This window comes from Lathamus discolor, chromosome 7 (assembly GCF_037157495.1).
Source record: "Lathamus discolor isolate bLatDis1 chromosome 7, bLatDis1.hap1, whole genome shotgun sequence".
NCBI lineage: Eukaryota > Metazoa > Chordata > Aves > Psittaciformes > Psittacidae > Lathamus > Lathamus discolor.
The window spans coordinates 625,795-755,363 of NC_088890.1; the positions used below are offsets into that span (position 1 = coordinate 625,795).

At 60.3% G+C, this 129,569-nt stretch overlaps 7 protein-coding genes across 9 annotated transcripts; 5 read left to right on the forward strand and 2 right to left on the reverse strand.

Moving 5' to 3' along the window:
* The first annotated feature begins 2,216 nt into the window (after positions 1 to 2,216).
* Positions 2,217 to 31,630, forward strand: COL7A1 (collagen type VII alpha 1 chain). The gene is made up of 122 exons (XM_065687622.1): positions 2,217 to 2,323; positions 2,562 to 2,639; positions 2,886 to 3,108; positions 5,092 to 5,182; positions 5,271 to 5,451; positions 5,523 to 5,682; positions 5,780 to 5,873; positions 5,959 to 6,117; positions 6,265 to 6,428; positions 6,514 to 6,643; positions 6,727 to 6,849; positions 7,437 to 7,586; positions 8,251 to 8,370; positions 8,471 to 8,617; positions 8,785 to 8,901; positions 8,976 to 9,125; positions 9,303 to 9,431; positions 9,544 to 9,690; positions 9,839 to 9,964; positions 10,035 to 10,178; positions 10,260 to 10,385; positions 10,457 to 10,603; positions 10,680 to 10,808; positions 10,882 to 11,028; positions 11,163 to 11,282; positions 11,363 to 11,509; positions 11,586 to 11,722; positions 11,799 to 11,925; positions 12,000 to 12,143; positions 12,215 to 12,375; positions 12,462 to 12,509; positions 12,692 to 12,718; positions 12,826 to 12,870; positions 13,047 to 13,139; positions 13,271 to 13,342; positions 13,564 to 13,599; positions 13,673 to 13,726; positions 13,923 to 13,991; positions 14,070 to 14,183; positions 14,464 to 14,490; positions 14,635 to 14,688; positions 14,798 to 14,860; positions 14,955 to 15,014; positions 15,125 to 15,160; positions 15,270 to 15,314; positions 15,515 to 15,550; positions 15,654 to 15,698; positions 15,809 to 15,844; positions 15,929 to 15,955; positions 16,057 to 16,089; positions 16,277 to 16,348; positions 16,448 to 16,507; positions 16,600 to 16,635; positions 17,008 to 17,088; positions 17,211 to 17,246; positions 17,318 to 17,362; positions 17,437 to 17,508; positions 17,631 to 17,675; positions 17,778 to 17,804; positions 17,893 to 17,934; positions 18,394 to 18,474; positions 18,612 to 18,647; positions 18,735 to 18,770; positions 18,855 to 18,935; positions 19,081 to 19,116; positions 19,340 to 19,411; positions 19,584 to 19,628; positions 19,801 to 19,836; positions 19,980 to 20,015; positions 20,098 to 20,202; positions 20,303 to 20,338; positions 20,466 to 20,501; positions 20,662 to 20,709; positions 20,825 to 20,860; positions 21,007 to 21,138; positions 21,248 to 21,457; positions 21,545 to 21,580; positions 21,742 to 21,786; positions 21,942 to 22,013; positions 22,115 to 22,159; positions 22,272 to 22,334; positions 22,570 to 22,614; positions 23,013 to 23,048; positions 23,229 to 23,264; positions 23,384 to 23,428; positions 23,525 to 23,557; positions 23,686 to 23,748; positions 23,831 to 23,866; positions 23,990 to 24,070; positions 24,148 to 24,216; positions 24,297 to 24,332; positions 24,503 to 24,544; positions 24,650 to 24,694; positions 24,818 to 24,862; positions 24,978 to 25,013; positions 25,102 to 25,161; positions 25,288 to 25,413; positions 25,498 to 25,569; positions 25,737 to 25,772; positions 26,005 to 26,064; positions 26,193 to 26,237; positions 26,323 to 26,358; positions 26,483 to 26,518; positions 26,602 to 26,658; positions 26,838 to 26,909; positions 27,166 to 27,237; positions 27,334 to 27,369; positions 27,460 to 27,540; positions 27,615 to 27,668; positions 27,835 to 27,888; positions 27,963 to 28,025; positions 28,156 to 28,218; positions 28,446 to 28,562; positions 28,866 to 28,943; positions 29,021 to 29,074; positions 29,287 to 29,335; positions 29,438 to 29,485; positions 29,905 to 29,988; positions 30,186 to 30,254; positions 30,594 to 30,713; positions 31,018 to 31,197; positions 31,335 to 31,630. Exons 1-122 carry the CDS (start codon positions 2,217 to 2,219, stop codon positions 31,382 to 31,384), a joined length of 9,504 nt encoding a protein of 3,167 aa, XP_065543694.1. The 3' UTR covers positions 31,385 to 31,630.
* A 3,504-nt stretch (positions 31,631 to 35,134) lies between these two features.
* On the forward strand, positions 35,135 to 54,273 carry COPG1 (COPI coat complex subunit gamma 1). 2 transcript variants are annotated; one of them, XM_065687523.1, is made up of 24 exons: positions 35,135 to 35,345; positions 39,025 to 39,077; positions 39,834 to 39,914; positions 40,030 to 40,101; positions 40,434 to 40,513; positions 41,335 to 41,410; positions 41,564 to 41,656; positions 41,991 to 42,077; positions 42,201 to 42,358; positions 42,948 to 43,081; positions 43,792 to 43,859; positions 44,600 to 44,788; positions 45,230 to 45,325; positions 46,644 to 46,887; positions 47,246 to 47,321; positions 47,657 to 47,760; positions 47,868 to 47,993; positions 48,425 to 48,493; positions 48,835 to 48,977; positions 50,255 to 50,426; positions 51,375 to 51,472; positions 52,716 to 52,854; positions 53,421 to 53,519; positions 53,991 to 54,273. In XM_065687523.1, the coding sequence occupies exons 1-24, from the start codon at positions 35,318 to 35,320 to the stop codon at positions 54,119 to 54,121; spliced, it is 2,616 nt and encodes an 871-aa protein (XP_065543595.1). In that variant the 5' UTR covers positions 35,135 to 35,317; the 3' UTR covers positions 54,122 to 54,273. The 2 variants fall into 2 exon arrangements, with proteins under 2 accessions (XP_065543595.1, XP_065543594.1); XM_065687522.1 differs by lacking the exon at positions 35,135 to 35,345 and adding an exon at positions 36,372 to 36,430.
* Positions 54,274 to 54,873: 600 nt separating this feature from the next.
* On the forward strand, positions 54,874 to 61,083 carry HMCES (5-hydroxymethylcytosine binding, ES cell specific). 2 transcript variants are annotated; one of them, XM_065687525.1, is made up of 6 exons: positions 54,874 to 55,103; positions 57,766 to 57,909; positions 58,192 to 58,311; positions 58,795 to 58,958; positions 59,313 to 59,505; positions 60,092 to 61,083. In XM_065687525.1, exons 1-6 carry the CDS (start codon positions 54,921 to 54,923, stop codon positions 60,296 to 60,298), a joined length of 1,011 nt encoding a protein of 336 aa, XP_065543597.1. In that variant the 5' UTR covers positions 54,874 to 54,920; the 3' UTR covers positions 60,299 to 61,083. The 2 variants fall into 2 exon arrangements, with proteins under 2 accessions (XP_065543597.1, XP_065543598.1); XM_065687526.1 differs by lacking the exon at positions 58,192 to 58,311.
* A 1,467-nt stretch (positions 61,084 to 62,550) lies between these two features.
* LOC136018363 (histone H2A type 2-B) lies at positions 62,551 to 64,780 on the forward strand. The gene is made up of 2 exons (XM_065687528.1): positions 62,551 to 62,566; positions 62,638 to 64,780. The coding sequence occupies exon 2, from the start codon at positions 62,685 to 62,687 to the stop codon at positions 63,063 to 63,065; it is 381 nt and encodes a 126-aa protein (XP_065543600.1). The 5' UTR covers positions 62,551 to 62,566; positions 62,638 to 62,684; the 3' UTR covers positions 63,066 to 64,780.
* Positions 64,781 to 67,401: 2,621 nt separating this feature from the next.
* On the reverse strand, positions 67,402 to 68,896 carry LOC136018362 (histone H1.10). Its single transcript, XM_065687527.1, has one exon. It carries the CDS (start codon positions 68,769 to 68,771, stop codon positions 68,109 to 68,111), a length of 663 nt encoding a protein of 220 aa, XP_065543599.1. The 5' UTR covers positions 68,772 to 68,896; the 3' UTR covers positions 67,402 to 68,108.
* A 12,629-nt stretch (positions 68,897 to 81,525) lies between these two features.
* On the reverse strand, positions 81,526 to 98,781 carry RAB7A (RAB7A, member RAS oncogene family). The gene is made up of 6 exons (XM_065687702.1): positions 98,673 to 98,781; positions 85,393 to 85,453; positions 84,234 to 84,360; positions 83,277 to 83,495; positions 82,617 to 82,745; positions 81,526 to 82,477 (listed from the first exon to the last, which is right to left on the reverse strand). Exons 2-6 carry the CDS (start codon positions 85,443 to 85,445, stop codon positions 82,382 to 82,384), a joined length of 624 nt encoding a protein of 207 aa, XP_065543774.1. The 5' UTR covers positions 85,446 to 85,453; positions 98,673 to 98,781; the 3' UTR covers positions 81,526 to 82,381.
* An 8,447-nt stretch (positions 98,782 to 107,228) lies between these two features.
* RPN1 (ribophorin I) lies at positions 107,229 to 114,128 on the forward strand. The gene is made up of 10 exons (XM_065687703.1): positions 107,229 to 107,480; positions 107,831 to 107,895; positions 108,723 to 109,029; positions 109,495 to 109,704; positions 110,658 to 110,850; positions 111,153 to 111,252; positions 111,520 to 111,658; positions 111,796 to 111,915; positions 112,364 to 112,609; positions 113,561 to 114,128. Exons 1-10 carry the CDS (start codon positions 107,262 to 107,264, stop codon positions 113,741 to 113,743), a joined length of 1,782 nt encoding a protein of 593 aa, XP_065543775.1. The 5' UTR covers positions 107,229 to 107,261; the 3' UTR covers positions 113,744 to 114,128.
* Positions 114,129 to 129,569: the final 15,441 nt, after the last annotated feature.

Sequence of the window (129,569 nt, forward strand, 5' to 3'; positions counted from 1 at the left end):
CTTGCCCATCTCCCCCTGCACTGGGGCTGAGGCAGGAGGGATGGGCAGCAATGGGCTTCAGAGGCGCTGTGAGGTTTGGGAGCTGCTGGGCAGCTTGTCCCCACGTGTGACAAGAGCTGCTGTGCTGCGGGCAAGAGCCCCAGCTCTGGGGTTGGGCTCCATGTGCTGGGCATATCCCGATGCTCGGTGTCTCCCTGCTCAGCCTGGTGTGAAGCAGGAAGCAGGGGCACCATCCTGCACACGGTGCTGGTGAGCGTTCCCCTGAGGTCCCCAGGAGCAGTGCTGGACTCCTGCCTTCCCTCCCATCCCCTGGGGGCTTTGCTGTGTCTGGTCCCTGCATTCCCACCCTCTCCTGCATCCCATTCTCCGGGACAAGCCAGGCTTATTTTACACAGCCTGGTCCCTCCTGTGTGTGAGAGCAAAGGGGAGCAGCTCGTGCCTCCGTCACTGGAGAATGAAGAACCTGGGTGGTCAGTGCTGATGGAGTGCATCACCTCAGTCCCTGCCTGCGCCAGGTCCCTGGTACCCAGCCCCAGCCACTGTGCAGCATCTCTGGGTACCCCAGCATCGCCCAAAGCCGATGGAGATGGCTGCTTAACTGGGGGCTCTGGAGCCCTACACATCACTGCTGGCTCCTCATCCCTCTGCTGTCATCCTCACCATCACCCTCCCTCTGTGGCTCTGTGCTGTTGCGAAGTGCCACCACTCCCGGTCAGTGCCTGGCTTCCCTCTCCCTCGCTGCCCCTGGGAATCAACCCAGTCCCAGTGCCGGGCTGACCAGGGCTGCCCTCTGCCTGGCCCAGCCAAGGGGTGTCACCGTTCCCTCTGGAGCCCTGTCCACATGGACAGCAGGGCCTGGCTGCAGTCCAGCGCAGCTTTGTGTGATGCTGGTGTGTGGCCGTGCTGGCAGCAGCCTCCAGACACAACAGTTTATGGTCAGGAAAAGCTTCCCATCCCTCCGCAGCAGCCTGGGGGAGCCCCGAGGGATGAGGGACCACTTGTCCCCATCATCACCCACCAGATCCTCTGTGGTCTCTGCAGCCAGAAGCATCCCCAGTGCCGCGGGGCAGAGGGCAGCTCACTGGGCATGGCTTCCCCCATGCGACACTTCGCTTCCTTCTCCTGCAGCTATGTGGCTTTGGGCCACAGCAGGATGGGGGGTACTGCAGGAGGTCCCCTCTGGCGCTGAGGAGCTGGGGGGCTGCTGTCTGTCCCTCCAGGGGGGCTGGCATGGCCCCTGGAGGGAGGGGCAGGTCAGCAGGAGGTAAGGGGTGACCAGCTCCTCTCCCTGGCCCATTTCGTGGCTCCTGGGCTCGCTGGGGAGCCCCATGGGGTGGCACAAAGGGCCCTGAGGCCGCACCACGAGCACGATGCTGACCCGCTGGTGCTCTCCCGGAGCCAGCCGGTGATGGCGGCGGGGTCCCGGGGTGCCTTGGCTGGGAGCTGGCGGTGCCTGGCGCTGGGAGACATTCCTGGAGCGTGCCCCAACCGGCCCCGCGGCAGGCGAGGCTCCTCTCGGCTCCGGCCGCTCCTCCTCCCCTCGCCCTCCGCGGCGCCAGCCCCGCTGCGCCCGGAGCCCCCCGCGTGGAAGGGCCGGGGAGGGGGCAGGTCCCCTCCAGCAGCCCTGGAGCCGCCCGCGCACCCCGCGGGCCGGGGTGCCCAGGCTGCGCGGGGCAGGGAGCGCTGCGGACAGCGAGGGGCTGCGACACCGAAACCGAGCCCCGGCCCCGTGCCCAGCGGCTGCGGGATGAGGGGCACCGGACGGGACCCGCGGCTGCAGCTCGCGTCCTGCAGTGCCGCGTCTCCCCGTGACCCCGCCTTTCCTGCCGCCCGGCACAGCTGGAACCTCACCTGAGGGCGCAGAAAATGGGCTTTCCTCTTGTTTCCTACCGCGGCTGCTCACCTGGCAACGCAGGGCAGGGAGAGGCTCAGCCCCAGGCTCCCTCCGTGCCAGTTCTCGGGCGGCGGGGCTCGGGAAAGGGCCGATGGCTTCCTGGGATGTTCCTGGAGGGATCGGCTGCAGCAGCACCCAGTGAATCACTCACACCTGGAGCTCTCCCGCTCTCGAGGCTCTGTCCGTGTGCCAGCAGCCGCGGATTCCTTCCCGGCCCTGGTATGCGCCGAGAGCCGGGAAACACCGCATCGGGGAGGCACCTTGGTGTTGGGGACCCAGCACCCCGGGTGCCCCCCTCCAGTGCCGGGGTGCTGCTGGCACGATGGTCAGGTGCCCTGAGTGCCCCCCTCCAGTGCCGGGGTGCTGCTGGCACGATGGTCAGGTGCCCTGGGTGCCCCCCTCCAGTGCCGGGGTGCTGCTGGCACGATGGTCAGGTGCCCTGGGTGCCCCCCTCCAGTGCCGGGGTGCTGCTGGCACGATGGTCAGGTGCCCTGGGTGCCCCCTTCCAGTGCTGGGGTGCTGCTGGCACGACGGTCAGGATGCTCCTGCGATGAGCCACAGGCAGGCAGAGCATCACTGCCCGGTGCCCCCGTGCCCGTGGTGCTGCTGGCCTCAGCACTGCCCCGTCACAGCCCAGTGACCGCCGGCTGCCCCTGCCCTGCCGCAGGCACCACGCCGTGGGGCTGCGCCGCCAGCTCCGGGCCCGGGGCCAGCACAGCGCCTTGGCAGGCCCCGCACCCCCGCTGTAACGCAGCCCCTTGTCTAACTGGGGCATCCTGCCTTCCCCCAGCGAGCGCCGGCAGGGCAGGAGCAGGGCTTCGGGTTGGTCCCGGCCTGGGGATGCCGGATCCCTGGGGCTGGGGAAGGAGGGGGAAACCCGTGGCCACGGTGAACTTTGGAGCCACCGGCCAGGTTTGGGGGCCGGGGCAGGGGCCTAGCGACGGAAAGGCTAACGAAGGGGAGGGGATGCGCTGCCTGCTGCGCCTTTAAGAAGAGCGGGGGCATCGCCGCCCCTCCCCTGCCCGGGAGCTGTGTGTGCCTGGGAAAGCTGCCTGCAGCCGGCCCTGGAGCATCTCTGCTCGGAGGCAGGTGGCCCTGCCCCGGGTCCCCATCCCTGCGGGGACCCCACTGCCGCTCCCCTCCCGCCCGCAGGAAGATGCCCCCGGAGCTGCCCGTTGCCCCGCCGGGAGCCGAGGGGAGCCAGGAGGGCGCAGGTACGCAGGGTGCTGGGGATGTGGGTGACCGAGGGGACAGGCGGGGGTGGCACATGGGGCACATGCTGGGGCCGTGAAGCAGGGTCAGCCCCGGGGGAGCACAGGCACCAACAGTAGGATGGGGGGCAGGTGATTCACCCCAAGGAGAGCTGTGATCCCGTGGGGTGTCCTGGGGGTGAGGGGCACCCTGAGGGTCAGGGGTGCACCCTGGGCCGAGGAGGAGCCCTAGGGGACAGCCCCACCACTCGCTGGGTGGGCAGAGGGAGGCCAGGGCAGCGCAGGTCCCAGCCCACCTCGCTGGGCATCCTCCCACCCAGTGCAGTGACACCGCCCGAGGCTTCGCAGGGCGTTCGTTGCCTCTGGGGTGGGTCTTGGCCACTGGTCTGAGCTGGTGGCTGCTGGGAGGCGGCATCCGGAGCAGGGCAGGGGGATGCTCCTCCTGGCTCGAGGGCAGTCCCTGTACTTCAGGTACATGGGTGCTGCGGTCCCACGAGCTGTGGGTGCAGGACAGGTCCTGGCCGAGGCCCGGCCGGCCTGCAGCCTCACGGGAGCTGTGCCCCGGTGGGGAGTCGCCCATCTCCACCACCACTGGCTCTGACCCAGAACTGGCTGTGGGCTCGGGTCCCCACAGCAGCTCCGTCCCGCTCTGCCCAGGGCCAGGCAGTGCCCCGAGGTCGCCGGGAGCACATTACATCGCCCTGAGGCAGGCAGAGGTGCGTGACCGGCTCCTGGCTGGCAGATCCCGGAGTTCCTGGGACATGGAGAATGGAGATGCTGGAGGGAAAAGTGCCCCAGCGCAGCACCGAGCCCAGCAGAAACCCCTCTGGGGTCGAAACCCTTCCGGGGTCCAAACCCACCCAGCTTCACCCACCCCTCGCAGCCCCCAGCCCCTGCCCGGGCTGCAGCAGGGCCGGCGCTCGGGGGGGATCAGCTCGGTGGGGTGGGGAAAGCCCTTTGTGGGGGGCCGGGCTGGGCTGGGCGGGGGCCGCGACGCTCCCGCTTCCCCCCCCCCCCCGCCCCGGCACCGCGCTCCGGGCCGCCCTCGATAAAGGGGCGGGAGCACCGGGGGCCGGTACGCGCCGGGACCGCCTGCGCCCGGCTCGGCTCGGCTCGGCTCGGCGCGGCGCGGCTCGGAGCGGTGCAGCCCCGCGGCGGGTGAGTGCGTGCGGCCTCGGGGGTCCCGCCGCAGGCGGGGCAGGGGGTGCTGCGGGGCAGGACCGGACCGGACCGGACCCCCCCCCCCCCGGCCGGCTCCCGTCCGCCCTCCCGCGCCGGGCGCGCTCCTCCCCGGTGCAACCGGGCCGCGTTGTGCTGGGCTGAGACCCGGCGTGGCCATCGCGGTGGCGTCAGGCCGGTGCCCCCCGCCCGCAGCCGTGTGCGCGGCGAGCGGCGGCTCTCGCCCACCCTGGCTGCTCCGGAGCACCGCGAGCTCCCGCCCGCACCGGGGCTCCCCGCGGCGGGGCTGGGGGCTGCGGGGAGCTGCGGCCGGGGCCGGGGCGGGCAGGGAGCTGGGAGCAGGCAGGGAGCTGGGAGCAGGCAGGGAACAGGCAGGGAGCGGGAAGGGCTTGTGGAGGCAGAGCCCGCGCACACCCTGGGCACGGCTCCCCGAGGCACCGGGCAGAGAGCGGAGCCTGGGCCCCCCGCACGCTGCCGTCGGGGCTCCCTCCCGGGCAGGGACAGGCAGCGGCTGCCCACCGGGCACCGGCAGCTCCCGGGCTCGTGTGCGGCACTGGGCGCTGCCGGCTGTCCCTCCAGCATGGGGACGTGTGGCGACATGGCCAGGCATGGTCCCACCGCCCTGGCCTGAAGCGGGGGCTCTCCCTGGTACGTGGGGTGCCAGCAGCGGCACCTTGTCCTCCTGAGGCTGCCATGTGCCCTGGCACGGTGTGGTGCTGGTGCCTCCCGGGTCCTGCTGTGCTGTCACCGGTGTCCCCAGGGCGTGGGGCTGACATGGGGCAATGGTGGCATCCTCCTCTCCCGCAGGCTCCCACGATGAGCAGCCGGCTCCTGCTCCTCACCGTGCTCCCGGTGCTCCTGGGCCTGCCGGTTGGTGCGGTGCAGAAGAGGAGCCAAGGTGGGTGCTGAGCACGCGGCGGGCGAGGGGCCAGCACTGTCATGCAATGGTGCCAGCCCGCGCCCTGAGCACTGCCCCAATCCCGCAGCGGTGTGTGAGGACGTGCTGGAGGCCGACATCGCCTTCCTGGTGGACGGCTCGTCCAGCATCGGCAGGAACAACTTCCGCGCCATCCGCGCGTTCATGGAGGAGCTGGTGGTGCCCTTCGTGCCGGCGGTGGGCGAGAGGGCCGTGCGCTTCGCCGTGGCGCAGTACAGCGACGAGCCGCGGTGAGCCCCGGGAAGGGGCACGGGGGCAGCGGGCAGCGGGGACGGGAGCTGACGTGTCCCCTGCGCCCCAGGGTGGAGTTCTCCTTCTCCCAGCACGCCAACGGCACCAGTGTCCGGAGAGCGATCCAGCAGCTCAGCTACAAGGGCGGCAACACACGCACCGGTGCCGGCTTCCGCTACGTGGCTGACAACTTCTTTGGTCCCACACAGCTCCGGCCCGGGGTCCCGCAGGTACGGGCATGGCTGTGGCCCTGGGAGCACCCAGGGAGCGACGCAGCAGGTCTGTGGGCCCTGGGCTGGGGCTTAGGGCTCACCCTTGGCCCCGCAGATCTGCATCCTCATCACGGATGGCAAGTCCCAGGATGATGCGGAGGGGCCGGCAGCGAAGCTGAAGAGCCAGGGCATCAAGGTCTTTGCCGTTGGTGAGTGAGGCTTTGGCACTGGACAAGAGGGTCTGCTGCTGGGTTCAGGGTTCCTGCCCTCACCCACCATCTCCATCCCTGCCAGGAGTCAAGAATGCCGACCGCAAGGAGCTGATCCGTGTTGCCTCGATGCCCACCGATGCTTTCTTCTTCTACGTTGGTGACTTCAAGCTGCTGGGGACGCTGGTGCCGCTGATGACACGCAGGGTGTGCACGAGTGTCGGGGGTACCCTGCGCACGCTGGGTATGGATTCCCGTCCTCCTCCCTGGGTCCACCTTTAGCACCCATCCTCCCCAGGATGCCTTCCTGGCCATCCTGTGCACGGAGCACATGGCTGTGCCACCCTGGCAAGCTCTCCCTGGAGCTGATGGTCCCTGTGCTCCCCTGCAGACGGGACGAGCCCCGCCGGCCCCTCAAACCTGGAGTTCCTGGAGCGGGGCCTCGATCAGCTGCACATCCGCTGGACCGCGGCCAGCGGCCCCGTCACCAGCTACCGGCTGCAGCGCGTGCCGCTGACCGGGCTGGGGCAGCCGGTTGTGGCGGAGAGGCAGGAGGTGAGGGTCCCACTGCCCACTTGGGGTCCCCAGCGGCCCCACGCGTGGCCTGTGGACAGCGAGGGGTGACACTGTCCCTGCCCAGGTGAGCCTGGGGCCACGGGAGACCAGTGCCGTGCTGCGGGGGCTGCGCGCGGGCACCGAGTACCTGGTCACCGTCACTGCCCAGTACGCCAACAGCGTCGGCGAGTCCGTGTCCGGCCGAGCACGCACCCGTGAGTGCCCGTGATGATGGGATGGGGACATGGGCAGTGGCAGACGGGGTTGGGGCTCACCCCTGCCTCTGCGTCGTCCCCAGAGAGCCAGGCTGGCTCCGTGCTGGACTTCCGCGTGATGGAGGCTGGACCGACGTTCCTGCGGCTGGCCTGGCAGCCCGGCCCCGAGCCCCCACAGGGCTACACCCTCAGCTACAGCGTGCAGGGTGAGGGATGTGCAGGGTGAGGGATGTGCAGGGTGAGGGATGTGCAGGGTGAGGGACGTGCAGTTGGAGGGAGTAGTCCCTGCAAGGGAACAGTGCTGCCTGGATGCCTTTGCTCTGCCTCATGGGCTGGGCTGGGCATGGGGGGGTGCATGCATGGGGGGGTGCATGCATGGGGGTTGGTGCAGGGCTGCATGGCCAGAGCACTGTGGCTGCTGGTGCCTGTGCTGCAGGGCACACGTGTGTTCAGAAGTGTGGGGCCGTGTGTGTGCTCCTACACACCGAGGCTCAGGCGTGTGCTGGTGCGTGCATGGCGGCCGGTGCCATGCGGTGCGTGCCCGGCGCAAGCCTGGGGTGCCGGCACACGCGTGCGGGGGGTGTCACCCCCGTCCTGCCGGGCCCCACTGCAGCTGCACCCCTGCAACCCCTCCCTGCCCCGCGGCCCTCGGGGTGCCCCTGGCTGCGGTCCAGGCCTCTCCCCAGCTCCCCACCCCTGGCACCGCCTGGCACCCCCAGGGCAGGCTGCGGCCACCCCTTTGCTGCCGGCACAGAGCGCGCCGGGCCCCTGCTCACCGCAGCCTCCCCACCAGGAGCAGCCCAGGGGCAGGAGAAGAGCCTGGGGGCCAGCGCGCAGTCGGCCACGCTCAGCAACCTGCGCCCCGACACCGAGTACGTGGTGACGCTGCGGCCCCGCTCTGCGCTGCAGCCCGCCCGCCCCAGCACCCTCACCGCAAGGACACGTAAGCACTGAGCCAGGTCCTGGGATCCCGTTGGATGGGGAGGGCTTCCCAGCACAGGGGCACCCCTGCACTCGCCATGCCCCGTAGGGATGGGGCTGCCTGGCCCACTGCTACCGGGGGGGGGGGGGGGCCCGATGGGGGTGTGTGCGTGCATGGCTACAAGGTGATGGTGATGCTCCGAGCCCCTTCGCCCCCTCCTGGGAGCGTTTCCACTGGAGCTTCCCCCACGTGATGTGAAAATGGCTGAAAAAGTGCAGTTTTCGTGAATTCCAGCCCTGGCTCTGCAGGGGGAAAACGTGGGTGCCGCAGGGAGCAGGGCGGCGGCAGCAGCACCAGGCAGGCGCGGGGGCGAGCCCCCGAGGGAGCACCTTTGCAAGCCTCAGAACTGGCAAACCAGTTCCTCGGCTGCCCCAGGCTGCTTTAACCAGCAGAAAGCGTTCGAGGCGTTAGGAGGAAGGTGCTGGAGCTCCAGTTCTCCGGAGCCGGGCTGCTTTGAAGAGGCCACCCGGGCGCAGGCTGCCCTGGGTGACCCGGGTGCACTGCAGCCCCCAGGGGCAGAGGCCAGAGGGGTTCCCATCCCCGGAGCAGGGGGGTTTCCTGGTGCTTCCCACTGTTCCCTGCCCCACTGTCCCATGGGGAACCCCACGGGCTCCTCTCACCGCAGGGCGCCCGGTGCCTGTGCAGCACTTGGCTGTTCACAACGTGTCGGCGCAGAGCATGCTGCTGGCCTGGCAGCCCGTCAGCGGGGCCACCGGCTACCGGCTCTCCTGGGCCACCCTCACAGGTAGGTGCCCGTCCCTTGTGCCCCTTGTGCTGGTGGCCGCAGGGAAGGGGACAGGAGGGGGCAGTGGCACCCCAAGGGATGGCTGTGCCGGCTCCCGCAGGGCAGGACAGGCACAGGGTGGACCTGGATGCTGGGCGGACATCGCATGCGCTGGGGGGGCTGCAGCCCAACACTGACTACGTGGTGGCCGTGGCCCCGCTCTTCGGGCAGCTGGAGGGACCCGCAGGCACCGTGCGGCAGAGGACGGGTAGGTGCTGGGCGTGGGGCTGCCCCCCGCTTCCTACCCTGTTGCCGTTGCCATGGGATGAGGGGGGACCATCCCCATGGCCCCGCACCCCAGCGATGCTCCCGCGGTGTGCGGGGCTGGTGGCAGCGTGGCACAGGGCAGCCTGGCCCACGGGGTCCCTCTTGCAGAGGCGGGTGCAGAGCAGATGCTGCGGACCAACATCCTGGGCCCCACGTCCATCCAGGTGCTCTGGACCAGTGCCCGCGACGCCCGTGGCTACCGCCTGGAGTGGAAGAGAGCCACAGGTAGGCTCGGGGTGTCCCATCACCCCCACGGACCCCCCATGGCAGCAGCTGGCACTGAGCCCCCCTCCCCGCAGGACCGGAGCCCCCCAGGACGGTGTCGCTCCCCAGCAGCACCAACACTTACCAGCTGACGGGGCTGCAGCCGGGCACCGAGTACCGCATCACCCTCTACACGCTCTACGATGGCAGGGAGGTGGCCACCCCTGTCACTACCTTCCAGACAGGTGACTGCTGGGGGTCCCCTGGGTTGTCCCCTCCCCTCCAGTGCGTTGGGATGGGGGGGATGTCCCGTGTATTGCTCACCGCGGGGACCCCTTGGCCATGAGACCCAGCTCTGCAGCCGTGTGCCGGGGCGATGCGGGGGCCGCGCTCCAGCCGTGCCTCACCGCGTGCCCTTGCAGACGTGGAGGTGCCCGTGGGAGCTGTGTCGGACCTGCGGGTGCTCGAGGAGTCGGGCCGGTGGCTGCGGCTGGGCTGGACCGGCGTCCCTGGGGCCACCGAGTACAAAGTGGTGGTGCGCAACAGCCAGGGTGAGCGGGGCCGGGTCAGCCTGTGGCAGGGTGAGCGGGGCCGGGTGCGGGCAGCGCCCAGGGCCCCGGCCGGCCGGAGGGTGCTGAGCGCCTGCGGCTGCGCTCCCGGCAGATGGCACAGAGAGGACGAGGCGCGTCCCCGGCAGCCAGACGGGGCTGGAGCTGGGTGACCTCCGCGAGGGCATCGCTTACCTGGTGCGCGTCTCGGCGCTCGCAGGCAGCCGGGAGGGCAGCGCGGCCGCGCTCAGCGTCCGCCGCAGTGAGTCCCCGCCGGGGCTTGGCACCGCGGTCCCAGTGCTGTGCAATCCCCCCCCCCCCCGCATGCCTTTATCCTGTGTCCCCGTGGGGTGCCGGGTGGCCGCAGGGCCCCTCTGAGCACCCCGCGGTGACGCTGTGGGGCCGTGCAGAGCTCCCGGCGGTGGGCAGCGTGTCGGAGCTGCGGGTGATGGAGGCGAGTCCCGGCCAGCTCCGGGTGACCTGGCGGGGGCTGCCGGGCGCCGGGGGCTACCTGCTGAGCTGGCGGGGCAGCGACGGTGAGTGCGGGCGCCGCGGGAGGCTGCGCGGTGGCGGCAGAGCCCTTCCCATCGCAGCCGTCCCCCGTAGGTGTGGAGCAGTCCCGCTTCCTCCCCGCCGACCCCACCGCCTTCACCATCGAGGGGCTGCGCCCCGGCGGCGTCTACACCGTTGGTGTCTCTGCCGTTGTGGATGGGCGTGAGGGCAGCCCCGTCACCGCCACGGCGCGGACCGGTGAGGTGTCCCCCTGCCCGCCGGCGCTGGCTGGTGCGGCTGGCCACCAGCCCCGGTGACATGGTCCTCTTGGCGTCACAGCACCCGAGCAGGTGGGGACGGTGTCGAGGTTGGAGGTGCAGGCGTCCAGGAGCAACGTCGCCCGTGTCACCTGGGTCGGCGTGCCAGGAGCCACTGCTTACCGCGTGGTGTGGAGCCGCAGGGACGGTACCGTGGGATGGGGATGGGGATGGGCTGTGAAGATGGTGGGCTGGGGGCTGATCCATGCTCCTTGGCAGGGGGCTCGGAGAGCAGCCGCCACGTTCCTGGCCACACCAGCTCCTTCGACATCCCCGACCTGGAGGGAGGCGTCTCCTACACGGTGAAGGTGACGGCGCTGATCGGCAACCGCGAGGGCAACCCTGTCTCCATCGTCGTCACCACCCGTGAGTGCTGGGGCAGGGGCAGCAGCTGGGGTGGCACCAGGCGCCCTGCCCCGAACCCTGCTCTTCTGCCCCACAGCGGAGGCAGCACCAGTGCCCCCAGTCAGCAGCTTCCAGGTGACGGAGGCCTCGGAGCACCGGCTGCGCCTGGCCTGGGTGCCGGCCACTGGCAGTGCTGGGTACCACCTGGTCTGGCGCCTGGCTGAAGGTAAGAGTGGCCCCAGCCCCCTGCACCCCCCAGGCCCGCCCGTGTGCACCCTCACCCATCTGTGCCCGCACAGGGGGGGCCCAGCGCAGCCACCAGCTCCCAGCCACCGCCACCACCTACGACCTCACGGGGCTGGAGCCAGGACGGCGCTACCACATCAGCATCACCAGCCTGGCCAGCGGCCGGGAGAGCGAGCCGGCCACCATCACCGGTGTTACCGGTACGGGGCTGTGCGCAGGGCATGGGGAGCCCAGGGGGAACTTGGGACTCAGCAGTGGGGGGCGATGGGTGGGGAGTGGGAGCCGGCTGGGGGCTGCCCCATGGGGCCGGGACACGCTTCTTGTCTCTTGGCAGCTGCCCTGGGCCGTGTCACCAGCCTGCAGGTGACAGAGGTCCGCAGGGACTCGGTGACACTCACCTGGAGCCCAGTCCCTGGCGCCTCTGGCTACATCCTCTCCTGGACCCCCCCCACGGGTGAGACGGGCGGGTGTCCCCGGGCTGGGCTGTGTCCCTGCGGGTCTCGCTGCCCCCCTGACCCTGTCCCCGGGTGGCAGCGGGCAGGGAGTCGGGGCGCACGCTGCCCGGCACTGCCAGCTCCCAGCAGGTCTCGGGGCTGCGCCTGGGCCAGCGCTACACCTTCACCCTGCGCCCGCTGCGGGGCAGCACGCCCGGCGCCGAGACGTCCGTGAGCGAGCGCACAGGTACCGAGGGGTCACCGCGGGGGCCTGGTCACTGGTGTCTGCTCCAGCGGCCGCTTCACCCACTCCCTGTCCCCAGTGTGCAGGGATGCCCGCGGTGACGTCGTGTTCCTGGTGCACGGCACCCGCGACAGCTCCTCTGGAGCTGACGCCATCCGCACGCTCCTCTCCAACACCGTGTCTGCGCTGGGGCGCCTGGGCCCGGACGGCACCCAGGTAAGGGCTGCGGTGGTGGGGGATCCCGGGGGACACGGCTGGGTTATGGTGCCCACTGCTCCCTGTGCCCTCGCAGGTTGCCCTGGCCACGTACAGCTACCGCAGCCTGCCCTGGCTGCTGCTGAACCGCTCCAGCGACCTGCCCGCCGTGCTGGAGCAGATCCGCACCATGCGCTATGAGGAGCCCAGCGGCAACGCCATCGGTGAGGGGCGGCTCTGGGAGCCGGGCAGTGCTGTGGGACCCTGCTGACCGCCCTTTCCTCCTCCTGCTCCCTAGGGGCAGCCATCACCTTCGCCAGGACCTACCTGCTGAGCCCCGGTGCAGGGCGCCGGCCCGGCGTGCCGGCCGTGCTGGTGGTCCTGGCCGACGGCCCCTCTGGGGACGATGCCATTGCTGCGGCCAGGGATGTCAAGGCTGGGGGTGAGGATGGCTGGATGAGTGCCGCAGGGTGCACGGCAGCTCCGCAGGGTGCTGAGGCTGCTCTTGGCCAGGGGTCCAGGTGCTGGCGGTGGGACTGGAGGGAGCAGACCGGGAGCAGCTCCGGCGCATGGTGACCGGGGAGGACCCGCGGTACATCTACCATGGCGGCGGTGCCCTGGCTGAGCTGGAGGGAGAGCTCACCGATGACCTCTGCACCATCATCTCGACCAGGGTAAGGGGCTGGGGGGTTGTGGGGGGAGCAGCCCCACGGGGGCTTCTCCTGCCCTGGGCTCATGCAGGCTTCTCTGGTCTTGTCAGCCGGAGCCAGAGCCGAAGCCAAGGCCCTGCACCGTGCAGTGCCCCAAGGTGAGCATCCCCACACCATGCTGTGCTGCACTGTGCCATGCTGTGCTGCACTGTGCCGTACTGTGCCACAGGGGCTCATGCGGCCCAGGGACCCCCAGCTCGCTGATGGCAGCAGCACAATGAGGGGCTGAGCATGGGGATGCAGCCCCTGACACACACCCCCCCGCCCCATCTCCTTGCAGGGCGAGAAGGGAGACCGTGGCGAGGCCGTGAGTGCTCCGTGTCCCCCCCAGCTCTGGCTCTGGGGTGACGTGTCCCCCAGAGCCTGCTCACGCCAGCCCGCAGGGGATGCTCACCACTGGCTTTGTCTCCACAGGGACCACAAGGACACACGGGGCCAGCGGGCCCCCCTGGGCAGCCGGTAATATCCTGATGGGGACGGCTCCCCGGGGGGGCAGTGACATGGCGCCTGTGCCCCCTTGTCCTGCTGGCAGGCTCTGGGGCAGGGCCCTGCCCAGCCCCTGCCATTGGGGTGGAGGGGGCACGTCCCTTGGCCACCACCCCGCACCCAGCCCGTCCCCTCCGCTGTTCCTCCAGGGCCGCCACGGGCTGCCAGGACCCCCAGGACCCCCGGGGCCACAGGGTCTGCCCGGAGGGAGCGTGGAGCAGCCGGGCAAGAAGGGGGACAGGGTGAGCCCCCCCCAGCCCCCAGCCGGGGTCCCTGGGCACAGCTCTCTGCCGCTGGTGCAGGGACCAGCGCTGCACTGGGGGGTGTCCGGTAGTGCCCGGGTGCATCAGGGGCTGGCTTCTTTCTCCCACAGGGATACCCTGGAGCTGATGGGACCCCAGGAAGCCCCGGGCGCCCCGGGAGCCCCGGATCACCCGGCCAGCCGGTGAGCGCGGGTGTCCCTTGTGTCCCCTGCTGCCTCGTGGGCTCTCCCCATTGCCCGGCCCTTTCCCTGTGTCGGGGGTGTCTGTGCCTGGCAGGGTCACTGCTGTCCCTGTGTGTCCCAAGTGTGAATGTTCCACCCCTGCCTCGGCTGGAGCCCCCCTGCGGGCCCTGCTCCGCTGCTGGCAGGGACCCGCATTCACCGGCTGAGCTGTTGTTTTCCAGGGCATCCAGGGCGTCCCCGGCCCCCGAGGGGATCCCGTGAGTACGGCCCCATCCCTCCCCTGTCCCGCTCCCTGCCTGTACCCCCCTCACCCTTGTCCTTCCTTCCCAGGGGACGCGAGGGCCGATGGGGCTCCCTGGCCTGAAGGGGGAGAAGGGAGAGCCGGTAGGTGCTGGGCAGGGGCTGCCCCGCGGGGTCCTGATGGGGACGTCTCAGCCCCTGGCGTCTCCTGGCTCTTGGTCTCTGCTGACCCAAGGGTGTCCCCATCTCCGTGCTGGGCTCCTGGCCCTGAGGGCCTGTCCTGCACAGGGGACACAGCGGGGACATCGGGACACTGATTCTTCCTCCCCTCCTCGTGCAGGGGGAGCCCCGGGTGATCACGGACGGAAGGCAGGGGCTGCCAGGCCAGAAAGGGGAGCCGGGCAGGCCGGTACGTGTGAGGGCGGTGATGCTGAGGGGTCTCTGCCACAGCCCTGGCTGCAGCTAACGGGGCATCTCTGTCCCCCAGGGCAGCCCTGGCCCCCCCGGCAGCCCCGGCACACGGGGGCCCTTTGGTGACCCAGGCCCCCCCGGTCCGCTGGGACCCCCGGGGCCACCAGGACCCCCAGGAGAGTTTGTGAAGGTAAATCCCCCCCGTGCTGTGCGAGGGAGGTGTGGGATGGGGGTGAAGTTGCTCCCCCTTGTGCTGCCCCGGTCCTGCCCATGGGCTGTGTCCGCACCAGCCGTGCCCATGCGCACATACATGTGCATGAGCTCTGGCCCTGGGCAGGGCAGGGACAGGCACATGGCATGCATGTGCCTTGATGCCACTGAGGATGGGCTCTGTCCAGCACATCCCTTCCATTCAAGGAAGGAACGGGAAGAGCCGAGACCTGCCCTTACTTGCTTTTTTGCCCTTGCAGGGGGAGAAGGGAGACCGAGGGGAACGGGTGAGTGGCCCCGCATCTCCCTGGCTCCTGTGCGCTCCTGGATGGGGCTTCCATGGGTGCTGGAGGGCACTGCAGCCCCCCTGGGTGCAGGGAAGGACTGAGCCCCCCGGGGCTGGCTGCGGGCCCTGATTGCTGTTTCTGCAGGGCCCTCCTGGGCTTGTGGATGGGGCAGCGCCTCGCGGGGAGCCCGGACCCCCGGTGAGTTGAGCCCCGGGGCCAGCAGGGGTGGGAGAGGGGAGCGGGGCTGCGGTGGCTGCGCGTCCCCAGGGCTGGGCTGCAGCCGCGCCTGAGCTGGGCTCTCTTGCAGGGTCTGCCTGGGGACCCCGGGCCCCGGGGACCTGCTGGGCCCCCTGGCCTGAAGGGAGAGAAGGTAAGAGGGCGGGGGGGATGCTCCGGTGGGGTGGACCCCGTGCTGCTCCCCATACCCATCTCACGGGCATGGCTGTCCCTTTCCTGGTCCCCAGGGCGATGGCAGCGAAGGTTTCCCTGGGCCGCCCGGACGGCCCGGGGACCCCGGAGACCGGGTGAGTTTCCTGAGAGAGGGTAAGGGGCAGGAGCTGTCCTCAGGGGGCTCCCGCTCCTGTGCGTGTGCTCTGCCATGGCAGAGGTGACATCCCTCCATCCTCCTTTGCAGGGTCCCCGGGGAGCGCCGGGGGAGCAGGGCAGGAAGGTGAGTGATGCAGGGGCCGGAGGGATGCTCCCACCTTGCCTTTGGGTGCTGTGACCTGTGCCATCCCCACGGGTCCTGCTGCCCCTGACCCATCTTCCTCCTGCACCAGGGGGACCGTGGGGCACCGGGAGAGCTGGGAGAGACGGGCGAGAAGGTGAGACCGTGCCGGAGCAGGACCGCGTCATTCAGCACCATCAGTGGGTCCTGGTGTCCCTGTGGGCCTGCAGTGGCCGTGCCGGGGGGTCACGATGGGAGCCCAGCGGTCTTGGATGTGCTCTGGGGGCAGCGTGTGGGGCAGAGGCTGTGGGCTGGAGGAGGAAGGCTCCTGAAACCCTCCTCTGCTTGGCTCCACAGGGGGACCGCGGCGCGCCGGGTGCGGAGGGCGAGAAGGTAGGTGTGCTGCCTACGGCTACCGGTAAACCCAGGGCGTGTGGGGTGAAGCCAGGCTGGGGCGAACCTGCCCCTGATGCCTCCTCTCCCTCCTGTGCTGCAGGGCGAGGCGGGAGCCCCCGGGCGCCCAGGGCCGGCGGGCAGGGAGGTAAGCGGGGACAGTGGCCACGGCGCGGTGGACGTGGCACGTCGGGGGCGGCCGTGCCCCGGTGCCGTGTCCCGGCGGGGCCAGCGCCTGAGGTCTCCTCTCTCCCGTAGGGAGCTCCGGGGCCGGCCGGGCCGCGGGGGGAGAAGGTGAGGAGGGGGTCCCGGGGTGGGGGTGCCGGGGTGGGGGTGTGGGCAGGGCGGGCAGTGCCTCAGGGCTCTGTGTCTCCGCAGGGTGAGCCAGGACCGCCCGGGAAGCCGGTACGTGGGACACTGCCCGCGGGGGCAGCGCTGCCTGACCCAGCCCCGCCGCAGGGACCCGCGGGCAGCGCCCAGCTCCGGCCCCTCTGCTTCCCCTGCAGGCTCCCAGCGTGGCCGGTGTCGGAGGGGAGAAGGTAACGCTGCCCCGGCCATGCCCCCAGCCAGGTGCCTCCCCGCTAGGCATGGCTGGGGAGTGGGATTGCAGAGCTGGGCATCCATCCCCCCCGGGGGACACCGTGCTGGTCCCCAGGCCGGGCTGGGCAGTGGTGGGGAGAAGGGCAGTGGTTGGGGGGGGTGATGGTGCCATTTCATCTGCTCCAGGGCGACCGAGGCTTCCCGGGACCAGAAGGACCTCCCGGCCCCAAGGGCGATGCGGGAGAGAAAGGCACCCGTGTGAGTACCCCTGGGGATGGGGGGCACAGGGGGCTCAGCACGGCCCCCAGGCTCACAGCGCTCCTGCCATTGCTCCAAGCTGCATCTCTCCATGGCTAGGGTGCCCCTGGGCTGAGCATCCCCGGGCCGGCCGGCCCCAAGGGCGAGCAGGGCGATCGGGTGAGTCTGGGTGCATTCGGGACTGCGGCTGGTGGGGCACAGGGCTCTGTCCCACTGCCCGGTGACACGTGCTCTCCATCCCCAACAACCAGGGCATCGTTGGCCTCACGGGCAGGAGTGGCCCAAAGGTAACGTCACTGCAGGAGTCATTGCTCCTCTGTCTGTCCATTCCTCCCTCCTTCCCTCCCTCCCTCTCTCCATCCATCCCTCCCTCCCTCCATCCATGCCTCCCTCTTTCCTTCCCTCCATCCCTCCCTCCCTCCCTCCATCCCTCCATCCCTCCCTCCCTCTCTCCATCCCTCTATCCCTCCCTCCATTCCTCCATCCATCCCTCCCTCATCCCTACCACCCTCCCGCCCCGGGCTCCGGAGGGGCTCTCCCTTCAGTCCATGCTGTTCTGGGGAGCAGAGGGGTCCATGCTGAGCCCTTCTCCCCCCAGCAGCCCCCATGCTCACCCCACACTGCCCTGACCCCTTGTTCCTGTCTCCCCCCTTGCCTAGGGTGACCCCGGGGAGCCAGGGGAGAAGGGGGAGCCAGGCCGAGCAGGCACCCCAGGGCAGACCGGGCAGCGTGGCAAGGAGGTAGCATGGGGCTGGGGGGCCGTGGGGCTCTGTGGCCCTGCACAGAGGGGGCTGGCGGGGAGCAGGGCGATGCTGGTGACTTGTGCTTTATCCCCATCCGGTGCCGCTGATCCGTGACGCAGGGAGAGCGTGGAGAGAAGGGTGACGAAGGCACCCCGGTAAGTGTGGACACCCCATGACCGTCCCCTCCTCTCCCCCCTGCCCCACACTGACCCCTTTCTCCCCACAGGGTGAAGCAGGGCTGCCCGGCAAACCCGGAGACAGGGGCCCGCGGGTAAGTGCGGGGCTGGAGGGCAGTCAGTGGTACCGGGGGGTCCTGCTAACACCCCTCCTCTGCCCCCCACCCAGGGCCTGCCCGGCTACCGCGGCCCCCCCGGGGAGAAGGGAGACTCAGGGGACCCGGGTCCCGAAGGCAGGAACGTGAGTACTGTGTGTGCGTGCCCACCGCCCCATGGGCACCACCGCCTGCACCCCAGGGGGTCCCCTCCGCCCCACGCATCCCCCATTCACTCCTCCCCTCACCCCATCCCTCTTTACCACAGGGCAGCCCCGGAGCACCAGGGAGCAAGGGTGACCGTGGGGAGCCGGTGAGTGACTGGGGCCGTGTGCCACCCCCACCCCGGGGCCAGCCCCCACCCCGGGCCACACCAGCTCCCCTTGACCCCCTTCTGTCACCATTCTCCTTTCAGGGGCTTCCTGGACCCCCAGGACGATCCGTAAGCTCTGCCCACCCCCCCCACCCCCCCCTACCCCCAGGCTCATGCCTGGCCCACTGTGCTCCAACAGCCCCTCTCTGCCCCACAGGTCGATGTGGGGCTCGGAGGAGCCGTGGAGAAGGGTGAGAAGGTAATGACGGTGCCGTGCCCCATGCTGTGTCCCCCCCACCCCAGGCTGTGCCTGTGCACTGGGCCCTCCCTGCTCAAAACAGCCCCTGCCATGGGGAGCTGACGGGGGCACGGATGGGGCACACGGGACCGATGCTCCTGCCCGGTGCAGGGCTGAGGTCCTCGGAGCCCCCAGCGCGCTCAGGGCTCGGGGGTGCTGCGGGAGGACCCCGCGCTCGGGCTGAGCCTGCTCGGGCTCGGGCAGTCCCGGCTCTGCCCCAAGGGACCCCTGCGGTCCCGGCCGGCTCCTGCCCCAGCAGAGCCGCTCCTTGCGTCCCTCCGCAGCCCCGGGGCTGCGCTGCGCTCGGCAGCCTCCTCTCGGCCGCTGCTTCTGTTCCGAGAGCGCGGCTGCTACCGCGCCCCGACCGCTCCGCACGGGCTCGGGCAGGGCTCGGGCTCTGACCGTGCCCTTCCCTGGCAGGGGGACGCCGGGGACCCCGGCGAGGACGGGGCGAAGGGCGCCCGGGGCGACGCTGGCTCCCCGGGGCTGCCGGGAGAGAGGGTAGGAGCTGGGTCCGTGGGGCGGGAGGTGCTGGGACACAGCGAGGGGGGGGGGTCCTGGTGTGCAGGGGTCGGTGGGGAGCACCCAGGCCCCCCCGCTCCCCCCCGTGCCCCCACTGCTGAGTGTGTCTCCTGCAGGGCGTGGAGGGCCCCCGCGGCCCCCCTGGTGCTCGGGTGAGTGTCCCCATGGGCTCTGGGGGGTCCATGTCCTGCTCGGCTCCCATTGAGGGGGACGCTGCTTATTCCTGTTCCCACCCGCAGGGTGACCCCGGGGACCGAGGCCTGCCAGGAGAGAAGGTGAGCGGGCTGCGGGCTGGGGCTGCCCCACAGCACCCCCGTCCTGCCCCACGGCTCCAGCCCTGCCGCACTGCTCTGTTACAGGGGGACCGTGGCCTGCCGGGGCTGGACGGCCGCAATGGGCTGGAGGGCAAACCAGGACCCCCGGGTCCTGCCGGGCTGCGGGTGAGCATGGGGCAGGGCAGGGGCTGGGGCTGGGGGGCGATGGGGAGGAGGAGCTGCCCCCGGGCACCCTCTGCTCCAGGCTGGGGATGCTCGCAGGGAGCTTTATCTCAGGGGTGTCCCTCTCCTCCCCTCTCCTTGTCTGCAGGGAGACCCCGGGAAGCAGGGGGACCCTGGCCGGGATGTAAGTACCTCGGGGAGGGTGGGCTTGGGCTGTGCCTCTGATGGGGCCATGTAAGGAACCGATGTCTTGTCCCACGCTTCCTGGTCCGGGGAAGCAGGGCAGGACTGTCCCTGCCCCAGCAGCGTGCTGCTGTCCCGGAGCAGATGGGTGCCCTGCCACCATGTGCTCCCCCCCTGTACCCCCCCCGTACCCCTCCCGTGCTCCCCATCCCCTTTCCCTGCAGGGGCTTCCCGGGCTGCGTGGGGAGCAGGGGCTGCCTGGCCCTGTGGGACCTCTGGGACCACCCGGTGTCCCCGTAAGTACCAGCCATGGGGACACATCCTGCCCTGTGCCCTCCCCACTGGGTCCATTTGCTGGGGCTCACCCTGTGCCCGGCCCCCACTTCCCTGCACCCTGGGGCCTTGGTGGGGCCCGAGGAGCCCTGGGTGCTGAGGGGGAGGCCTCCCACTGCCTCTGCTTCCTCCCAGGGCAAACCCGGCGAGGACGGCAAACCCGGCCTCAGCGGCAAGAACGTGAGTAGGGGGAGCAGGGCTTGGGTTTGGGCTTGCTGGGGGGCTGAGGGCTGCTGATCCCCCGCAATGGGGCTTGTGGCCAAGAGCCCCCATGCCCTGAGCTCTGCCCCCAGTGCCTGTCCCTGTGCTGGGGTGGTCAAGTCGGGCACTGACCGGCAGCCTGTGTCCCTAGGGAGAAGATGGGACACCGGGAGAGGATGGCAGAAAGGTGAGGAGCCGAGCCCCGGCTGGTCCCTGCGTGGTTCCGGTGTGCTCCCCACACACCCGGCGGCTCCCCCTGCCTGGCTCCTGAGCATCGTTTTGGGGCATGCAGATGGGACAGCATCCCTGTAACTGCTTTCCCCCGCTTAGGGAGACAAAGGTGATGCAGGACCCCCTGGCAGAGAGGTGAGAGCAGCGTGGCGGCGGGTGCTGGGTGCTGCTGCACCGGGACCCACCGGCACCCAGCGGGTGCCTCTGCTCTCTGCAGGGCCGCAGCGGTGCCAAGGGCGAGCAGGGGGACAGGGGCGTCCCAGGGCCCCTCGGCCCCCCCGGCCTCCCTGGCGTCCCGGGGCAGGTCGGGCCCCCAGGACAGGTTCGTAGTGCCCCTGGTGCCACCCAGCACCGGAGCCCCGCCGCGGGGCACAGCCCCTGTCCATGGTGCTGGGTGACACGGCCCCCCCTGCGTCTTCCAGGGCTCACCGGGGCTCCGGGGGGCGGCCGGACCCAAGGTAGGTGTGCTCCGGACCCCGAGGCAAAGGGCTGGGGGCCCTGTGCCAGAGGGACGGGTCCTTGGTGGGACTCAGGGCTGGACCCCGGGGCTGGCTCTGCCCCACTGACGCCTTTGCCGTGTTTCAGGGGGACCCGGGGGAGCCCGGGCTGCGAGGGGAGCCTGTGAGTACCCAGCGCCGAGCCCCACATGCTGCCAGCGCCCAGGGCAGTGGCAGCACCGGCAGCGTTGACCCTGAAACCTACCGAGGGCAGCACCAGCCCTGCTCAGCTCCGCTCCTGCACTGCGCACATCTTCCCCTTCCCTCTTTCCCTGCACCCGTAGGGGCGACCTGGCAGCCCTGGAGCTCGCGGAGACCCCGGCGCTGCAGTGGTGAGGCCCCTGGACCCGCTGGGCCGGGCTGTCGGTGCCAGGGGACAGGAACCCTCCGCAGCCCCCGTGGTGGGAGCAGCAAATCCCGCTTCATTTTGATGTGCCTCTATTGCAGAACGTGGAACGCAGCCTGGAAGCGCTCGGCATCAAGGTGTGCAGGAGGGCTGCGGGGTCTGCTCCTGCACGCAGCGGCAGGAGCGGGACACGGGAGGCGGTGGGACATGGGCATGGGTTGGTGGGGCTGCTGTGGCTGGGTTGCTCTCCCCCGCTGACCGGCGGCTCTCTCCTCCCTCCCAGGTCTCATCCCTGAAGGAGCTCACGGGTGCCTATGATGGGAGCTCAGACTCGTTCCTGCCAGTGTCGGAGCGGCTGCGGGGCCAGAAGGGCAGCCGGGGAGAGCCGGGCGAAAGGGGGCCCCCGGGTCGGGAGGTGAGCGGCGCTGGGCATGGCCATGGAGCCGGCTCAGCCCGGGATGCTCGGGAAGGGCTGGGAGCCCCGGCGCAGGCCGGCTCTGGCAGCACGGTGCTGTGTTTTGCAGGGCTCCTTAGGCTTCCCCGGCGAGCGAGGACCCAAAGGTGACAAAGGGGACACGGGTGCCCCCGGCCCGCAGGGCCCCATGGGCCGCGCTGTGGGCGAGCGAGGCCCCGAGGGGCCGGCGGGGCAGCCGGGGGAGCCGGGCAAGCCGGGCATCCCTGGGGTGCCGGGCCGGGCCGGGGAGCTGGGGGAGGCCGGGCGGCCCGGAGAGAAGGTGAGTGTGTGGGGAGGGGGGTGAGGGATGCGGCAGGGGCCGGGGCGTGGGGACAGCCCCGTGATGGCCACCGTGCTCCTTTCGCAGGGTGACCGGGGCGAGAAGGGCGAGCGGGGCGAGCAGGTGAGATGGGGACACGGTCCCCTCCATTCCCGCTGTGCTGTGCGGCTTTGTGGGACGGAGGGGTGCTCTATGGGACCCAGCAGTGGTCGCAGCAAGGTGGCTCTGCTCCCCTGTGCCCTGCTGTCCCTTTGATGCTCAACCTATTTTTCTCCCCCCTCCAGGGCAGGGATGGTTTGCCCGGCCCCCAGGGCCCCCCCGGGCCAAAGGTAAGTGATGGGTGCTGCTGGGGACCATCACCAGCGGAGCTGCTGCAGCTCTGGGGGCACACAGTGCCCTGGCAGGGGGACCTGGGGAGGGCTGTGCCCGGGGGGGACCTCGCTGGTGTCGCTGGGTGCTGGCCCTCACTGTGCCCCCCCCGCAGGCAGAGGTGGTCGAGGGCAGCCTCATGGGCTTCCCGGGAGAGCGCGGCCCCGTCGGACCCAAGGGAGTGAAGGTGCGTGGATGGGCGGAAGGGAGGGGGCAGCCGAGGGGGCTGTGACCGGGGACAATGGCGGGGCTATGGGGGATGATGGGCTCTGTCTGCCCCCCACGCAGGGCGAGCCGGGAGCCGAGGGCGAGCGGGGACCCAAAGGAGATAAGGTCTGAGGTCGTGAGTGCTGCTGCCAACGGGGCAGCCCCATGGGGCACAGCCCCGCGGGGGGGGCAGGAAGGTCCCTGCCTGTCCTGTGACCTGTGCCTGTTCCTGCTGCAGGGCGAGGGTGGCCCAAGGGGAGAGCGAGGGGAGCCCGGTGAGAAGGGCAGGGACGGTGCCCCGGTGAGTGCTGCTCTGCCCCCTGCCCGGCACTGACCCTGTTCCCTTCCCCAGCCTGGCACTGACCCTGTCCCCAGCCTGGCACTGACCCTGTCCCCGTCCCCAGCCTGGCACTGACCCTGTCCCTGTCCCCAGCCTGGCACTGACCCTGTCCCCAGCCTGGCACTGACCCTGTCCCCAGCCCGGCACTGACCCTGTCCCCAGCCTGGCACTGAGCCGTGCCCATCTCTTGCTCCAGGGTCTCCCGGGTGAGAGAGGGCTGTCTGGTCCCGAGGGGAAACCGGTGAGTGGGGACATGGTGAGGGGATGTGGGCTGGGCAGGGGACCTGCTGGTCCTGTGGTCACACAACAGCCATCACCGGCACCAGTGGGAGCAGAGATCAGAGGGGGCAGCCTGGGCAAGAGAAGGCTCCTGAAGGGGAGACCTGAGAGCAGCTCCAGTGCCTAAAGGGGCTGCAGGAAACCTGGAGAGGGGCTTGGGCCAAGGGCCTGTAGGGCCAGGCCAAGGGGAATGGCTTGAACCTGCCCGAGGGGAGGCTGAGCTGAGCTCTGAGGAAGTTCTTCAGTACGCGGGCCCCAGGCTGTATGGCGATGGAACGGGGAGCATCCCTGGGGACAGGCAGGGCTGTTTGCGGGTGCCGGTTCCTGCTCACTCCCTGGCTCTGACGTGGTTCTTTGCAGGGTTTGCCAGGCTTCCCCGGCGTGCTGGGACGCCCGGTAGGTGTCTGTGCCCCCCCGTCCCCCTGACACCCCCACGTCACTGTGTCCTCCCTCCACTTGCTGTGGGTGCTCGCAGAGCTGCTGGCACTCTCTGGGTCTCCTCTCCCAGGGGACACCCCATGCATCCACTGGGGAGAACCCATCCCCACAGTGACCCCCATCTCTTCCTCCCTTCAGGGCAGCCCAGGAGACCCGGGACCCCCAGGACCTCCGGTAAGGACCCACCCCGTGCCATGCACAGGGGGATGTTGCGTGAAGAGCGGGCATCAGCCAGGGTGGGCTGTGCCACCAGCAAGCGCCGACCCAGCGTAACATCCCCTTGTCCCCTGCAGGGCAGCGCTGGCCCACCGGGAGCCCCGGGCCCAGTTGGCACCAAGGTACGGCAGCGGCACTGGTGCTGGCATCGCCAGTGGCAGGGCAGGGATGTGGCTGTGGGTCTGGTGATGGGGCTGATGCTGGTGCTGTCGTTACAGGGTGATCCGGGGGAGCCTGGCTCTGGTATCCGGGTGAGCACTCGCCCCCTCCCCACCCAGAACCCCAAACCCATCCAGTGCACCTCCGGTGGGGCCAGCCTAGGTCCTGGCTGTGCCGGGGCAGTTTTCCAGCCCCTCTGACACCTCTGTTTCCATTGCAGGGCCTGCCTGGTCCCCAGGGCAACATGGGGCTGCCTGGCCCCCCTGGCCCCCCTGGCCCTGGGGTAGGTGTTTACAGCCCCCTGCCCTGTCCCATGGCCGTTCCTGATGGGCTCCCACTTGATTCTGCTCCCATCTCCCTTGCAGGGCCCACCGGGTGTCCCCGGGCTGACAGGACAAGTGGTGAGTGCCTTGTCCCCCTGTGCCCGGCTGCCACTGGTGTGGGTGCTCAGAGGTGTGGGGCTGTTTGGGGCTGCAGGACCCCAGTACCCAGCTGCACCCCCCAGCCGGTCCTGCTGCCCGCAGGGGGAGAGCGGGAAGCCGGGAGTGCCGGGCCGGGATGGCGTGCCGGGGAAGGATGGCGAGGCCGGGATGCCGGGGAAGATGGTACGTGTGTGCTCCTCCCCAGTGGGACCCGCGCTCCGCCTGGGGTCTGTGCCTGAGGCTCCTGTTGCTTGTGCCAGGGGGTACCGGGACCTTCGGGTCCTGCTGGTCCCAAGGGAGAGCCAGGGGATGCCGGAGCGCCAGGGCAGGTGAGTGCAGAGCTGGAGCACCGGGATGAGCGGAGCATCCCTATGGAGCCCTGCTCACCGGTCCCCCTTACTGTGCCCAGGCCATCGCCGGCCCTCCTGGTGCCAAAGGGGAGAAGGTGAGGAGCTGCAGTGCGCGGTGGGGGGACCCCCACCCTTGGGTGCTACCAAAGGCACTGGGGCTGGGGCGGGCTGGGGTCTGGTACCTGATGCTGGCACGACTGAGCACACGTGTGTGCCTGAGCATCTGTGTCCCCGTGTGTGCCTGAGCATGCGTGTGCTGCTGCAGGGCGAGCCGGCACTGCTGGAGGGTGTGCTGCTGGGAGAGCCGGTGAGTTGGCCCCATCGACCCCCCCATTAAACCTCACCCCCCCCCCCCCACCCTCCTGGGCGCAGGCCAGCCCTGTGCCCCCCCAACCCCGCTCTCCCCCAGCAGGGCTCCAAGGGCGACCGAGGCTTGCCGGGCCCCAAGGGCGAGAAGGTGAGTGCTGCTGGGGGGTGGCAGGGAGGGGGTCCTGGGTCTGCCTGGACGCAGCGGGAGCACCCGGACACAGCCCCGTGCCTCGTCTCATGCTCCTGCTTCCTGCTCTCTTCCCACTGCCAGGGGGAGCCGGGACGATTTGGGGAGCCGGGAGATCCTGGGGAAGACGTGAGTAGGAGCACGTGGGGTCGGGGTGGATGCTGGGGGTGGTGGGTGCTGTCGCAGGACCTGTGTCCTCACCACGTACAGCCCAGCCCTTACCGGTGCCTTCGTGTCTTCACAGGGAGCCAAAGGGTCCTCCGGAGCCAAAGGGGAGAAGGTGGGTGTGTGCTCCGGGTGGCGCGGTGCCCCCGGCACGCGGTGCCTGCCGGCCAGGGGATGTGCCCCACACTCTGTGCCCCATGCAGGGATCACCAGGGATCGGCGTGCAGGGACCGCCAGGGCAGGCTGGGCCGCCGGGGTTGAAGGTAACCCCTGTCCCCGTGTCACCCGGGGCACCACGTCCCCAGAGCCTGCTGCTGCCCTGGCCAAGGGGGGAGCATGCTCCCAAAGGGCTCTCCTCATGGGCCACATCGTTTTCCTCCCTGCTCTAGGGTGACATCGGCTTGCCAGGCCTGCCAGGACCCCCGGGCTCAGCCGGCATCGCTGGGACACCGGGGCAGCCGGGGCTCAGAGGGGACAGCGGGCAGCCCGGCCCGCCGGGGCCCCCAGGAGAGAGGGTACAGGGGGTGACCCTGGAGCCCTGGGCAGTGGCAGTGGGACCCCCCCCGCAGCCCCTGCCTCTCACCCCTGTTTCCCCACAGGGTCTGATCGGCTTTCCCGGGAGAGACGGCACCCCCGGAGCACCGGGACCTGCGGGGCCCCCGGGGCCGGCCGTGAGTGTGGGGCTGCAGTGCCCGTTGGTGTGGGCAGGGCGATGGGCACCCTCCCTGCACATCCCACCCCGGGCTGGGGCTGCTGGGCTCCGGGCGGGAGCCTGGGGTGCTGCCTGGGGTGCTTGCATCGCCCTCCTCCCATCGCTCACCCCTCTCCTCTCCTCTAGGGCATCCAGGGGGCTGCTGGCCCGAAAGGTGACAAGGTAGGGACAGGGCACGGCCCTGCAGCGCCAGGGCTGCTCCTCCCGCGGGCTGTCCCTGCTGCGGCTCCCCGGGGATGCTGAGCCCGCTCTGGGTGCTGGCACTTGGAGCCTGCTGTGCCCCCAGCCCCCGGGGGGGCGGCAGGGACCCTGTGTGGGGTGTCCAGTGCCGGGGGGGCACACGGCATGGCTGGGGCAGCGAGGGCAGGGCTGAGCTCTCCACATTCCCTGGCAGGGAGCACCGGGGGCCGGGCTGCCAGGGGCCAGAGGAGAGCGCGGAGACCCAGGGCCACGGGTAGGTACAGGCACAGCCCCTGTGCCCCTGCCACAGCCCCCGGGTCCCCAGGGAAGCCAGAGGCTGTCCCTGGGGGGTGCTGGGTGCCCCCATTGCAGACCCCTCCTCATTCCCCTTTCTTCTCACAGGGTGAAGACGGGCGCCCAGGGCCAGAAGGGGACCGAGGGCCGGCGGTAAATCCCCCCCCCGGCTGCCCCCCCCCCGGGCCTCCTGCACCCCTTCCCTCTCCTCTCCTCTCCTCTCTTCTCTCTCCCACAGGGCTTGCCAGGGAACCGTGGGGAGCGTGGGGACAAGGTGAGGGGCTCTGGGAGCCGGGGGGTGAACGATGCACCCCAGGGGTCAGGGTCCCCCGTCCCAGGGGTGCTGTCGCTCCCCGCTGGCATCCTCGCAGCGTCTCCCCATCTCCCCTTCCTCACAGGGAGACGCTGGGGCACCGGGGCCCAAAGGAGACAGGGTGAGTCCCCGGGATGGGGCAGCGGGAGGAGGGCAGCAGCGCTGACCCCCTGCTTACCCCATCCCTGGCATTCCTGTGTGCAGGGCGATACCGTGGTGGTGGAGGGGCCCGCCGGGGCGCGGGGCAGCAAAGGGGAGCCGGTAAGAGCTGTCCCCATCCTCCCTGTCCCCATCCTCCCTGTCCCCATCCTCCCTGTCCCCATCCTCCCTGTCCCCATCTTCCCCCCATCCCTGCCCAGGGAGCTCTGTTCTCTTCATCCCAGCGTGTATCTGAGCATCTCCCCATGCCCTGACCTGTCCCGGTGTTTCCCCCTTTGCAGGGAGACCGTGGCCTGAAGGGCACAGAAGGGGACAAGGGGGACAAAGGGGAGCAAGGCATGCCTGGAGAGAAGGTACTGGGCTGGGAGGGCTTGTGTGGGGCTGGGGGCTGCTGGGCTGGGGACCATGGAGGGCTGTTGCTGGACCCAGGGACCAGGGTGTGATGGCATCCCTGTGTCCATGCGCTGGTGCCTGTGGGCACCCTGGCTCGATGAGCCCCAGCAAGGGGAGCTGCTGGAGCCGGCCTTTGTGGTGCCTGTGGCTCCATGGGGCTGTGCCATGGCCAGAGCAATCCCTCCTGCCCCGTGTCGATCTGGTCTCTGCTTGCAGGGGGCGAGGGGGGAGCAAGGCGAGAAGGGCTCCACCGGCTTCCCAGGGGCACGTGGCCCCGGCGGGCAGAAGGTGAGGAGCTGGAACCCCTCCGGGGCTGGGGGTGCTGGGGGGGTGCTGGGGCACCATCCCCTCAGCTGCCCTGACCCATGCCTTTTCCATCCCCAGGGAGAGGTGGGAGCACCGGGGGAGCCCGGCGAGCCGGTGAGGAGCCGCGTCTCGGTGCCGCTGCCGCCCATGGTGCCAGCCCCTGGCAGCACAGGGAGCAGACCCCTCCTGTGCTCCATCCTGCAGGGCCAGCCCGGCCGCGATGGGATCCCAGGAGCCCGTGGGGACAAGGGGGACATGGGACCCCTGGGCATGCGGGGCCCGAAGGTGGGTTGGCTCTGCCCACCCCCAGCCAGACCCACATCCCTTGGGCACAGCTCTGACTCCTCTCATCCCCACAGGGTGAGCGGGGCATGAAGGGTGCTTGCGGCCTCGATGGGGACAAGGGCGAGAAGGTGAGTGTGTGCCTGAGGGTGCTGCCCAGAGGCTGCAGCCCTTCGGATCCCCTCTGCCAGCCACTGAGGGCAGGGAGACGGCTGCGGCCAGATCTCAGCCCCATCATGGGGTGCAGGACTGACCACCCTGCCCCTGTCCTGCCCCTGTCCTGCCCCTGTCCTGCAGGGCGAGCCGGGGCTGCCGGGGCGCTCGGGGCTGCCCGGGAGGAGAGGCGAGCCGGTAAGTGCTGTGCTGAGCGGGTGGTGCTGGAACGTGCGGCTGGTGGCTGATGGACACCTCCCTGTCACCCCCAGGGAGAGCTGGGGCTGTCCGGACCGCCCGGCATCCCCGGCAAGGAGGGACTCATGGGGCCCAAGGTATGTACATGGTGGCAGTGCTGGGGGAAGCTAGGCTGGCGCTTCAGCTGCTGGCTGCCTGTCCCCGCTGCCTGTCTCCTCTGCCTGTCCCCTCTGCCTGTCCCCGCTGCCTGTCCCTTCCTCTTCGCAGGGTGACCGAGGATTTGATGGGCAGCAGGGAGCCAAAGGAGACCAGGGGGAGAAGGGAGAGCGGGTGAGCAGGCTGGCGTGCGCTGCCCCGCATTGCGTTGTCCAGGACCCAGCAGCACCTCGGAGCCCGATGCTCCCAGAAGAGGCGTCCGGTGCTGCTCTGCATTGTCACTGAAGTGACAACAAATCCCCTCCCTTCGCAAGAAGGCACCGGTGCTTTGGGGTGCCCGTGGTGCCCGTTCTGGGGCTGGGGGCTCCAGCTCCACCAGCCTCAGCCCTGCTCTCCTGCAGGGTGCCCCGGGTGTCATCGGTGGCCCCGGTCCCCGGGGCAGTGATGGTGCTCCAGGCCCGCCTGGACCCCCCGGGAGCGTTGGCCCACGAGGTCCTGAGGGCATGCAGGGCCAGAAGGTGAGACCCCACCACCGGGGGGGGCCGGTTCCCCTCTGGGTGCTGGGGGAAGGGGAGGGTCTTCTCCCCATCGCGGGCTAGGGCTTGGTGCCGTCAGGAGCCATGTCCCGGCTCTGTACCTGCCCCTTGCGCCCCCCTGCCCAGGGGTGGGAGCCTGAGGACCCATCCCTGTCCCCATCCCCATCCCCACCTGCACAGTTGTCCCAGGGTGCGGGGACCGGGAACTCGGCACGTCCATAGCGCTGGGTGAGCAGAGGGGCTCCAGAGCCACCAGGCGGGTCCTGAGCTCTATGTGCCTTGCAGGGGGAGCGAGGCCCCCCCGGGCAGTCGGTGCCGGGGGCCCGCGGCGTGCCCGGCATCCCCGGCGAGAGGGGACAGCAGGTTGGTGAGCGGGTCCCTGCGCTGCCCGGCCAGCCCCGGCCGGGACCAGCCTCCCACCTCCCTCTGCTTGTCCCCAGGGCAGCCCCGGCACCCAGGGACAACGCGGGGAGAAGGGGGAGCCGGGGATGACGGTAAGAGCCAGGAGGGAGCCCGCACTGGCTCGCGGTGCTCAGGTCATCAGGATGGGATGGGGACCCGGGGTGCCGGATCCATCCCGCTGCTGCCAGTGAGGGGCTTCCCTCCGCTCCCGGCTCTGCTGGGGCTGGGGAGGAGCTCTTCCTCCTCTCTAACTGCACCATCCCTGCCGTGATCTGGGTCCTTTGCCCCTCCCCGTGCCGGGCAGGAGGAGGAGATCCGCGCCTTCGTGCGGCAGGAGATGAGCCAGCACTGCGGTGAGCATCCCCCTGCCCCGGCCTGGGCTCTGGCCCCGCTGCCGCTGCCCCGGCCTGGGCTCTGGCCCCGCTGCCCCTGACACCGGCCCCTGTCTCCCGCAGCCTGCGGCGGCCGCTTTCCGCAGCGCCTGGACTCCCGTGAGCTCTCAGGTTGTGGCTTCCCCTTCCTACCCCTTGCCCCTCGCATGGGGCACCAGCAGGGTCCCAGCACTCGTGTGTGCCGCTGGTTTTGGGGGTGCTGGAGCAGCTGGGACCCCCTGAAACACCCTTGCCACCCCTTTGTGACCCTCATGGAACCCCTTCAGCCAGGGCCAGCACCAGCGCGGGACCATGTACAGGGAGAAGGGATGGTGCGTGGTGCCGCAGGGATCCCCAGCTCAGGATGGTGCCAAAGGGGTCTGGGCACTGCTGGGCTCTGCCCGACCAGGAAGGGACCACAGGGACAGTGCCCATCCGTGCCTGGTGCTGGAGCTGGGGCAGGGGGGGCTGCAAGGGAGGGGAGGCTGGAGCAGTGGGGTGGAGGGATGGAGGCAAAGGGGCTGCGGTGAGGTGGGTGCTCTCTCCCCAAGGAGGCTGGGGGGCCAGGAGCAGCTTCCGCTCTGCCCAGGGAGGAGGAAGGAGCGTCCGCCAGGACAGGGACCGCGACCAAGCAGGTGATGGAGAGCCCAGAGGCCGTACAAGACCTGACCCCATGGGGACGTGTGCCTCCCTGTGCCCTTCCTCATCCCCATCCTCAGCCGATGGGCTCTGCACCAGCAAGGGCTGTTTTCCCCCTGGGAAGCAGGGGGGATGCACCCCATTTCCCCTTGCCTCCTCCCTGGTATCTACACCGTGTTCTTCCCCCTCACAGGGCTCTTTCCCACCCAGCCCATCCCTGCAGTCCCTGTGCTCAAGTTGTCACACACCGAGGAAGAGGAGGGTGAGTGTCATCCCTGTGCTTTTAGGCCCCATCCCCTTTTTGTCCTGCTCCATGTATGTCACATCCTGCCCTCCACGTCAGGCACTGAGGGGTAACCCAGCAGTGCCCATGCTGGTCCTGGGGGCTTTGATTAAAGAAGGAGGCAAGGAGAGGGCAGCAAGGAATGTGTGTATGCAGGTGTGCACGTGTGTGCTGTGTGTGTGCAGGTGTGCACATGTGTGTGCTGTGTGTGTGCAGGCGTGCACATGTGTGTGCTGTGTGTGTGCAGGCATGTGCAGAGCAGCACAGGAGAGATGCAGAGGCAGGAGGGGGCTGCTGACACAGGTTGCTGTCTCCCAGGGCAGCACAGACGAGTCACACTCGACACTGATGACCTCGAGTATGACAGCGAGTATGGAGAGGAGGAGGAGGAGTACGATGAGGTCCTGGAGATGGATGGCTCAGAGCAGCCTGTGATGGGTGAGAGCTGCTTAGGCAGAAGCTCTTCCCTGTGAGGGTGCTGAGGCGCTGGCACAGGGTGCCCAGAGAAGCTGTGGCTGCCCCATCCCTGGCAGTGCTCAAGGCCAGGTTGGACACAGGGGCTTGGAGCAAGCTGCTCCAGTGGAAGGGGTCCCTGCCCGGGGCAGATCACGAGCTGCAGGAGGGGTTCTCATAGCCCCCAGCAGAGCAGTGGGGGGGTCTCCTGCCTTCGGGGGCTTCCCCTCTGCCTCCATCACCACGGTGCTGCGGCTCTGCCCCCCTCACTGCTGCTGTTGCCCCGCAGCGGAGCCCTGCAGCCTGCCGCTGGACGAGGGGGGCTGCCGGCGCTACACGCTGCGCTGGTACCACAGCCAGAGGGGCTCCGAGTGCCGGCCCTTCGTCTACAGCGGCTGCGGGGGGAACAGCAACCGCTTCGACAGCCGGGAGGAGTGCGAGCTGCGCTGCGGGCAGCGCCCCGGGGCAGGTACGCCCGGCACGGGCCGGCACAGCGCTGGCCCCGGCAGCCTCCCCGCCGGGTGCCAAGGGCTCAGCGGGTGCGGAGCTGGGGGGATGATGCTGGTCGCAAACATCGGCTCCAGCGGCCCGGGTCTCTCTCTGCAGGTGCCCGTGGTGATGCTGGTGGCGAGGCAGGCGCGCAGCCGGAGGCGTAACGCGGGCAGCATCCCAGGGGCAGCATCCCACGGGCAGCATTCTGCAGGGAGTATCCTGCAGGCTGGGCTGTCCCATGGCCGATCCGGCTGCCCCCTGCCCAGGGCTGGGCTGCTGCAGAGCCGGGACCCCCGGCAGGAACCTGGTGCTATTTCTAATGTGTCTTTTTTGCTGCTCATGGGGTTTTTCTTTCATATCAGTTTTATTGCCTGTTAAGGTGAAATTTGTATCAACCCTTGTTCAACCCTTTCCCACCTGGAGGTTTCCTGGGCTGTTCCCGGTGTGGTTTTTAAGTTATTTGCTGCCGATGGGATGGTGCTCAGCCCCTGCTCCCTCTCTGGTGGCCCTGGAGCGGCACTCGGACTGGGCACGGTTGGGGTCCCCTCATCTAACACCCTCATCCCTTTCCCTGTCTTCCCCAGACCCCAACGTTCCCCACTCTCTGCCCACGTCCCTGGGCCAGGCACTGCGGCCCCCCATCCCTCCTCCCCTCCCTGCAGCCACCTCCATCTGAATAAATTTCACCTTAACCTCAACCGGGGCCTGGTTCCCGTTTTGTGGCTGCGATGGTTTGGCAAAGAAAGAGCTGTGTGGAGAGCGGAGGCTTTCTCTCTGCGGTACCCTCCCACTCACACCTCGGCCTTTAACCTGGGGGGGTCAACACTGGGGAACCCCTGAGGATGGGCAGCGTTAGAGCTGGGGACCTGCTCTTAAGCCGAGCATCCCCCAGCTCCCCGCAGTGGGTGATGCCCATCAGGGCTGGGGTCCCCCCTCCCCGGGCACCCCAGGGCCCTGTCCCCGTGCCCGGCTGATGCAAACGGGGCCGTGACCCCCCGGCCGGGCAGTGACGTGCCAGCACGTGGGGCTGCGGTGCTGCAGGATGAATCAGCCCCGCAGCTAATTCTGGCTGCTGGGTGGGAGGTCCTGGCACAGGGACAGAGCTGGCACTGCCGCTGCTGCCACCGCTGGAGGCTGGGCTGGGACCGGTCACCCTGTGGCCATGGGGAGGGCAGGACCCCCAGCGGCCTGACCCAGCCCCCCCAGCACTGTGCCCTGCGCAGCACTCAGGGCTCAGCACCCAACTCACCTCGCAGGTGCCTGCCCAGCCCGAGAGCCCCGGCGTGCTCCCCCAGTCTCTAAGGGGGGGACTTTGGGGTAAATGCTGCTGTGTGGGGCTAACGCCTGCAGCCTGCTACCCCCTGTGTGGCTCCAGGGCTGGCACAGCGGGGAGGTGACATCTCCTGGGATGTCCCCATCTGGCCATGGCCAGGCTGTCACCAGGAGCCACCCAGGATCCTCGTGTGGCACAAAGGCAGGGGCTGGCAATGCCACCAGCACTCGGCTGCAGGCGGAGGGACAGGTTCTGTGCTTGCTGCTCCCTTAAGTGCTCACCCGAGGCTGGCAGGAGCGGGAGGGCTCAGTTGGATGGAGTCAGATGTTAAACAATGAGCCCTGGTCCACCCCGGGTTCCCGGAATCCCCCCCCCCAATGCACTGGTGGGGCTGCAAGGGGGCACCCACCCACCCACGGCCGGGATGATTTCACCCGCTATTAGGCAAAGTGTATTAATAACGTCGTGTCTGTCCCACCCCCCCGTGCACCCATGGTGTGGCCCCGTCACCCCTTGCGGGTGGAGCTGGAGCAGGATAAGAGCCGGGGCTTTGGGGGGAGCGGGGCAAACCCTGGTACCCATCCCAGGAGCTGCCTGAGCCGCAGGGGACGAGGACCCGCTGGAAATGGTGAGGTGCAGCTTCCTTTGGTGGGCTTCTGGGGATGAGGACCTGGGAAATGGGGTGTGTGTGTGGGGGGATGCTTTACTCTGCTTTTCCCCACAATTACCTGCTTTCCAGTGCATTAAACCCCTCCAGCTGCCCTTTCCAGAACCTTCCAAAGAGTTTTACCCTGGAGATGGGGTGCAGGAGGTTGGATGCTTTTCACTGCCTTCCTTCAGCTAACAAACCCCTCCAGGTGACTGATTACAATCCTGGAATCCTAGAACAGTCAGGGCTGGAAAGGACCTTAGGATCATCTACTTCCAACCCTCAAATTCCAGGGGATTCCGGGTTCGGATTAGGGGGAATGCTGCCATGGGATAGGATTTGTGCAGCAATGCCCCCTGCACCCGCTCTGACCCCCAACCCATGGCACGGCACCCAGACCCTCACCCCACAGCACAGCACCCCGTATACCCCCAGGGTCTTCCTGGGCCCAGGATGGGGACAGGGTGGAGGAAGATGCTGAGGCTCAGCACCACTCAGGCTCGCGGACAGACTTGTGCCCCCGTCACCCTGCTGCCTCCCACCCACTGCGCGTTCCGGGCCAAGCGGCTCATGGTCCCCCCGGGGGGGTGGCTTTTGCCCCACAGAGCGCGGGGGTGGCATCCACTGGGGAAGCTGTGGGAGAAGGGCAGCCCCACACGTCACCCTTCCCGGGCCAAAGGGCAGGGCAGGGCTGGGAGCACCCGCGGTCCCCACGGAGCCACCCCACAGAGCGTTGTTTCTGCTGGTGGCAAAGGGCTGGAGGGTGTGAAACGGAGGGGACAGCCCGGGGCTGCAGGGCAGGACAGGCCCCCCAGCTCATTTGCTTCCCAAGTCCCCTTCAGCCTCCCCAGAGCTACCCCAGCATTGCTGAAAGATTAATATCGGGGGGGAAAACTGAGAGCACCCCCGCAGCTGGGCATGGGCAGCTGCCTGGGACTGCGGGGCTGCCTGGGGGCTGTGGGTCATGCTCAGCACCCCCTGTGTGCTCCCCGCAGGCACTCCCCATGCTGCTGTGCCGCAGGATGCTGCTCACCTTCCTGGTGGTCCTTGGGGTGCCAGCAAGAGCTTGGAAGGGGCTGAGTCACCAGCAGCTCCCAACAGCCTCCGGAGCTGGGGACGGAGCCAAGCTGATGGGGCAGGAGACCATCAGTGCTAAAGAGCTGCTGCCGGGTCTCCCCAGAACGAGGAGGGGTGAGCATGGCTCTGTGGAAGGGGCTCATCCGGACAAAGCCAGCCCGCTGCCACTAAAGGGGACAGGGAGACAAGCATCGCCCTGGCCCATGAGCCCAGCTGCCAGGAGAGCTGCTCCCGGGAAGAAGGGCAGGAAGGTGTCTCTGTCACTGGATGTCCCCACTCACATCCTGAGCACCCTGCTCGAGCTGGCCAGAGAGAAGGAGCTGCAGGCCAAGGCGGCTGCCAACGCCGAGCTGATGGCCCGGCTTGGGCGCAGGAGGTGACCTGCACGGCCAGGGGTGGAGCCGGCAGCAGGGCTGCCGGGAGCCATGGACTGAGGGGTGCCATTGGGGTGCCATTGGGGTGCCATCGCTATTCCTGCAGGTTGCTGCGGGCACAGCACCTCGTCCCCACGGAGCAGGCGTCCGTGGCACAAGCAGCAGCCACGGGCAGGGCTTGGTTTAATGACTGTCCCCTCGGCACCACCAGAGCAGGTACAGCCGGGTTTGCCTTCGCTGAGCACAGCTGGGTTCAGCCCCAGGCGCTGCCGGGTTCCTGTGCCTGGGTCCCCGCTCACCCGGCACTGGGGTGTCTCCAAGGGGCACATCCAGCCGGGCAGGTTTCCCACATCCCGCCTCTCCCTGGGTGGCTGCAGCACACAACATCCTCCGTGAGCCCTGGCACCGGTGCTGGTGAATGTGCGCGATTAAAGGCGGCATCAAACACGACTTGTTGTGGTTTATGGAGTCGCAGAATCCTAGCCTGGTTTGGGTTGAAGGCACCTTAAAGCTCCTCCAGCTCTAACCCCTGCCACGGGCAGGGATCCCTTGCGATACAGGAGGTTGCTCCGAGCCCCGTCCAACCCGGCCTGGACACGGTGCTGTGCTGCCGGCGTCACCGTCTTCACCGGCGCTGGGAGATAAGGGCAGCGGGAGCGGCCCCCGTGCAAAGTACAGCGAGGTGCGAGCGGGGCCGGGGCTGCGGACGCGGTGGGACACGGCCATGCTCTTCGGGGAGTACCCGCTGCAGGGTGAGCGCAGCCCCCGCGCCTCGGAGCCGGCCCCGGCTTTGGGCAGGGCCGGGAGCCGTTGGGGTGCCCCCACATCCCGTGTTGCGGTACCGGGTGAGGGGATGCGGCAGACACGGGCGGGCTGCGGTGCGGTGGTGCGATGGGCGAGGGGTCCTTTGCCTTCCTGCCTGCCCTGCGGCATGGGAGGTGCCCGGGCAGAGCTGGACCGCGGGTCTGTGGGTGCCGACGGCAGCGGGTACAGGGGGAGCAGCCAGCACCGGTGTCACAGCAGGGACGCTCCAGGGCGCAGTCCAGGGCACCAGCGCCAGTGCCCAGGAGGGGTTCTCCCCACTGCACCCCCTTGTCCCCCGGGGCACTGAGCCCCTGCCGGCATCCCCCCTTCCCGTGTCCTGCTCACTGCCCGTCTCCCCTCGCTGAGCCCCAGGGTGTCCCTTGGGGCCCCATTGTCTCCCCCGGTGCCCTCATTCCCTTCCCCTGCCCCGTGTCCCTCCAGGGGTCCCAGTGTCCCCTCCCAGTGACAGTGTGACGGCCCCTATGCTGTGTCCCCTCCAGCGTGTCCTGGTACCAGTTTATCAAGGTATCAGCATATCCCGCTACCGGTGTAACCCTGGTACCAGTGTGTCCCGGTACCAGTATATCCCGGTACCGGTGTATCCCTGGTACCGGTGTATCCCTGGTACCGGTGTGTCCCTGTACCAGTATATCCCGGTACCAGTATATCCCGGTACCGGTGTACCCCTGGCACCGGTGTGTCCCTGTACCCATGACCCCACCAATCCCGGGGCTCCCCCTACCCCCGCCCTCGCCTCTCCGCCAATCAGACCGCGCCGTTCCCAATCGGCCCCGCCCTCTCCTCCTATCAATGTCTCCCTGCGGCTCTCCGGGAGCTATGTTCCGGGGCAGGTGCCGCGGCTGCGCAGTGCGGCTCCGTTGACAGAGTGGCAGGAAGGGGCGGGGCAGGAAGGGGCGGGTGGCGGCGGAGGAGGCTCCGGTACCGGGGGTGCCACGGGGAGGGAGCGGCATCACCACCGGCATCACCGGCATCACCATGCTGAAGAAGTTCGACAAGAAGGACGAGGAGTCGGGTGAGGGGGCGCGGGGGAGCCGGGCTGCGAGGGGAGACCCCTGCGGCCATGGGGGGCTGCGAGGGGAGACCCCTGCGGCCGTGGGGGGCTGCGGCCGTGCTCCCGCTGCTGCAGCCCAGGCTGGGCCAGCCGCGGTGCCCAGCACGCCGAGGTTACCCGTGGGGTGGTGTAGCCCTGCTCGCGGTTGCCCAGCTCCCGGGCCGGGCGCTGAGGCGCGGTACAATCCGGTTTGCGTTTCTGGCACGCACAAGATCGCTGCTGCCTTCAGTGCAGCCGAAGGGCTGAAGCAGCGGAGGCACACAGAGAGGTTGCTCGCCCTTCCAAAGCTTCGGGCTTGAGCGGGGAGGGCAGGCTGATGTTCCATGGGGGTGCAGCTCAGGCAGAGGCGAGGCCAGCCAGGACAGTGTTTCCTTTCATCCTTGTGCCTGCTGCTGTTTTGTCTCCCTGTGAAGCTGCCTGCACTCCCTGTTCTGTGTGACAGAGCAGTGCCTCCTGGGCAGGCAGGTCCGGTGTAAATCCAGTGGTTGTTCTGTGGGACCCAGCTTGCTGTTGATTCAGTGAGCACTGAATGCTTTGCCATTGCTTCCCTCACCCAGAGCCTTCGGTCAGTCTTGGTAAGCGGAGAATTTAGTGGGGCGGCTGTTGACGGGGAATTGCGCTTGGCTTTTGTTTTGGGACTGTACCCATCTGTACCTGCCACACGCTTCAAGGTACTGGCGTTGCCTGTGCCCGAGGCTGGCAGGAGATGCACTTCCTTGTCTGACAGTGCTGACCCTTGTTGATTTTGCTCCTACCAAGCGCTCACAGAGCTCTCCTGCTGCTGCAGCTTCCGTGCTCTAATTCGCTGTTGCATTTTGTTGAGCAAGCTGCTCTAGTGGAAGGGGTTGCAACTGGAGGAGCTTTAAGGTCCACTGCAGCCCAAACCAGGCTGGGATGCTGGGATTTACTTCTCATCCTATTTCTGCTGTCTCAGATGAAGATTCTTAGCATTTACTGTGCCTGCCTTTCTCCTGTGGCTGTGTATGTCCGAAACGTACAGCCTGAGTGCTTGTCGTTCTTGGCGTTAGATGGAGCGTGTCATCCCCTAATATACAGACCTTGTGTCCCTGTTTGTCCCACATGAGGGTTAACAGGACTGGCTTCCTGTTGAGGTGAATGTCCACTTAATTGGCTCCTGTGTCTTTGTTCTCTTTATGTGGATGAGCGGCTTCCACTGGCTCTCAGCAATGCACTTGGAGATGTTATTTTGGGCACACAATTGCTCCCAGGCCCTTGCTTGGTCCGTGCCTGTTCCCGGTTGTTGTTAATCACCCAGTGCGAGGTGGCTGAACCCAGCCTCTGCTTCCTGGCATCCTCCTCCTCTGACGGAAGGGTGCTCTGACACAGGGTGCTTGCGAGGACCGAGAAGTGCGGTGTATTTCAAGCCCCTCAGTGCTGTGACAGATGATGAGGTGACGCTCTGTTGCTCATGCCTGATTTAGGGGTCGTAGATGTGCTGGGCCTTGGGAAATGCTGTTCTGCTGGGCAGGTTTGGGGAGCATGTTGACATGTTTCTGCTAGAACGGGCTCCTATTCACACCAGAGACCTTGGTTTTGTCCTTCCCCTTGTTTCTTCTTTCCTCAACCCCACGTAAGTGTCTGCTTTGTCCAGCTCCCGGCTGCATTTGCAGACTTCCCCTGCGCCAGAGGAGGGCAGTTTATGATCTAGGAAGGAGCCCGAGTGCAGACTTGTTGCCTTCCAGTGGAAGCTTCACTCGTGCAAAGCCTCCTGGCACCAGTGTAGGGTGCTTCAGGCCTGGGTCAGGCCAGCGCTGGGCGCAGGAGCAGCAGATCAGGCTTGTTACGTGGTGGAGCAGTGCTGGAAATCGCTGCATTTTGTCCAGGGCCAGGCGGAACGCGGGGACTAATTGAAACCTGCTTCTCCGTAACTGCCAGCTTCTGAAAGGCTACAGCTCGAGAGGCTGAGGAGCCAAGCTGATAGAGACCGTGCAGGGTGATAGCGCTTTCCCCTCTGATTATCTCATCCGTAATTTGTGAGGGGGTTAATTATTTAATAGCGTTTGTTCTGTTAAGTGGAACAATGGAAGTTACTCTGGGCCCAGGCTCGCTGGTCCGTTCTCTTGTTCTCCTCATTAGAGATAGAGCCAAAAATACTTTATTGATGGCTTCCTGGTTGGTCTGTAAGGGAGGGCTAAAGCCCTCCTGACTTGACAGCCTGGCAAGTGATGCCTCCCCTTGCTGAGCTTTTGTTTCTAAGCCTTACTGATGCTCTAATATCAGCAAGCTCCCAGCCCTGGGCTGCACATAGGTCTTTGGGGATAGCAGTGGAGCAGTTACTTTCCAGCTGATGAGTCTACCAGGTTCATGACTAGCAGGGGACGGCAATCAAAGAATGTCCTGTCTACCCTGCCTCCCCTAACTGCTATGAGGACATGCAATGAATAGGACTTCGAAGAGGGAGCTCTGGTTGCTTGGTGTTCATGAAGAAAGTTATCCCCAAACCCTCGCTCTGTTTCTAAAGCATGCGCATGGTTAGAAAGTTGCTCTCCCATAGCACTATCCCTGGAAAGAGCTTTACTCCCTCTGTTTTGCAGGTGGGGGCTCCAACCCGTTCCAGCACCTGGAGAAGAGTGCAGTGCTGCAAGAGGTAAACCTGCAGGAGCTCTCCTCTGTGCACCCCTTTGTGGATGGAGTCTCTCCCTCTCTTGAGTCAGTCGCTGGAGAGCTTCAGCAAGGGAGGGGGTTTGTTACAGTCCTGCTGAAAGAAACGGGCAGTGCTCCCATTTGTTCTGGTTTTATTGTTGGAGGGAAGGGAGAAGGCAGGAACGGTCTCTAACAAATTAGACACTGTGAGCTATAACTGGTGATGAAATGAATAAACTTACCTGGGAAAGCTCACCCTAAACCAGCAAAGTTGGGAAATTGGCCTTGGGTACCCCAAGTGCCTTGTAGGTGACAAAGTTAACGAGTAGGGTGTGAGTGGTTACTGAGTAATCTGTGGATGTGCTCTGAATTGCCTTTCTGCTTAACAGCAGATGAACTTCTCGGTCCCCAGCCCCTGCTGTTTGTGTTGTCGCTTTGCTTGTGATGTTGTGAATGGTGCTGGCTCCTGTCAGCCTCGCAGGGCTCATGTGCATCTTTCACATAGCCAGAGCTAGCACACAGGCCAGACTGGTGGGAGGGAAAGTGCGATGAGGATCTGGCCTTTAAACCTTAATTGCACTTGGATTTGCAATGCCAGGCTGTACACAGAGCTGTTTAGCAGGAATTAAGGAGAATCTGATCCAAAGTCATTAAGGATCTTGCCATACCTTGTGTTGTTTGTATTGGTGGCCAGGACCAGACAGGATGGTGTTTGTGAGGGGTACTGGTGCCAGCAGCCTTGTCTGTGCTTTGTTTCCAGGCACGAGTGTTTAATGAGACTCCCATAAACCCACGAAAATGTGCTCATATCCTCACCAAGATCCTGTATCTCATAAACCAGGTAAGGCAGAGAGAATCCACACCTATAGAATCTCCACCTATAGAGACACATGCAGCAGGCCCAAAGCTGGTTATGATAACTGGGATTTCCTTCCTTCATTCCAAACATCTTCTAGGGGGAGCACCTTGGTGTCATGGAAGCTACAGAATCCTTCTTTGCTATGACCAAGCTGTTCCAGTCCAATGATGTAAGTCTGCTTGGTTTTTTTTGCTGTATTTGCCTGATGGGATAAGCTGTCAACAGTGTCTTTTTCAGCCTGGAGATGTGTGTTTTCATACAGTCCACATTTCCATCCTGCCTGGAGCTGCCTGATCTGGGTGGGAAGGGTAGAATGAGGAAGAGGTGCTTTGTTAATCAGTATGGGGCTTGCCCATGTTTTACACACTGGCACTGGGGTTCTCTGATGATATCAGGTTCTTCTTGATCTTCACAATAAAATCATGGAAGCAGGGAAAACTGAGATCCCTTCCTATCTGGGATCCTCTCGGCTGATGTCTGTCTTCCCTCTTTCCTTGTCAGCCAACTCTTCGCAGGATGTGTTACCTGACTATCAAGGAGATGTCTTCGATTGCAGAAGATGTGATCATTGTTACCAGCAGGTCGGTCACTGCACTTTTCTTACTGTCATGTTCACGTGCCCTCCAGTAGTGCCTGTCCAGCCTCTTGCAGATAACTTGTCCCTAAGCAGGGTGAGAACAGGGAATGCCCTTGGTGAGGTCTTTTCTTTTAAAAGAGGCCATTAAAGTACAGACACCGAGCTCCTCGTGAGGCATGTGAACTGTGCTGTGTCCCCACATCCCATGCCCATGGGTGTTTGGATGGTCTCTTTTGATAGCATGGTATGGCAGCACTGATGGTTTCTCCCCTTTGCCAAAGGCTGTTCCATGAGCTCCTACTTCCCTGTCTGGATGCCTTGAAGCTTTTAGTAGATGTCTGGCAGAAATCCCAAGGCTTTCTGCAGGTAGACAAGGGTTTGCTGCTCCTCGAGCAGCACAGGGTGCAGCTTCACCTGGGAGCAGAATTCCCTGTGAGTTGTTCCTGAATTGCTGATCATCCCACTGAAAGGCTGGTGTGGGGAGACAGGAGCCTAAGGGTGTGAGCCAAGTGCTGTGATGTGATGAACTCCCATCCCTTCACAGATGGTCTCACACTGACCAGGACCCTGTGGAAAGGGCAGGAATGGGCCTTCAGTAATGCAGGCAAATGCCTCAGTGGTATCTGTGTGTGTGTGCTCTGGCTCTGCTCGGTGCTCAGGAGCCCGCACAGCCTGCTGCTGGGCTTGGAACCAGAGTGCTGGCTTTTCCTCCTTCCCGAGCTGCCTGTTGGCACTGAGCTGTGGTGCTGGCTGCCTGCTGCTCTGTGTGCACTGTGTGAGCTCCGCTCAGGAGCGCAGCGCTGAGAGCTTCCTGTTTCCAACCAGCCTAACCAAAGACATGACTGGGAAGGATGACAACTACCGTGGCCCTGCTGTGAGAGCGCTCTGTCAGATCACTGATGTAAGTGCTGCTGTTCCCTCGGGCAGCCCTGGGCCCTTCACTTTCCCTGCTTCCCCCCATTCCACCTCCCACTCTGCTTTTCATGCCTGTGCATCTCCCCTTTCACACTCCCGGTGGTTTTCCCTCTCAGCTGTGGTTTCCCTCTCCTTGCAGAGCACCATGTTGCAGGCCATTGAGCGCTACATGAAGCAGGCCATCGTGGACAAAGTGCCAAGCGTGTCCAGCTCTGCTCTGGTGTCCTCCCTGGTATGTACTCCCTGCAGGGTGACCCACAGGGACACTCGGGCTGGGAAGTGTTTGGCTGTGGTGGGGCTGGAGATGTTGGGAGTTTCAGGGTGTCACTGCTGCTGCTCCTCCTTTTGTGAACTAAGGGACTGGCACTGACTTTGTGGGAGATCATGAGCCTCTTGAGGCCGCAGCCATAATGGCCGGGTCTCTGCATTCTGATCCCTCACTCTTCTATAAGGTGCTGCCAGCAGCACCCTCATGGGGGAAGGCTCGTTGATTCTTACCATGAGCTGCGATTCCTAACACTTCCTCCGTCCTGTCATGGATTGTCTGTGGCTTTGTCTCCCCCCAGCACCTGCTGAAGACCAGTTATGATGTGGTGAAACGCTGGGTGAATGAGGCTCAGGAGGCAGCTTCCAGTGACAACATCATGGTGCAGGTGGGAAACCCTTCACCAGCACGGGGAATAGCAAGCAGTGGGTGGGAGCTGCCAGTCTGTGCAGCAGAGGATGAGGGGGGCAGAGCACACCATGGGGTTGTGACAGGCTCTTTCCCTGTGCAGTACCACGCTCTGGGCTTGCTGTACCACGTGCGCAAGAACGACCGCCTGGCCGTCAACAAGATGCTCAGCAAGTTCACACGCCATGGCCTCAAGTCACCCTTTGCCTACTGCATGATGATTCGAGTAGCCAGCAAGCTGCTGGAGGAGGAGGCTGGCAGGTGAGGGGGCTCTGCTGGGGGCGTTTCTTCAGGTCCTGGTTCCATCTCCTCTTGCGGGCTCACTTGCCATCTCATCAGGGCAATTATTTCTCTCTTTGAAGATCAGCATGCAGATTCTACTCTGCTATTATGAAGGATGCTTTTGTGGTAGTTGTGAGATGGCTTCTATGAGTCTCTGTGCTTGCACACTGAGTACTTTCTTATTTGTTTGGACTGTTCTGCATAGCTGTTCTTTAGTGAGATATCCTATCTCATTTGGTCCTCTGTAATTATTTGGCTGCCATGTATGCAGCGTGGCTTCCTGCAGGATAAGACTTGTGGTGTGGACAGTCAGCTCTTGGTGTGTGAGGGATGAGGGAGATCCCCTTCAGCCTGTAAGGCAGAGGGTGCCTTCTCTGAAGGCAGCCTGACTTCCAGCCCGAGCACGCTGCAAGTGTGGTATAATGACCACTGCAAAATCCAGGGATAGTGGATTTGTGGTTGCTTTTACCTTCCCACAGCCTCTGGAAACTGCCTGTTTGCTGCTGGGTTCTTTATTTCTGTTAGCACCTTTGGTTTAACTCACTCTTGTGGGGTTTTTGTGCCTTAGCCGTGACAGCCCCCTGTTTGATTTCATCGAGAGCTGCCTGAGGAACAAGCATGAGATGGTGGTCTATGAAGCTGCATCTGCCATTGTGAACCTGCCCAACTGCACGGCCAAAGAGCTGGCTCCGGCTGTCTCGGGTAAATGTGGCCCTCAGGGTGAGGGGGCTGTGAGCCTGTGGTGGTGACACTTCCAGATTGCCCCAGAAAACAAGGACCTTGTGTAGTTTCAGGCTTGTAATGCTGCCCAGCCGTTTATTGCTTTATGCTGCTGCTGAGCGCCTGTGGTGTGTGTGAATAGCTTTGCTCCTGTGAAGGTATTTGCCTGGTGTGTTCAAGTGTTGGCTACTGGAGGGGTCTTGAAACGAGGCTGAATTCTAACTGATAAATCTCCCTGAGTGTAACTGTGCAAGAAGCCAGAGTGTTGGGGTCCTGCCTTCCCAGCTCAGTCCAGTCCAGATGTTCACTGAGCTGGGACTGTTGGCAGGGAGGAGGCTGTGTCAGCTCTCACCAGGAGGGTGCCCCTCATGGACCAGCCCTGAGACAAACATGGGAATGGGGAGCAGTGTTTCAAACTGATCAAAGATTAAAGGTGATGGAGCTGGCTGTCCTGCGAAGGACAGCAGCACTGTGGGAACAGAGGGATGTGGGTAAGAGCAGGCTGTCGTCAGGGATGTGTGGCAACGGGGACAGTGGGGAGGAAGCTGGTGAATTCCCAGTTGCTGCTTAAGCATGCTCCTGGTTGTCTTGTGCTTGCAGCTGTCTCTGTTGAAGCTCTTGCTGTAGGTATGAGCACTTGTCAGTACTGGATTGCCTGAACGTCTGCCTTTGTTGGTTTTCCCACCTTGCAGTTCTGCAGCTGTTCTGCAGCTCCCCCAAAGCAGCCCTGAGGTACGCGGCCGTCCGGACCCTCAACAAGGTAGGAGCTGTGAGAGGTTCCCATGTGCAGGGAGATGCAGAACTCGGGAGAAAGGGGTGCAGATTCTGTGATGATTTTGTGTGAATAACCTCTACCCTGGGCTGCAGCCTCACATTTCATTGCTTTTGGTGTGGAATAAAGCCTCAAAGAACACTTTACAGAAGGAGAGGGGGCAAAAAAAGGCAATCACTGTCACAGGTCTCTCAGAGTGTCTGTGGTCTTACGTGTTACTGCTTTCCCTTCTGAACTTGCCGTGCTGAAGGAGCTCCTTGTGAAACAGGGATCAAACCTCGATGCCGCTTCCTGTGTGTGCTGTGACAATCCGTGCTGCAGCCTTGCCTTTGACCCCATGAGCTCTAAAGAAGAAACAGGCAGACTGTCGGTGTCTGTAACTGCTGTGCTTCCGCCCACCGAGCTGTTCTGCACAGCAAGGCTCGCTCCGGTTTTGTGGAGAGCTCAGAGCTTTCCTTTCATAATATGTAGAGGAGAACAAGTTAAAAATAGCAAAAGATTGTTTATTGCTATTGCTTCTCTTGCAGCAAGAGATGCAGGTCTGCAGGAAGAACTAACTGGTTACTTGAACCTCAGCTTAGTTGCTGTTTGTCTGAGAGGATCCTCATGTGCAGTCTGTGGCATTTATTTTCCAGCAAGGGGTGAAAGCCCATAGAGACTTGGTGGGTTTTGCCAGCTGGGCCTTTTGCATCTCTTGAGTGATTTCCACTCTTCCTTCTCTGCTCTAGGTGGCCATGAAGCACCCATCTGCTGTGACTGCCTGTAACCTGGACCTAGAGAACCTTGTGACAGACTCCAACCGCAGCATTGCCACCCTGGCCATCACCACGCTGCTGAAGACTGGCAGTGAGAGCAGCATCGACCGGCTCATGAAGCAGATATCTTCTTTCATGTCAGAGATCTCGGATGAATTCAAGGTAAGGAAGGAGCAGGGAAACGCAGATTCCTGAAGAAGCTCCTTAGTTCTTGTCCATGTCTGTGGACCCTGGAACCTGCATGGAGCTGTGCCAGGAGCCACAGAGTGTTTGCAGTGAGGACAAAATGAGGCTGTCAGCCTAAGCCATACCTCGGTCACACAGCACCCGGCTCCAGAGTCACATGTGCTCTTCTGGGGAAAGCCCTTTGAGAATTAAATCTTTTTCTTCTTTCCTATGTGGGCTTTTGCTAGGGGCTGCTTTGTGCATAACAGCCAATCTCTTCCAGTCCCTAGGATTTTACAACCTGAGACTGCATTTGTTGGATAAGTAAAGGCAAACCCACAGTTTCCAGGCTGGGGACGAGCACAGAACTGTCACAATTCAACTGTTTTTTCCTGCCTGGTGAGACAATCCCTTTTCCCTTGCTCCCCTTTGCTGCAGGTGGTAGTGGTGCAGGCCATCAACGCGCTGTGTCAGAAGTACCCTCGCAAGCACGCCGTCCTCATGAACTTCCTCTTCACTATGCTTCGGGAAGAGGTACGTGTGCAGGACACTGCTTTGTGCTCCTTGTTGATGTGTGTGAGCTGCAGGAGTGCACTGGGGCCCTGTGAGAGCCCAGCTTTTATTGCACAGCACTTGGCAAGAGCCTCTCTATAGGCTTGCAGCGAACCGGCAGCAGTGGCCAGCTGTGCACCATGGTCCTGTGCACAGGCATAGCTGTACTGTGGTTTTCATCCTTTGATTTTCCTGGGGGTTATTAGCTCTCAAAGCAAATGCAGGCAGCAGCAGATCTGTTGGCAGCCCGTCTGTTCCGCATCTGAACCAGCTTTCTTTTATACTTTGACAGCAAATTCCAAGAAGTTTTGTCTTGTACACAAAGATCTGAAAGCAACCTATTTATTGATGACATGGGAGCACTTTTGTTCTGTTCTCTGTGCTGTGGCAGTGGAGGGATCACGAGGACCTACAACCATTCTCTGCATTCAGTCAGACATAAATGGCAGAAAGGCAGCTTTGCAGAGGTTTGCTGAGGCTGTTTGTAACCCGGCTGACGTGCCTGGTGCACAGCTGGCACCACTGCTTGCTCTGACATCACTTCTGCCAGTTCCAGCCTCTTGTTTGGGAGCAAACCGGAGCATCTCATTTGCTCCTGTGACAAATGCGCCATTCTCCTTTCCCGTGTTTTCTGTGGGTGGACGGTATCATGCTGAACGTGGCTTCTCCGTTCAGACCATTCTGGTTTAAAGCTTTTTTAAAGCCCAAAGTAGCTTCAGAAAGATCCCCCAATACCCAGCACTGTGATTGGCAGAGGACAGTGCACTTTAATTCCCTGGTGTGTATTGAGGACAGTGGTAAACACTGTCTGAAGATGACTGGGCATTAACACACGTTGGGGTAGGGCTGTGCCTGGCAGGGATTGCTTGCCTGTCTTCCCACACTGATGGGGCTGTTTGCTGGGTCCTGCAGTGGCAGGTATGATCCTTAATATATTTCTCTCGTGATTCATCCTCAAATGTCTGGTGGGGTTTTTTCTCCTCCCATATGGCTGTTTTTGTGCACTGATTGTAGCAGCAGAGGATTTTGAAGGAGGTATAAGGTGAATGGATTCTTTTACCCTCTTGTTTTTCTTCACTGCAGCCATCCTGATAGGAGCTGCAAGAAAGCTTGAATGTTAGCTGAATACATCTCTGGGTGTAAATGGGGTCAGAGGTGGGGGCAGCATCACTGTCAAACACAGCTTAGAAGCAGTGAGTGTGAGGTACCTACTGAAGGAAGTGCTTTCCTGTCTGACCAGTTCAGAGTCTCTCAAACACTTGTGAGATTTCCAGCTGGGCAGTTCCCTCTTGCTCCTTAGGGTGGCTTTGAGTACAAGCGAGCCATCGTGGACTGCATCATCAGCATCATCGAGGAGAACTCGGAGAGCAAGGAGACCGGCCTGTCTCACCTCTGCGAGTTCATCGAGGACTGCGAGTTCACGGTGCTGGCCACACGGATCCTGCACCTCCTGGGGCAGGAAGGGCCCAAAACCAACAACCCCTCCAAATACATCCGCTTCATCTACAACAGGGTTGTCCTGGAGCATGAGGAAGTGCGGGCAGGTAAGAGGCAGGTGGGAAGCTGTCTGCCCGATGCTGGGCCTTCGGGAAATGGGGTGTGTGAATCCTCTGATCTGAGGGTTGTGATTTGCTCTAGTCCTGAGCAGATCTTTTTACATAGCAGAGATCCTGCAGCGGTGTTGATTGAAGAGGTGGCCTGCAGCTGAGAGTGGGGAGGGAGGTGCAGTGCCTCTGAAACCAGACAGGGCAGGTTTGCAGGCACTTTGCTGTGATACACCTGCCTCTTCCTAGTCACAGTAATGCATTGCCAGTGCTAGCATCTCTCATGTGGCATTTGTTCAAGGCCAGGAATCTTCAGCTGATTGCTTTCTAAAATCTGCTTTCGTGACTTGTGCTGCAGGTGCTGTAAGTGCGCTGGCCAAGTTTGGAGCCCAGAATGAGGAGATGTTACCCAGTATCTTGGTGTTACTGAAAAGGTGAGTTGTACCTCAGAGTTTCTCAACATCCTGGGGGAAAACCCCTGTTCACTGGAGAGCTTGTTAGCATCCGCATGCATGTCGAGCCTTTTGCAGCTCTGGATCTGAGAAGGTGCAGTGGGTACCTGGGATGGGATCACAGCTGCATTCAGCACAGCAAAGTGGAATGAAACCACGTGTGGCAGATGATTGCTGTTCTAATGCAATTACTGGTAGATCGGTGGCTGTCTGCTGTGGCATGTTCTTTCTGGCTCTGTAAAGTGACTTAGTCACCTGGATTCATTCACATGGACTCTGCTGCCTTGCACTGAAGGAAGATTTCCACTTTCCCTCAGGTGTGTGATGGATGATGACAATGAAGTGAGAGACAGGGCCACCTTCTACCTGAATGTTCTGGAGCAGAAGCAGAAAGCCCTCAATGCTGGCTACATCCTGAATGGTAATGCAGGAACTCCTCAAAACAAGGCTGTGCCTCTTCTCTGGCTTAACAGGTGACACAGAGCTGAACTGGCTGTGGTTTTGATGACCTGTGGGTTCTGTCTGCAGGGTTGACAGTGTCCATCCCTGGCCTGGAGAGGGCCCTGCACCAGTACACCCTGGAGCCCTCGGAGAAACCCTTTGACTTGAAATCCGTTCCTTTGGCAACAGCTCCTGTCATCGAGCAGAGAGCAGGTGAGGAGCAGTCCCTGCATGCTGGTCCAGCCTGCTGGTAATTCCCTTGCACTCCAGCCCTCAGACAACAGACTGCATTGGGCTCGCTGGGAACTGCTGAGCTCCATCCTGTTTGAATGGTGTGGGATTACATCTTCTGTAAAGACTGAGGCCAGCAAATCTGGTTGCTCCCACATTAATGTTTCGGTTTAGTCCAACTGCTAATAATAGTAATAGTTGGTAATCCCCCCTGGAGCTGCTGCAGTTCCAGAGGGGTTTAGGAAGCAAAATGCAGCTGCCTAGTCCCTAGCAAGATGAGAGATGAGCTCTTTTCCTTTCCTCAGCCAAATCCATCTCTAAACGTTGATCTGTTTCCTGATTCAGTTGCTTCTTGGTCTTCACCTGCACATCTTCTGGGGTTGGTTATTTATTATAAATGTTTTCCTTTTCAGAGAATGCCCCTGTTGCTGTGGCCAAACAGCCAGAGAAGGTGGCAGCAACACGGCAAGAGATATTCCAAGGTAAACTGATGCAAGGCCTCTCCTATGCCTCAGCCCCCTCTTGCTGAGCCTGCCCCAGTCCCTCTGCCTCCTGCCCTGCTCCTTTCAGAGTGACACAAAGTCCCCACTTTAAGTGAGCTGTTTGCTCCTGGGGTGGGGGTGGCTGCAGTTGTGTTCTTTGTCTTGTAATAGATGTGAGCAAAAGATAATTCTACCTTATTTTAAGTCCCTGGTGAGGGTTTATGGATGTTTGGATAGTTCCTTGCTGCAGCAGCCTCTGGCAGCTTTAACGCAGGCTTTGAAGGTGCTGACTCCCTCCTGTGGGTTTGGGAATGCAATGATTTCCGTGTCCTCTGTTTCAGAGCAACTGGGGGCCATCCCAGAGTTCCGGGGCCTGGGCCCACTCTTCAAGTCTTCGCCAGAGCCCGTTGCCCTGACAGAGCTGGAGACGGAGTACGTGGTTCGCTGCACCAAGCACACCTTTGTCAGCCACATGGTGTTCCAGGTGGGTGGCTCTGGCGTGCGGCGCTGCCAAGATGCTCAGAACCGAGCTCCTGCCTGGCTGAAAGCCCCACTGGGAAGAAGCAGCTCAGGGATATGTGTGTTCAGAGCCCGTCACTGCGAGGGGGAGCCCTTAGCTTCTCATCCAGTGCGCAGAGCCCCAGGAAGAATGAACTGGGGAGCATGTGTGTGGCTGGGCAATGCTTACGGGTACAGTCAGGTCAAGCACTCCATGGGGCTGTTCTCACTGGGCAGGGGAGCTGTTTTTATTCCTCAGGGTCCCCAGGCATGTGTTTTGGGCGTAAAAGAGTGAAACTCATTGTGTCTGAGAGGCTGAAAAGGGCACTCAAGAAAGGGATGTGGAGGGGAAAGCTCTTTGTTCTTGCGTTTTGGTTTAGCCTGTGTAGTTACTGGTGCTTCATGGCCTTGTCTGCTACACGTGAGATGTTAGGAGTGATGTGCCAGCATCTTTGCCTGGGCCTTGGGGAGATGGAGTCCTGCACCGCTGTGAGCAGCAAAGTCTTGTCCTTAGCCAGCTCCTTCCTCAAGAGCTCAGAACTGCTTACCCAGTCCTTGCAGGGACCGATCTTTGTTTCTGTTGTCCATCCACCAGGTGCAGTTGTGTGAGGTTAAGTGATGTGTCACTGCAGCCAGAACAAAGTCTGATCAGCAAGTTTAGTCTTGCTGAAACCATCGGGCTGCTGAAACTTGCTCAAACTGCCCCTGGTTTGAGCTGTGCAAAGGATCATCTGCTGTGGGGCACTGTGTCCCTGTAGCATCATGTGAGCAGATGCAGGCATCACAGCACCCACTGCTGTACAGCAAAGAGTTAACCTGAGAATTACCATGCTGGGCGAAAGAACAAAGTACACATAGAGGGTAAAGTTCCAGTTGGCTGGTGAAAGGAAACGGACAGAAGCTGACACATCCCTACCCTTGCTGAATCTGTGCTCCTGCCTGGCTTGCAGAGGGCAGCATTGGGTAGGTCGTTGGATGGCTCACTTTGTGGTGTTTCCCTTAAAGAAGAAGTTTGCTGGAGCACGGGGGTCCCCTGCCTGGTTTCAGCTTCTCCCCTGAAGCATTTAAAGGAGCCGTTGTCAGTCAGTGGCTCTGTGACTGAGCTGGCCCAGGAGCCCTGTGAGCAGCTGCTGATGTGAGGTGTGCTGCTGAGACAAGGAGCTGGGGCTCGGGAGCTGGCACCACGCTCCCGCTGCCAGAGGTGAGTGTCAGAACCACAGCGAGCAGCTTCAAGCTGTTGCTGCTCTCCCCTTCCCTCTTCAGTTTGACTGCACCAACACCCTGAACGACCAGATCCTGGAGAATGTCACTGTGCAGATGGAGCCCACGGAGGGCTATGAGGTCATTGGCTACGTCCCTGCCAAAACCCTGGTGTACAACCAGCCGGGAACCTGCTACACGCTGGTGGCTCTGTCCGAGGAGGATCCTACAGCAGGTGAGCAGTTGGCCCTCTCTGCTTGCCTGACATCCCCCAGTTAAGCGTACCCTGCTGCTCACCCCCACACGTTCTACCTTGCATCCGAGCCAGGTATTTATAGCCCGTGTGTGGGTGCAGCCCTGAGTGATGCTGAGCATGACTTCTCCTGCTGCCTGGGGCTGTCAGGCCTCCCTTCTCCTCTCCTGCTTCCCTTGTGCTGCAGTGCTATCGAGTCAGGCTGTGGGAGCTGGCAGATGAGTGTTCAGCTCTCTGCTGTCTCCTGTGCATGTCCTTTAGCTGGCCTGTTATGTTAGTGTGTGGGGAGCCTGGTATTTGTAAAGTGCTGCGGGTGCCCAGAGGCTCTGAGTAGCAAAGGGGTCTTTCAGACCACTGGAATTCCAGGGATGTCTGCATGGAACATCCCCTCATTTGTCACCAGCCAGAACCAGGCCTTGCCTGTGCTTTGGTCTCCTTGGTTTGTGTGCTGGGAGTGCTCACCTCTGCGTTGCTGCTGGTCACCCAGCAGTGCCCATCTTCGGGGGGACAGGTCATGGCTTCCTCTTTGCTGTTCCTCAGCTGCTGTGCGCAGTGCAAGGTGCTTTCATTTCAGAGCTGCAGCAACCACCCCTGGGTAAGGATCTTGCCTCTCCAGGAGGCACTGACAGGACCTGCTTAGTATTCTCAACACAACCTGAGGTTCATCAGTAGTAGCACTTGATCTGAGGGTTATGGGTTTGTACAACCATCATGAGCCTGTCTTTATCACTGTTTGCTGGCCTTCGTATTACAAATAAATACCTTGTCCTGGAGAACCGGAAACCATTGGAGAGCCCTTTGGGTCACTGGCTAAGCCTGTGCTGCTGACAGTGATGGGGAGAACCCAGCTCCCCAGATCTCCCAGCCCCTGTCACAGGGGAGCACAGGTCTGGTGGTAACTGAGCTTTGCCTTTGCCTCCCCACCTGCAGTGGCCTGTACCTTCAGCTGCATGATGAAGTTCACTGTCAAGGACTGTGATCCCAACACGGGTGAGACCGATGACGAGGGCTACGAGGATGAGTATGTGGTAAGGAGCTGGTCATCAAAGCTATTGCCACTGTCAGGGGTTTGTGATCCCTGCAAGCAGTGATGTGGCCCTGATACCGATGTGGGCAGCATCATGTGAAGAGGTTCTTGCTGTCTGTGGTGTCTGTCCCAGGGTGCAGGTGTGGGTTTGCTTGTTTGGAGTATCCTGATTGTGCAGGATGCCTGTTTTGGGAGGCCACGGTGTGTCCTCCCGGTTGGGCTGACTGTTCCCTAGGGGCTCCAGCAATTGCACAGTCGGGTTTGTGGAGGAAAGGGGCTGTTGGACATCTTCTGTTCCAAGTTGCTCTCCTGGTGCCACACTTGACTCCTGGTGGCTTTCCTGATACTAGGAGATTGCCATCCTTGCGCTTGCTCTGGGGAAGATGGGGCTTTCCCCCTTGCTCCAGCACGGACGCTGCAGAAACACCTCTCTTCCAGGCTTTGCCATTTTGAGGTGGGCTGGTTTATTACAAAGGAAGAAGCTGAACTTGTGCTTGGTCAGAACCTGGGACTGACTCACAGTGGATGGTGCTTACCCTTGGGAAGGGGAGGAATGTTGTGGCACTACCTGGGCTTGCCTGTTAGCTCCTGGGGCTGTTTTCTGTGTGTTCCCTGTAGCAGCTGTGCAGTGAATCACAGGGGGGGGGGGGTTTCCCAATGGAATGTGCAAGGTTAACCCCTCTTTGCTTCCCACCACCCACCAGGGCATTCGAGTGATACTCAAACTCTTCCAGCTCGAGCCAGGAGATTCTCCCTGCCCTGCAGGGGCTGCTGAGATGAGTGCAGGGGGTGCCTGGCCCGCTCTGCACTGAGAGCCCCTCGGTACCTGCAGCAGTTCAGCAGCCCAGCACCCAGTGTTAGAGGAGGGCAGGCATCTGCCAGTGCCTCGCTGTACTTCAGCCTACGCAAGGATAAACCAGGAGGGCAAACCAGAAGCTTAGTGCATGCCAGGGAAGCAGCCGCTGTGTCTGTGGGAGCACAAGCAGCTATCTCTTAGCTTTTGGGGTTTTTCCCTCTGTTTTGGACTTAGTCTGATCTGTGCCAGGCCAAGGCCTGTGCTCAGCGCAGGAACTGGCTCTGTAAACCCGGGAAGTCCCAGGCCAAGCGGGGCTTGCTCTGATGTGTCCGTGCGTGGAGCCCCTCTCCTGCATCCACCCGCTCTTGGGGCATCCGCTCTGAAGTCGGCTCTGCAGAGAGCAGGGTTAGGAAGAGCCGTGTTTCACCTGAACCCCTTCCACCACCAGCTCGAGGACCTGGAGGTCACAGTGGCCGATCACATCCAGCGGGTTCTGAAGCCGAACTTCGGAGCAGCCTGGGATGAAGTGGGAGAAGAGTATGAAAAGGAAGAGACCTTTACTTTGTCTGCTATTAAAACCCTGGAAGGTGAGGGGGGGTCTGAGCTCTTAATGTTCCTTCTGGCTCCCTTCAGCTCTCTCACAGGGAGGCTGCTGGGGCACATCCCTTCACAAGCTGTTAAATGCAGAGCTGCAGTTACTGTGATAACAAGTTAGCCTCAAAAACCCAAGAGTATTCTGGGTCCTATGGGGACCAGGCGGGACTATGGGAGGCAGGAGGGCATCTTGCACTCTACCGTCCCAGGCAGACCTTTCCTGAGGCCTTTCAGATCCCTCCTGAAGACTGTGTCTTCTGCAGGATGCCTCCTTCCTTCCGCATCCACCCTAGAGAAGCGAGCAGGCTGTGCAGGAAGGTGCACCCAGCTCCGCTCTGCTTCCTCCCTGGTCTGACTCATTCACTGTCATCTTTCTGTTGCGCTTTTGCTGCATCAGATACAGAACTGCGGGGGGGGGGGGTTGTTATGCTGCTTTTGCTTCCAAAAGCAAATACTGGCCAATGCTACATGTCCCTTAGGACATGGAGGGAGGGCTTGGGTCACCTCTGGGTGCTCTCTGTGTCCCTGTGGTGTGGAGCCTGTTCTGCTTCTTTCACAGAGGCCGTTAGCAACATCGTGAAGTTCCTGGGGATGCAGCCCTGCGAGCGCTCGGACAAGGTGCCGGATAACAAGAACTCGCACACGCTGTACCTGGCAGGTACCTGCGGGCTGGGGGGGTCACACGGGGCTGCCCACTGTGCTCCGGGGGGCAGCTGGAGGCTTGTCCTGCTGTGGGTTCTGTCTCTGGAAGCAGAGAGTAGGGGTTGGGATCAGCTCCAGCAAGGTGGGATTTGCTGTCTTTGTGATCTGTGGCATCCTCGGTCGGAGGATGCCTCGACCAAGGGGTACTGGAGCTCTGGGATGAGTGACTGGTGGGCACTGGGGGAGCCTGGGTCTCTTCTCGGCTGGGGTTAGTTCATTTCACACTTGGCTTTCAGGGGGCTCACAGCAGGAGCAGTCCCAGGTCTGCTCTGATGAGAGAGGGAAGCTGCTCAGGGGTCTCCCCTCCTGGGCTCAGCCGGGCTGCCGGGGGAAGCTGCAGTGCTCACGTTCAGGCTCGCAGGGCAGGGGAGGCCTGAGCTGTGCTCTCCCTCCCTGCTCAACCTCTCCCTCCCGCTGTCCCTCCCAGGTGTATTCCGGGGGGGCCACGACCTCCTGGTCCGGTCCCGGCTCGTCCTGACGGATACGGTGACGATGCAGGTCACTGCCCGCAGCGTGGAGGAGCTCCCGGTGGATGTGATCATGGCCTCGGTTGGATAAAGCCCCTCTTCCACGACTGTCCCGACACCGGACCCCGCGGGCATCGCTTCTGGCTGTGGCAGCAGCACAGGGGCCACACGCCCTGCAGCAGCTCTTGTGCTCTGTGCAGTGCGGCTGGATCGGGGCTGTCTATAAAATAACGGTGTTTTTAAGGCTCTGGCGTCACAGCGGGGTTTGTCTTGGCAGGGGAGGGGCGCTGGAGCTGGGGAGGAGAGGCCAGGCTGGGCTCTGACAGCCGCTTCCCAGCCCTTTGATGTCTTCCAGATAAACCCATCTCATCGGATCCCAGCGGCGTTTGGGTTGAAGGGACCTTAAAGCTCCTCCAGCTCCAACCCCTGCCCCGGGCAGGGACCCCTTCCCCTGGAGCAGCTTGCTCCAAGCCCCTGTGTCCAACCTGGCCTTGAGCACTGCCAGGGATGGGGCAGCCACAGCTTCTCTGGGCACCCTGTGCCAGCGCCTCAGCACCCTCACAGGGAAGAGCTTCTGCCTAAGAGCTCAGCTCAGTCTCCCCTCGGGCAGGTTCAAGCCATTCCCCTTGGCCTGTCCCTACAGGCCCTTGTCCCAAGCCCCTCTCCAGGTTCCCTGCAGCCCCTTTAGGCACTGGAGCTGCTCTCAGGTCTCCCCTTCAGGAGCCTTCTCCTGCCCAGGCTGCCCCGGCCCCGGCCATGCCCCCGCTCCCGCTCTGTGCCCGGGAGGCGGAGCCGCTCCCCGCCCGCCCCCTCCTCCCCGCGGGGCGGAGCGCGGCCGCTGCCCCGGCGCTGCCGGGGCGCTGGGCCCGGTTCCGCTCCGTGCCGCGGGGATGTGCGGCCGCACCGCCTGCTCGCTGGGCGCCGACAGCCTCCGCCGGGCCTGCGCCTACCGCGACCGGCGCGGCCGGCGGCGGGAGCCCGAGTGGATCGGCGCGGAGCGGTACCGGCCCTCCTACAACAAGGGCCCGCAGTCCCGCGGCCCGGTGCTGCTGTCCCGCCGCCACCTCCGGCAGGTACGGGCCCTGCTGCCCCGCTCCCGCACCGAGACACGGGCGCCGCGGCCGCTGCGCCTCCTGCGGGGCAGCCCGAGGTTGGCCCGGGCTGGGATGGGGCGGGGGGTACCCGGGGTGAGCGGCGGGCACGGAACCGGGGGCCGGGTTGGGCTGAAGGGAGCTTGAAGCTCGTCCGGTTCCAGCCCCGGGCAGGGACCCCTTCCCCTGGAGCAGCTTGCTCCAAGCCCCTGTGTCCAACCTGGCCTTGAGCACTGCCAGGGATGGGGCAGCCACAGCTTCTCTGGGCACCCTGTGCCAGCGCCTCAGCACCCTCACCGGGACGCGCTCCCAGGCTGTGGTTGTGTGCGTGTTACTGCCGTGCCTGGCTCCTCTGCTCAGGGCCTGCGCCTTGCGGTGAAGTTCCTCGTTCCACACGTGCCCCCTCTTGGCATTTGTGTGCCCCGAGGGCCGGGGGGAGCTGGAGCCACGCTTCCAGCAGCGCTCCGTTTCCCCCCACGTCCCTGTGTCCGCGGTTGCCCGTGGCGCATCTTCCCGCAGGGTCTGTAAGCGCTCGGCTGCCTTTGCTCCGGGTTTCTGGGGCTTTCTCCTCTCGCAGCGCTGCCGAGTGCGTGCGGGTCACGGGGGGGGAGAGCAGAGCCGAGCCCCTCAGCTCCACGCTGTGAATAACGGGACCGCGGTGCTGAGCGTGTCCTGGCGAGCGTCAGCCTCCCCAGAGCCTCCCCAGCCAGTGTGGCTGCTCCAGGGTGAGCAGGAGCGGGGCTGGGGTCAGCAGGAGCGGGGCTGGGGTCAGCAGGAGCGGTTTGGGGGTCAGCAGGAGCGGTTTGGGGGTCAGCAGGGGTGGTTTTGGGGTCAGCAGGAGCGGTTTGGGGGTCAGCAGGAGCAGTTTTGGGGTCAGCAGGGGTGGTTTTGGGGTCAGCAGGGGCGGTTTTGGGGTCAGCAGGAGCAGTCCTGCTCAGTACAGAAAGTGGGGGGAGCCACCCAGAAAGCCCAGATTGCTGCTTGGGTCGGGCTGGGTATCGGCCGGCTGGTGGCGAGCGGTTGTACTGGGCGCCACTTGTGTTCACTGCTCTCTTTTCCTTTTCCCCTTTCAGATTCATACTCTCTCCCCTTGTTACTCCCCTTAGCACTGGTGGCAGCAGCAGCGCTTTGTGTTGTACCTTAGTTACTGCTCTGCTCGTCTCAGCCCGTGGGGTTCACGTTCTTTCTTCCCCTCCCCATGAGCGAGCGGCCGCGCGGTTCTCAGTTACCGGCTGGGCGCAAACCACGACAACGGCTGTGGCTGCGTCTCGCTTGGCTTCCACGCGAGAGGGTGCCCGGGGAGCTGCGGCTCTTCCGTGCTCAGTGGGGCGAAGCTGGGTGCACTGAACCGACCCCCTCATCCGGGCATCCCTCCTACCCCCTGCCCTGCCTTGGGGTCCCACGTCCCTGGCAGTGCTCAAGGCCAGGTTGGACACAGGGCTTGGAGCAAGCTGCTCCAGTGGAAGGGGTCCCTGCCCGGGGCAGGGGTTGGAGCTGGAGGAGCTTTAAGGCCCCTTCAACCCAACCCATTCCATGATGGGTCCATGATTTCCCCTTAAGCAGCCAACAAGCTCCTGGAGCAGAGGGACGTGGGGCTGGGAGGGTGACAGCAGCACCCACAGACCCCCCTTGTCTCTGACCGTGTTGTAGGATGCAGGCGCAGTGTGAGGTGCTCCTTTTCCCACTCCTGAGCTGTGGGAGGCTGCGGAAGCCTCCACAAAACTTACCTGTCCCTATATACCTGCGCCTATAGCATATAGTGCTATAGACATATATCGATATATATACATATATAGATGTATGTATCTATTTACATATATAGATGTATATGTCTATTTACATACATAGATGTATATATCTATTTACATATATAGATGTATATATCTATCATATATAGATGTATGTATCTATTTACATATATAGATGTATATGTCTATTTACATATATACATGTCTATATCATATATAGATGTATATCTCTATGTATATAGATGTATATATCTATTTACATATATACATGTATATATCTATCATATATAGATGTATATATCTATTTACATATATACATGTATCTATCTATTTACATACATACATGTCTATATCTATCCTATATAGATGTATATACCCACGGCCGTTCTTTAGGCCTCGGTCCCCAGCCGTGTGCTGCGGGCAGAAAGTGAGAGCGAGCTGGGGGGAAGTGAAAGCCGCAAGCAGTGTCCGAGGGCAGGTGCTGTGCAGGGCGCAGGGTGCCAGGGGCCGGGGCCAGCCGAAATCACGTTATTCAAATGAAGGGGGGGGTTTGCCCCCCCGGGGACCTCGCTGCGAAGGGGGAAGCGCTGAGGACGCCGGTGCCAGCCGCACACGGCCGTTGGTGTGCCCAGCAGGAAAACCGCGTTCGTTCCTGCAGGGAGCGCGGGGCGAGCCTCGCTGGGGCTCTGGGCTGTCGTTTGTCCCGGTTGGGCTGTGCTGAGCATGGACTCGTACAGAAAAGCCTTCAACAATGTGCAAAGGGTTCCAACAAGCGGCTGTTTCTGCATGATGGGGGTGGGGGGGGAGCCTCTTCCACAGGGCTCCGTGAGGCCCCTCTCGGTCTGCGCGGCCGCTCGTGGTCCTGAGCTGGGGTATCCCTCTGTCTCCTTCACAAGGATGCTGACTCCTCCGAGCGGGTCCTCATGGACATGCGCTGGGGCCTGGTTCCCTCGTGGTTCAAACAGGACGACCCCTCCAAAATGCCGTTTAACACCTCCAACTGCCGCAGCGACACGATGCTGAGCAAGGCCTCCTACAAGGTGAGCTGCTGCTGGCTGTGAGTCCAGCTTGGGGAGACCTTGGAGCCAGCAAAACCAGAGCTGCGGCATCTCCCTGGCGAGTGCCGGGCCCTGTTTGCCAGCCGCGCAGGGGTGAGGCCCTGCACTGGGGCTGTACTGAAAGAGAGCAACTGAAGCTGCTGGTGCAGCGCCTTTGCTCACAGCACCGGTGGGGGAGCCCCGAGAGGCAGCGGCCGGGCTGGGTCCCCATCCTCCCTCGCAGCCTGCCCGGTGCCGCTGCTCACCCCTGTGCTTTCCCCCCAGGATGCTCTGCTCAAGGGCAAGCGCTGCGTGGTCCTGGCTGACGGCTTCTACGAGTGGCAGCAGCAGAGCGGGGGGAAGCAGCCGTATTTCATCCACTTCCCCCAGACCAAGGACGCCGCGGTACGGGATCCCTCACCCCCACAGCCAGCTCGGAGCCCTGCTCCCTCCCGCTGGAGCCCTTTCCCTCTGCCGGGCCCGTCCCATCCCTGCCTGTCTCTGCTGGGGCTCGGGGGTGGCACCGGGCTGGCAGAGGAGCAGCAGCAGCAGCAGCGTCAGGCTGGGTGCTCCGCACCGCTGCGGTTTGCATGGGGGTGATGTGTGGCTCGGGGGACCGAGCCGGCAGTTTCGCTACCTCTTTCTTTGCTGAGCTGGCGCCGGGTGTTCGGGAGCACGGGAGGAGCCGGCTCTCCTGCGGGACGATGAGGCTCCTGCTTCCTCTCCTGCAGTTACCTTGAGCCAGGAGAAGGGCTCCTGGATGCCCTCAGATGAGCTCGTTTCACCACTTGGGTCCGAGCTGTTGTCCTGTCACAGCTCCAGCCGGTCTCTGGTGCTGCAGCTGCCTGTGGGTGAGCTCTGATGGGCAACGGGGCCTCTCTCCTGCAGGCCGAGGAGGAGGAGGAGGGAGATGAGGAATGGAAAGGATGGAGGTTGCTCACCATGGCCGGGATCTTCGACTGCTGGGAGCCACCGGCAGGAGGAGAAGCGCTGTACACATACACCATCATCACTGTGGATGCCTCCAAGGACCTGAGCTTCATCCATCACAGGCAAGTGAGAGGGGACAAGGGGGCTGCAGGGCAGGGGTGGAAGCTGTGCCTAGCACTGGTCTGGCAGCAGGCAGGGAGCCCGGCCTCCTCCTGATGTCCTGGGGGAAAACACAGCGTCACCAGCTCCTTTGGGACCACCACCTGATGCCCTTCCCAGATGTCCTGGCTCCAGCTGTAGCAGGCATTGCTCTCCTCGGTAGCTGGTGCAGTGCTGTGGTTTTGACTTCAGCCTGAGAACAACGCTGATAGCACCGAGGTTTTAGGGTCTCCCCCTGAGCTGCCGGCTCCTTCCTAGCTTACAAGCCTGGCTTTTGCGCCCCCCATTCTGCCGTATCTGACTGTCTCATCCCCTAGGATGCCGGCCATCCTGGACGGGGACGACGCCATCACACAATGGCTGGATTTCGCTGAAGTGCCCACCCAGGAAGCCGTTAAACTCATCCAGCCCATAGAGAACATCGTTTTCCACCCGGTGTCCACCTTTGTCAACAGCATCCGCAACAACACACCCGAGTGTCTGGCACCCATCGAGCTGGGAGCCAAGAAGGTGGGTGCTGGTGGGGGAGAGCTTGGCCACGGTGGCCTCCCTGAGCAGGGACAGTGCCGGCTGCAGGGACGGTGCTGGCTGGAGGGGCAGCGGCAGGCAGCGTGTGCAGGGCTTGCCTGTGCTCCGTGCGGGTGGGCAGAGACCTGAATCGATTCCCTTCCCTCCTTCCCAGGAGCAAACCTCACCCCGTGCCAGGGTTTCTTTGCCAAATGAGGCAAATCCCACCTGAAATGGGGCTTAGAATCATAGAATCATGGAATAGTGTGGGTTGGAAAGGACCTCAAGATCAGCCAGTTCCAACCCCCCTGCCATGGGCAGGGACACCTCGCACTAAACCATCCCACCCAAGGCTTCATCCAACCTGGCCTTGAACACTGCCAGGGATGGAGCACTCACAACCTCCCTGGGCAACCCATTCCAGTGCCTCAGCACCCTCACAGGGCTTGGGACAAGCCTGTTCCCAGCAGCCGGGGAGCCTCCTGCAGATGTGGCCGATGGCAGCAGGGCCGATGCTCCAGCCTCCCCATCCCACCCGGGATCAGCTCCTGCCTTCTGACGTCTCTCCCACTGCCTTTTGTCTCTCCAGGAGGCCAAAGGCACCCCCAGCACCCAAGTGATGCTGGGCTGGTTGAAGAACTCCGAGGAGGGCTCTTCCCAGAAGAAAGAAAAGGATTTGCCCAAGGGGACGAGGCAGTTCAGGCACAGCCCTTCCCCCAGGAAAACCAGCGCAGGAATCCTGCAGCAGTGGCTGGGGAAGGAGGGGGGGCCGCCTGCCAAGAAGCACAAGGGTTAGGCCCAGCTGGGCCCCGGCATCCTTCCTCCTCCTCCCGAAGCACAAGGAATGGTGGTTTTGGGAGGCTTTGCGGACGGTGTTGGGATTCTCGGAGCCTCTCGGGTGTTGATTCAAGGCTCTAGGCTGTTGTCTCTGTTCTCGGTGTTTTGTTAAAGGCTGGTGTTTGTCTTTAAAGGTTTTGGCTTTGCCTGGTGCTGATGGGAGCGGATGTAACCTGCTGGCCTCCCTCCAGCCACTCACTTGTGCCAAGCACAGATAAAGCCCTGAGAAGCATCGGAGCCTGCCAGGGAGGAGTCGCTGCTGCCTCCTGACAGTGCTCATGGTTCACGTCTCTTCTGTTCCCTTTTTCTTTGGCATCAAACTAATGCCTCTCTTCTGTTTCATTCCTTCTTGGTTCTGTACAGGCTCCTTCCCAGAGCTCTCGCCCTCTGTGGTGCTGAGGAGCACCGGAAAGCCCGGGGTCATCCCGTGCTGCAGCACGCGCATCCCTGGCTCCAGACCCGGGAGCTGTGTGAGGGGAGCCCGGGGCAGCGCGTCCGGGTCACGTTGTTCCTGCAATCATTTCTTAATGGGATCTGAAGGCTCGGGGCGGATTTTCCTGGTCTGCGCAGGGCTGATGCTCAGCTCCCCGCACAGCGCCGGGCGCTTGGGCTTGAGGTCAGGGATCTTGTGCACAGCCAGATGTTACAGACCCAGAGCCTTACACGGAGGGACCCTCGGTGGAAAGCACCGATTCGCTCCCCTTGGAAGCAATAAAATGGAGTTCACCGCTTCACTGCACCATACCCTGCTCCGTGTGTGTGCGCCCCGTGCCCCCCCCAGCCCTGTTCTGCAGGGAGAGCTCATCTCTCCTCCCCGTCTGCCGAGGGGGAGGCCAGGTACCCACTGCTGAGCTCTCAGGGTACCGGCAGGGCCCTGTTGCTGCAGCGTTTCCATTTGCCAGAGGAAAATATCCCCTCGGGATTTATTCTGGGGCTCCTCTTGTACGATCCGTTCCCAGGGATGGCTGTAGCTGGGGTTCGTCCCTGGAGAAGGAGAGCAGAGTGGGGCAGCAGGACAGGGATCCAGGGAGTCCCGAGCGCTCTTGGAGCCAAATCCATCCCTGAATCCCTCGTGAGCCCAGAAGGGAAGCTGGGGTGGGATTAGGATTTCCAGCCAGAAAGCCTGCTGCTGGCTGGCTCCTCAGCACTCCCATGATGACTTGAGGCAAGAAAGTCTGCTCCTGGCACAATAAAGAGGGTTTTGGGTGCTTGGGGCTGTCACCTCGGTGTCAGGAGCCCCGGGGCAGGTTTCTCTCCCTGCCCCACCATCGCTCCTGCGGGGTGAGCACCTCAGCTGCCCTGGCCTGGCCGGTGGTAGCTGCAGTTCAGGCTTTTCCGAAGGTCATCGGCTCAGGTTCATTCCAGGTCTCCAATTGCTGTGGAGGAAGCAAAGATGCTGGGCACGAGTGGGGGACACTCACGTTAGCCACTCTGGGGAACATCGTCCTTTCGCTGGGGAGGCAGCGGCAATGCAGACACGCAGGGTACAAATTCTCTCCCTCCAGGCTCTGAGCACCAGCAGCAGCACCACCAAAAAGAACCCCTACGCCGAGGGTTTAGTGAGGAGGTGTTGCTGCTGAGCTACAGCACCTTTAACTGGAGCCTGGCTGCTTGCTCAGCGCTGTTTGCGGCGGTTGCTCCTACCTGGTGGGAGATGACAGCAGCAGCCCTGGCACCAAAACTGGCTGGGAAGCAGCGTTTCCCTTTGGTGGATGATGCTGTGGCAGGGAGGGCACCGCTCGCTGCCGGCGCGGGGGATGCTCCATGTGGGGTTCCCCGGGTGCCCTGGCACCATCCCGGGAGCGGCTCTGGCTGGGGAGGGGGCTTGGGCAGGGCAAAAGGGGCAGCGGGGGGGGGTTGCGCGGCCGGGGCAGCCACCGGGGCTCCGGCCCAAGCCCCTCCGCGGCCCCGGCGCGGCTGCCAGGGGCGGGGGGCGCTGGAGCGGCCGCCTGGGAGCCGCGACCGCCCCGGGCAGAGGCCGAGCCCGGGCGCTCCCCGCCGGGAGCTGCCCTGGGCGCCGGCCCCGCGGCAGAGCCGGGGCGCTGCGAGCCCTATGCAAATCAGGGATCGGCGCAGCCACCAATCAGCGCCGCGCCTTCAGCGGCCGCCACCAATGGGAAGGGCGGGCGGCGGGGCCGGCAGCGATATCCGCGGCGCGGCGGCGGCGGCGCTGGCAGTGCGGCGGCGGGCGGCGCGCAGGGCGGAGCGGCGGCGGCGGCGGCTGCGGGTAAGCGCGGCGCGGCGGCGGGCGGGGACGGCGGGGCCGGGCGCGGGGTAACGGAGCTTGTGTCCCCGCAGGCGCCGGGACCGTCTGTGCGCGGCGGCGGGGGCCGCTGCCTGCGGCCATGTCGGGCCGGGGCAAGTCCGGCGGCAAGGCGCGGGCCAAGGCCAAGTCGCGCTCGTCGCGGGCCGGGCTGCAGTTCCCCGTGGGGCGGGTGCACCGGCTGCTGCGCAAGGGGAACTACGCGGAGCGGGTGGGCGCCGGCGCGCCCGTGTACCTGGCGGCCGTGCTGGAGTACCTCTCGGCTGAGATCCTGGAGCTGGCGGGCAACGCGGCCCGCGACAACAAGAAGACGCGCATCATCCCGCGGCACCTGCAGCTCGCCATCCGCAACGACGAGGAGCTCAACAAGCTGCTGGGCGGCGTGACCATCGCGCAGGGCGGCGTCCTGCCCAACATCCAGGCCGTGCTGCTGCCCAAGAAGACGCAGAGCTCCAAGAAGTGAGCGCTGCCCCCTCAGCCCCCACCCCGGCCCCCTCCTCACCGCTGCCCCACCTCCCCTCCCCATGGGGTTGGGGTCCCCCTTCCTGCCCCCCAGCCCGGGCTGGGTGCTGAGCCCCCCCGGCAGCACCCTGCCAGACCCCCACTAGCCCCCAGCCCGGGCTGCGGCAGGGTGCTGGGGGAGGCCAGGCCCTGCGTGTGCCCCCGTCCTGCCCCTCTTCCCTATGGAAGTCTGGAGGAGGCAGCTGGATCACGGCTTCCAGCCTCGGCAGCACCGGAGCTGTATGGCTGGGGCACGGCGCGGAGCTGCTGTGGGTGGTTGTGGCTGGCATTGGGGTGGCCGTGGGCACCCCCGGATGTTTTTCCCCCTCTGCCAATGCCGGGACTGTGCGGGCTCCCCCCACAGCTTCCCCTGCGCACCCCGGTGTGAGGCTGGGACTCGACGCTGCTGTTTCCCCCCCTCGCCATTCCTTCCCCCCAGGCCTCACTGCAGCGGGGAGGGCAGGGGCTGGGGATGTGAAAAGGAGGAAAAGTTTCTCCGCTGGTGAGAAGTGACTGCTCAGCCCTGCTCCCGGTGCAGCTCGTGATCGCCCGCTGTCAGGAAGCTCTGCTCCTATTTATTTTACTGCCCCTTATTTCGGGTCCCTCCCTGCAAAGTCACCTTCCCCAGCACCCCCAGGCAGGAGCTGCAGGGTCCCTTGCGCCGTGGGTCCTGCTGGGGTGGGGTGGAGGCTGCGGTGGCAAATCCCCTCGGAGAGCGTCGCAAGGTCAGGCGGGAGCGGGAGCTGCCATCTTCTGCTGTGGCTCCATCCCTGCCTCCCTCCGGCTGCAGCAGCCCTTCGCCTCGCCCGGAGCTCCCCGAGCCCTGGCTCCCCTCCCGGAGATGACATTCCCGTGTCTTTCCTTTCCGTTGTTGGTTTGTTCCGCACTATTCCTGGTTCTGGGAAATAAAGCGACGATGATCTCCGTTAACTGTAACCCTCCATGGATTAATGGGTTTTAACCCCCCTGGAGTCTGTACTGAGCCCGTTCCCAGCTGGTGCTGTGTCTGGTTCCCGGCTCTGTGGGCTCAGGGTGAGCGCGGGGCCGGTTTCCTGCCCGTGGCACCCGGGATGGCTGGTGCAGAGGCAGCTTGCCCTGCTTGCATGGGGGCCGATCCCTGTGTGCATGCATCAGTGTCGGGCGATTGGACCCTCACAATGTGGTTTTTTAAGTAAGCAGCAAGAATGAGCATCCTCCTTATGTGCTGTAAGTAGCATGCGTTCCACCTCTGAATCCGCTGTTAAATCCTGTGATGAAGTAACTTGCCCTGGCTCCAAGTTTGTTGTTATTATTATAGAGTAGCTGAACCTGATGCTTGTCAATGGGTTTATGAAGGGGTTTTCACTCCCGTATGGAATATGTCGTCCTGATGCAGGTGCAGACGTGTCCCCTGGGATGCCCTGGCCTTGGAGGGGTGGGGGGTGGCCAGCACGGACCCCAGGGTCCCTCCTCTTCCTCCGGGAAGTGACCGCTGCTGTGGTGCGATGGGGCGAGGGGTTTCCCAGCGTGGAGGTCGATGTGTCTGTATCCCAGTGTCTTGTTCTGTCCCTCTCGTTCCCCCCAGGCCCATGTTCTGTACAACCTGAGTGCTTTGTACCTCTTACAGCCAACGCAGACTTGTGATACTGGAAAGAACGGTGCAAACCCCGTATCCGATTAAACTGGTTCCCTCTTGAATGCTGTCCAATGTGCTGTGTCTCGTCGCCGCTCCATGCCTGGGCTGCAGGAGCTCTGGTGCAGCTTCCTCCAAGGACTGCTGTTGACACCAGATGTGGCCTGGCAGAGGTCCTGCTTGCCCTTCCCTCAGACAAGCAGTCTCTTCCTGCCCCCGGAGCAGGAATAGAGAAGAGCCTTACCTGGCCCTTCCCTTTGCTATGGGAATGTCGCGTTGCCTGGTTGCTCTGTGACCAGCACCGGGAAGCCTGAGCTGCCCCTGAGTGAGGCTGGAGCCAGGAGCTTCCTCCCACCCAATGGGTTCCTTGGCACCCTGTGGGTGACCTGCAGGCAAGTAGGCAGAGATGGGAAAAGCTGGTCCTGAAGGCATGGGGAGAGGTCTGGAGATAAGGGGCTGTGTCTTACTCCCCTCATTGGGGATCTCCTGGTTTGCTGCTCTGGGGATGGGTCTGTGAGGCAGAGCTGCTCCCTGCTTGGGTTGTGGGGAGAGAGTTGTGTGAGTCTCAGACAGCTTCCAGCATGCTCAGTTGGGTGCTGGTGAGGGCTGTGTGGGGCTATGGAAGGCATGGGTCAGGACTGGAGCTGCTGGGCTGGGCTCTGACACCTGCCTTGTCCCAGTGCTGTCCACTGCAAAAGGCAGAAACAGGCTTTAAATTGGGGTGCCCTGGGGCAGGGACTGGGGATGTGTTGGGGTGCTGCACTGCATCCTGAGGGCTGAGGAGCTCTGTAGCTGCCCCAGCCATGGTGTGGCTCTGTGCTGGTGAGGTGATGCCCACAGTTGTGGCTGGGAGCTAATGGCACATGTGGTGCTCTCAGTGCTGAGCCGCCTCCGCCAGCCATGTGAGGGACCCGCTGGGCTGTCACAAGGCAGCCCGAAGGAAATCCTGTCTGTCACCGAGCGCCGCTGAGGTGCTTGGCCTGCATCACCTCCTGAACTCCGCATCTGAGCATCGTCATCACCGCAGAGGGGAAGTCATGGTCTTCCGCAGCAAGCTGGAGTGGACTTTGTCACCTTCAAGCCTGCAGCTCCACAGAGGGGTTCTGTGGAGCAGTGTTGCTGGTCTTGGTTCCTCTGAATGCCCCACAGCACCTGAGCAGTTGAGTTGATGGAATGTGAAGGACTTGGCTGAGTAGAGCCTCCCCAGTGGTCCTGGGATCCTGAAGGGTGTCTGTGGGTCTCTGCTTCTATGGGAGTGTGTGCTCTTCCCCTGCCTCCTCATGGGCCCCTGAAGGGGAGATCACAGCCCTGGCGGTGAAGCTGTCTGTGCACGTGCAGCAGCCTCCACATGGCTCTGGTACTGGCTGTGCCTGCGGATGAGACTGGAGTCACTGGTCCCAGGAGGTCCTCGGGGTTGGGTTTCTCTCCAGAGCCTGATCCTTGTGGCCATCAGCACCTGTGGGAGCTGCTGAGGATGCTCCAGCAGCACAGCCCCTCACAGTGTCCTCTGAGGTAAGATGCTGACCCCGAAGAGTCACCCACTGCTTCCTGCTGCCCTCAGCTGCCCAGTGCTTGCCTACAGAAATGCCTCTGGTCCTTCGTGGTGGTGTTAACCTTGGCAGTGGTTCCTTAACAGTGGGGCAATTTGCCTTGCAGGTGCCCTTGGTCTAACTCCCCAGTCTTGGGGAGGGGACACTCCTCTGCCTGCAGCGCCAGGAGCTCCAGGCTGGAGTGAAGCATTGGAGTGGGACCGGGTGGACTGTGCAGGAGCAACCCCTCAGCCCTCTGAGACCTGCAGTGTCTGTTGACCAAGGAGGCAAACCCAGGTGTGTGCGGGATTGTGGCAGCTCTCCTGGTACTGGGGACTGTGGGCAGGGGCTCAAGCTTGGTGTGGTCAGCCCGGGAGGGAGGCTGCAGCCTGCCAGCTGCAGAACCTCACTGGGCTCTGAGGAGCTCTCTTGGATTCCCTTGCTTGAATGTATTCACGGATCTTTCTTCAGGGAGTAAAACTCACTTCCCCTCTCCTGCTGGTGCTCTGAAGGGCAAAGGAATAAAGCACCTACACAGGGTCTGGGGCCGTGGCAGTTGCCCCTCTGTCCCCTGCTCAGGGGATGCTGTGCCTGGGGCTGATCCATGCTGTGCTCCAGACACTGGGTGCAACAGCTCAGGGGGGCTGGCAGCAGCTCGAGGGGGGAGGTGCTCCTGCTTCCGGCTCCCCTTTGTCACTGATGGAGGTAGCAGTGTGGTGTGAGGCTGTCCCTCACATCTTCCCTTGCAGCCAGGCTGGCCGGGCCCGGGCCTCACCCCAGCCCCCTGCGAGGTGCGGTGCTGCTGCAGTACCTCTGCCTGCTCCCTGCCCTGCTGCAGAGCGCACAGGGCAGGCTTTCCCCGCCTCCCGCATCCCCACTGCCGGCCGAGGGTCGCCGCGGTGGGTGCGGGGCTGCAGGCAGGCAGGCAGCACGCGCTGGCCCAGATCCCCGGCAGGGCTTTATGCAACCTCGGCGGCGGGAGCTATAAATAGGCACGGGGCTGGGTGTGCGGTGGCGCTGCCTCCCCGCGCTGCCGCTCGCACCGCAGTCCCGCGCCAGGGAGGGCAGTGAGGGGTGCGGGAATGGGGGGGGTCCCCTCCACGTCCGGGGAGCCGCAGCCTCTGGGGTTGCCGTTGCCGCAGGCAGCACACGAGAGCGGCGTTTTGTACCAATTTATTTGAATCGACGATAAATGAAAAAAAAACAAAAAAAACAAAAAAACAAACCCAAAAAGTCCCCCCAAGAACCCCCCTCACCCACACGTAAAAATAACGGAAATCAACCCAAAACCGGCTACAAACAGAATTAAAGGCCATTGGCGATGCGCCCTGAGCCCGCGCCCCGAGGACGGCCCCTTTAAGAGCACCCGACGCCGCGGCAGCCAATTGGCGCCCAACGGGCCGTTGCCATGGCAGCGGGGGCCGAGAGCCAATAGGGGGCGCCGTAGCTGCTGGAGGCGGCGGGGCGCGGCGCGGGCCCTGGCGGCGGGAGCCGGCCCACGTGGCGCGGGGGCGCCGCCGCGCAATGGTTGCCATGGAAACCGGGCGGGAAAAATCCCCGGGAAGCACCGGGGAGGAACGGGAGAGGCCGGGGGGGGGGGCGGGGAACGGGAACCGTTTACACGCGGGAAGGGGCACGGCCGACAACAAAAGGGCGCGATCGGGGAGAAGCCGCGGGATGGGGGGGGGGGGGCGGAAAGGGGGGGCTGGGACAACCGCAGCCCCGCTCACCGCGTACAGCAGCGGCCGCGGAGCCGAGTCAGCAACACAAAGACAAAGCGGGTCCCCTGGGGTCCGTCCGCGGAGCAGTCCGTGCCGCGGCGCTCACAGTCCGGGGGCGGCGGGGGGCTCCCTGCGCCCCGCTCTCATGCCTTCCTGCTCTTGAGTGCCTTGGGCTTTGCCGACTTCTTCACCTTCTTGCCCCCGGGGGACGCGGCTCCCTTCTTGGTGGCCTTCTTGGCTTTGCCCTTGTCTTTCTTCGTCGCCGCGCCGCCGGCTCCCTTCTTATGGGATTTCTTCTCGGGCTTCTTGCTCTTGGCCGCCGGCTTCTTCTCGGCCCGCCGGGACGTGGAGGCCGCCGCCGCCTTCTTGTGCGACTTGTGGGAGCTGCTGCCCGCGCCCCCCTCGCCACCCCCTTCCAGCTTTTTCCTATTGAGCTTGAAAGAGCCGTTGGCGCCGGTGCCCTTGACCTGGAGCAGAGTGTCGTTCTGCACCAGCGCCTTGATGGAGTACTTCAGGTAGGTCCTGCCGTTCTGCTGGTCGAACCAGGCCACCTTCTTGGCTTCGTTGTAGATCTTGGCCAGCGAGGAGCCATTGCGCTCGCCCAGCTTGCGGATCGTTTCCACCACGAGCTGGCTGTATTTGCCCGGCTGGTTCTTCTTCTTGTTGTTCTTTTTCTTCTTCGACGGCGACAACGAGGAACCGCCGCCGCCTTTCGCCTTCTTTGCGGCCGCTTTCTTCTCCGGGGCGAGCGGCACCTCCTCCGCCTCGGTCAGCGGGAGATCAGCTTCTTCCAGCTCCACCGACATGGTGCCGCGGGGGCGCGGGTCGGAGGCGGGCGGGGGCACCGCGGCGTGGCGGAGGCCCGGCGGGCGCGCGCGCTGCTCCCGGTCTCCGCTCGGCTCCGCGCCGCCGCGCTCTGGAGGGGCGGGCGCCGCCGCCGCCCTTTATATGGGCGCGGGGCGGACCACGTTGAGAACAACAACAGCGCGGTCCGCCGCCGGCTCCAACTTGTGCTTCTTGGGGCCCCTTCGCGGGGCTCCCGCGCCGCCGCCGCGCCCCCCCGCGCCGCGCGCCCCGCGCCCCCCGCCGCGCGCCGCCGCCCCCCGCCGCCGCCCCCCGCCGCCGCGCGCCGCGCATCGCCCCCCGCCGCCATTTCGGGGGCGCGCCCGCCGCGGAGGAGGCGGCGAGGAGGGGGGCGCCCGGCGCGGCGGCGGCTGCAGCTCCGCCGAGAGCCCCCCCCGGGCCGCCGCCGCCGCCTCCCGCCGCCCCAGAGGGGCCGCCACGACGGGGGCCGGGCGGCGGGCGGCGGGGGCCCGCGGCGGCCGCGCTGGCTCCGCGTTCTCCGGGGCGAACTAACACAGGCGACGCCCTCCCGCGGCCGCCGGCAGCAGCGCGGAGGCGCCGAGCGGAGGCCGGGGGTCCCCGCCCCAGCGGCGGGGGCCGCCCCCCTATCGACCCCGCACCCGCGGCCGCACAGACCGGGCCCCCGAGGGGGGCTCCCTGCGTGCCCCGTGGTTCCCCCCCCCCCCCCCGCCCAGGGCGGGCATCGCCCCGCAGCGGAGGATGCGGGAAGCGCGGCTGGTAGGGAGGGTCTGGGGGACCCCGGCTCGGTGCAGTGCGGGGCGCCGGCTCCTGTCCCCGCTGCCTCCCGTAGCTCTGCATGGGCGGGGGGGGGCAGCAGCGGTGCCGTGACCCTTAACTGCGCCCCCGTCAAATCCCACCGGGGAGCGAGGCTTCCCGGGAGCAGGGCGTGTGCGCAAGGTCCCCCCCGCGCAGAGCCGCGGGCCTGGCCCGACCGGGCCCTTCTGATCCCTTCCGGGGGGGGGGAGCGGATCCGTGTGCCCCCTCCGGGGGTGTCCGCGCACACACACACACATGCACGCGCACACATGCACACGCGCTCACATGCACGCACACACAGGCATGCACTCACATGCACGCGTACACGCACACACACACATGCACGCACACACATGCACACGCACTCACATGAACACGCACGCAAATGCACGCACACACATGCACACACGCACACACACGCACTCACACACGCACTCACACGCGCACACGAACACACACATGCACTCACACGCGCACACGCACACACACGCACTCACACGCACACACGCACACACACACATGCACATGCACTCACACACACTCGCACACACGCACACACACATGCACACGCACACACATGCACACGCACACACATGCACACGCACTCACAAACATGCACACACACACACACATGCACACACGCACACACTCGCACTCAGACACACACGCACGTACATATGCACATGCACACACATGCACTCACACGCACACATATGCACGCACACACACGCACTCACACACGCACACACACATGCACACACACACATGCACACGCACACACACGCACACATGCACATGCACACGCACACACGCACACACACATGCACACGCACGCACTCACACGTACACACACACGCACACATGCACACACACACACGCACTCACGCACACACACACATGCACACGCACACGCACTCACACGCACACGCACTCACACGCACACGCACACACATGCACACGCACACGCATGCACACTCACACACATGCACACGCACACGCATGCACACGCACGCACTCACACGCCCTCACACGTAGGCTCCGCACGCTCTCGCACCCGCCCCCTGCTCTCGCTCTCCGCGCTGAGCCCGCACAGCCCCGCCGCCATTTCCCCCTCCGGGCCCCCCGCTCGGCGGGGCTGAGCCCCTCAGGGCACCCGCGGGCCTCCCCTTGCCCAGGCCGGGTCCCACATCCCCTCCCCTCCCCAGAGCCCACATCCTGTGGGGTGTGTGTGTCCGGCCTGCGGAGCCGGGAGGTGCTGGCGTGAGGGCACGGATTCTGCCCCCCCAGGAGCCCCATAGCGTGTGTGTGTGTGCGTGTGTGTGTGTGTGTGTTAGGCTGTGTAATGTGTGTGTGTGTTAGGCTGTGTAATGTGTGTGTGTGTTAGGCTGTGTAATGTGTGTGTTAGGCTGTGTAATGTATGGCTCCATGTGTGCGCGTGTGTGGAACACGCGTGTCTCTGTGTGCACATCTCGTGCTGTAACCGAATGGAAGCTTGCTGCGGGGCTGCCTGTTCATCGTGGCTGGGGGGGGGGGGTTAATGCGTTCTAGATCTGGAATACGTCATGTATGTCATAGCTCTTAGTTACTGTGATAGCTGTGAATGTCCGCGAGGCGCAAGTGAATGCGCCCGCACGAGCACGGGGCTGTAGATGTGTCAGATACTGACACAAACACGTCAGTATTGCAATCAGAGCTCTCCAGTGGGGGGGGGGGGGTGTCAAGGCTGGGCAGCGATGACCTGCGATGGCCCCTTGTGTGTTGGTAGCATGTAGTGACCGGGGATGGAGCCACATCCCCCCCGGCCGCGTGCATCCAGGGGTGAAGCAGAGCACACGTGTGTAGGTACATGAAGATACAAGTGTTTGAATAAGAGCCTCGGGGGAGACCATGTGTGTGTGTGTACGTGTGTGTGTGTGTGTACGTATGTGTGTGTATGTATGTGTGTGTACGTATGTGTGTGTATGTATGTGTGTGTACGTATGTGTGTGTATGTGTGTGTACGTATGTGTGTGTATGTATGTGTGTGTACGTATGTGTTTGTATGTATGTGTGTGTACGTATGTGTGTGTGTATTCATGTGTGTGTATGTATGTGTGTGTGTATGTGTGTATACGTGTGTGTATGCATGTATATGTGTGTGTATGCATGTGAGTGTATGTACGTATGTGTGTGTACATGTATGTATGTGTCTGTGTACATGTGTATATGTATGTGTGTGTGTATGTGTGTGTACATGTATGTATGTGTGTGTGTATGTATGTGTGCGTGTATGTATGTGTGTGTGTACGTGTGTATGTGTGTATGTATGTGTGTGTGTGTGTGTATCTGTGCTTCTCAGAGAGATACACAGAGAAAGGGAGAGAACAGCCCCAACACACGTGTGCTCTCCCTGCATGCACACACGTGCTTATAGAGACACAGTGAGCGAGTCTTGGTCACATACATGTGTCTCTCTGCTATATACATACACACACACATATACACCAGCTGGTCACGCATACATACATGCATCTCTCACATGTTCTGTATATGTATATATGTGCACACACCAAGGGAGCTATTCTCACACAATTACTCTTGCTATGTATGTACATCTATGTATGCATCCACACTCATGGACATATGTAGAGACACATTTCACACCATATTTATGTATATATATGTATAGCCCCATATATCCCCCTATGTATATAGGCGCCTATATACCTATTGCCAGAGAGTGTGTGAGAGAAGGAGGGGGCAGAGAGCCCACGTTGTTCAAACGTACACGCCATAGGCCCCCTACACGCACACGCGTGTACGGACGCACAGTGTGCTCACATAGCCTGACATGGCTTGAGAAGCCGGCTCTCCCTCAGCACCTCTTTGCGTGCACAGCTGTACATATGTACATACACACGCCGGGAGAGCGGGTGAGCTCACACACCGAGCCCCCAGTACACACATCCATACTTGTCAATGCACACTGTGTCTGGATACCTCTCTATAGGCATAGATCCATACACTGTTGACGCCCGTTACTCACCCTGCTCCCTCTGTAGAGATCCGCACACAGACCTGAGGGCAGGAGCAGAGCAGTGCTCACACACGCTTTCTACCATCCTCCCTCTCCCCGCCCCGTACACGTGTGCAGCCTCCGGGTTCCATCACCACACACACATATACACGTGTGTATGTTCTCTCTCACTGTGGGTATATGTAGAGAGCTTTTGTCACACACACACGTGTACACTTACATAGACACTGAGAGACCTTTCACCCGTACTTCTCTCTGCGTGCATCTGTACATACATAATTAGAGCTGCTTACACAAACACACAATTCTCTCTCCATACGTATGCATATATATATGTACACAGACGATACTCCTCTTGCTGTACATATACCTGTATATACACACACACACTTCCTTTGTTTTACACACACACACATGTGTATACATGGGGGAGAGCTGTTCATACAAATTCTCTTGCACTATATGTATATGCACACACATACATGCACACACGTGTGTACACAGAGAGAACTGTTCTCTCTCACACCACCCATATGCTTATATGCATATATAAGTACACACACACATGTATGTACTGTACGCATGTGTATATATACAGGAGCAAACACAACAGTCATTACATGTTTATACATGCATGTACTTAGGGAGAGAGCTGTTCACACATCCTCTATTATAATATATAAATATATACACACATTTGTCTCTTGAGCGAGCCACATATACATATACATATACATATACATATACATATACATATACATATACATATACATATACATATACATATACATATACATATACATATACATATACATATACATATACATATACATATACATACATGCGCATATATCCACGTATACAGAGCGGGCGGGAGAGGTGCACACAGAGTTCTGTGTCGCTGTACACGCACACATGGATAAATGCTGGCAGAAAGCGGGGGGAGAGCTGGTCAAACACAGACAGCACTCACAGTGAACACACGTGCATGTACACATGTGGACAGGGGGGAGAGCTCTGCGCCGGCAGACCTGCCCGCCTCGCCTTGCTTTATGTCTCTCTGTGCACGTATGTGTGTAGACACATGTGTGTGTGTATATATATATACATACACACCAGGGAGCACGCGCTTTTCACACCTTTACAGCCTCCATAGAAAACGGCACATCCTCACAGCAAGCTGCTCACACACAGATACATGGACTGCATCCTTTGGCTCCGCACGTGTGCATACAGAGCTGTTCACGCTCGGTCCGTCTCTTGCCGTAGCTGTACACATGTGTGTGCACATACACAGATGTACGTAACAAAACGAGCAAGAGCCATTCGCACATGCATTTTCCATCACTTTCTCCTCCCTACCACGTCTAATCCCTGGGGTGCATAAAAATATATGCATCTATCACAGTCTATTCTCGCTGTATGTGTGTGCGTAAGTAGAGATAGCAAGAGCCCTTCTCACACACATACTCCTCTCTTGAGATACATATGAATATATAAAGGCATATGTACATATATAGACATAGATTGGTCACACACATACTTCTTATATATCCATATATACATACACATACACATTACATACACATACACAAACACATCACTCATACAGACACATGCACACAGATACAGACACGCACAAAGACATTTACGCGTATAGACACATAGCCACCTATACATATACAGGTATGCAATTCAAAAGGGCAGGCGCTGTTTGCACAAACCCACCCTATCCTCTCCCTGCGCATACTCATTATGTGTGTATGTAGAGTGGGCTGTTTCACCCCCCCCACTGCTCTCTCTATACGTATACATGGAAGGCTATACGTACAGATGTGCTTTCAATATAGCCTGCTGTTCTCACACACACTTCTCTCACTACGTATATAGAGTACACAGAGAGCTGTTGACGCAGCTATCCTCCAATATATAGACCCCTATATACTTACATACATACATATAGACAGCTACTCACTCACACAGTAACACAGGTCTCTCGCTAGATGCACACATATACAGATATACATATATATACTTAAGATACTGGGGGAAGGGGGGGCAAAGGTAATGCTCTCTCCCCACTCCAACCCAGCCCCTATGTACATACATACCGAGAAGGCTGTTCAGAGAACTGGGCTCACACACAAGACTTTCCTCTCTCTATAGAAATTTATTATATATATAAAAATGTATTTATAAATACTTTGCAATCTATTAAATGGTAATCATTTCCAAAAATAATATATCATTAATAACAGATATGAATATTATTAATATAGAATTATATCACATCACATATTACAATTATTAATATAATCAATAGTTATACTAATATAATTAGTGATATAATTAAATAGTAGAATTTAAATGTAGATTAAGTAGATATTAATATGTTATTAACATTGTTAATATTGATATAATATTGTTATTGTTAATCCTATATTACCATTATATTAATATTATAGTCATTATATTGTATTATCATATTATTGATTATGATTTATAATAAAATCTATAAATATTAACATATATATTTTTAATATTAAAATATAGACATATATAAATACATAATGTATATTTATAATATAAATATATAAATAAGTTCTCTCTTGCTATATACACGCACACATATATCGATACATGTATATACATAGATACTGGGGGTGGGAGAAGAGGTAACACTCTCTCCCCCTGACGCCAGCCCATGTATACATGTATTGAGAGCTGTGCAGAGAACGGGTGTCACACACAAGACTTTATACATATATAAATACATATCATATATAAAAAGATGTTTTATTTAAATAATATATATTTTATATATATAAAAATATGTTTTGTATTTATGTATGTATATATATTGTGTTCATGGTTATATATACAGAAAAAGTATATTTATGCTGTATATTGTGTATCAGATACTGTATATTGTATATGTACACACGCACATACAGATACAGGCACATAAACTCCATAGCCTATTCCCCCCTTCTCTCTTACCCCCTGTCTATGTGCGTATACACCGATGTTCACACACACGCAGTTATCTCTCCCCTGTATAATCTCTGGAGTGCACAAATACATACAGCCACGGGTTTGTATCTTGATATATACGCTCTTGATGTGTATCCGTGTGTAGGGAGTGAGTGACAGATGCGCTCCCACACACAGCGCTCTGTCTTGTTACAGCTCTGCCTGTATACATGCGTGTGCATATATGTATTTCTGTATCCCCAGAGACACAGCACGCATACTCCTCTGTATATGTGCATGCGTAGAGACCGCGATGTTTAGCACACGTGAGCTGCTCACACTCGGCCCGTCTCTTGCCGTAGCTGTATATTGGCACATACACAGATAGACGTAACGAAACGAGCCAAGAGCCATTCATACACACGCGTTTCCCATCACTTTCTCCTCCCTACCACGTCTAATCCCTGCGGTGCATAACAATACATGCATATATCACATGCATATATTGTTGTATCATGTCTATTCTCTCTGCGTGTGTGTGTGTAAGTAGAGATAGCAAGAGCCCTTCTCACACACTACTCTATATATACACATGTATATGAATGTATAGATGCATATATCCATGTATAGACACAGACTGGTCACACACCTACTTTTCACTCATACTCATACATATATGTAACATGTATGGCTATACATATAGAGGTGTTTTCTATATAGCCTGCTGTTCTCACACACACTTCTCTTACTACAACATATGAGCATACAGAGAGCTCTCGACACAGCCATCTTCCTACGTGTAGACCCCTATATATTTATACACATACATGTAGACAGACAGCTGCTCGCTCACACAGTTATACAGGTCTCGCTTGCCGTATACACACATACATAGATACAAGTACATCCTTAGCTACTGGGAGTGGGCAGATGTAATGGTCTCTTCCCCCTTTGCCTCTGTCCATATATAAATGTATCCCAAGGGAGCTGTTCAGAGAGCTGGTCTCACACACAAGACCTCCTCTATATATATGTATGTGTGTATATATATATAAAGTATCCTATATACATATATACACGCACACATACAGATACGGCTATATAAACTTCAAGAGTCCTGTTCCGCCCCCCTTAACCCCTATGTGCATATACGCACACCGATGTTCACACACACACTCTCATCCCTCCCCTCTATAATCTCTGGGGTTCATAAATACATGCTCCCATAACATAAGCGTATGTGTACCCGTGTGTAGAGAGGGAGTGATGGCTGTGTTCACACACACAGTGCTCTGCCCTGTTACAGCTACGTCTCTATCGATGCTTCTGTATAGACACAGACACTTCACACAACCCTCTTTATATGTACTTGCACAGTTAAAGTGCTGATCAAACACAGATACAGAGCACATGTGAGCTGCTCACACACACGCAACATTCTTCCACCACATATATCTATATCTATATCTATATCTATATCTATATCTATATCTATATCTATATCTATATCTATATCTATATCTATATCTATATCTATATCTATATCTATATCTATATCTATATCTATATCTATATATCTATATCTAATCTATATCTATATCATCTATATCTATATCTATGCTTAGAAAGGGACCTTCACACACAAGTTCTGAGAGAGAGATATGTATATGTATATACAGAGAAAGCTGTTCTCACACACACACATACATGTGCACATATGGAGGGGAGAGGGACCCATTCACTCACCTCTCTCTGCATATATACCTATGCATATATACATATACACATATATACATATACACATATATGCATATACACATATATACATATATACACATACACATATAGACATATATGCATATAGACATATATACATATACATATATACACACATATAGACATATATGCATATATACATATACACATATATACACATATACATGCACCAAGCGAGCACATAGTTGACACACACAATACACTTTCTATATATTAATATGTATAACTTAATAGAGATTTATGTATATACACATTAATCTATACTTTTATACATTACAATATATATAATCATAGATGTTCACACACATGGTATCCCCCATCTATATATTCTTGGAGACACACACTCTCTGCATGTATATACATGGATACTTAGAGAGTGAGAGCTGGTCACACACATACTCATGCTCTCCCCACACATGCATACTTACATACATGAGCATGCACATGCACAAGTCGTACACTTAACCAGGGGCAGTTTAGATTGGATATAAGGAAGAAGTTCTTTCCTGTGAGGGTGGTGAGGCACTGGAATGGGTTGCCCAGGGAGGTTGTGAGTGCTCCATCCCTGGCAGTGTTCAAGGCCAGGTTGGATGAAGCCTTGGGTGGGATGGTTTAGTGTGAGGTGTCCCTGCCCATGGCAGGGGGTTGGAACTGGATGATCTTGAGGTCCTTTCCAACCCGAACTATTCTATGGTTCTGTTCCCATACACTCTCCTACAGAGACTTTATTTACTTCGATACGTAACTAACCGTGAGTGTGCATTTTCTGTCATTCTCTATCTTCTCCTAAGAGGGAGAACAAGAACTACGCAGAGAGGGGCAAAACGTGCCCCGCACACACACCTGCACCCCTAAAATTGCGCGTGGGTATCCCCTCTCCTCCACCCCATCTGTAACATCTGGGCTGCATCTGCATGTATGTGTGTATTGAGCTCCATTTATGTTCTCTGTGCGTGTAGGGAGATAACGGGAGGGAGCCGGTCGTCCCCCCTCTCAGAACGCACGCGCACACATCCCATCTCCACTGCCGGATTATTGACGTGTTTATTCATGTGTCTGTTTCTCCTTGCATTTCCTGACCCCACCTCCCTCCATCCCTCCCTTGCTCAAAGATGGAGAGAACCAAACCACACACACACCCGCACCCGCACGTATACGGCCTGTTGATGTATACACAAAATACAGAGGCATATGGAAAGGGTATCTTTATTTATATATATATATCTCTCACACACACGTGTATAGCTATATTAAAATATATGGGGGGTGTTTGTGTGTGTAGACAGAGAGAAAAGCTCACACATGCACACACACAAATAGAGGCCTCGAAGTACGATATCATTTCACGTCTGTCTGAACGTGTATGATCACCTCTGCCCCTCCGTGCACGGAGCGAGAGGTACCATCTACACATACACACACGTTCCTATGTATTGAGACAAGGAGGCACAAAAGCGCAATGTAGTCAGCTGTAAGCGAGGTTAAGTTTGATGGCTTTGTAATGGAAAGTAACTGCGGTGCTCGGAGGTAGCTGACATGGTTTCAGGTCCTTAGGGCCCTAGTACAAAAAGTGTACGAAAAGCAGAGTAGAAAAACAGCACCTGGGGATGGGGAGCATCTGGGACCAGCAGATGTCCAGGGTGGGCACAGTTAAACTGACTGGTAAGTAGAGGGACAGGATGATTGCTATGTTTGTGCTGTTAATGGGCCCATTAAGCCGGTGTAAACATCTACTGGGGAGTATCCCAGCCTAGCAGATGTCCAGGGTGGGAGCAGTTACCCTAACTGATAAGTACAAGGACAGGATGATTGCTATGTCTGTAATGTTCACTAAGCTGGTGCTTCAAAGACTGCCAGAGGTTATGAAGATCCTTGGAAGTACAGGACCCTTAAAGACCACCATCACCTTTGTGTATGCATGTGGGAAGCTTTCTGGAAAATGAGGTAATGCATGGGTAGCCTCATATATAAGGATGGCCTCTCTAGCAATAGGGGGACACACGTTAGGAGGAGCTACCCCTGTGTCTCCCAGTGCCACGATAAAGAATAGCTGCTTGTCAGCTTGAAACTGTTGGCGAGTTTGTTCTTGGAGTTTTCTCCGCATCAGTATGTGTATCTAGCTATATAGCTACATCTATACCTACATCTTCTCTATACCTCGAATCTTACCTGTATCTCCATCGATACAAATTCATATTTAAATGTTTAATAGCTATATATGAATATATTTACATACTGATACGTACATGAAATCTATGAGGGCAGCCGTATCTATGTGCGAGCTCACTTTGTCTCCTTCTCTGAATAATCCTGTATATGAAGAAATAAACCCCGGCTGTTGCCTGTGTGTGCACGGGTGAGCCTGCAACATGCGTGTCTCATGACCAGAAACCTGTGGCTAAGCCCCCGCGTGCTCCCTGAGCCCTGGCACCCATGTCTGCGTAAGGGTGCTGCGGCAACACACGCTCCATGGTCCTGTTGGTGCCCATGTGCAGCAGCGCTGTGCTGCAGGGTTGGTTGTGCTGTGGGTCCAGCGCAGGCTGCAGTGCAAGACACATCCGGCCCCAAAACCCACCTGGGTGCCATGGCCAAAGCCTGCTCCCGGCTTTCCCACCTCCCCATCTCCGTGCTGCTTCCCATGCGCCAGGTTTTGACGCTACCCCCAGCCCTGCAGCACAGACGCGGTTGTGATTCCACAGCTTCCACACGTGCCCCAGTATCTCATCCAAGAGAGCTGCACCCCAACCAGCTCCAAGGCTTCAGCTGCTGCGCAGCCACAGCCTCACGTGGTTGCTTGACCCATGGGCAGGGGCCAGACCCCATCACTTGGCCCATTCAAGGCGCTGGTTGCAGCTGTTGCCCTTGCTGTGGGCTGAGGAACCGGTCCTTGTCCTCACAGCAGCAGCTCCATCCTCACATCGCTCCCTTTTGCCTGGTCAGGACATGGGCCAGGAGCAGAACCAGCCCTGGAGCTGTGGAGCAGGCTGAGGAGAGCTCAGGGCCGCAGCACAGCACCCCTGCACGTACACATCAACGCAGAGGTCAGCACTGAAGTGATGCTGGGAGTGGTTTTAGGCACCCTGCAGGGACAATGAGCCAAGGCAGCTTCTCCAGCCAAAGCAGGAGACGAACATCACAGTCGTGCCTCCCCCCCCTCAGTATGCTGCACAGTGGGGCTGCATCTACTGCAAATGCTTTAGAGGGAGAAGGGCAGGTCTGAGCCTTTCAAACTGATGCGGAGGAACAGAATGGCACCAGCATGCATTGCCATGGCAGAGCAGTGATTTGAAACTGATGGGAGCAGCAGAAACCCAGTCAAGTGAGAGAAGTGTGATGGGACAAAGCCATAAAATAGAACAGAGAGCACAAAGACTGGGAGCAGGCTCTTGAAATAACTGGCCTCATTTCTGTTTTCCATCCTCCTGCAGGCACAGGAGCAGTGAGCTCAGCCTGAGTGCAAACAGAGGGGCATGCCCAGCATCTAGAAACTAAAGGCTTAACCCTGACTTGGCTGGAGCAAGGAAAGGTCCGTACCTGGCTCTAGGATAGTCAAGGCCTTGCTTCTTCCTTAACTGCTGAGCCAAGAAGGCCCCAGTCTGCTTCCTCAACCTCTCCAAGAGGAGGGGAGCAAGAACTGCATCTGGAAGCCACAGACTTTATAGCGAGGCAGAAGCACAAACATCCTTCCATTAGCAGGCACCGGGATGCTGAAAGGGTGGTGAGACAGAGGAAAGAGGCATGTTAGTGGAGGAAAAAAAGCGAGTCAGAAACAGGAGTAACCAAGAAGGTTTGTTCTTGTTAAGTTTATTGGCATCATGTTTGTCTCTTTACATAAGAGCTCAGCCTACGTACTAGAATGTAGACCTCCGGAAAACAGGTAGAAGGGCTCCATTTAAGCAAGCTACAAACGCAAGAACAAATACCAGGAAGAAAGGAAGAGGAAAGGGACTAGATTGCCAAGTTTTTCCATACCAAAAATCCAGATTAGCAGTCAGTAAGAAGAAAGGGAAGATTCAGTGTCCAGGTCGTTCATCAAGAAACAGCTACCACAGCGCCGGTGGGAGAGTGCTTCACCCACAGCACCCAGAGCCCCCGGGACACCTCAGCTCCGGCCCCTTCCCACACTCGCTCCAGGATGTTAGGAGTTAAGCAGTCAGGGAGGTGAACAAATGAAGTTGTTTCATAGCTGTATTTAATTTGAAATCCAATAATCCAGTGTGCACATCAACGCTGTTCCGCAAACCTGACCATTTGGATACAAGGAAGCCAGATAGATTTTCCAGGAGATGCAGCCCTCGCGGCCTCAGGCCGAGGAGGCTTTCCCTAGCTCAGCTCTGCTGGACAGAACACTGCCTCTCTGCACCACGTGTCACCACCACGCTGCAGCTCCCAAGTGTCCTCCTCACTTCCTACCCAATCTGTGTTTCAGTACTTGACCATGTAAATTCAGGAATTTTACACTAATTTATACATTTTTAATTGGTTGCATATATTAACATGTACTATAAGATTTCTCCTAAAGAAGCATTACATAATACATGGATACTGTAAAAAGATCTGATTAGTTAAAAGTAACAAGCATTAACAGAGATACATACAAAACTCAACCTAGTTGGACTGAGTGCTGAGCTTGCGATGAACTACAGGTAACCAGCCTTTCCAGCTGCAGCCTTCACAGGGGAAAACACCAGACACTTAAAAATGTATGAACTTGTTACACAGATTACCTGTAAACAGTTTCTCTCCCTTGGACACCTGGAATTCAATTCAGTTCCAAACATACATAAGAGTTTCCATTTTAAACTAAGAGAAAGGTCTGTTACCATGAAGTGTGATGGGATGTGGCGGGGGGGGTGAGCTCTGGGGTACGGGGCTCACAGATGCTCATGGGAGATGGGAGGGGGGGGGTTTGGCAGCTGGAGATGGAGATACCTTTAATTTCGTTTTAAACACAGGAGAGGGGCTGTGTGTTTGAAGGCCTAAGTGTGATACTCGTTTGTGAAGGACTGTGCTCAACCCCTGCCTCTCCCCTCAGCAGCTGCAGCTCTCCGCGGAAGCCTTCACTCGGTCGTTCTTGTCTAGTTTGATGGGTTCGGGGAATTCGTTGTAAAGCTCCACTTCGGTTTCCTAATGGGAGAGAAGGGAGGAGTCGGTGCCACAGCCCTGCAGGCAGCTCCTGGCACGCATGGAGCTGGGAAAGCTGCTGGAAAGCCGCGGAGCTCCGTGGGCAGGACCAGCGCAGGGCACCCACCGGCCCCCTCCGTACCTGTTTAAGTGCGTTTCGTGCAATCGTCTGGAAAGCCTGTTCCACATTGATGGCCTCCTTGGCACTGGTTTCAAAGTAGGGGATGTTGTTTTTACTGTAGCACCAGGCTTGTGCCCGTTTTGTGGTGACCTGGGTGGACAGAGAGCAGCATCACCACCTTCAGCTCTGCAGGAAAGGGGGTTTATTCCCAGGGCAAGGCCAGAGCCCCCTCATACCCAACCTGAGCTAAGGCAGCAGTTCTGGCCTCTTCAGAACTACAGCCTTGATACAGAGCACAGGGGACCGCTGCCCACCACCGGACACACTCAGCCCCCTGATAAAGGAGCACCACACCTGAGGAAGACCACAGGGCACAGACCGCTCAGGTATGCCCAGAGCAGGGACTTGCTCCCGTAGGGGTTTCTCAGCCCTTCTGGAGGAGAACAATGAGCTCCTGGCCCTGGCCTCTACCCAGGAAGCTGCTGCAATCCTGCCAGCAGCGGGCAGGAGCGCGCTGCGCACAGGGATTGACCTCAGCAGGCAGCAGCCACTTCCCCGGTGCCACAGGGCAGCTGAGCCACACTCGGGCACCTCCCACTCCTCGGCTCACCCCCGGAGCTCATGGCAGGTCTCCCGCTCCAGCACCTGCCTCGGCAGAGGCCCCTCAGCCCCAGCACTCACTTGTCTGTTTTCTAGGTCAATCTTGTTTCCCAGCACAACGAAAGGGAAGTTCTCGGGATCCCTCGGGCTGGCCTGGATGAGGAACTCGTCCCTCCAGCTGTCGAGGGTTTTGAACGTGTTGGGGGCCGTGACATCGAACACCAGCACGCAGCAGTCTGCTCCCCTGTAGAAGGCAACTCCCAGAGACTGAAATCGCTCTTGGCCTGCTGTATCCCAGATCTGGAGTGAAAGACAGGGCAGATAAAACAGCTCCGCTCCGACACAGTCAGTGCACAGTTAGAGCAGTCACTGCAAACCTGCCCACCAGGCACCTACAGTCCCCACACAGCCAGAGACAAGCTCCTGGAGGCACAAAGAACCAAGAGCCAGAAGCACCATTGTAAAGATAGGTGTTTAACACCCTTTTTGTGTCCAGCCTCAGCAAGGTGAATAACCTTGCTCTGGGCAAGCAGGATGTAGGTATCAGGGTTAGCCTGCAGTGCTGGGGTGCATTTGGGCACCAGCACAGCCCAAAAACTCCTCTGGGGCTTCTGCTGCCTTACAGCCAGTCTCACCAGAGAGGTGAAAGCTTAGATACTAGAGACATAAGCAGACTGGCAGGTTGACCACTATATCCATAGGACTCAGAGCAGCAGGAGTAGCTGATCTAAGGAGTCCTTTCCCAGCCCTTCCCACCACAGAAGTGAATTCCTCTAACAAGATCTAGTTTATTGACAGTATCAAATGCTGCTCTTTTAAACTGGGCCTGGCAAAGCTGCTCTCAGCTGAGCCCAAACTGATCTTTGCCTTCCCTTGTTCAGCCCATGCACAGATCTGTAGAGAAGCCCAGAGTTGTTCAGGGCACACAAGATTCACACCCTGTACGCTGACCCCTGCACTGCTTGGGGCTGCACTGGAGTAGCACAGTAGTCTATGCAGCCAGGCACCCCTGCAGCAGGGAGCAGGGTCTCTCCTTACCTGCATTGTCACTAGCCTGTCATCCACCATCACCTCTTTTGTGAGGAAATCTGCACCTATCGTGGCCTTGTACTGGTTACTGAATTTCTTGTTCACATACTGGTTCATGAGTGATGTCTTTCCCACCCTGTACAGAAAGACAAAAGAGACAATGCAGGCTGCTCCTACAACAGTGCCTGAATTAACCACCCCAAACAGAACAGCCCCGTGCCCTCTGCCTTCCACCACAGCCTCACGGCCCTTCAGACAGGGGAAACACATCCACCTCTCCAAGAAAGGGCTTTTACAGTAATAGATGCTGAGGCTACATGCTGAGTAAGAGCATTAGCTACCTAAGGACACAAAGGATTAGCATCCTGGGAAACCTTGGTGCCCATCATAATGAGACCCTTGGTAAGGAGCACATCATGATCATGGGGGCAGTTTTGGAAGAAGATGAGGCACCCCAGAGAAACCCACCAGAAACCTGCAGCCTCTGCACAGGGAGGAGGTGGAAAAACAGGATCTCAGCTGGGAGCAGCTCAACACACATCTGCCAGGCAGCCAAAGGTGCAGATCCCCCATAGAGCCAGTGTCCAGGCCCAGCTCCCCTCTCTGGCTGAGGAACACCCCCTGATAAGCAGCCTGCCGGGCTCAGGGGTATAAATAAGCCTCACATCATGGAGTCAGGTTGCAGCCTGCACAGCCAGTAACCTACAACAGGGAGCAGCCTCCCTGCTCACAGCACACAGCAAAGCTGCTCTCTCCAAGGGGCCAGGTCACACAGGAGCTGAGCAGATGGCTCCGTATAAACTGTGTTTGAAGGAGGCAGGGTTTGGAGATTGCTGATAGCAGTTTTGGTTTGCTTTTTCTTTAAGTGAAATGCTCCTTCCAACCCCCCACAGCTCCCTGCAGCAAGGCTATGCTATCTGCTACCCAGTGCTCCTGCTGGATAGATTTGCCCCTGCCTTTAATATTGTGGCAGGACTTCAAGCTATTAAACTGCAGGGACACAATCAGGACAGAGGGCAGTGGTGAGTTCCTAAAGCTGTAAGGCAACACAGATACCTGGGACTGTGCAATCTCTCCCGCAGGCAGTGCTGGTCTCTAACAGCACATCCCAGCTCCCCCTTGCCAAGAGCTGGATGCACACTGGCAGGTTAAAGGCTCCTCCACTTACCCGGAATCCCCAAGGATGATGACTTTCAGTAACACTTTCTTCCTAGAAGTCATCTTTTACACTGGAAAGGAAGAGGAAAGGTCCCATCAGACACCATTAGCACATCACTCCTACAGGCAGACAGCACGAGGTTCACAGCCGGAGAAATCCAATTCCCAGCCAGGAACCAGCAGCTCCTGAAACCACACTCATCAGTTCAAGGCTGCACTTGGGCACTAAGCACGTGTTTGCCCATTTCACAGGCAGGGCCACGTCCAGCCAGCAGCAGCAACTGAATACCAACAGGGAGGTGAGCCAAGCACTTGTCCTTTGCAGCACCGAGCGTAGTTCGGATCTTATTTCCAGGCTGTTGTGTGGGTTTACCAGCCTAAGCCACCTCCCTTAGCTTTGCTGGAGGCAGAGCAGTAAATAACACACACCAGCTCCCAACACAGGCTAGTTCTTACAGGCTACTAAGCGAGATGTAAGCCGAGATGTAACCAAGGCCACACTCAAGGTTTTTTGTGCTGTTCAGTAGTTTCCCAGTACAAAAAGAGGAAAACCAGGGGCTTCCTCCACCTTCCAGGTTCAGCTGAGAAGCAGCAGCTTTCGGTGGCAGCTGCGCTTTGTGAAAGCACCGAGGCCCACAGACACACTGGCTGAAGTGGTCACACAACCACACAGACCCACTTGAACACCTGAACTACCAGCGCTACCAGGCACCGAGGCTTTGCTGAGAGCACATGAAGCGAGCTGCTGCCACCTCGGCTCCGGTGGAGGGCAGGTCAGGACACAGAGACAAACCTCCCCATGGTCCCTCTATTGCTATTAGACCATGAGGTGCTGCTCACACTGTCCTTCAGTGAGCAATAACAGACACCAGAGAGCCTGCACAGGACGGGCACGAGCACCTCCTTCCCAAGGCTCACTGATGCCCCTGGACCAGGCTTGGACCTGGCCAAGGCACAGCCAGCTCAAAGTGGTCACTGCCCCGATAATCCCCATTTAATCTGCTTCTGCTCTCCCCAAGACCCCCCCACTCCACAGCTCCTCTCCTCTATGGCCATAGGGAGAACAGACCCTGTAAGCTCCTTCAAGCGGATTGCACCTCCTGTGTTTTCAAAGCACGCAGCACAAGTGACACTTGTGACAGCCAAGCCAGAGACTTCTGCAGCACAATCAGCTCAGATGGAGCGAGCAGCAAGTGAGCAGAGCTTTGAAACAGCCTAAAGACATCTGTGTGCACTGATCTGTGATTCTGGTTCAGGTCCAGTGTGAGAGTTCCCTGTTCTCCTCAGGACAGAGGAAAACAACTCACCCTGAAGAGACTGTTCCAGAGCCCAGCCCATGCTGCTTCTATTTTCTCCATGTGTTTACAGTATCACTTGCCACTGGCTGCTGCAGCTCACCCTTTCCTGGTATTCCAAGCAGCTTTGGACACGCTGGCATCAGTTCTCCTGCTCAGGGAGGGATTTGCAGAGCCCTACATTACAACACTAACACTGGATGCTTAGCACCACAGCCTCAGGTCCCTCTGTGAAGGGAGGAGGAACTGCAGTGTCAAGTCTCATCACCTGCACCTGCAGACAGGGAGGAAGCAGAGTCAGAGCTGACACTGCCTCTTGTCACTGCTGACCCACCCCACAGGCATGAAGGGCTATTGGCAGCTCAGCAACACTGCTCAGGTGAGACACTGAGCTTCCACCCCGGTGATGCAACGGATATGAGCCATGGCACAGGAGGAGCTGCCTCAGCTTGGCATTCGGTTTGGGCCAGGAGGAACTCCAGTCCTGCAGGGGCCAGCAGTGGACAGTGCCCAGGGATCCTCACCACTGCTCTGTTAGGCTTGATCAACGCTGCTTTGAAGCCCAAGGAGAGCACAGCTTTAGCTGGCAGAGCAGGTTTGAATGCCTGGAGGAACAGTTAGTGCACATGAGGAGCTTCTCCAGTCACACCTGTAAGAAACACTACTGAGCGAAGCTGAGCTGTGCACGGCTCCCCATGCTGAGAGTCGAGCTGAAAACTGCGATAGTGCTGAGTCAGTGCACCCAGGACTATTCTGCACTCTACATGCAGCTTGTCCGGCTTTACACTCGGGATGACTCCTCCGGAGCAGCATCCTGCAGGAGCCCACAAGCCCTTCAGATGGCAGTGTGCTCACTCAGGGCCACGGCCAGCCCCAGAGCAAACACTTCCTCCTGCACAGACACCATGGAGAAAAACCTGTTTGTTAAGATGGGATCCAAGACATCGGTTCTGGTTTACACTGTGTGAAGCGTCCTGGAGCTCAGACACAGCCCACCCCGCTCCGGAGGCAGCAGAACCTTCCCATCAAGCAGGACACCAGCCAGCATCATTCCTCCTGGCTTAGCTGGTGCCAAGGGAAGGACACAGCTGCCTCTGACACACAAGAGGAGCTCTTCCACCCAATGCTGACTGCCTATCCCTCTAAGCCAGCAAGCCATTAACACTAGGCTGACCCTCATAAGATTAAACCTGGGACAGCATGATCAATCCCACCCTGGAGCAGCAAGGGGGAACCCCTAACATCTGACCCCCAAGTGTTACCGGATTACTGATCCAGACTGTCCCATGAAGCTCCATATTGCTACGGCTCCTCAGAAGAGGAAATAAAGCCTATGCCAAATCTCACTAGGCTTCTCCCTTGTTGTTTCAGAGTACAGTGTAACTACCCCTTCACTTGCTGTATTAGGTCAGCTGCTTTAACTCAAAGCAGAAATGGATGGGTAAGGATTCCTTAGGGATGTGCACATGTGTCAGGTCACAATGCAAACATTCTCATATTAATTACATTGGTACAAGCAAAGAAGAGCAGGAGCGTGCACTGATGGCCCACCAGGTCTCTGAGATGAGCTATCCTTTAACAGACAGGAACACCCGGGGAAGTTGCTCATGGGCAGCTTTAGTGTGACAGTAGCCAGCCTTGGGGCGAATCTCACCTCCATGGAAGCCAACAGCTCCCCAGGGAGCAGCCTGGAATCTGCTGGAGCAGTCCTTGCTCTTGCAGCTTTGCAATTGAACAGCTCAACTCACAATCCTAACCAAGGACCAAAGTGTTTACGCAGGGGCTTGAAGAACTGGGGCACCTGACCAGGACTTCTCTGCTCCTACATCTACCAGATGCCTCCTGCACCCTCTGCTAGAAAGCAGCTGAGCACCAAGGCAAGGCTGCACCTCTCACCTTGTGTGCTTTGCAGGGTATTTAGAGCAGGCTGACCAGGCACAGAGCAGCAGTAAGCAAGCCCCAGGCAGAGCTGAACTCGCTGTGGCACACAGGACACCCCGCTCTGCTCCCCTGGCCCAGCAGGCAGCACAAGGGTAAGGAGGTGTTCCATGAGAAGGCACATTTGGACGCGGAGCACTGCAGGGCTGCTCTGGGTGCTGTGGATAATCCGAGCATTTCCTTCACTGCATCACAGGACCCCTTAGCAACACCCCCCAGTCACGGGAAGGCTGACAAGGACAGAGCAGGAGAGTCCCCCACTGGGGACACTGCAGTGGGCTCAGCAGGGACAGCCTGAGCAAAGAGCCACACCTGAACCCGGGGAGACCTTTCTGTCCCCAAACGCAGCTCTGTGCGTTTCCCACAGAAGCACCACATCTGCTCACTGCTCTCTGGCATGGGGGAGGCTGCAAACCGCTCGGGCTCTGTGCTACACCAAAGCGCTATTTTTATCCTCCCCCCTCCAATGGTTCTGCATTTCTTCAAGGAAACTGAAGCTGGAAGAATGATTCAGGCCCAGCTCAGTCCAATTAAACCAGTTCCTTCCCCAAAGCAGCAAACTCCCCCGCACGTTTGGCACCTCGGGGGGGGGGGGGTGTGCTCAGACCTGCAGGCACTCAAGTGAGAGGCCACTGGACGCTTACCCTATTACAGGATGACCAGATGGGCACATCTCACTTGCCCCATGGTCACACTGTAACCTGCCAGGATTCAGCAAGCCAAGTTGAGCTGCAGCTTTGAGTGGACACATGCATTTGCTCCAACCCAGCTTCCCTGAAAACACCTCATCCCAAGGAAGGGCAGTCTGTGACCCCCATGAGCTGACCAGCGTCACAGATTCCCAGTTGCACTGCCCAAGTGCCCACGACCCTGTGTTGAAGCCTCAAACTCCCACCTCAGCAGGAGCTCAAGGTGGAGCTGGACATCCCCTGCTTACATCCTCCTACGTGACACAAGAGCCCACAGAGCAGAGCCCTGTCCTTTCAGGTGGGAAAGGTGAGCAGCAGCCAGGGGACCATCAGCAGGGCTGGTACTTGCACATGAAGTTGGCTTCAGAGGGGCCAGGCTGCCTTTAAAGAAGAAATTAGAAATAAACCTGCCTTTGATTATTTTTTACTCCCTACCAAATCAGAGCGCTCTACAAGCTGAACAAGCCCATAGCATCCTCACACCGACTGCTCCAGACACACACGCAGCTCCAGCAGCAGGCTGCTCTGCTCTGACAGGGCTGCACCAGCAGCACAATGCTCTCCTCCGCTCCCATGGCAGCTCCAGCAGCAGCTCAGCTTTCCCAGCTGGCTGGAGGATCCCAGCTAGGGAAGCCTCACACTCACTGGGGCCATGTGCTGGCTTTGGGCCTAACAAGCAGATCAGGAGCATCCTGCCATTTGAGCTGACCACTCACAAGAACTGCTCTCTGTCAGTGGGCTGCGTTTTAGGGCAATGGGCTCCTCCAGTCCCCGCAGTCAGAGGAGGATGAGAGGCGCTTCCGGGCCCCACTGAAGCATCACAGAGCAGAGTCAAAGCAAAGCCCACACCAGAAGCAGCTGGCAAGACCCTGTGTGACAGCTCCGCAGAAGGGTGCGCTGGAGCTGCTGCTCTAGCAGTACCATCTCAAACTGCTTTCCACCTCCTTCCTCCCCACACACTTACGTTGCTGTTCTAACCAACATATTCCCTCCCGCTGGTGCCCAGCCAAGAGCCCAAGCGGGGCTCATCCTTCCCTCCTCAGGAGGAGCAGCAAGCTCCTGCTGCTGCCTGCAGCTTCAGCACCACTTGGTGCCTTCCCCAGCCAGCCCCATGAGGCAGGAACCACCTCAGCTCTGAGCTGATTTGCAATACCCTGTGTAAAACCTGCTACTGCAACTTGGCAGGTGTAGGTACATCCAGTGCCTCCCACCCCGGAGCTTTAAGCCAAAAGCTTTACCTTCCTGGAGAACAGCCTAGAGCTTTAGATGCTCACTCACACACTGACATGGCTCAGATCAAAATAGAAGCTTAAAGCATGTTTCAGTATCCCAAAGGAATCGGCTTTTTAGACTACAGCTGTCTGCAGTAGGTTTCCACCTCCTTGCGAGGGTGGAGTTGCAGCCTCCAGTGCCAGAGGGGCTGCTCTAGGACCAAATGAAGCTCAGGAACCAGCCAGCAGCTCAGCCACATGCTGCCAGTTCAGTTCAGTGGCTGCTTCAGCATGAGCACCAGACCCAGGCTGGTGTGACACAGTGCCAGCAGCCAGCTGACGTGGTTGGTGAGCTTGCTACCGGGTGGAGATGACACCAGGCCCACCACACACACACACACACAAACACACACACTCTGCTGCATCGTGCTCCTGGGAAACGTGCTCTTGAGACAGTGCAATGCTAAAAGGAGAATGATGAGGCAGCATGAAGGAAACCCAGCTGGAAAGCAAAAGCTTTGGAACAGTTGTGAGCAGAACAGGCTCTCTGTGTGATCAAGGAAGCTGCAGAGCCACTGCTGGGGGAGATGCTCCTTTTGATGGCAATGAGGTTTTAGCTTACCTCGAACACACCATCAATCACCAGCCGGAGGCTCTAGGATGCATCCCTGCTGTGGGCAAAGGCTCAAGGAGCTCCCTGGAAGAAGATGCAACAATAGCCAGCGTGCCAAAGGGCCCAGGTGCCACAGGGAGGGCAGAGGCAATGGCGCTGGCAGGAGCCACGGCTGCAGCGGAATCACAGGACATGCACATGAGCAGGGGTCTCCCTGCCCAAGCTCCCAGCTCAGCTCTGTCAGGGCTCCCAGGGCTGAGATTTGGAGCGCTGCATTCCTGAGAGGCACCGACACAAAGGATTAGGCAGGCTTAGAGCCCAGGTTCCCAAAGCAAGCTCTCCAGTCCCGGCCTCACGGATGCACACAGCCCTGCTGCACCTCCCAGCATTCCTCCAGGTCGCAATTCAGCCAGCTCTGACTCTACCCTAGAGAAGGCTGAACTATGCAGGGCCAGTCCCCACCCAGACATGCAGGAAGGTGTAAAGCTCAGAACCTGATCTCTGCCGGTTCAGGTATCACAGCAGCCGCCTCCTCTTGAGGAGATATCATGCTGATCTGATATGGTTTGAAAGTGGGAGCAAAACAAGCACAGAAATGCATCTGCTCTCAGTACCAAGGCAGATGCAGCTCTGCATGGTCAGTCAGAGCGCCAGTATGCTTAGAGCAGTGGGAAGGGTCTGGAGGTCATTTGTTGCTGGCTACAAGAACACCGCTTTGTCCTGACTGCTGCTCAGCCCAAGGCTGCAGCAGCACACATAGGCTCTTCAGGTGACAAACACCCTGAGCCAAAGGGAGGGGAGTGCAGGAAGTGCTCCTTGTGATGCTGGATCACCATCCCGGATGGATCACTTTGCTCCTCCCATGCTGAGTTTGATCACCATCATCTCCACAGCAGGTACCTGGAGACAACAGCTGGGTGCAGGACAGGAGTGCAGGAAGGCCCTCAGAACTGATGCCATATATAAGAGCAGGATTCCCAGACAAAGCCAGGGCTGCTGAAGGGGAAGCCTTCAGGTTATAGGAGGGCAGCTCTGTGGGAAAGCCATACCCAGAAGCCTCACAGAAAGCTGGATGTCTCCAGTCATGGAGCTTTAGTCCACCAGTCCCTCCAGCAGCTGAAGCCCCCGATACCAAAGGGGACCTCCCTCCCAGGATGGGCAGACACACACAGAGCCCGAACAGGCTGATAGCAAGTGCGTGGAGAGCTGCAGCTACTCTTCTCTTGGAGGCTCACGCTGTCATTCAAGACTCAGTCCTGCTGTGCCCCTGCCTTCCAGGAGGAAGCAGTTCCTCTGTAAATCCCTGCAGGATCTCAGGTGGTTCCCAGCTGATTTTCCCCAAGGATGAAGCTGTTACAAGCACAGGCATGCTTGCTTTAACACCCCTCCCCCTTGATCAGAGCAAGCTCAACTTCCCCTATTCTGCCCTGGGGGAGACAATCTCAGGATGTGGGAGGAGAGCTGAGCACATTGCTGGCTGCTGGGAGACTCCAGGCAACAAGCCATGTGTCTTGACTAAGGGCCTTGCCTACGCAAAGCACTTCAGCTCTACCAGGATAGCTTCCATGTTGCCATGCCTCTGATACCCAATTAATAACACTGATTTTAATAGTTAGTGTATGTATAGGATGTGAAAAGAGGGGAAGAGCAAAACATCTGTAGAAGTAATCAGGGAAATAGCCAATTACTTCCAAAGGGGGAATTGATACTGAATTGAACAACTATTTCATTGTGCATAGAGACAGTCATGGACAAGGCTACAAGGGCTCTCAAGATAAGGAAGGCTGCAACAAGAGAACCAGATGTCTCCTCTCAAGTCAATATGGGCCCTCCTCCTGTTGATAAGGCCTGAGAAATAGGTGAAGAGCTGGAAAAGGAACAGCTGGAGGAGCCTCTCAGGTCCTAAATCAGCCCAAACAAGAACATGCAGTGAAGCGGTGAGACTAAACACACATCCCAATGTCTTTAACTAATGATTGCCATAGGAGGGTAAAACGAGAGGAGGATTTCATCCCCAATCACTACAACCCCAGAGACCACTCCTCACATCCACAGTGCCTGTGCCGCAGCCTTCTCTGCCCAAATGACCATATGCCATGAGGAACAGGAATTAGGTGGGCATTTTGTGGCATGATGATGGATATGTAAAGAATAAAGGTGCATCTCCTTAACTCAAGCAAGACAAACCTTACACTAACTGGACATGCTCAGTGCCCATACAGCCTGGGTTACACAGTTGCATACCAGCCTCCTGGCACTCAGGCACCAACCTGCAGAGCCACCCAGCAGTTCAGTAGCCCAATGTGACCACCACCAGCCCAGCCCTCAGGTCAGGCCACGCCACTGAACACCATTGCCTATCCCTGCCCACAAACCAAGCACAGTGCCAGGAGCAGATGGGTTTCAATCTTTGTGTCCAGAACTCAAGGCTGACCAATTCCAAACATCACAAGTTAGCCGGGCCCCAAAGAAACAGGATAGTTGTCAGATCTTTACCACATCTGATTCTGTTTTTCAAGTACTTAGAGATTAATTTCTAGTTTTGTCTACAGCTTCCCAAGGTTTCACACATTCCTGTCATGCCTTCAGTTTCAGAAGCACAGATAGGAGTCGTCAGATAACCTCTGCAGCGGTAAGCAAAGCACAGATCTTACACCTTGTCACTGGTAAGAAACCCTTGCTTATCTGCTCCTGGCTGCTGCCTTCCCAGAGGCTGGGCAGGAAGCAAGGGACTGAAGGGAGACTCTGACCAAGGTTCAGGCCTTCAAGTCAAGCAATGGCTCCCAGGAGCCCTGCCAGACCCTGTACCTCACACCTGAGATCCAAATGCGAGAGCATTTTATCTCCCTCAACACCAGGATCTTGATAGAAGAGACAGAACAAATACTGGTGGGAGATCTACCACCAGACAAGCAGACATGGAGAAGCAGTACAAGACTAACACTGATGGCAAACACCTTACTCCTGTACATCCCTTCCAGGAGGCCCTGTTCTCAGGAATGAGTCTTTAGAACGGAGGCTTCCTCTAGGGACAGGCTGCAATCTAAGAACTAATCCTTGCTCTGCGAGCACAACTCCTGATCCCACACACTCAATGCCTCTTACTATGCTAATGCAGTCTGCAGAGCAGGAAGGACGAGTATTTCAGTCCCAGGATGGGAACGTACCAGGTAGCTTGCCATGACAGCTGAGTCAGTGTCTAACAAGGAATTCCTACTGTGGATACTCAGTTTCAGACTCATGCTTCATGCCCTCATACCTCTTGCACAGATCCTACATCAGTACTTTACCAGCTCAGCTGTTTTGATGAAGCTCCACAAGGACAGGACTAAGTGAGCTTCAGAGAGTGGTAAACTGCATCTTCTTGTTGAGAGGTGAAGGTATCAGGCCTGGACATGCCTCAATTACAAGCAGCTCGCTGTTCATGCTTTGGTGCCAGGATGGACTTCAGATACCATGATCCATATCTGGGAGCTGAGAGGAAGAGCAGCCAACAGAGCCAAGTGACCCAGCCCACTCTAGGGAGGCAAGCACCGAGCAGGTTACTCTCAAGAGGATGCTGCTTCCCTGCTGGAGGGACATCAAGGGTTCAGGTAAACTGGCAGCCCCAGCAGCTCCAGAGAGCCTTGAAGGCAGCTTCTGCTGCCTGCCTCTGCTTTGCTCCACCACTCCACCAGCCCAACCTGTCTGCCAAGTGGCCAGTGTGCAGCCATAGAGGATGGACTCCAGAGAAACGCTGTTTTCTTAACTGACAATATAAAGACCTGCTGGATTTAAGAATTTCTGCTTGAAGCTCATGCAAGTACAGTTAGATACAGTTAGGTACAGTTAGTCACCTTGTGTTGGCATTTAAGTAGTTCAAGGCAAAAGCCAATCACTCAAGTGCCTTTCAACGATACAAAATCCCACCCTGCGCCACAAGCCCCCACTTCAGGCGGGGTGTGCTGCCTTTGAGGTGGGCGGGAAGTCTCACTGCGCTGGGAAACGGCCTCGGGAGCAGGCGCCCCTGCGAAGCCAAGGCCGTCGGGGAGCAGCAGTACATCAACACGCCCAGCGGCCTTGAGGAGCTCGCTCCCCCGTCACTGACCGGGAGGCAGCGGCGTGGCTGACACCGCGGCCGAGGCTCGCTGCCGGCACGGAGGAGGAGCAGGCTCGGAGCAGCAACAATGACATCACCCAGCCGGGCGCATCCCCCAGCGCGGCGGAGGCCACCGCAGCGCAGCCGGGCTCGGCCCCGCCAGCCCAGCACGGGAGCGGGGAGCGCGGCTGGAGGCAGGGACCCCTCCGGGGCCGCTCCCGTGCGCAGCCCTGACCTTGGGCTCGGCCGGGAGCTCCGGCCAAGGGGCACGTAAAGGGAAACGCTCTTCAGTAGAGCCCCGAGCTGCGGAGCTGCTGTGTGCCCACTGCACTAAGCACCCACAGCATCACCTCCGGACTGACACTGCAGAAAGTGACCCTTCTGCCCCCACAACCCGCTGCACGCGCGAGGCACGGCCGAGGGCCGGCTGTTACACACCAGGGCCATCATTTTGGGAAGCTGAAGGGGAAACCAACTGAGCTCCAACTCATTGGGTAATTAACCCACAATTATCAAAGCAGCGCTGTGCAAGGATGGAGCACTCCAGCATCTGGAGGGTGCGGGGCTGCTGTCAGACAACAGCTACGAGGTGGTAGTGCTCAGGTAGTGCCACGCAGAGGGAACGTGTTATCCAGACTCCCTCCTATCAAGGCAGCATGCTTTAAATCATTCTACACGGTTCTGCAGGGGTACCTTTGTCCCTCAGGCTCTAGTAACAAAGACTTAAGAGCAGCTCAGGTCACAGCTGAGGGAAGCCCAGCAGCCATTAGGGAGCACTGGCAGCGCGCAACCCGAAGGGTCTGTGCTCATCTGATGCTCAGTTTATTTCTGATACTGAAGAAATTGCTACATTAGAGCAGCAGGGACAGCCACCAGTACCTATCTGTGTGCCCACACATCCACCACTTCTAGAGAACACAAACGTCCAAGCAGCCTATTCCACAGCCCATGCTCCCAGCCCCGGGCTCGCCAGACACCATCTCACAGTGCAGCATTTAAAACGCACCCTAATCAAGCACAAGCCATTTTGTTTACAGCCAAATGCTAGATTCCGCATAAAGTAGTCTCATTTTCAGAGAGAAGTCAGCCCAAAATCCCATACATGTTGGAGACAAAGCTATTTATAGTGTAGCACAGATGGTTTGATTGTAATTGTCATGTTTCCTCAAGGACAAGCTTTGCCAGAGATTTGCTCCGACAGGTAACTCGCATGACCTTCCAACAGGAGAGCCTTACAACTGGGTCTTTAAGAGGGTGCTGTACAAATTGAAGCTGGAGCACCTCTTACCTGGAGCAGCGCTGCTGTGGAGCCAGGCTGAGAGAGCTGGGCTGGGGCAGCCTGGACAAGAGAAGGCTCCTGAAGGGGAGACCTTAGAGCAGCTCCAGTGCCTAAAGGGGCTGCAGGAAACCTGGAGAGGGGCTTGGGACAAGGGCCTGTAGGGACAGGCCAAGGGGAACGGCTTGAACCTGCCCGAGGGGAGACTGAGCTGAGCCCTTAGGCAGAAGCTCTTCCCTGTGAGGGTGCTGAGGCGCTGGCACAGGGTGCCCAGAGAAGCTGTGGCTGCCCCATCCCTGGCAGTGCTCAAGGCCAGGTTGGACACAGGGGCTTGGAGCAAGCTGCTCCAGGGGAAGGGGTCCCTGCCCATAGCAGGGGTTGGAGCTGGATGAGCTTTAAGGTCCCTTCCAACCCAAACCATTCTGTAATTAGTAAGGTACTTGAGGCCATAGACCACTGTGTGACACCACAAGGAAGAGGAAAGTTTAATGCGGCTGCTGCCTTGCATCCTACCAGTTATACTTCTCACTGTATGCTGAGAGCAAGAAGCCACTATTGGATTAAAAGCTTCCCTTTCTGAGGGGTCAGATTAACCCCACCTTACGGCTTTTCGACACCAGGAGTGGCATATTAACATAACAGCACCAAAAAAATGGGGGGAAAAAAAAGGCAGCAGTGGAAGGAGCAGCATTAAAGCTGCTTTGGATTGTGAGGGCTCAGGCCAGGCATGGTGGGTCTACTCATTAGTCCATGGAGGGCAAGTCATGTGTTGGGTCAGCTGTTGGGAGTCACAAGGGGAAGAGGGGAAGACACAAATACACTCGTTCTTCCTGACTAAGTGCACCAAGGAGGCCCCACTTATTTAACAAGGAATATTCAAATGGCTCCACCCACTTTAACCTCAACTACAGCTGCTGAGAGCAGGGAACAGGGATTCCAGCAGCCCAGCTCCACCGGGAGCACACAGGGCTGGTACCACTGCAGCCTTCAGTCCCAGCCAGCCCAACACAGGTCCATAACCATGGAACACCCTCTCTTAAGGGGAGCTCCCCACTTCCACACCCCAATTCCCACCGGGAAACACGCTGTGCAAGGCACTGGCCACTGGTAAGTGTTTGAAGCTCTAAAGCTTCCATACTGGCACTTGTCAAACAAAGAACAGCTTGCCTACAATTGGAGGCTTTCCTTCTGCCATGTGTTCTCAGTTTACACATAAAACCCCTCTTACAGCCGTATCACAACAGCTCTGCATATCAGCTAGGGAGCTTGGTTTTCAGGGAGATAACACAGAGAATTCCAGCTCCGAGTGAAAGGGTTTTGGGGGTGCCAGGTAAGAGAGACTCATTTGGAGTTACCTTTCTGTAGATTAAGGCAGCCTTTTTACAGCTGTTTTACTACTAAAATAACCCTTCTATTTACAGAGAAAACACTGCAGTTGTCTTCAATGCAACAATTACATATTTCCATATTTATTAGTCTATATATACCTGCAGACTAATAACATATCTATCACTTAATTTCCCTCATTATACACTCACAACCCAAAGCACTTCCAGCATCCACTCCAACACTTCTCAGAACTGACTCAGGCTTTACACACGCCGAGAGCGACTTTCGCAATAACTGCCAGGCTCCCCAGCGCCTGCTTTGTCACATCCATCGCTCCCAGCGCCGCCGGCTCACCTTAACGACACCCCCGACACCTCGTCCCCCAGCCCACCGCTCGGGCCACCTGCGGGCACCGACGCCCCTTCACCCGCCGGAGGAGGCCGCAGCGGCCCCACACGTCGCAGCCCTCCCCGCCGGAGGCACCGCTCCGGCCGCTCTAAGCCGGAGACGAGGCTCCACAAAGGCCTCGGGGAGAGCCGCGGGCTCCGAGGCGGAGCCTTCCGCAGGAGACCCCCGCTGCCTTGTGCCGGGGGAGCTCCGCGCCGGGCCGGGCTCGGCTCCCAGCACGGACGCAGGGAAGCGCCGCCGCGGCCCGGCGAGCAGGCCCCAGCCGCACGCAGCCGGAGCGCGGAGCAACCGCGACGCACCCCCCCCCCCCGGAGGGTCCCGGCGGCCGCCGCCCGCACCGCCCCCCCCCCCAAGGCCGCGGGGAGGGGCCCGAGCAGCGCCGGGCGCCCGAGCTGCTGCCGCCGCCGCCACCCCGCACCCCAGGGCCCTCCCCCGGCGCCCCGCAGGCCTCACCCGGTGCGTGTGCCGCGGCGCCCGCGCAGACCCGCCGCCGCTCGCCTCCGTCCGCTTTAATGGGCCCCGCCGCCGCCTCCCCGCTTTCACTTCCGCCTCCCCCCGACAACTTCCGATCACGGGGCCCGCCCGCTGACCATGACGTCAGCACGCCGCCCGGCAGGCAGCGGAGGAGGTGGAGGGTCATGTGATCGCCGGTGTGGCGCCGCCATCTTGGCTGGCTGAGGCCGCGCCCGGGGCCGGCACCGGGGGCTCAGCGGGGCCGCCGTCCCGGCGCAGGGGGGGCAGGAGGCGCCGGCCTGCCCCGCGGCCTCCCGGCGTGCCTGCCCTGCGGCTGCCCCGGAGGAGCGTTGCCACCCCGTGGGCTTGGAGGTGGCTGCGGAGCCTGGAGGGCTTTGAGCAGCTCCCGTGCCTGAAGGGGCCCATAGGGTTTTCATCCCCCCGTTGGAAGAGGGGAGACTGAGCTGAGCTCTTAGGCAGAAGCTCTTCCCTGTGAGGGTGCTGAGGCGCTGGCACAGGGTGCCCAGAGAAGCTGTGGCTGCCCCATCCCTGGCAGTGCTCAAGGCCAGGTTGGACACAGGGGCTTGGAGCAAGCTGCTCCAGTGGAAGGGGTCCCTGCCCCGGGCAGGGGCTTTAAGGCCCCTTCAGCACAAACCAGCCTGGGATGCTGTCACACAGAGGATGGGGACACAAGGGTACAAACCTGTGCTATGGGATCTTTTTATTTGCAGCTTTGATCTGGAGCGAAGTGACAGCAACAGCATTTGTCAGGGAAAAAATAAGGTACAACCATTAAAGACACAATTAATGGCTTGGTTAATTGGGCTATTGCCCATTCCAGGATCAATGCACAGGCAGGTAAAATGGGTCTGTATGAACTCTCTGGCACCTTAACCCATGGGATGGCAACCACCCTGGTGAGCAGTACCCAGCACACTAATCCCAGTACCCAGCTCCCTAAGGGACGGGCTGGTTTGCACTCAGACCTTTGCTCTGTCACCGGGCGGATGTGCCACACGTCATTAGGCGAAGGGCTCAGCTCCTGTGCGGGGTGCCAGGGCGCTGTGTGTCACCTGCAAACGGGAACGCTCACCTGGGCCAGGAGCTGCCGGCTTGGATGCATGGCAGAGCAGCTGGAGATCAATGGCGTAAGGCAAACGTGCTGGTAAGGCCATCGCTGCCTGCCCAGCCGCGCAGCCGGGGCTGCTGAGCTCTCCTGTGACACAGCAAGTTCATGGCCACTTTGGTGCCTCCATTTCCCCACCTGCAGGACTGTGTCACTGTTACCAAGCACCCCGCAGCAGAGGGGAGCCTGGGACATCTCGTTCATAAGTGCTTTTAAGGTGCCCCGTTAGATGCAAAGAGCTGCGGAAGAACCTGGTCCCAGTTAAAACATGGGCTGCGCTACATAGGAAAGGCTTTGGTTAGTGAAATGGTGGAAAAAGCTCTCCCAAACGCACGACTCCTCTGGATGGGGAGGAAAGTATCAGCTCAGCCCTGGGACTGTGGGCACATCACATCAGCAGTGGTGGGCAGAGCACAGTTCCATTTCCATTGAAAGGAGACCCCAGTGCTGGGCTGTTCCGAGCAGACATTACTGGTGAATCACAGAGCATTCCCCAGCACGCTTGTCCTAAAGGTCCCCTTCCTTCTTTCTCTTTGCACAATAAGCAAAGCAATAAAACCTGGGGGTGAAATTCCCCCTTCCCTCCCGCAGAGCAGTCCCACACCACCCCCTCCATCCCTGCACAGGAGGTAACCTCACACCCGGTGCCCCTCTTGGCGTGACCGGCAGCTGTGCCATGCTCCCGGGTGGGATCACAGCCTGGTCTGGGGAGGAGCGATGGCCGCAGAGGTCCTTGCTCTCCAGCAGGACTCCTGTCTCCTGGCACAGATGGAGCTGCAATCGCAGGGGCAGGATGGAAGGAGAAAGGCAGTGGTGAGAAAGCGGCAAAGGGAAGCACCGAGCTGTGGCTCTTTGCAGGCCCCATGGACACGCAGACACCTCCCCACCAGAGTAAACTGGGGAAGGCAGAGCTGGTGCTGCGGGCGGCTCAGAGCACTCAGGGTCAGGAGCTTGTGAGGGAAACGGGATTCCTCATCTGACCCCTTCCTGATGATACCAAACCCCATAAAAATGGGTCCATTTGAAACCCAAGGCAAGTCATTCCCAACACTGACACTGCTCTGAAGAAATCCATTCTCTGTCCTTGAGGGACCTTCGCACGGTGAGCAGATCTCCAAGTGACAGGTCCAATGACATTCACCAGTGCACAGAACAAACCTATTTCCTGCGCTCATCCCTCTGAACCAGGAAGTAAGGATGTCTCCTGCTTTGATTTTCTTCCCTAGCAACATCTAATCTCTATTTACTGACCTCCCTGATCCAATTGGAGACAATAAAACACGATGTCTCACACAACGCCTTTGCTTTTGTCCTTGGACCAAAAGGGCCTCTCCCTTTCTCTTAGTCCATTCAATGGCAGCGTGAATGGGATGCAGGAACACCTGCTGGTTCCTGGGTTGGCAATGGTCCCCACCTCCTGCCTATGGCACTGCGGCTTGGGGAGAGCCTGCTCCTTCCTCTGACACTTGCCCGGCACAGTTCAGCTCTCTGGGTCCTGCAGCTCCTCCTCACCACTGGGCACAGCCCTGGGACCCTTCTATAGCCGCAGCCCTCAGCGCTGGTGCGGCTCTGGAGAGCCCTGTGTAGAGCTCTGCTCTCTCAGTGATGCCACACTTCCCTCTTGTCACCTCTGGCTTCCCAGAGCAGCTTCCTCAAAGCACCATTCTAATGATCTAACTTACTAATAGAACAAAAGGGGAACTGGGATGCAGTAAACACACACTATCTCGCTTTGGTACTCCAAGCTTTGTCCTCTGATTTATCTTGTCTAGAGCAGATTGACCCTGCTTCCGCTGGCATTCTGCTCATGAGAGATGTTCTGCTGTTGCACGACCACGTCTGCATCCCCACTGGCAGGAGCACAGCCGTGGTCTTTTGCCTGCCCTCTCCCCTAATCCCTGCCTGCAGTACAAATACCACCCCAGTAATTACTGATGCTCACCTTGGCAAGCCTCAGCTGATTTCAGTCATCAACACGCGAACGCAGAAAGCTAGCTCCACACAGGACTTGATCACCAGATACCAGCCATAGGAAGCAGCTGCAATCACGTTATCTCATGGCAGATCTCCAATCCGAGCTCTGCTGAGGTGCAGAGGACACTGCACATAATGTGAGGGATTCCCAGCGCCTGCACTCGCTGGTAAATGCCGCTGCTGGGGGGTGAACATCAAAGAACTGATAAAGGGTCTAAATGCAGGCAGTGGAGCCCGAGCCCCACACCAGGGCTGCAGAGCCTGATCCTCCCATGTCCCCTCATCCCCCACACAGAGACACAAGCACAGATGTGGCTCGGGGCTCTTCTGACACCTTCCCCTGCCCAACAGGCACAAAGGCACTGCTGAGCTGGGAGCAGGGAGGTGGCAGAGCTGGTGCCTCCCCTTAGGAGCCAGCTTACCCCCCGGGATGTGAGGATCCAAATCTCTCCATTGAGTCAGTGCCCTGCAGGGGACATCCCATGGCCCTGGCCAGGCAGGCAGGGACAGCCCCCTGCATGCTGCTGGCCATGGGGTGGGATGCACCCCACAGCTCTGTGCTTACCCACCTGGCACCACCAGTTCCCTGTAGGCTGGGGGGGGGGGGGGAACCAAAGCCCATCAAAGACCCCCTTGCCCTGTGACACTTGAACTTGCCATGGCCCTGGGGCTGGGGGGCAGAGATGCCTGCTCCCTGTTTGTGACTGTCCTCCGCAGGGCTGCACGCAGGCAGTGACCCCCTCTGGCCTCCGCAGCTTCCTTCCCCAGCAACCCCAGCTCCTGCCCGCTTCCCAGCCTGTGCTCCGGAGCAGCCATGGTCCCTGTGCAGCTGTGGTGGAGGTCACTGGTCCGTGATGGGCCCAGCATTCAGGTGGAGAGGACGATCCAGGGAGTGAAGTAACTTCCCGGAGGCCAGAGTGAGTCAGTCCCTGTCAGGCCTCTGAACATGGGCATCCCTGAAAGGCTTTTAAACCATAGGAGTGGTGTAAAAATAGGTACTGGGAGAGGTGCACAGCACCAGCAGAGCTGCACAGCACCAGCACAGAGCTGCACAGCGCCAACAGAGCTGCACGGTGCCAACAGAGCTGCACAGTGCCAACAGAGCTGCACAGCACCAGCACAGAGCTGCACAGCACCAGCACAGAGCTGCACAGCACCAGCAGAGCTGCACAGCGCCAACACAGCTGCACAGCACCAGCACAGAGCTGCTCAGTGCCAACAGAGCTGCACAGCACCAGCACAGAGCTGCACAGCGCCAACAGAGCTGCACAGTGCCAACAGAGCTGCACAGCACCAGCACAGAGCTGCTCAGTGCCAACAGAGCTGCACAGCACCAGCAGAGCTGCACAGCACCAGCACAGAGCTGCACAGCACCAGCAGAGCTGCACAGCACCAGCAGAGCTGCACAGTGCTAACAGAGCTGCACAGCACCAGCACAGAGCTGCACAGCACCAACAGAGCTGCACAGCACCAACAGAGCTGCACAGTGCCAACAGAGCTGCACAGCACCAGCAGAGCTGCACAGCGCCAGGAGAGCTGCACAGCACCAGCACAGAGCTGCACAGCACCAGCAGAGCTGCAGAGCCTTGGCAGACTTGGCCCTTCCCCAGGACTCAAGGCTCTGTCACAGCAGTGTGCTACCACAGTGCCGGGTTCTGCACACTGTTACTTACGGAGCTCTGAAGCCTTCACAGTGAAGCTCTGGAGTGCCCGAGACCTCTCAGCTCATGGAAGAGGTGGCCTTGAAGCGCTGGGCCCATCAGGACAGGCGGATGCAGCGCTCTGCAGGTCGTGTGCCAGCACTGCTCTGCATGGAGCCTGTGTGATGGGGTGGACCAGCCATGTGGGCTCTGCACCGGGCGTTCTGTGCCCGTGTCACGTTGTTGTACCTGGGATGCACCATGGGACAGGAGCCTGGTGCCATGCGGCTGCTGTGAGTGGGACACTTGATGGGACAGGTGACTCGCACGTCGCTTCTTCCTCTGCAGTGAGGCAGTGCTGAGAGGTGTCCCGAAGCTCCATGGGCAGAGCCAAACGGGCTGCACGTGTGCTCTCCAGGATCCAGGGATGGAAAGGACCAGGGGCTGTCTGCAGAGCTCTTCTGGGTCCTTCCCTGGGAGGGACACAGGCCATGGACATGTCCTGCAGTGATTCCCTCCCCAGGCACCAGCCATCTCTGCACACATGGGTGCTGCGCGTTAGCTCCAGATCCATCTCCTCAGCTCTCCCAAATCACAGCTTTTCACAATCCCCTCTTGTCTGCTCTAAAAGCAGCAAATCCCGTATCAATGGCAACCACAAGAAGGCTGTGTAACCCCGAGTGCGTGTTTTTGAAGACGGTGACAAAGATACTCAGCCTTGAGGGATGAGGGTGTGTGGGCAGCGAGGTTTGCTTTGCTCTTATCTTGGACAGCGCTGCTCCGTGCTGGTGCCTCAGCAGCTGCATTTGGATCCCGGAGAGTTGTGACTCACTGTTTGCGATCCCTGAGCCCCCGAACTGAAGGCATGTCCTGCAAGGCACAGTCAGCTGGAACCGACATGGCTTTAGGAGGGTGCTAAAGCCTCAGTGATTCTGTGCACGCACTCAGGGCTGGCTCCAGACCCTGCCCGAATTCCTGGCAAACAGAAAACAGCGCCTTTTACTTCATTTAGATGAACGGGGCCTCGCTGGGTTTCTCTCATTCCCTGCTGCGGACCAGTGCTGATCACAGGGGGGTGATGCTCCCTCTCTGGGTCACACATGCTGCGGTGGGAAGGAACCAGGGCTCAGTGGGGCTGCCCTTGGGGAAGGGGCCACTGCCCACCCCATATACACACATGCCCGAGGCCTGTGAACAGCCAGGCTCGGGCAGAGGCTTTGATTCAGCCGCAGGGGCTGCTTGTGCAGGAGACACATAAATCCCTACGGCACTCACAGAGCATCACCCAGGGGAGGAGGACTGCAGGGTTTAGCAGCCTGGTGAGGAACCTGCCTTATCTCCCAGTGAGCACTGCTCAGACAGGGCCTTGGGGAAGCAGCAGGCACAGCAAGAGCTGCCAACCTGCACACAGAACCATAGAATAGTTCAGGTTGGAAAGGACCTCAAGATCATCCAGTTCCAACCCCCCTGCCATGGGCAGGGACACCTCACACTAAACCATCCCACCCAAGGCTTCATCCAACCTGGCCTTGGACACTGCCAGGGATGGAGCACTCACAACCTCCCTGGGCAACCCATTCCAGTGCCTCACCACCCTAACAGGAAAGAATTTCCTCCTTAGATCCAATCTAAACTTCCCCTGTTTCAGTTTGAACCCGTTACCCCTTGTCCTGTCACTGCAGTCCCTGATGAAGAGTCCCTCCCCAGCATCCCTATAGCCCCCTTCAGGTACTGGAAGACTGCTATGAGGTCTCCATCCCCTTTTGCTGCTGTGAGCGGGATCCTCAGCTTCCCCCTGTCTGTTTGAAGCCTCTGCAAAACTGAGGCTTTAAAATCCAGGTTTCAACCTCTGAACAACAGAATTCCAAAGTAAATTCCCTGCAAGTGCTTCCCTTCCCGAAAGCAGAAGAAGAGGAGCTGCTCCGTGCAGAGCTGGAAACCGAAGTTACTGTAGAGCATGGCTGGTGGGGAACCATGGAACCATGCATGGCTGGAGCCATGGAATCACAGCGTGGTTTGGGTCCTCAGAGCTCCTCCAGCTCCAACCCCTGCCACCGGAGCCGGGTGCTCCAAGCCCCTGTGTCCAGCGCGGCCTTGAGCACTGCCAGGCTGCGCCCATGCGGTGACCCCGTTACCCCGCGGGGCTGGGCGGCTCTGCCCCACCGCCGGCACCCGGCGCGCCCCGGGCGCCTCCTGGCGGCCACCGGCGGTGCCGCTCCGTGGCGCGCTCGGTTCCGTTGCCGGTGAGGTTGGAGCGCGGTTAAAAGGGGGTTTATAGCGGGGGGCCCCCCCTCGCTGCGCTGTTGCCCCCCCTCCCGCAGCACCCAGCGGGCCCGGCTCCTCCCAGCGCACACAAGACACTCTCCCGTTCCGGCACATCGTCCTGCGCCTCCCAGCGCCCCGCAGCACCGCTGGGCACACGCGGTGATGGCGCTGAGCCTCACGGGCTGATGCAGGGAGGAACGCGGAGTGCGTGCGACCCGGGGAGAGGAGCAGCGAAAGCGGGGCGCGGACGGGGGGAGGTTCCTGCGGGAGCCCCCGAGCAGGCAGCGCCCGGCAGCATCACCTCTGCGCGGAGGCAGGACACGCACCCAGCGCAGCGGGGAGCCGAGCCCCACCGTGCCCCAGCTCGGCGGTGCTGAGGAGCTCAGAAACGGGGCTGTGAAAGGACCCGGGCTGGGAGAGCCTCATCCCCCCGCCTGCTCCTCGAGGGCCCTGGCGAGGCCACGGCACCCGGGCAGGTCCTGCCTGCGCTGCCGTGCCCGGCAACTGCGGGACCTGGCTGGGGATTGAGCCCAATGAGCGGCCTCTGCCTCCCGCTGCCCGCCGGGAGCTGCCTGGGCTTTACACGGCCAGGATTAACCGGGGCAGCACCAATAACGCCTGAGCTCCTCCTCAGCCACCACGGCGGCCGCGTGCCTGGGGCTCTCCTCAATGGCGTTGCCATTGGGATTTGTATTAAAACCTAAGCTAACGTGGGGCCAGGGGGAGTTCTGCAACTGCTGCGCAGCTGCAACATCTGGATCGCACCAGGATAGAGCCCGCTCCCTGCTCCTCCTGCGGTCACGGCCAGCCCGTTCCTTCGGGAACCTCCTTTCCTGCCTGTGACCAGGTCCCTGGCACAGGTGCCACAGCAGCAGGGTGGAGGCTGCCCTGCCGGGGACATGGATGAGAGCTCTCCCATCGCTCGGGCCCCGGCTCCGTCCCGGCTGATCCCCCCCCATGGCTGCGCCCCTGGGGACGGCGCCCGCATGCTCTGCCCTCTGGGCCAGTTGGGTCTCCCTGAAGCTGCCCACCCCGTGCTGGGCTCTGGAGAACAGGGCCAGGATAAACACGGGTTTAGCGGCGAGCGGAGGGTCTGGAACAGCTCCTGCTGGAAGCACGGGGCGGGGGGGGGGTACCCCCCTGCCACTGCTGTCACGCAGACCCCGGTGGCAGAGCTTCATGCGCTGGGACGGGCGGTGGGGCCGACGCCAAGTTCAGGTCTGGTACCTAAAGAAAGTAAAGGAAAGTGAAGGAATTCGCGAAGGAATTTCCATGGCAGGGACTGGGGAGCAGCGAAGAGGTGATGCTGTTTGGAGCCGGCACACCGGGACACGTTTTCTCTGTCCTCTGCCAAGGGGCGATCTGACTCCAGATCCAAACTCACACCAGTGAGGAGACCCCCTCCGGGACCCGGAGAGCTCCGTCAGACACCCCGCACCACCCGCTCCGCACCCCGCAGCGGGCCTCAGCCGCCCCTGGGCGCCGCCATCGTGAGCCTCCTCCCTCTCTGGGCGCCGCCATCTTGTGCCCTCCCCGTACGGCGCGGGCGCCGCCATCTTGTGCCCTCCCCGTGCTGAGTCGGCCATGGCGGGGCTGCTGTGCCGCCTGCTGCTGTGCCTGGCGGCCGGGGCGGCCGCGGACCTGCTGCTGGAGGAGGCGCGGCGCTCCGTGGACCTCAGCACGCACCTCGCCAAGGTCTCTGCCGAGCTCAGCCTCGCCAATGCCGCGGCCGCCGCCGCCTCCTCCTTCCTGCTGGCGCTGGAGCCCGGCCTGGAGCCCCGCCTGGCCTACCTGGGCGTGCAGGTGAGCGGCGGCCGCGGCGCGGGGGGAACCGGCCCGGCCGCGGGCCCCGGCGGTGCCGCTGGGAGCGGAGCGGCGCGGCGGGAGGTGCCGCAGCACGGCCCTTCCGAGCGCAGCGGCCCCGCGGCCTCCGCTGGAGGAAGCCACGGGGCGGGGGGGGGGGGGGCCGCTCCCGTGTGTGCGCTTGCACCGAGCCCGCCGCGGTGTGGGCGGACGGGAAGCGCCACGGAAGGGGCTTGTTCTGTGATCGCTGTCCCTCAGCTTGTGCTGCCGGGGGAGCCGCGTGGGGCTTACGGCAGGCCCGGTGAGTCTGTGAGCAGCAGCGCCCTGACCGCTCTGTTGGTTTGGAGCAGGTGAAGGGTGAGGAAGAGGAGGAGAACGCCTTGGAAGTGAGGGAGACGAAAGTGAAGGGCAGAAGGTGAGTCAGTGCCCAGCGGTGTGCGTGGGGGTTCCAGCACCCTGCGCGCAGTGCAGCAGGAGCACAGCCGCAGCCCCGCGTAGCTGGAGAGCCCAGGCTCCTCTGGTCCCCGTACTCAGGCTGCGCGCTGGGTGCCGCAGAGCCAGGGCACACGAGCGGCCAGACCCAGTCCTTGCAGCCCGGGAGAAGCCGTTCCCCTCCCTCAGATGCTCTTTCCTTGGGAGGTGGCACGTGTGGGTTTAGGTCTGTGCGCTGAGCCCAGCACCAGCAGCACGTACCCGCTCCTCACACCCCCGTAGCTGAGAGCGAGGGCACAGGCTTGTAAGGGAGAGAAGCTCTCTCTTAAATGCAGCTCAGGGGCTCTCAGCTGTGCTTAGGCTTGTGCACATTGCCTTGAGTAACGCCCTGTCCCTTTATTAAGGGCTATAGGTAAGAGAAGCATTGTAGCTGTGATCATGCTCTTACCATCGCTGCCTTTTGAGGTCTCAAACGCCTGGCAGTGGCAATTACAGAGAGATCCCGAGTGCTCTTGGGCACCCGTGGTTTTGTGAAGCAGAGACCGTAATTCCTGTGGACACGGTTCACCCTGTGCTGCCTCCCCAGTCCAGAGGAAGCGCACCCTCTGCGGCAGGACATCGGCGCACCTCGGAGGAGCCGCAGTCACACATGGGGGCTGGAACTGGGGGAGCTGTAAGCCCCTTCCAACCCCAGCCAGTGCATGATTCTGTGACAGCTGGGCTCCATCCTCAGGGGGTGTTGCAGGGGTTGGATCTGAGCGCTCTCTCAGGGCACATCTCCCCTGACTTGCCTGTTCTGCCCCCTTCCAGTGGAAAATTCTTCTCAGTGAAGCTGCCATCTCCTTTGGCACCGGGAGCCAAGGTCCGGGTGTCCGTGGAGATGGTTTTCACGCACGTCCTGCAGCCCTACCCCACCCACATCACCCAGAGCGAGAAGCAGTTTGTGGTCTTCGAAGGGAATCACTATTTCTACTCCCCGTACTTCACCAAGAGCCAGACGACCCGCGTCAAACTGGCCTCCAGGAACGTGGAGAGTTACACCAAGCTGGGCAACCCCTCCCGCACCGAAGACACGATCGAGTATGGCCCCTTCAGGGACATTCCTCCCTACAGCCAGGTACATGTCTGTGCGGGGAGGTGGTGGCTCTGCGCTGAGCATCTTGCTAAGGTGGCCCCCGCGTATCAGAGCCTGGGGAGTAGGAAGCAGAGGCTTTCGTGTAAGAATCACAGGTCAAGCCTGAGTTAGCTTGCGTGGAGGTGGGAGCACGTGCTCCAGCAAGGTGCTCCTCGTGCAGATGTGACTGCTGACCGCTGCTTGGGCATGCCGCTGGCAGGGGTGTATTTGCAGTGGGGAAAACTGCACATCTGGATCCCTCACTGTTCTCACTCAGCCAGATGTGAGAGAACACCCCAGGTACCCAGTGCCCTGTGTGAACCGGGCAGGGGTGGCTCAGACCTTCCTGTGCACTCAGCTTCACCTCTGCGAGTCTGTCAGGGAGGTTCCCCTGTGGGACGTGAAGATAACTGTAAGGGGAAGCTGCTGCTTACTTCAGGTCTGATGGTTCGCCTTCTGCCTTGTCAGGACACTCTGAAGGTGCACTATGAAAACAACAGCCCGTTCCTGACCATCACCAGCATGACCCGGGTCATCGAGGTGTCACACTGGGGGAACATCGCGGTGGAGGAGACGGTTGATTTGAAGCACACAGGAGCAGTGCTGAAAGGGCCTTTCTCCAGATACGACTACCAGCGCCAGCCGGACAGCGGCATCTCCTCGGTCAAGTCCTTTAAGGTTGACATTTTGCATAACTACTGACATTTTACTTCTCTTTTTTTGTTGTGGCTTCCCCCTTTCTTGCATCCGCAGAGGGGAAAAGACAGAGTTGCCTTTTCCCTTTTCTTTGGTACCATACTCAAGTAATGAGGGAGTATTAAAGCTCTGGTCCGTTTTCAGAGGGCTTATGCTAGGCAGGAATTGCTTCTGGAGGTAGAATTAGGAGGTTACATGTTTCATCGCATCTGTTGGGCAAACAGACTGCATATACCCAGGCAGGTGGTGGCCCTCCATGCTCCCCCCCAGTCTCAGGGACCTTCTAAACCCCTTAATCCCTGTGCGGACAATTCTGCTTTCCAGCCTCCGCTGCTCAAGGGCCATTCACTCTGCCCCCACCTCTTGTTTTCAGAGCTGCCTCCCCTGTCATATCCTCATCATGTTGAACAGCATTAATTGGAAGCTGACCCATTCATTCCTTGCTCACAAAGCACTCGCAGAGTTCAAGCTGTGGCTCTGCTGGCCAGATGTGAGAAGTGTTTTGTGTTTTCATCCGAACCAAACGCTTTCTCACTGCGGGAAGCCTCCAGGGTTGGTGTTGTCATTCTCTAGGGTGGTGCAGCCAAAGAGAACTCCCATTTTGCTGAGCACAAAGGCAGCAGCAAGCTCTGTGGGGCAGTGGAGAGGGAATTGCTGTCCTGCTGGGCAGGATGGGCTCCCTCGCTGTCTGGGGTATTGGGAACTGCACTGGAGGAAGTGTGTCCATTTAGAGGCCAAGCGATTTTGGTGCTGGCAGCCGGTTGTGTGGCTCGTTGCTTATAACAGCACAATCTTACTGCTCAGTGCAGCTGAATGGCCATTTTGCATCTCCCACATGGGAGCAGGGTTTCCTGATCCTGAACAGCCATTGCTGCTTTTCCCAGTTCCACTGGGAATAACTAATGAGGCACTGACTGCTGCTCCTCTCCACACAGACCATTCTCCCCGCTGCTGCTCAGGATGTCTACTACCGAGATGAAATTGGAAACATCTCCACCAGCCACCTCCTTGTCCTGGATGACTCCGTGGAGATGGAGATCCGGCCTCGCTTCCCGCTCTTTGGGGGGTGGAAAACCCATTACATCATCGGCTACAACCTGCCAAGCTATGAATACCTCTACAACCTCGGTGGGTGGCACAGGGGATGGGAGCAAGAAGCTTTCTGTGTTTAAAGGTGGTTGCTGTACAGTACAGAAGTGAAAGCTGTGCCATGCTGCACCTCAGCAGTGAGGGTTGCTGGCTCATCTGTCTGGAATGTGCAAATCCACCTTCTCTGTGCTGCCTTCAGGCTTTTGCAGACCTCTGGTTGAAATGCACTCGAGGGAGCTGGTGCTGCTGCACAATGCACCCTCAGTCCTGTGAGGAGCTGAGCTTCAGGGTCGCTCCTTGTTCTCTGCGCAGCTGTAACCCCCTGCTCTGCCCTCCCTTAGGTGATCAGTATGCCCTGAAAATGAGGTTTGTGGACCACGTGTTTGATGAGCAAGTCACAGACTCCCTGACCGTCAAGATCGTCCTGCCAGAAGGTGCCAAGTAAGTGCCATTGCTCCTGCCTTGTTCCTGCAGATGCTGCTGTGGTGGCGGCACTTCTCCAGCTTACTGGAACGGCCTGAGGACAGTGAAACAAAGCCATGACTGTGCCTGTGGAGGAGAGCTTGGAACACAGCTTTGCTTCCTTTTAGAGTGGTGTTTAAACTGCATAATTGGCCTCGTGCTCGAGGCTACGGTTGGCCAGCCAAGTCTTAGGTTACATCATCTCCAGCGCTGTGCAGTCATATGGGACTGTGGTTTTATCCACAGGAATATCCATGTGGACAGCCCCTACGAAATCAATCGTGCTTCAGACGAGCTCCACTACACTTACCTGGACACCTTTGGACGTCCAGTTATTGTGGCACACAAGAGCAACCTGGTGGAGCAGCACATCCAAGACATCGTGGTGAGTGTGGCCTCTGTGTGTGGTTTGCCTGAGCAGTTGCGTCCCCTCCAAACTCACCAGCTGCCTGAGGAGAGGAGTTCTCTCCCGTAGTAACAGGGGTCACTGCTTTCACTCAGTGTTTGGAGCTTCTCTTCTAGGTTCATTACACCTTCAACAAGATCCTGATGCTGCAGGAGCCTCTGTTGGTGGTTGGAGCCTTTTACATCTTATTCTTCACCGTGATTGTCTACGTGAGGCTGGATTTCTCCATCACCAAGGTGCTGTATGCTGGGGCCTGCGGGAGCATTAGTGGCTCACTCAGCTGAGGGATGGAGGTCTTTCACACCAGTAATTCCTGCTGATCAGATACTTTATTAGATCCTTAACTGGAGCCCTGTTTTCATGCTGCCTGAGCATTGATACTCCTGCAGGGTTTGAACTGGTGTGCTCAGGATGACCAGAGTTTTGCCTTCTGGATAAGAAGGAATTCCCCCTGAGATGCAGGGATGTCCACAGTGCTGCTGCAGTGTTTTCACTTTCCTAGGACTAGGCTGAGTGCTGCAAGGTGCTGGTCCCAGTCAGTACTTGCACCCTTCACCTGATTACTGTCAGTGACTTAATTGCAAAAGGAGCAAGTTCTGTAACAGTCCTGTGCCAGACTGCAGCTGTGGCTTGATGGAGGTTAAAGATAGGACTGCTTTGATCTTCCCTTGTGTCCTGTTGCAGGATCCAGCTGCTGAAGCCAGGATGAAGGTGGCCTGCATCACAGAGCAAGTGCTGACCCTGGTGAACAAGAGGCTGGGGCTGTACCGCCACTTCGATGAGGCAGTGAACAAATACAAGCAGTCCCGGGACATCTCCACCCTCAACAGTGGCAAGAAGTCTCTGGAGACAGAGCACAAGGCCCTGACAAATGAAATAGCCTCTCTGCAGTCCAAACTGAAGACAGAAGGCTCTGACTTATGTGATAAAGTAAGAAATTGTAATGCATTTTTGTTAGGCTCTCCTGTTCTACTCTGTCATCTGTTCTGTGCGAGTTTTAATTCAGGGGTTAGTTTCTGCAGCCTGTCTTGTAGGGCTTTTTTCCTCTGGAAATGGCTTGATCCTTGCCAGGGTGTGAAGATCAGGTTTGTTTGCAGTAGTGGTTATGCAGCTCCGAAAGTGCTGCTGCTAAACAGCTGCTTGTGTTGTTCCTTAAACAGCCCTTCAACCAGCTGCAGGATCTGTTCACATGAATGCTTCTGTAACACAATCCTGATGCTTCTCACGGAGCTTGTGACAGTGACAGGCAAAAAAAGGAGGCTATCAACACGTTATCAGCCTCAACTACACTACTGACACCAGCCAGGCCAAAATCTGCTCCCTCATCTTGCACGTGTGAATTTGGTGCTGACAGAAGCTTGGTAACGTGATGCTCCTCGGGGGGTGTTCGACTGTGCCATGTTGAAAGCCACAGCACAGTGAGCACACACTGACCTGGAACAGCCACTTCAGTCTCTTAAGGTCCACCTTGCTTAATCTGTTACTGACTCAAAGAGTAGCTCTGTCATTGCAGACCTGCTTCTCCCACACCATTAACTGCAGGGTTGCAGCTTCCTGCTGTCATAGTTGTGATTTACCTGGAAGCCTTTAGAGTGTGTTGTTAAGCTCTCTTTAACAGTCGTTGCTCCTCCGTCTTGCCGGTGTGGCTCCTGGTTCCTTGGAGCCCTTTTGTCTGTGCTGCTTAATTGTACATTCATGAGATACACGTAATGCAATGGCAGAGAGAGGGGATGGCTCAGGAGGCAGTAGTCAGGGATTGGAGATGTTTCACTTAGCAGGGGCTTCATCTTTTACTCCAGCTTGAGCATCTCTTCTGTTCCAGCTTCACTGCAGGGATATTTTGTTGTCTGCTGCAGCATTCCCTGTGTTTCTCCTCATCAGGTCAGTGAGATTCAGAAGCTGGATGGGCAGGTGAAGGAGCTGGTGCTGAAGTCCTCGGTGGAGGCGGAGCGGCTGGTGGCCGGCAAGCTCAAGAAGGACACGTACATCGAGAACGAGAAGATGCATTCCAGCAAGCGCCAGGACCTGGTCACCAGGATCGACAACATCCTCGATGCGCTGTAACCACTGCAGTGCCCATGTGCAGGGGAGAGGAGCCTGGGAGGGGACACACTTTGAGCCCAACCTCCTGCCCAGCAGAGTTAGGGGAAAAGTTGATGTGAAATGTCTGAAAGTACATTTTGGGTTTAGATTTTCCTGTAGAGCCTGTCTGCTCAGCAGCGTGCTGCGCAAGGGACCACACCATCGTGCTGTTTGGCTGGGTGACGGGGTTCTTCACCAGACCTGGGACTCAGACAGGTTATGTCTCCCTCTCTGGGTTTTCCCTGTGTAGCTGTGCCCTGACTAAACGCATGCAGGCAGCCAGTGTGAGCAGAGACACGCTCGTGGCAAATCTGAACGTTGCATCACCTCCAGGAAGAATAAAACCTTTGTTCTACTTTGAAATAAACCCACCACTGCCTCGCCTCGTGTTGGACCGGGCTGGGGAGGCAGAGGGGCTGCTGCAGGGGCTGGGTGGCCCCATCCTGCCCAGGGCTGGGCAGTGCAGTGTGCTGGGGACTGCACTAACACCTGACTCCTTGAAGGCAGAGCTCTGCCACCCTGCAAGGTCCTGGCCACCCAGGGGAGAAAGAGGCCCATGCTCCTTAGGGATGTATGTGCCCTTACACCCTTGTGGGGAGATAAAGCACACAACATAGCCCCTGCTGCTGCCTCTCGCTGTGGGCCATGTGACGAGAGTCCCTGCATCCATCCGTGAGTCCCTGTCCTGATCACTGCCTTGCCCCCCATGGAGGTGGTGTTGAGAGCCCTGAGGCCACAATCCTGCCTGACCAGGGTGGGGATGACCAACAGCTAAGATCAGTGAATCATCCTGAACCCACCGAGCCAAAACACAGAATACTTGGGGAGGTACCAGGAGCATCCAACGCCAAAGAGGGCTGCGTGTCTGGGGCAACACGGGCAGGTGCAGGGGGGAAGAGGGATCAAGCCAATGGTCCCAGAGAAGCCCTTCACCTTCCCTGGCAGAGGGAAGGCAGTGCCACCCTTCCTTCCCCACGTTCCCGGCTTCTACCGGGCTTCACAAGCAGCCCAGACCCCCAAGAGCGCAGTGGAGCTTGTGCCAAGGGGGGCTGATGATGTCTCCGTGCCTTTCCCTCCCTATCCCAAGGGCTCTGCTGGATCACACACCTCAGCCCTCCTGCTCCTGGGCGGCTTCAGATCCTGCTTGTTAAAGGGAGCCACGGCTGCAGGGACAGCAGCTATAAATAGGCAGGATGAAGGCAGCTAAAAAAGCCTCCGGTCCCTGGTGGGAGCTGCCCCAGTTCCAGAGGTCAGGAATAAAACAGCGGCTGCAAGGAGCTGCTCTGCTCCTTTCCCTTCTGCTGCCTTCCTGGGTGCGTGCAGCCTCCTGCCCCCTGAGCCCATCCTGCCCCTGGGCTGCTCCCTTGGGGCCAACGCACACAAAGGGCAAGGGCAAAGGGCCGGCACTCTGGGGCTCATTGTGGGTCCAAGGCTCATCTCCTATGCCCTGTTCAACTGGGAAATGCATCAGGATGGACACACACACGCTCTGACATTGCCCAGCATGAGCTTCATCCCCCAGCATGGGCCCCAACCTTTAACCTGCCCCCCCTGTGCCAGCAACCCCCACAACTGTGGAGACCACCACAAGCAGACACCCCAAAGCACCCAGAACTCCCCATTGAGCACCACCACAGGGGCAGCCTCCAACAACAGCTCATACCCGGGGAACCCCTGCCACAAACACAGCAGCAACCTACAAACCAGAGCGGCTTCTGCCATGGGGATAACCCAGGAAAGGAGGAGGAAAGAGCCAGCACCTACCAGGAGCTGCCATGGTAGGAAACGGCTCAGTCAGGGCTGCAGCTGCTTGTCTCTGCCAAATTTAAAGGGAGCAGCCCCCAACCCGTGGGGCAGAGGAAGGGTCTGCGGGGGGAACTGCGGAGCAGCAGAAGCAGCGGAGGGCTCAGGTAAAGCAGCAGCTGAGAGCCTGCAGCAGATTGACATCTCCTGGGTGATTGATTAAAGCTGAGCCCCGCGGGGACCCCACGCTTGGTTCTGCTCCTGTGGAGCGCTTGGAAAGGCTGGAAGGGCTGAAGTTTGCCTTTGCAGGGACAGGAACGAAACGGAGAGAGAGGGGAGGAAAAGGAGTCTGTGTAGAAGAAGGAAAAGGAAACCACACAAAGGCAAGATTTGCCGGTGAAAGCGAGCAGCCATGATTTCAGGTCCCCAGCTCAGCGCAGCCTCAGCTCAGCTCGAGTGGCTCCCCACAGGTCCCCAGTGCTCCCCACTGCTCCCCTCTTACCAGGGTGCTGCGCCTCTCCCGCAGGTCCTGGGCAGCCAGGGAACAGCTTCTCCCTCTCACCTCCACACCGACGGTGCTCCAAGGGGAACCAGGGGGGCAAAGCCCTGCCCGGGACGGTCCAACCCCTCCTCCAGCGGGTGCTCGACCTCAGGGGCTGCAGAGAAAGTCGGGTTTTACGGTCATGGGTGTTGTAACCCGCACCCGCAGCCCCGGCCCCAGCCGGCCTCACCCACCTCCATGGGCGGGCACAGCCCGGTGCTGTTCATGCCCCATGGATGCTGCCTCCCCTCCCCGTGACACCTCCCAGCGCTCCGCAGGGACCGGGCAGCACACATCCCCGCTGGGCTGGGCTGGGCTGGGCGCAGATCCCGCAGCTCTGCGGCCAGCCCCGGGGGTGCCAAGTGTCCGTGTGCCCGAAACCAGCCTGGTTCAACACCGCCTCTTCCAGCTGAGCTGGTCCCACTTCACAGGGAGGCAGAGCCGGGGCTCATGGGTGAGCTCCATGGGAGCAGCTGAGCTTTGGTGCTGCTGAGTTGGAGCCCTGGGGGGCGTTCACCCCGCACACGCCCTGCACCAGCACAGGGCTTTGGGGAGCTCCCAGCTTCAACAGCATCCGCGGTCTGCTCCCACCGTCTGTCCACGGAGCATCCCCGGCAGCAGGGCACAGCCCCTGGGGCACCGCAGCTCCTGGGGTACCGCAGCTCCTGGGGCACCGCAGCCCCTGGGGTACCGCAGCCCCATGGCAGAGCCGGCAGCCACCCCTGCGCAGTGCTGCAGACGGACAGACCGACTTCCCCATGTGCTCCTTCACCGTCTCCCAGCCTCCATTCCCACAGCGCTGCCCGGCCCCGAGTCTGCCCGGTCTGGGGGCTGCTCAGCACCAGAGCAGCAGCCTGGGGGCACCCGGATGGTTTGGGGTCAACCTGGGCTGTTGCTCCTGAGGGAGTTGGGGTGTCTCTTGCTTCTGCTCCCAGAGCAGGGTGAGCCACGACCCACATCAGGACCATGTCCCTCCAGGTGCCAGCACTGGGAAGAGGACCCCGTGCCCGTGGGCAGCAGTGGCAGGAGGGATGGGAGAGGGTCCCCATGGCGCTGGTGAGGTCCATGGCACCACCATGGCACCTCCATGGCACCACCACCACCACCACTAGAGGCCGACACCGGCCTGGAGGCCACAACACCACGGTGACCGCCACAACCTGCCGTGGTCCGCACCGGCCCCACGCCTTGGGGCACCCATCGCTCCGGCAGCGGGGATGGCCATGGGCATCTCCTTGTTCTTCTTTCTGTTGGTTTAAATTTATCCCGTTTCTCTCCCCCTCTCTCGCTCCTCCTCGCCCAATTTGTCTTCGGGGCTGACACGAGAGAAAACCCCAAATGACAGCTCCTGCCCGGTGCAGTTTTACCACAGTATCCTGAAAAAGGCATCTGGCGAGCTGATAGTGCAGGGGGGCTCCGGCGGGAACCCGGCCGGAAGCGCAGCGCTGGCGGCGGTTGAAGGGCCGAGGCTTCAGCACGGGCAGCAAACAGGAAACGTCCCCCGGGCCCAGGGAGCTGCTCCGGGGCCACCCCGGGGTCTGCAGGCACGGCCGAGGCCGCCCACCCCACTGCGGCCATGGCAGGACCCACGGGACCCCTGTCCTCCCCAGCGCCATCGGCACCGGTGCCCATGTGCGGCTCTGAGCTGCCTCCTCCTCCTGCGCACAGCAGAGCTGGGGAAACCCCTCGGTGTCGGCACGGGCCTCGTGTGCCGCGGTGCCTGAGGCCCGTCCGTGACGGCTCTGGCTTCAGAGGATGTCCCCCATGGGTGCCACCAGCGCTGCACGGTGCCCATGGAGAGACCCCCCCCCCCAGCCTGACACTGGTGCTGTGCCGGGGGCTCTGCGGGCAGTGGGGAGCATCCTCCTGCATGGGGACACGAGGGCTGCACGTGGCGCGGGGACACGTGGCAGAGCGGCGGGATGCAGAGCAGCGCTTGGCCAGCAGGGATGCGGCTGCAGCGGCCCCACCGCCGAGGGATGCAGAAAGCGAACCCGAGAGCATCCCGCACCTCCCGAGCGTCCCACGCTGCGCCCAGCCCAAAGAGAGGATCCCTCTCCCAGCATCCCTGGAAGGGAGCAGGGAAGAGCGAGCTCATGGCTAAAGCAGGAGCTGCACCGCACATCGTGCCGGGTCCTTCCTCACCAAGAGATGTTAACCGGGGCACATGGGCTCTGCCGGCTGCCTCTGTGTCACTGTGCCTCAAGGAGGGCTCACCCCATCCCCTCTACCTCTGTTCCCTGCATTCCAGCAAGGATCGGGACAAACCAGGATCCACCTCTGCTCCCTCCCCTGTGCTGCTGCTGCCAAGGGGTCCCAGGCAGCCCAGACCCCGTGATCCCTGCTGCTCCGAGGCTGACGGCTGTGGTAACACGCTTTTGTTGCAGCCTTTGCCTGCAGGAGAGATTGTACAAGCTGGAGGCATTCAGAGGGGACCGAGGAGGAGGATTTGGAGGAGGTGATGCAGAAAGAGCAAACCCGCATGGTGGGGGGCAGCAGCATTTGGCAGGGACAAGGTGTGAGCTCAGGTACAGAGGATCAAGTGGGTACCACCACAGGGGAAGGGAACTGCTTGGGCGCTAAAGCTAAAAAAGGAGTAATAGAACCAGAGCTTTGGGGCGAGCATCCCAGCAGAGTTCCCTGTCCTGGGGAAACTGGTCCCTGGCAGCAGGGGCTGCTGTTCAGGGTGCATAAAACCCGGCTCGTGTGGGACGGAGCTGGTGGGACAGAGCTGCAGGACTCAGCGTTGTCCCCCTGCAGACCTGCGAGCAGGGAGAGGGCAACCAGGCGAGAAAGGGGCTGAGACGGAAAACGCCTCCCCCTGACTCCCCAGCCAGCAGTGGGGAAAGGCTCTGGGTCCCCTCCTGGCGGCAGCAATGGAGCTGCAGCTCCCGGGGGTGCTGGGCACTGAAAGAGCCCCGCGCTGCCCGGGGCCGGGCCGCAGCTTTCGGTGCGGGATCCCCGGCTCCCCGGGGCCGGGCCCGTCCCACGGCGGGGCCGGGGCCGCAGCGCCGCAGGCAGCCAGCAGGGGCCGCTGCAGGCCGCGAGGGGAGCCGCGGGGCCGCGTCCCGCAGGAGGAGCCTGGCCCCGGCGCGGTCAGTGCGGGACAACCCCGGGTCCTGCGGGGGGAGCTGCAGGGACACGGGGCAGATACGGGAGAGATGCGGGAGGGATGCGGGAGGGACACAGCGGGGATGCGGGAGGGATGCAGGAGGGATGCGGGAGAGACACAGCGGGGATGCGGGAGGGATGCGGGAGGGATGCGGGAGAGACACAGCAGGGATGCGGGAGGGATGCGGGAGGGATGCGGGAGAGACACAGCAGGGATGCGGGAGGGATGCGGGAGGGATGCGGGAGGGACACAGCGGGGATGCGGGAGGGATGCGGGAGAGACACAGCAGGGATGCGGGAGGGATGCGGGAGGGATGCGGGAGAGACACAGCAGGGATGCGGGAGGGATGCGGGAGGGACACAGGGGGGATGCGGGAGGGATGCGGTAAGAAGGTGTGGAGAGGGCAGACACGGCCCCCCCTGGAGTGCAGCTCCGTGGCCGCTTAGTTGAGCCCTGGTTTGTGGCTGCCTATTCGCTGACCTAACCTGGTGGGTCTTGTGTTTGGGATGGTCCCACAGGTGTTGAGAGGCTGGATGCTGCCTTGTGAGAGAGGCACAAAGAGCCCAGGGCACAGCAGGGCCCAGGAAGGGAAGGTGATGCTCTGGAGGCTGGGTAAGGACATGAATTGTTTCATTCAGGTGAGAAAGAGCACACGACGCAGCTGAGAAAGGAGGGACAGAGGGAGAACTACCACCGGGATCACCAGAGGTGGTGGAGCAAAGGAGGCCTCTGAGAGGCTCTTGTACCTGCACGGCTGGAAGCTGCGGGGTCCCGGGGAAGTTGCGGTGATACCAGGGGATGAGGCAGCGCAGGAGGCACTGAACCACCAGGATTCCCTGGCAAGGCCGGAGCAGCTGCGAGCAGTGACAAGGGGAGCTTTACTCCTGCGGGCAGCCATGGCAAAGCATCTTCAGTCAAGAGTCTTCCTGCCACAGCCAGAGCTTCACACCAGCAAACCCAGCCTGGGCAGGGACCCACAGGAGATGAGCAGCAACATGTCAGGCAGCAAGAGCTGCGGATGTCAGTGATCAGGCTGGTGCAAGGGTCAGGCCCCCACCTGCAGAGGTGTGAGGGTTTGAGGACAGGGGTTGGCAAGGGTGACGCACGTGCTTCAGGCAAAGCCTCCATCCCTTCCTCCCTGCTGCAAGGCTGCAGGGGGGGATGCAGGGCTGCAGATGCAGCAATGCCAGGGAAAGCAGCACCTACCCCCGTGCCCCCCCCGCGCGCTCCAGTGTCTGTTTGAGCGTGTCCGCCCGAGTTTCCTCCCCTGGCACAATCTGACATCAATCTCCCTCGTGCCAGCTCCCGCTCACGTTCTCCTTTATCACAGTTCCGTTGGTGCCAGGCTGAGCTTTCCGGGCGCCGGCGGGGCCCTGCGCCTGGGCCTGGTGCTGCCGAGCCCCCGCCGGCCCGCTGCCACCAGCCTCCCCCTCGCCGGTGGGAGCCGCTCACCACATCAGGATACAGAGCCCTGCACCAATTCCGGCCGGGCTCATTTCAGCGCTCTGGTCAACCGCAAGCGCGGCGGTTTCACAAACAGGGCGCGCCAGCCCCGTGCAGCCTAACGGATGCTCCGGCTGCTCCCCGACACCACAGCGGTACCCACGGGCTCCCCAGAGTGAGCCCAGCCCGGGGCTGGTGCCTCTGCTCCCGGGCAGCTGCCCCAGGGCCATGCAGGTGAGGAGCCTGCGATGAGCTGAGCCTCCTCCTTTCTCAGCCTTGCAGTGCCTCAGATAGCACATGGCAGGCCCTGAGCGAGGCACAGGCTCAGCCGCCTCCTCCTGGCAGCCCAAGTGCATCCATGGCACAGCACAGGCCTGCCTCCATCGGGCACAGCTGTGTGAGCTGGGCTGTGGAGGAGCAGGATGGTGCCAAGACCCGTGCTGGAGGAGCTGGGCCAGGCACACACTCAAGTTCCCCACCGCTTAACGGGTTATCGGAGCTAAGGAGTTATCACAAACAGACCAAGAGCTGCAGAGCTGTGGTTTCAGCACGGAGCCGGGCAATCACTGCGGCTCACTGCTGCAGCAGCTCCTCACGGCCCTGGCACTGCGCTGCCGGCCTCGGGTGCGCGTTCCTGCCCACCCAAATCTGCTTCCTGGTGCCTGCAGCTTCAGCAGAATCTGATGAGAAGGAACCTGCCTGAGGGGGCTCAGAGCACAGAGCACCCCGGCAAAGCCACAGCGGGACCCACAGGCTCCCCCTGCCCAGGGCCTGCTCTGGGCATCCCCTCGCGCCCCACAGGTGATACCCTCCTCCAGCCTTGCGTGGGGGACACATCCAGCCCAACCTCAGCCCTGCAGGAGGCCTGGGCACAGGGCAGCCCCTGTGCTGCTGCTGTGGGCCTCTGGGCAGGAGAGCCCTGGGAAACAGCAACCCAGCAATGCAGGGGTTTGCTGCTCCAAAGGGGTTTGGCTTCTGATTGCTCCTGATGGCAAATTATGTTTGAATAAATAAATGAATGAATTAATAAATGACTCTTATTTATTACTTGTCTGCCGGCACGCCCTGCCTGCTCCAAGCCTTTGCTGGTGCCTGCACACATCCCATCCCACTATCCCTGGGGTCTGCAGAGCTTCCCAATGCCCTTGTGTGGCACAGAGATGCCCTGGGGGAAAGCTGGCTGCTGCAGGGGATGCTCCATGCTGTCCTGGGCTCCCCCTGCCCCACAGTACTGTCAGAGCCCCCACATTCAACAGTGCAATTAGTTCCTCTTGAGCCAAGTTTCATTTACAAGCCCGGTAACTGGTGAAGCAGGTAGCTGCCCAACAGGCAGCTCCATGCACTGTGCCCCGTCTGCCCACCCGCAGGCCCAGCGGTGCCGGGGGGTCCCTGGCAGGGACAGAGCCACGAAGCAGCAGCACCTGCCCAGCGCATCCCTGCTGCTGAGAGATGCTCCCTCACCTTGTCGTCAGCGCAGCTTCTTCTCTTCAAGGTCCTATTGTGCCCCTTTGAGCTCATGGGGAAGCTTTGCCAGACTAATCCTGCCAGGTATCCACCTCCTCTGGACCTGGGGAAACAATGCCAGCCCTTAGCCTCCTAATCCCGGCACCAGCCGCACTTCGCTTTGAAGGCAGCCCGGCCTCAGCCCATCTGCGGGGCAGGGCTGGGAGCCTCCGTCCTCCTGCCGTACCCTGACAGCTCCAGGACGCATCTCTCAGCACTGGCCTGGGGTCAGGAGGCAGCACAGCCCATTGGAGGGGGCTCCGGGGGCCCATCGCCTCCCCCTTCCCTTCCCCAGCAAAACCCAGCTGGAGGAGAAAGGCTCCCGCAAGCCTTGGAATGGGATCTGCCCATTGCCTCCCCCAGAGCCCCAAGGGCTGGGGCTTGCAAAGCCGCCTTGCAGAGGGCTCTGGTGCTGCTGAGACCTCAGCACGGATACTCCTCCATGCCCTCCCCAAGCACCGAACAGAGCCCACCCCAGGCTGCCCGCCCCACCAGGCCCCTCTCAGGGTCACCCCGTCCCTTCATGCCCCTTCCCTGCCCACTCTGATCCTAAAGACAAGGGTCTGCTGCCACCCTTTGAGTGGGAGCCTGCTCAGGGGGCTGGCAGGGACGCAGATGGGGTGCAGGGACCCCACAGCCCAGCAGCATCTCAGCCATCCCCTGGCTGCCGTACGGAGGTGGGAGCCCAGCAGACGGGAACAGCCAGGGAAAAGCAGAGGCCGGAGGAGGGAAACGGCCCCGGCAGACGAAGTAAAAGCACTGAAGAAACATCCGAAGTCCTCGGGCCAGAGCCCGGTCCAACGGGGTGGGGGGGCCGCGGGGCTCGGGACGGAGGCAGCCCGGCCCCGGGGCCGCAGGAGGGCACCATCGGCCCGCTCCTGCCCGCTCCATGGCTCGGCCCCAGCCCCGCTGTCCCGGAGCGGTGGGGACGTCTCGCCCCCCCCGGCTGGATCCGCTTAAACCCACAACCTGCTTCCTACCCCGCTCCCCCTGCCCCAGCATCTCCGACCCGCACAGGGGAGGTGTGGGCACCGATCACCTCGCACCGGTGACAACAGGCGGAGGGGAGCAGGACCCGGGGTGATGTGACCCCGGTATCACAGGTGATGCCACAGCACGGGTGACCCCAGCTACCAATGGCTCCTGGTCCTTCTGGGCAGCAAGAGAAGGCTCAGCACTGGGCTACATCCCTCCCAGCGGAGGCAACGTCGGTCCTTCAGGGTTAAAGTAGTGCAGTTTGGTGCACGCTGTAAGGAAAGGGCTGCGTAGCCCAAGCTCAGCACCTCCTGAATCCAACCGTGCTGGACCTCAGCCCCTGCCAGGGCCTGACTGCTCCAGACAAGATGCAGAGAGCCAAGGGTACAGCACAGCCACGGATCCAAACACAGTCACACCGGACTGGCTGGAAACTGCAGTGGCTCCTGATTTGGGGCTTCAGCAAACCTTGGAAAGACCCCATGGATGGACTGGGTCTGCTGTGTGTTTTCAAGAAGGTGGAGATGGGGGAACCTTTCCTAAGAACCTCCCCAAGCCTTTACCCAAGCTCTGGCTCCAGCCCCTGCTCACACAGGTCACTTACGTCCACCACAGGGGTAGAAAACAGCCTGGCCAAGACACATCCCAGCAAACACCAAAGTACTGCCTGGGCCTGAGCACTGCAGGGACAGAGGAGAAGAAGCAACTGCCCGACCTCTCCATCCCCTCCCCACAGGGTCCGCAGCCCGTGCCCACAGCAGCCACCACCCCCGGTGCAGTCAAGGCCAGGCACGTCTCCTGTCACTGCATCACTTACCCTTATCCGAAGCACTGTCACCATCTGCCAGCGCCGTGCCCCTGTCAGCGGTGTCATTGCCCCTGTCAGCCCTGCAGGTGTGAAGACAGGACAGCCTTTTGTGTCCCAGCCTCCCCCAGCCCCGCTGCTGGGCTCCCTCCAGCCCTGGCACATCTCCTCATGGCTTTTCATCACCTCTCCTCTCGCCTGCACAAAGGGCAGCCCTGTCCTGCCTGGGAACGGGAGCGGCGGTGGGATGCTGCGTGCTGAGCATTGCCCAGAGGTTGTTCCAGCAGCTTCCAGCAGTGTGAGGGGAGCAGGGATCCAGAGGGATGTCCTGGGAGGACAGGACAGCCCTGGAGAGCAGGCTTACGGAGAGCCCTGCACAGCTCCCAGCATTGGGACACCTCCACACGCAGCCGGGGGAGGCGTGATCTGGGGTGTGCTCCATCACCCTGTGCAGGGACCAGCTGTGCTCGGGTACAGCCCTCCATGGCTCCCCACTGTGCTGAATGCTCCCAGCACCATGAAGGAGCAACTGTGACCTCCTCCTCTTCCCCAGTTCCTTCTCTCTTGCACTAATAACTCATTTCATTGGAATGGCTTGAACCTGCCCGAGGGGAGACTGAGCTGAGCCCTTAGGCAGAAGCTCTTCCCTGGGAGGGTGCTGAGGCGCTGGCACAGGGTGCCCAGAGAAGCTGTGGCTGCCCCATCCCTGGCAGTGCTCAAGGCCAGGTTGGACACAGGGGCTTGGAGCAAGCTGCTCCAGGGGAAGGGGTCCCTGCCCGTGGCAGGGGTTGGGGCTGGAGGAGCTTTAAGGTCCATTGTAACTCAAACCATTCCACGATTCTATAGCATCACCAGGGAGGACAGGGAGGCAGGTGCAGTTATGGGGTGTTTGCCTGCAGGAGGCTGGGGATGGTCTGCAAAACAGAGAGAGAAAACAGGTAAAGTATTCGCAGCCCTTCCTGTAACAGCAACAAATCTGCTGGCAGCCCCTGACCTGGCACAGCCCATGCGTGTGCTTGGTGGCCTTGTAAATACACCTGACCATGAGGACGGCCGAGAGACCTTCAGTCCCTGCTCCAGGGATTGCTGCAGGCTCAGGATATCCTGCTCCTTCTGCCCCAGGACAGCAGGTCCTGCCCAGCATCAGCAGCGCCCTTGCTCCCGCCTGCACCCCCATCCTCCAGCCCCAGGGCGACAGGCAAAGGGAAGGGTCAGCTCCTGTGTGCTGGGGCTGCTGCCCTGGGGCACGCTGCGAAGCAGATTCCCCCTCCCCTACTCCAAGTCTGCATCGCTCGGAGGGCCCATTAAATCCCCGTGATTCGGCAGTTGGTTCTGCAGCTCAGCGCCCGGAGCTCAGCAGGGCTGACAGCAGAAACCCCACTGGCTGCAGGGGCAGCTTGCAGGCAGGGTTCCAGCCTGGTGCTGCCTCCCTGTGCCAGGAGTCCCAGCACAGCCCCGTGGTGCTGCTGATGCTGCTCAGCAACACCCCAGAGCGGCTCCTCCATCCAGGGGCTTCCCCCTCTCTGCCAGTGCAAAGGGAGATGTGAAGAGAAGCCGCACCCGCACTGAGCACCGGGACGCATTCATCTCTTGCAGCTCCTGCTGCAGAGCGTTGCCCTGGCCCATTTCCTCACACTCAGCAAAGCAAACACCGGCCGAGAGGCAGCAGGATGAGGGCCACGGGGTCAGCCTGGGGAAGGTTTTCCCCTCTGCGCCTCCCCCCCGACCCCAAACCGAGCCCTGCCAGCTCCCTGGCTGCACTCTCTGCTTTGCACAGCCCTTGCCAGGCATCCCTCTGTGCCGCCTCCTGCACGGCCCCTCCAAGCCCTTCCTGCCCCATCCCATCCCATGGATCATTCCCCAGCTCCACGCTCCTTTTGTTTTTTCTCCTTCCCTTGTGACCGTTTCAGCCCCCTGGAATCAAAGAGGCATTTCAGTGACTCAGGCGTTTCCCATTGCCCTATTCCAGCATCCTCTACTCTTAACGCTGAGAGCTTTTCACGTCCTATTTGGAACTGATAGGAAGCCCTTTCATTGTTTCACTACATGGATATTAACACTGATGAAGGAAATGCTCCATCTGATAACAGAACCGTTGAAAAGAGCACCATTTCCAAACGGGGACTCCAGACAGTGCATTCCTGCAGCTCACACCGGCTCAGCACACTGGCTCAGGCAGCCCCAGCATGGCCTGTACCAGCCCCCGCTCACCATTCACATCTCTGCAGGCTGGGACCTCACATCAGAACTGCCACAAAACCGGCTCTTGCACATGGCACTGCCCAGGTTCACTCCTGACATCAACCTGCCACCTTGCAGGCTGTAAGTAAAAGCTCTGAGATGCTCTGATGTGAGCATCCCGATGGCCGACAGTGAGGTCAGCCCCCGGCTGGAGGGAGCCCGTCTTGCTCAAGAAGTCAAGGAAGAAAAGCATCCCACCTGGGAGGACGTCAGCTGGCATTTAAGGTGCTCTCTGAGCTGGTATCGGTTCTACTTAGCAGCATTTAATGAATTAACCCTGAGCCTCCCTTGGGACAAAGCCTCTAACAGGAGCTCAGAAGAGATAGAGAGCCCCTTAGGGGAGCTCAGAAGGGACAGACAGACCCTTGTGGGACGGCTACAGAGGAGAGCCAAAGGCTCCACCTCACGTCCCAGCACAGAGAACAGCCACCAGCACTTCATGGGGCTTCCCAGACCACCGATGGCTCTGTCCTACAGAGGCACCCCACAGATAGCACAAGCAGGTACCAGCTCCTGTTCAGGCCATACCGCAGCCAGGCAGCATCCCAGCAAAACGCCTCTTCCCAAAGCTTTGATTGCTTTGGGGTTCTCCACCCCTGACCCCCTGAGGAGGGGCCCAGGAACAGGCACCACGGCTTTGGTCACCCTGCAGAGTCATCTCCTGCATCTCCCAGCCCCATCGATACGTGGCCTACAAACAGCATCCTGATGGCAGTGACCTCCGGAGCACCGGCACCAGCTTCCTCCTCTCCATGGGGAGCGAGTGGGGTTTTCCAGAGCAAGAGGCCGGGCGGGAGCTCCCCCTGCTCCTCTTTAATGCTTCCACCACCGGTGACTTTCCGCTCCCTGCCCATCCCCTCAACTGCTGTGCAATGGGACCAGCAGCTTGCAGCAGTTCGATGTCCTGGTAACACATGGACCAGCACAGGAAAATCCCTCCCAGGAGCACTGCTCCGAACCCCTACCTGAGCGCCCTTTGGAACGGAGGTCATTCCTACACAGCCCATCCCATCCACTCCTGAGACCATCAGGGGTGGTGTGACCATTCCAGAGGATGCTCCGGCTCAACATGATCCCTGCTGACAGCAAACCTCCCCGTTCACTAGACAGGCCAAAAAGAGCCATGAAGCTTTGGAGGGTCCCCAGCACAGGGGTGTCTGCAGCCAAGACCCATCCTGGCAGCACCTACCCGGGATGCTCCTCTTCCCACACTGGTGGCACTCCCCGTGTCACAAGGAGGAGGGCAGTGTGTGCCCACCGAGCATCGCTGGCTGCTTCTTTCTTCCCCTGTTCAGGCAAAAATAATTGAATCCTGTGTTAACAACCAAGCAAAAATACATAAATATATTATATCATATTACATTATATTATTTTAATTATATTATATTATATGTTACTTATTCTTTCTTCAACACCCCAGCCCCGCCTCTTGCCTGGCCATGCAGCAGGGCTGCCCCACAGCAGGAGGGGTCTGAGCAGCCGATACCCTCGGCAGTTAAAAGCTTTCTCCTCGTGTCTGGCCTCCAAAGGGCTGCCTCTGGCACCGCCGGAGGAAGTCACCCAGTGCTCTGTTCTCGGAACTGCCCCTTTGATCAGCTGCGGCTCCAGTGCATCAAACAGCGCCGAGGACACAACCGCAGCTCCCGGCGCTCCGACGGGCAGGGAAGCGGCGTCTCCAGCGGGGGTTGGCAAAGCCTCGGCCATCGGAGCCGGGAAACAGCTCCCCCCAAACCCCTGGTGGGCACCTCCAAGTTACAGGCAAGGGTTTGGCTGGAGCAAAACTCCAGGGATGCAGCTTGATAGCGCAGGGCCTGCCCTGGCAGCTCACTGGGGCTCAGCAGGGCTGCGCCGCTGAACCAGGCGTGCAGGGGCTTCCTGCACCGACCGAGCCTGTGCCGGCTGCTCCATCGCTTCTTTTGCCCAGCTCCTTCCCCTTGTTTGGGCCCCCGGAGCTGCTGCCTGGGGCAATTCCCACCCCGGAGCAGTGGAGCAGCCTGCTCAGTTACCCGGCCCCACCGTGGGTGAGAGCCAGCCGGGAGCCGCAGCAAACCATCCATGCTCATCCTCCTGGGCACACAGAGAAGGGCTTGGGTGGAAAATGAGACCCTCTGGAGATCAGGCTGCACCTGGACAGGGAGTGTTTGATGTGGTTTTCCACATATAAAAGGCAAGGGGCAGGAGCTGAGCATACCTGGAGGGACCTGAGTGGTCCCCATATCTGGTCTCCCATTAAAACACCAACCCACCACGATCCTGGAGTCTTAAAAGCACATTGCTCTGGAAGGCAGCTGTCCTACAAAGCCAGCTTTCCACAAAAGCGCAGCCCCATGTAGAGTTTCTGCTGCCTAATAAGAGGTTGAGCACATGTTATGCTCTTTCCCCCCATGGCAGCACTAACAGGACCTTTTCTCTACCAGGTCAGCTCTTCGCATGCACATTTTCAGGGGCTTTGGAAAGCCCAGAGAATGAATGGGCCTGGCACAACCTGAGCTTTCATGACTGATGCGCACAGAAAAGTGTGCGGGTGACGGGTTGATTGTGCCCAGAAGAAAAGAGACCAGGCAATGCAGGGACAGAGCACAGTCCCCCTCCATTCAGCCACCATCCCCTCCATCAGGACACCAGCCTTCACAACCTGCTCAGCACAAACATCCCTTCTCAGGCACCTTTTGCCAGCTCCCAGGCTGACTGATGCCCACGATGTTGAGCTGATCAGGGTGGGTTTGGTGCTTTTGCTACAGCCCAGCTGCTAGAGCCAGGGGAGCCTGGCTTTGGTTGTGATTTATACTTTTTTCCTAAAAACAAGGGTATTTTACCTGTTGGGATTACAGAAAACACCTCTCTGGCTCCAAAGAGCAGCGGGCAGATGAAAACAACACCCACAGCGTTCATCTTTGTCAAATTTCTTCACTTCTGATCATTCCCACCGACCACACAGAGCTGGGACAGGCTGAACCCCCACTGCTGGATGCTTGGGTTGGGCAGGGAAACAGGACACTGCCCTTGGATCAGACCCTGCACTAGATAAAGGCACACAATGTACCAGGGAGGGTGCTGGACCAGGCTGGGTGGAGCCGGAGGACACCAGGGCTCCATCAGAGGGTTGGCCATGGGGAAGGGCGGCTGTGGCTGCCACAGGGATGCTCCATATGTGGGGCTGCCATGGGCCAGGGCTGAGCCCTCAGCATGGACCAGCCTGGAGCCTGTTTCCACACAGCTGGAGGGAAAGCCCAGCTGCAGCCCTGAAAAACAACACCCAGCACAAGTGGCCGCGGGGCGGGCAGGAAACATTCCCAGTAGCAGCTGCTTCCTGAGCACGACATTTATTTGATCCCCTGGCACCATCTGGGCCATGCCCCGCTCTTTGTTTGCATTGAGAGTTTAGAAAAACAATTCAGCTTTGACTAATTGCTCTGTAAGGTCCCAGCTCACCCCTTCTCCTCCA

What these genes read in the sequence shown, in the direction of transcription:
- COL7A1 (XM_065687622.1), top strand. Translation starts at nt 2,217, where the DNA reads ATGGTCAGGTGCCCTGAGTGCCCCCCTCCAGTGCCGGGGTGCTGCTGG. An exon ending in GCACCATCATCTCGACCAGG is followed by an intron (nt 12,376 to 12,461) that starts GTAAGGGGCTGG and finishes TGGTCTTGTCAG; the next exon opens with CCGGAGCCAGAGCCGAAGCC. An exon ending in CAGGACCGCCCGGGAAGCCG is followed by an intron (nt 15,956 to 16,056) that starts GTACGTGGGACA and finishes CTTCCCCTGCAG; the next exon opens with GCTCCCAGCGTGGCCGGTGT.
- COPG1 (XM_065687522.1), top strand. Translation starts at nt 36,394, where the DNA reads ATGCTGAAGAAGTTCGACAAGAAGGACGAGGAGTCGG. An exon ending in CGAGGAGGATCCTACAGCAG is followed by an intron (nt 50,427 to 51,374) that starts GTGAGCAGTTGG and finishes CCCCACCTGCAG; the next exon opens with TGGCCTGTACCTTCAGCTGC. An exon ending in GCTACGAGGATGAGTATGTG is followed by an intron (nt 51,473 to 52,715) that starts GTAAGGAGCTGG and finishes TTCCACCACCAG; the next exon opens with CTCGAGGACCTGGAGGTCAC.
- HMCES (XM_065687525.1), top strand. Translation starts at nt 54,921, where the DNA reads ATGTGCGGCCGCACCGCCTGCTCGCTGGGCGCCGACAGCCTCCGCCGG. An exon ending in TGAGCAAGGCCTCCTACAAG is followed by an intron (nt 57,910 to 58,191) that starts GTGAGCTGCTGC and finishes CTTTCCCCCCAG; the next exon opens with GATGCTCTGCTCAAGGGCAA. An exon ending in CTGAGCTTCATCCATCACAG is followed by an intron (nt 58,959 to 59,312) that starts GCAAGTGAGAGG and finishes CTCATCCCCTAG; the next exon opens with GATGCCGGCCATCCTGGACG.
- LOC136018363 (XM_065687528.1), top strand. Translation starts at nt 62,685, where the DNA reads ATGTCGGGCCGGGGCAAGTCCGGCGGCAAGGCGCGGGCCAAGGCCAAG.
- LOC136018362 (XM_065687527.1), bottom strand. Translation starts at nt 68,771, where the DNA reads ATGTCGGTGGAGCTGGAAGAAGCTGATCTCCCGCTGACCGAGGCGGAG.
- RAB7A (XM_065687702.1), bottom strand. Translation starts at nt 85,445, where the DNA reads ATGACTTCTAGGAAGAAAGTGTTACTGAAAGTCATCATCCTTGGGGAT. An exon ending in ATCATCCTTGGGGATTCCGG is followed by an intron (nt 84,361 to 85,392) that starts GTAAGTGGAGGA and finishes CTTTCTGTACAG; the next exon opens with GGTGGGAAAGACATCACTCA. An exon ending in TTGACCTAGAAAACAGACAA is followed by an intron (nt 82,746 to 83,276) that starts GTGAGTGCTGGG and finishes CTGTCCACCCAG; the next exon opens with GTCACCACAAAACGGGCACA.
- RPN1 (XM_065687703.1), top strand. Translation starts at nt 107,262, where the DNA reads ATGGCGGGGCTGCTGTGCCGCCTGCTGCTGTGCCTGGCGGCCGGGGCG. An exon ending in GTCCTGCCAGAAGGTGCCAA is followed by an intron (nt 111,253 to 111,519) that starts GTAAGTGCCATT and finishes TTTTATCCACAG; the next exon opens with GAATATCCATGTGGACAGCC. An exon ending in GCTCTGACTTATGTGATAAA is followed by an intron (nt 112,610 to 113,560) that starts GTAAGAAATTGT and finishes TCTCCTCATCAG; the next exon opens with GTCAGTGAGATTCAGAAGCT.